Here is a 144,179-nt window from a genome sequence, read left to right as displayed (position 1 = left end):
TTTAGTATTGGAGGGCAGCGTGGAGGGTAAAAATCGTAGAGGGAGACCAAGAGATGAATACACTAAGCAGATTCAGAAGGATGTAGGTTGCAGTAGGTACTGGGAGATGAAAAAGCTTGCACAGGATAGAGTAGCATGGAGAGCTGCATCAAACCAGTCTCAGGACTGAAGACCATAACAACAACAACAACACATCATTCTAACGCTTCTACTATAATGTCTACTTAGACAGGAAGATTCTGAGTTTTCGCTTCAGTAGATCCAGTTGTGACGACAGTAAGATGGAATTAATTTAGGATCTTAAAATACGTTACTTTGTTCTGAACTGAGATTAAGACTACCGTAATAACATATGGAAAATTGGTAAAAATAAACCAGGTCTAAGCAAATATTTGTCTGGTAAAACTTCAATACAACAGTTTAGTACTCAAATAAAAGGCTGTAAACTGGACCACACTTTGCTGAGCTCTGATGAAAGTAGAACCGTTCTGTTAATCTCTTTCACACAGTGAATGGGAATACCTTAATTTCCGACGACATGTATGATCTTATTTTAATGTTCTATAATTCTGTTTTACGGATAATTACACGTTCATTTATGTAAACAGCACCGTAATAGCACCTTCCTTAAATACTGACTTGACAGTGTATACTGCAACACGCATTCTCGCGGACGAACAGTGCTTACAGCCGCAAAACATGTATTACGATCCTTGTAATTCCATATACTATGATGTGAAAGAAATTTGCTCGTCTTTTCCGTGTTAGATCATCGAGAACACCTAAAGAAAAACGCAAAGTAATCAAGGGTAGGTTTCACGTACAATGTACATCTAACACTAGCTCATGTCGACCTGGGTTGGACGACAAGCCTCTTTACACCTTGTTCGATGAAACAACCTGTCACACGAGAACTGTAGAGAAATCGTCTCAGCATTGCTGGACAGGGATCTGAACTTCTGCCCCACCACGTCACAAGGAAGGCGGGAAGTTAGCACCGACAATCGTACATACAGTCTAATTTCGTTTGGAAGCCCTGGAGTGTTGAATCAAGATGACCTTGTGGTACTTAGACTTAGTATAGAGAACAAAGTAAGTACGAACCATTTCTGTCGCACCATTAAGAAGTTACATGTCTAGTACAGGGACAATTATTTATACACTACTATAAATATCAAGCAAAACTAAACTGAAAGGGCAGAAATTGATTGTTTATTGTAGTCTCAGTAGCATATTATTCAGGTGAATATGTCTGGTTTCAGCTTGTGTGGTTGATATTAGATTTACAGTCCAACAGTCACGCAACTCGCAGTTTGTTAAAACAAACACTAATGTTTGAGACGTCTGCTGGTTGGTAGCAAGAAATCCTTTTTACGGAAACAATGACGGTCTTATCACCAAATATAAACGTTTAGAAAATATGAAAACTAATGATACGTATTATTCAGACTTAATGAAAGAGTAGCTTACTCTGGTTTGAATTGTGTCAATCACTTTTCATTTTTATAAGTTTGAAGGTGACTCATAGAGGTTGAAATCGGTCGTACTGACCTGAAACGACTTGCAACTGAGAGAGAAATTATTAATTAGATGTAATTACGGAAATATTTGTATAATTGCAGCCTGTCTAACAAAAGTTCCTTTATTGTTCTTTTACATAAAATCGCTTGAAGTTTCACGTTCATTCTTACTCACAATTTCGGCATAGTAGTCGCGTACGAAATCTGCTGGTCAGATACAATCCTCGACTGACAAACTAAAGGCAAAAGCATGTTCTGTTCCTGTGTTGTACCGTGTAATGAGCAAGAAATTGTTTGTACATTCTTGATGGTCAAGGTGGAACCTAAGTGAAGTCTACGTAGCTATGATACCAATGCACGAATGCAGCTATAGTGGTCTCCTTTAACGAAAATTACGACGTCAAACGTGCCCTTTTAAAACGGAAATTCCTCTGCCTTCTGTATTAATAATGATTTGTTGCACACTGGAATAAAAAACGACAACAAGGACAGACGGAATGTTCTTAATATAAACAAAATTCTAGCAACCTGTTAAGTCTGCAAAGTCGAAGAAAACGTACTGCACTGTTTACTCTGCCATAGAATCAAAATCTCTGCAAACCACAGCGAGAACTGAAATATTGGATTTTATTTGGTACGTATCCCGGACTTAAATTTTGTTGCCAATAGGGTGAACTGATAACATACCAGATAATCAAATTAAGATAAAGTTAACATTTCCTATTACTAACGGATAAACGAGAGATGAGAGTTAAATAAAATTTTGTTCAAGGCTAGTTGATCATGGTATTATGAAAAATATTGCAATATGAGCTGCATACTGTAATTTTTTTAAACGAAATAAATAAAATGTGGCACAACGTGCACAGGAAGGTAATAAAACTTTTTCGTCACTATTTCTTAAATCTCTGTAATGCTGACTCACTGAATGTCTATCACTGAAGTCTTTACGGTAGACGGATCAAACGTTCGATCATCCCTGGGTTAAGGCTCGCTCACAATCTCTGGCCGCGTTATTACTTTAATTCCGTCGGGATGCCGCATCGGGCCCTACGTAGCCCTCGGAAAGAACAAAAGAAGAGGAGAGGGAAAAGAAAAATTCGAGGGTCACCACACTAGAACCACAGCGTGCAATGAGATTGCTCTATATAGAGTGTTCAGCGTCTATTCAGGGGATGGTGATTGGTTAAAGGAATGCTTAACGTGGTTCAGTGAATCGAGAGCCACCACTGTTGAAAGATAGGAGGTGACAGCTTCCAATATAAATGCATCACAGAAGCGGTGACACACATACTGTAGGGAGAAGTTGCTACGTCTTTACTACAATCCAGACCCTTCTCTTACGATTTACAAGCGAACCAAAGGGGATAGCTTCCTTGCTCTTCGCTCTATTTTTGAACGAAATCCGAAAATGACCATAGATTTCGTCAAGAAGCCTGCTTCATTGGTCATTATTTGTCAGTTCTGCAAAATCTCTTTGCTGTAAATATAGTCTCATCAGTAAGAACAACAGTGTCCGTCTTTATACTTGTTCCCTTGTTGAGCGCTCTTATACACACAATTATTCTCTCTTTTTCATATATTTTTTGAAGCGAGTACTTGAAATTTCTGGAATAGAATATTTGAAATATCTTATAATTGATAAATATTGAATTGACAGACAAAGGACTAAACAAGAGAGTACTAAAACAGAAAGGAGCCAATAAATAAATACAGAAAACCCTCACCCGACAAAGGAACCACCTACTGAGACTTCTGATACTGTATACAGGAATGATTTAGTGCTGGAAGCACTAGAATAGCGGAAACATCGTCAGGACTGACAAAACCAGAATGTATAAAACAAAATGTGAAAGATGTTACCAGTACTGTGTACGAAGGAAAAAGGTTCAATACTGAAAATCCCTTCTTTCCTGTTTTAATATTTATTTTTAATTTCAGTTTTTTATTTGTAGGCCTGTCGGACGTATAACGAAGAAGAGGCTTTTCACCGAGTACTCACAGCAAATTTAATGTGACAAGGTTGCATGAAATTTTCGTATTTTATAATTTTAAAATGTTACTGAAGGCTAAAAAATGAACCGACCCAGCTGCAAGTTCCCTATTTAGCGGCTTCCAGGGTCAAGATAAATTTGTTTTTCTGTATTTCAAACAATAATTCACCGAATTTAAAAATTTAAAACGCTGTCATAATCTACTGTTTAAGGGATCTAACTACACGTCACAGGTTTAAGATAGTAAGTTAAGTATTGAAGTCAGTTTTAAAGAAGTTTTACTGCATGAGCAGCGAAAATGTGGTAAGCATTAAACTTTTGACTTTCATTATTCTGTGTGGGAAGGAGGGTCAGCGAGAAAATGTTTCTCGATACAGCGTAGCTCAGGGCACGTAGACTACCAATACTATAGTCATACAATATTTGAAAATGAGAGCGCTTAGCGACTTCCAATAAATATTACACAATTTCCAACTTTTCCGAAAGTAGTTTTCGCTGATCATGCAGTAAATCTTTTGCATCAAGCTTGACGTTTTATTGCTTCTTTACAACTAATTTTGTTCGCAATACATTTTATAGGTATTACGCATGTATACCACTCAATGTATCTGCAAAAGTATATCATCGTATAACACATAGTTCAGGAAATACGACGTCATAATCATTGAAATGCGTACAAAAACAGCTTTTCTTAAATGGAACGCAAACAACAAAGGCTCTACTCATCTGTTGTTCCACAATAATGAGAGCGCTTAGCTACCTAAACTTTAAATACAATTTCATCAGTCTATGGGTGAATAAACCAATCTAATAGAACCAGCGTATGTAGAGTTTTGCATCTTGCTTTTACTTAAAAAATACTTAAGACGTTAACTCATTTGTAATATAACCGCACTTTTGAAGCAGATTTATACGCCGGAGTTGGGTCTTCAAAGAATCGGTGGTTGCGTATTACTGAGTTTATTCAAAGTGAGTAATAATTATTTGAATGAAACTGTTTGGGAATGTAAACTTTCGCTGCTTTATTGTTTAACTAGCTATACGCCCATGCCTCGCAACGCAAGTAAAAGAATGACCTTTCTATACCGGCCCTTTTTACTGGTCCGTACCTCAGTCGGTAAAAACTGAATACTTATTGGATCACTTTGTCAATACATTGTTTCTGCTAGCCTAGAAGTCAAATTAAATTGAACTTATTGAAATAACCAGAGCAAGTTCGTTAAGTTTTTAATACGCAAAGACAGAGAGAAAAGAAAGGAGATTAGTGTTTAATATCCCGTCGACAACGAGGTCATTAGAGACGCAGCAGAAACTCGGATTAGGGAAGGATGGGGAACAAAAACGACCGTGCCCTTTCAACGGAACCATCCCGGCATTTCGCTGAAGCGACCTACGGAAAATACGGAGAATCTAAATCAGGATGGCAGGATGCGGATTTGAACCGTCGTCCTCTATAATGCGAGTCCATTGTGCTAATCATTGCGCCAACGCGCTCGGTCAATATACGCAAAGAGGCATCAGTACATCCATATATCCTAGCCAAATGAAAGGAATGTTGGTTTGTATTTGTGAAGATAAGATTGCGTCTCTTAATTCTGTCACTGGCGTAAACTTCCGAAAATACTCTGTCATAAAGGTAAAAGCAAAGAACTAAGAGCGCTGTCTATTGGTTCTTTGGTGTACTACGAAACTAACACCATCATTTATTGGTTCTCTGGTGTATTACACCGTGTTGGTCCTGTCACTAGCAGATAAACATCCGAAGTACTAAGCTGAAGCAGACTCCTAAACGTTTAAATTACAGTACTTTTTTTCTGTGGTTCTATTTTGATGAAAGAAAGCCTTTATGTTGGCCAAGCTACGGTCAAGTTACCTGTAAAAACCTCATGAAAGCTAGTCTAGTAGGTTTGGAGATAGCGTGATCTAACAGACAGACATGACGGTTTTACGTAAAATTTTAAATTACGATATCTTTTTTTTTGTGACCATATTTCGATGAAATAAAGCCTGTGGCTTTAGATAAAACTTTAAATTACCGTTCCTCTTCTTTCAGTGATCAGATTTTATTGAAATAAGACCTATATGTTGCTCCAAGCTAAGCTCAAGTTACCGGTATAAACCACATGAAAATTCGTACAGTAGTTTTTGAGAACAGCATGTTAAAACAGACAAGACGGTTTTACAGTTTTGTTATTCGAACAGAAGTTAACGATGTATTTGCTAATCATACACTTCTGTATTCCATCATTTTCAAATTAACTTTTTTTCTATCTCACACTAGCTTTTGCTATTGTGTGGATTATATTACATATCCCATTAAAGAGATTATAAAGTAATTTCATGATCATCACATTAGCTGAGCGGTCAGTCTATCAGACTGCCATGTAGTGGTCCCAGGGTTCGATTACCAACCAGTTGAGAGATTTTCTCCGCTTAGGGAATGTTGTGTTTGCCCAAATCATCATTTCGTCGTGTTCATCGACACACAAATCACCCAATGAGACATGATCTGAGAAGACTTGAACCATGGCATCCGACTTCCCTAGTTGAGGACTACCTGCCATCAGTGCCATATGATGGCTGTTAAATCAGTATAATGATATCCGATTTCTGGACTGTATGTTCGCACCGACCAAGATGGCGTGGGGATAGGCCACTGGACTCAAAATGATTTTCATACATTGTTTAAGCCAAACACCAGAACGGACCCTTTTTTAAAGGACATGGCGAATTTACTTCCAGTTTCTTCTTATAGCTTTGCTTGTACTCTGCCCCTCGTCGACAAAGGGATGTCAAAGCCATAACCTTCCTTCTTACCTACCAATATTCTTGCTGTAACAGCTGAATGACGTTTAATTGTGGTAACCAATATGCGGTGATAGATGGGATTCTGTTTACCCTTACCTTACTGAGGATGTTGAATGTATATAAATTCTTCCTCTTCTTCTTTTTCTTCTTCTTGTTTAGTGTATTTGCCTTACGTCATATTTCAACTGCAGGCTCTCTATATCCTGCCCGGAGGAACTTCCTTCATGTATTGAACATTCGTCCTCCTCTAATCTCATCCATTATTTCAGTTCTCTTCCTACTTCTTCCTCTCATGCCTTCACTTTTTCCTCTATAATAATTCCTTGCAGAGAATTCCTACACAGTATATGTACAAGCCAAGAACTACTCCTCTTTCTGATCACTTCGAATAATATTCTTTCTTCCCCATCCTTCCCTAATCCGAGTTTCTGCTGCGTCTCTAATGAACTTACGTGTTACTCAAAACTCGTCATTCATATTGTTTCTCCAAAGACAATTGAGCGGAGTAAGGAGTATGGCGAAAGTAAGTCACTGCTTATCTTGTACTGAAATTTCAACAAAATCCTATACCCAGTGTTTTTTACGAATAAGTGATGTGGACTGCAACAGGCTAAATAATTTTATTTCTTTATCTCACTGATCTGAGAAATATGAAAACATTTAAATTTTCAAAATCCGTCCAACTAAGTGTAAAAAGATTACCAACGTTTCTAATGAACTAGAAAATGTTTGCTATGAAAAAGAGCACTCCTTCATTCTGTACAGAGATAGTGCAGAAAAGATGGCATGCTATGTGCTACTAATTATTCTCATATTTGTTAGATAATTGAGATATAGGAATTATATCTGTTGGACACTTTTAGTTTATATCATTTGTAATTAAAAATATGCTGGGACATAGGATTCCACCAAAATTTTAAGAGAAGTAGCGATATATTATTCACAGACTTATTATTTCTTTTATTTTTCTCCAGATAAACTATATCAGTGACCACTTTTGGGTAATACAGAAGTTTACTTGTTACCATGAAGAAACCTGTTTCTACTGCCTAATCACATCAGATTTGATAACTAATCATCTCACTAAAATTCTAATGCAGTTGAAATTGTAACTAATCATGAAAGAAGAACTGAGGCAAAGACAAGTCAATAATTTATGAAAACACCCATTCTCAGCATAAAAATAAACTATACATTCCTCACATACATTGTTCCAAACCCAAACACTTCTCGTTTCACCAACTATCTGCGGTCCTAAGATATTACATTGTTTTATTGAAACAATACATAAAAAAAAATGGTTCAAATGGCTCTGAGCACTATGGGACTCAACTGCTGAGGTCATTAGTCCCCTAGAACTTAGAACTAGTTAAACCTAACTAACCTAAGGACATCACAAACATCCACGCCCGAGGCAGGATTCGAACCTGCGACCGTAGCGGTCTTGCGGTTCCAGACTGCAGCGCCTTTAACCGCACGGCCACTTCGACCGGCTGAAACAATACATAGTTGTTTGTATATCACACTAGATGTGCTAAATCTGGCAAATTAATTAGCATATTAATATGACAAAATACTTTCTTTGCGTAGCATCATTTGCCAAAATTTCGTCTTGTTATCTGAAACAGTCTATGATACACGAGGAATTTTGTGAAAATTTCATTCTCGCTTTTTCGCTGGCACACGAGTTCAGGACAAAGTACTATACATACAAACATTTGCTCGAGACTGGTGATAGATAGCTATATCCTTCCAAGTTTAAAGAACAATTCAGTATGGTATCAGAATTTCATAAACAGTAACATATGACCTAACAATCGCAAAGGAATTTCTTGCAGAAGTCTACCTAATATCAAAATATCACCATTAACAAATGATTGGCAGTTCATCATGATGCTGACAAATGGGGCTATAACATGTGTGACAGTCAACTTTTTACTTAATAGTTTCCTTACCATAGACTCAGAAAGGTCGCAGATCGACTGGCAGGTGTATGATTGTTTCGTCTCAAGGGTTAACTGGTTAAGTGTGAGTGTTCTAGCCCTGGCGCTGTGGTGTCACATGTCAAACAGAACTCCTGACTGACCAGCGAATGTATCATTTACAAGAAAGATAGCATCAAAACTATCACAGAAAACATGCACATCTCCCTGCACAGCAACTGGCTAGCATTCGACAAAACATGTAAGGAAGTCATCACATGTACCAGCAAGTAAGCTTGCAGAGAATCTTACTCTGTGTGAAACTGGCTTTAGTTCCATCGGAATCCTTGTAACTATTACTAAGTGGTTCAACTTTTCAAATGACCCCTTATTTCGGACTGATAAAGTGCTTTGCATGGAAGATTTAAATATTGTGTTCCATTATACTATTATTATAATTATTATTATTTATTTGCAATTACTAACTAATTTAAATTTTCAGGCCTTGAAAAACTTGGCACAGAAGCACCATGAACAATAATTCAAGATTTCCTATGCCATCAACAGTTAAATAATTTGAAAGTATTTAAAGGAATGTAATTTTAAGAGATAATAGGCAAAGTAAGAAATGTCTGGCTGCAATTTTTGAAAGACAGTTACAAGTAAACTTTAATATAGACATAAAATAACCAACACTGAAATTACAAGTATTTAACGTACAAAAAAAAAAAAATTCACAAAAGCAAGAAAAGTATCAGGTTTCCAAAAGTTCAAACGATTAAATCTTCACAAAGTACAAAAACAAATACTATGATTTAGAGATTTACATGCTTTAAAAGGGAAGCTGAAATTCAACTAACCAAGACAAGGTTAGCAGCTTGAGCTCAGACAACACATTAAACAGTTCCTAATTTCACCTTAGTCTTTACAACACACACAACATAAACATCAGTACCATACCACAGATACAAATTACAAACCGCGAGCAGTTACACACTCTTAGATTAAGGGAAACTTGTCTCTTTGACCCACAAACACAACAGACCACTGAATATAAAAATATTCTAAATCAGTTTGAACACCTAATGGTTTAGGGTCAAGTTACAGACTAAATATTAAGTACCAAAGTTATTAAAAGGTATGAGCTACTAAGTGGTTAGAAAAATCAAGCAGAGCTAAAGTTTTTAAAGAAACTATATGAGCATTTCATCAAGTAACTGAACTGGAGCCAAACAAAATGTGATCCCTTTAAAGCTGTCTTACACATAACTTACAATGATGCTGATCGACATTTAAAACACAAGCCAAATTAAGGGTATTAGCGAAAGCTGCACAACCCAAAATAAATTACAGTTAACAGGGCTCAGCAAGACAATACTTAATCTCACACTGATGATCGTATCACACTACACCCTAGAGGCACAATAAAGGCTTGCAGGACCGGATTTATCAACCAAGGCAATATAAATGGGAAATGGAGGGCTAGGACGACAATATCCACATCTGTGAAGGCAGAAGGAAGAAGCGAAACTTCAGACAGCACTCACTCGACAGGAAATAATCACTAAGCGCAATGCTTTGAACACAGTTCAGTTCAGATGGGTTGGACCTCTTAGTGTGCAGAACAGTCAGAGTCCAAGACCCCAAGCAGACCCAAGAATGCCGCTGAAATCACTTCCAGACTTCAAGAAGCCACAAGCCTGCCCCATAATGACATGTGAGTAAGGCTGTCTCCAGGAAACGAAACCACAAAGGTACAATCAACTAAGAATCGATTTGAGTGCGTGCTCGGATCAGTCCTCCCCATTCTCTCTGAAAAAACGGCCATGGGGCTGTGGAGAGATCCACTACATTAAGGAATATTTGGTTCAGCACCTTACCTATCTAGATGAACCATAAACTGTCTTACATGTACCCCAACATTATTACTTAACAGCTCCATCTTGGACAAGGATCCTGAGTGAGGATATATTCTTGATGACATCATATGGACCAACAAAATGTGGGAACATATTGGCAGCAGTCTTCTGGCTGCTCTAACTCTGAGTCCAAAAATTTCTGTAAAAAACTCACATTTAGTGAGACAGGGTGCATGTCCTTGTCATACCTTGCAGAATCCCTCCAGTGCACAAGACGAAAATTGTTATTTTTTTGCTTGCCAATTCTCTTTAGGACCACAGATTAGTTACAGGTGAGTTAATATCATGCTGACGTCAACTTAATGGGTGTAATGCTACGAGTTCCATGCACTACCACATTATAGCCAAAATTAATATATGAAGGGCCCAAGTTGCCTGCGATTGGCCTGATTCCAAATTATTCCAGGCTGGTTCTGCAAATGATGACTGTGAGTAATAAGTCGTCTCGGTAATGTGAGAAAGCGCACTTTAAATTCCCTAGAGCAAAAGGCCTATGTGTTACTTCCTACTAGTATGTTGGGTGCTCCAAAACAAAAAATTTCTTGGCAGATGCTGGACAGCAATGCTGAATGTCATAGGTTTACTCAGAAGTAGCCAAACAGCGAGTATAAGTGTCAGCCAAAACTAATATATAACAGTTATTGTGTTTTGAGTTGGGGAGGGGGGGGGGGGGTGGTGGGAGACCTCAGTAATTGATAAATTCAGCAGCTTTTATCTCAGTTTTTTTGAAGAAAATTCGTTAGCTCATTCCTTTAAAAATTTATCCAGAACCAGCTGAATTTACCCACTATCTTCCAAATATCGGGTCTAACTCATTAATTTCTATTAAAAAAGTATATTTTATTATAAAACACAAAGAAAATTAAGATGAATATTATTTCTTCTTCTTATGTTCACTCATTATAAAAATATTATTAAAATTATCTTTTTTTATAAAAAAGCTTAAATGTAAGAAAATAAATAAAACCGGTTTTTATATGTTCTATTCCATACACAAAACTACCTAATTCCCTCTTCCCTATTAGGCATAAGAGGGAACACCTTCCACTTGTATCTGAGTTTCAGTCCTCTGATGCTTCACATGGCGGTTAATGAAGACTAATATCAGCATTAGCTAAACTGCTTCATTTATTTCAGGTCGTTATTAAGTACACAGGCAAGGATGGAAAACACTTTGTCAAAATGCTAGATCTCACCACATTTGATGTACTTAAGACTTCATCAGATTTGGCCACAGGCCTTCAGTCTTCATACAGAAAATATGGGGCAGCAATTTTTACATGTAGTTGCTATTTGAGAGACTAGATTGGTTCTAATTTACTTATTTTAATCTGTTTATTTCACATGTAAGACAAATTCTTTCACAATATTACTTTTATTTGAAGAGACAAATTGTAAACAACACATAAATTATATTAAAAAATAAGTATTGACTTTAGAAGTGAAGTATGTTCAGATATTTAAGTGAATGCCTCTTACGTCAGAGCCATCTGTTATTCAGTAAAGAAACGACACATCAAAGAGAGGTAGGTTAATGTGAGAGAGACAGAATAAACATTAAGCTTTGATTTGATATATGCAGCCTGAGGTAAAACTCAATGCTTGCAGCTGGAGCATTCAGTGAGCCATGAAGTTTCATACAGACAGAAGTACACAACAGCTCTCATCCATAAGCAGTTGAAAACATCAATTTTGTTTATTTTTCAACCGAATTTAAAACTTCAAGATTGTATTATAATCTATTAAAAATTCTCAGTTAAATTCTGTGCTTCATGTCATATAGCAAATTCTTGCTATCATACATTACTATACAAGCAAGTGTGTCACTTGGAATTTTATCATTAAAAGTGGCACAAAGTATTATAGTTGACTTTTGACTTCAACAATATTTTTTCTATGAGTAATATTCAATACATTGATAGGCTATATCGTTATGAAGTTATATCGAGTAATATTACTGTCTGCCTTAAGTAGTGTAACTCATTTAAAATCGAGAAACGAATCATAAGCCTTCAGAAAATTATTTGGAGGATTAATATGCCACTTTTGCTCTGAGAAATTTTCGGTACTTCCGTTTTTCAGGTATATATATATATATATATATATATATATATATATATATATATATATATATATATATATATATATTGTAACTTAAGGTGATCAAACAATGAAGAGTCAACTAACTGATTATTTTTATCATTTGGTTGAAATGTAACAAGTATGAAATATAGCATATCAAATTATGTAGAGTTATAGAAATTTGTAACATCTAACTCAAAAATCTTATTACCACTTAATCCTGCAACATTTACAGAATGAAGTTCATAAAAAGGTATTGGAATATCCAGATTTTTCTGTGTATTTCCACATCGTTCAAGTTCATAATTAACAATTGGTACACATATTTATATAGATTCCACACCAATTTTACCTTCTTTTGGAAGAGTCTTTTCGAACACCTCCTCCTAATATCTTCGGTACAGCTTTCGTTCCATGTCATTAAGCTTCCCAGGTACAGAAAAGATTTTACCTCTTCCATCTTTTTTCCATCTGAAAATACGTTAATTGGAGCTTCCTTCTTGCTTGTAGTCATCATTTTTGTCTTTCCTATTTTTATCTTCATTCCATGCACCTTGCCTCTTCTTAAATATTTCTCAGTGTCTTCTGTTGTAACTCATTTTCTGATTCTGCGTATTTTAGAGTCTTTTTACCTCTCTACTCCAATTAAAATGTCTCTCGTTTTCACTATGGCCTTACCTTACAGTTCTTGTCTATATATGTAAATAGCTTCAGTGACAGTGAGCACCCTCGCCATATACCAATTTAAATACTCATTTCTTCCATCTCCTCATTCCCTGTTCTTAGTGCCTCTTTTCGCTTTTCTTTTTTATTAACTTTCGATCTTTCCAGTCTGTACTAACATCTTTTTAAATTCTCAGCAATATACGACAGTTGATTCTACCAAATGCCATCTTCCGGTCGATAAAAGAAATACACAACTCCCTGCTCTTTCTTAACATTCTTTATCCAATCGTAGACAACTTACAGGATCTTTTTTTTTTTTCATTTACTGTTTCTGAACCTGATCTGGTATTCCCCAATATTTTCTTCAATTCCTGTTTAAGTTCTCCTTGGTATGATTCTGGTTACAGTCTTTGTAATATGACTGAAAAAAGCTAATTACCCTATAGTGTTTACATTTTTTGTGTTTCACATTTTAGGTAAAGGTGCTAGGATTGTTTAGGGTAGATCTTGAGGCCAAATACTTTCATTCTCCAATCTCTTTACCTCCATAGTCAATCTGCCTAATGAACTAGACGTGAGAGATGGGAAGGAAACATAATTGTACTCAAGCTACAGGACATAGAAGAGAAAGTAAAGCCGATAGAAACAGAAAAATGGCGAAATCAGAATCTGTTCAAGAAATTAGATCTTTATTTATGTCTTTGGAGATTTGTATCGCCATCAGAGCGAACTGCAGGATCCATCAGGAGCTCCTAACAAAGGATAGGAAGTAAACACAGAAACCGACGAAAAACATATAAAGAAACGGAATTGCATTCTAACCCAATCCCCAAAAAATGTAGCCAAGGCAGGAAAATCAAAACTAAGGCAAGTAAATAAAAGATAAGAAATGTTTATGCCATTGTTGACTTTTTGTATCAATGCCTATCTGTAACACTTTTGGCATTATTAAATCCTCCTCTATTTAGTAGTAAACTGATACGCTGACCTTCCCTACTTCTAATTATAAGTGAGCTTGCACTATGTATTTACGTAGTTGTATATCGATGGTGTCTTTCCCCTCATTATACATTCCTTGGTACCACAGTTTACAATTAATGTTCACTTCTCACATTGTATTTATTTTACAATACTACACCCAGATGGGCTGCATAGATTTTTCGATCTTTTCTCTTTTGTTTTTATTGCTTCTGCTGTGCTAGAGATTCATTTTCAAATTAGTTTAGAGTCGGCAGTGATTTGCAGTCAGTAACGAAGCATTTATTCTGCTTGATCAGCCTGAGTGGAAATGATCCTCTCTCTCATAGACTTTATCGACTTCTTTGTGATCGGCAAGAAAATTTCAGCTCGTATACCAGCTGAGCACCAACAGATTCCGGTTACTTTGGGCTCTAGAAGGTCATGAATAAATAACATTGGCGAACTAGTTTACGAGACAGGTAGTTTGAACATATGCGGGATAATGCATATAAGAGCTTCTTTTACCGGTACTTCACATAATCGATAAACAACATTTTTAGGTGTTGTTGTTATTGTGGCCTTCAATCCAAAGTTTTATTTGATCTTGCTGTCCACGCTATTATGTCCTGTGCATCTATGGGTAACTACTGCAGCCTAAATCCGTTTGAATCTGCTCATGCATTCATGTGTTGGTCTCCCTGTACAATCTTAGCACCCATTTTCTCCCCATAAACAAATTAACGATTCCTTCATGTCTTACATACCACCGAAACATGCTGAGAAATAAAACGTTTTCTGCAAATAGTTTCAAAATTTCGTCATCATCTTACAGACATTGCAACTCAAATTTATGTAGACCAAGTGACACTGATTACATGTATTGGCTGTTGGGAACTATAGTGTCACAGACAGGGCCCAATTGTTTCCACAGCATTCACTATATATTTAACATGCACTGCAGTTAGGGACACTCGGTCTATGTATCTTAGAGCTGAAGGTCTGCCATACGTTGACGAAAATTCGGAACTGGCTGTAGTTTTATTAAACAACAGTTTTTGGCGGTACAGTATAACCTCACTAATTAGGACTATGTGGGGGGAGCCCCAGACGGAAATACTGAACAGACGAATAACATAAATGTTTTCTGAAACACCTATTTAAAGTTACAATCAGGAATTCAACATAGAGTGTTTGTAGTGAGTAAACAAAATCTAGATGAACTGTATTTATTTTGTGAAAGTACGTAATGTAACGATACCACAGTAATGAACTATTGCACTAAACAAATTAAAGTGCCAATATATATTATCGAAGGATACATTAAACAGGTAACACTGACATGACAGAAATCATGGGATACCTCCCAATAACATACCTAATTCCTTTTGCCCGACGTAATGCAACAGGTGGAGGTGGCACGGACTCAAGAAGCCATTGGAAGTCGCCTGTAGAAATACTATTGACACATGAGGCCTCTATGGCCGTCCATAATTGCGAAAATGTTGCCGGAGCAGGATTTTGTGCGCGAAATGCTCTTGACTATATGTCATAAATGTTCGATAGGATTCATATCGGGCCACCTTGGTGGCCAATCATTCGCTAAAACTGACACTCTTGACACTGTGGAGCCCTGAATATTGATTCCATATCGATTTCTGAAATGGAATCTCCCATGCGTCAAGCTCCAACTACCACTCTGCACTCAAAATCTGTTAATTCCCTTTGACGGCCACAATCACGTCGGAAACCTTATCACTTGAGTCAACTGAGTACAGATGACAGCTCATCCAACGCATTGCCCTTTTATACCTTGTTTACGCGATACTACCACTATCTCTATATGTGCATATTGCTGTCCCATGACTTCGTTTCCTCAGTGCAGATATATACACAAGCGCAGATTGATAAATTTTAAGTGAACAAATATAAGGAATGTAAGACAAGTAGTTATGCGGGTTTCAATATGTAATATGGGCAGATTTTGACTTCTTGTGCCCAAAAATGAGACATACTACTCATTGTTGACCACATGGAAAGGGGGTGGGAAGTGTAGAACATTCATACATTGTGTGATCAAAAGTATCCGGTCACCCACAAAAACATACGTTTTTCGTAGTAGGTCCATTGTGCTGACACCTACTGCCAGCTACTCCTTATCAGCGACGTCAGTAGTATTAGACATCGTGCGAGAGCAGAATTTGGCGCTCCGCGGAACATACGGACTTCGTGCGTGGCCAGGTGATTGGGTGTCACTTCTGTCGTACGTCTGTACCCAAGATTTCCACACTTCCATAACATCGCTATGCCCACTGCCTCCGATGTGATAGTGAAGCGGAAACGTGGACACGTACAGCACCAAAGCGTACAGGCCAACCTCGTCCGTTGACTGATAGAGTCCGCCGACAGTTGAAGAGGGTCGTAGTGTGTAATAGGCAGAAGTCTGTCGAGACCACACAGAGGAATTCCAAACTGCATCAGAATCCACTGAAAGTACAATGACAATTAGGCAGGAGGTGAGAAAACTTGGATTTCATGCTAGAGTGGCTGCTTATAAGCTACACATCGCGCCGGTAAATGCTAAATGACGCCTCGCTTGGTGTAAGGAGTGTAAACATTGGACGACTGAACAGTGGAAAAGCGTTGTATTGAGTGACGAATCACCGTACACATTGTGGCGATACGATGACATGGTGTGGGTATGGCGATTGCCCTGTGAAAGTCATCTGCCAGCGTGTGTAGTGCCAACAGTAAAATTCGGAGGCAATCGTGTTATGGTGTGGTCGTCTTTTTCATGGACGGGGCTTGCTCGCCTTGTTGTTTCGCGTGGCGGTATTACAGCACAGGCGTAAATTGATGTTTCAAGCACTGTCTTGCCTTCCACTGTTGAAGAGCAATTCGGGGATGGCGATTGCATCTTTCAACACGATCGAGACCTGTGGCGGAATGGTTCCTGTAATGGACTGGCCTGCACAGAGTGCTGACCTGAATCCTATAGAACATCTTTGGGATGTTTTGGAACGCCAATTTCGTGCCAGGCCTCACCGACCGACATCGATACCTGTCCTCAGTGCAGCACTCCCTGAAGAATGTGCTGCCATTCCCCACGAAACCTTCCAGCACCTGACTGAACGTATGCCTGCGAGAGTGGAAGCTGTCATCAAGGCTAAAGGTGAATGTTGAATTCCAGCATTGCCGATGGAAGGCGCCACGGACTTATAAGTCATTTTCAGACAGGTGTCCGGATACCTTTGATCACATAGCGTATATCTTTGCATACTACAAATTAATGTTCCCATGGCAGTTTATGCCCATATATTCAGTCTAATCTCAGGAACTACTATAAGTATTTTGATGTTAAACTTCCTGGCAGATTAAAACTGTGTGCCCGACCGAGACTCGAACTCGGGACCTTTGCCTTTCGCGGGCAATTGCTCTACCATCTGAGCTACCGAAGCACGACTCACGCCCGGTACTCACAGCTTTACTTCTGCCAGTATCTCGTCTCCTACCTTCCAAACTTTACAGAAGCTCTCCTGCGAACCTTGCAGAACTAAAGTTTGGAAGGTAGGAGACGAGATACTGGCAGAAGTAAAGCTGTGAGTACCGGGCGTGAGTCGTGCTTCGGTAGCTCAGATGGTAGAGCAATTGCCCGCGAAAGGCAAAGGTCCCGAGTTCGAGTCTCGGTCGGGCACACAGTTTTAATCTGCCAGGAAGTTTCATATCAGCGCACACTCCGCTGCAGAGTGAAAATCTCATTCTGGAAACATCCCCCAGGCTGTGGCTAAGCCATGTCTCCGCTATATCCTTTCTTTCAGGAGTGCTAGTTCTGCAAGGTTCGCAGGAGAGCTTCTGTAAAGTTTGGAAGGTAGGAGACGAGATACTGGCAGAAATAAAGCTGTGAGTACCGGGCGTGAGTCGTGCTTCGGTAGCTCAGATGGTAGAGCAATTGCCCGCGAAAGGCAAAGGTCCCGAGTTCGAGTCTCGGTCGGGCACACAGTTTTAATCTGCCAGGAAGTTTCATATCAGCGCACACTCCTCTGCAGAGTGAAAATCTCATTCTGGAAACATCCCCCAGGCTGTGGCTAAGCCATGTCTCCGCTATATCCTTTCTTTCAGGAGTGCTAGTTCTGCAAGGTTCGCAGGAGAGCTTCTGTAAAGTTTGGAAGGTAGGAGACGAGATACTGGCAAAAGTAAAGCTGTGAGTACCGGGCGTGAGTCGTGCTTCGGTAGCTCAGATGGTAGAGCAATTGCCCGCGAAAGGCAAAGGTCCCGAGTTCGAGTCGCGGTCGGGCACACAGTTTTAATCTGCCAGGAAGTTTCATATCAGCGCACACTCCGCTGCAGAGTGAAAATCTCATTCTGGTATTTTGATGTTGTTTGCGCTAACACGGATACACCGATTCACGAGTAATTCATTACCGCTAAGTTGGTTCAAATGGCTCTGAGCACTATGGGACTTAACATCTTAGGTCATCAGTCCCCTACAACTTAGAACTACTTAAACCTAACTAACCTAAGGACATCACATACATCCATGATTCGAACCTGCGACCGTAGCAGTCCCGCAGTTCCGGACTGCAGCGCCTAGAACCACACGGCCACAGCGGCCGGCTTACCGCTAAGTAATCATGAATGTGTATGTGTATTGTTATCTGTTCCATATTTAATAGACTTTTGGAGTGACAGCTCTTGGCAATACAGGGAGCTACGAGCTGGCCAGCTGCAGAGAAGAGAAGGCTGCATCTGTCGAGAAAGATTGTAAAGTAAACAACCGCCGCAACTCCAGAGAGAAGCTGAAGCTTGACTGGAATTATCGTTGATCAATGTGGTTTAGCGGTAAGGTACATGCCTACAAACTGGAAGTTCGTGGAATATTTCAGAATGCCTTTTAACCTGGCATTCACGTCTCAACAGTGTGGTGCTTCATCAGGATCGACATGTGGATTGGATTCCACACTGAACTGTCAGTCCCCTTTAGATGACTGGGGAAGTTAAGATCACACAAGCCACCATACGGCGTCCAACTGAAAGACTTGAAGCAGGCCAGCGAGCCACCAGAATCTGTACCATTCATACGTTCTTACTCTATACCGTGTTTTTCTGTCTGTATGTGAAATCCAGCCTCAGTAAGTACTGTAGGCATCCTGATACTCCAGAATGAGATTTTCACTCTGCAGCGGAGTGTGCGCTGATATGAAACTTCCTGGCAGATTAAAAATGTGTGCCGGACCGAGACTCGAACTCGGGAACTTAGCCTTTCGTGGGCAAGTGCTCTACCATCTGAGCTACCCAAGCACGATGAGCTACCCAAGATGGTAGAGCACTTGCCCGCGAAAGCAAAGGTCCCGAGTTCGAGTCTCGGTCCGGCACACAGTTTTAATCTGCCAGAAAGTTTCATCCTGATACTCGTTAATCAACTTGTCAATTAGTTAAAAACGTAAGTTGTGTGTACAAAATAGCTATACCATTACGCCAGGGAAGTAGTCCGGTCGCAGATGTTTAGTGCTACCCGTGTAAAGCCGAGACATATCGGCGATTTTACAGTAAATAAGCTTGGCTCTAATGATATCCGTAGCAGTGAGGCGGTGTTTCGCTTCGCGATAAAAAACCAGTTCGAATGATCGACAATTTAGAATTAGTGAGAGTATATTGTATAAAATCTAAAAAATATCCAAAAATGAATCATTGGGTGCTGGGTTGGCAAACTTCTAGGCCTGCGTGCGGTGTTTAGGCAGTTTCCTCTTTTAGGTGATGCTGGCCTCAAGCTCCACATCTGGAAACACCCTCACAATCAGTTACATTTCGACTTTCAGCGACCGCTGCTTCGCATGCGTAGTCTGTAAGATCTGCACAGAGTTTCTTGTTTTTATTTAATCGAATTTTTATGTTGTTCAAAAATTACAACACGTTCTAAACTTTTCACACTAATTAGGGACATGGAAGCATTGTCTTCTTTGACTCTGTTTCTGTCCAAAAAGCGATTCTGGTAGCTGGAGTCCAAGCTTTCTGTTAACCACGCCTTTGCGTTCCTGTGGTGATATTTCCATAGAAACTTTCACCCCCTAATGTGCAGTGCTTTCTCCCTACCATGAAATGAAGAACCAGTTTTCATACATTTATCTTTAAATTTTCTCACGTAACGAAGGACTTTGCTAAAAATTTGCATCCGCTGTTGCATCTCCTTAGGGGTTGAATTTCTAACAACAGTGAAACACATATTTTCTTATTTCTAACAGAGAATCCAAATACAAATTTTCATAGAATCAGCTTAAAACAACGCTTTCCTGGTGAACTATTTCTATCCCCACAGAGCTTCACTTTCAAAAACAGTGCAGCAAATACATTTTTTGTATCTAACCGAGAAGCCAAACACAAATTGATATAGATTTAGCCTTGAAAATATTTTCATAATGAAATAATGTGATAAATATTTTCATGCTTATTTCATTACCTTAGGGGGTTCAATGTCCAAAAACAGTGAAACTTTTTTTTTACCGATAAGTTAAACACCATTTTTCATAGACGTAGCTTTAAAAACCTTTGGTAGTTCTTTAACAATGATTAATTTATTTTAGAACAGCTCGTACCCGGTATTTTACTTCTTAACGGTTAAATTACCAAAATTGCTGAAAAACGTGAGTCCTTATTCACACAGAGAAAGCAAACACCAATTTCCATCAACTTCTAGTTTCAAAATGATCTTAACAGTAAAATATTTTAAAAAGTCCTACCAGCCCTTACTTTACCTTCTTAGGGACGGTATTTCGAACAGTCTTTTACTAAACGATGCCTACAGCATAGCACTGCTAATATAGAAGCGGCCATTCGCGCCCTTCCTTGTGAAAGAACTGAAGAAGTACGCACTAAAACAGCCAGCATACAGCGCCGTGAAAAACCACCTGCTTGCTGTATGAAGAAAGGAGAGGTACAAGCTACCAAGAGTCTGCCGGCCGCTGGTGGCCGAGCGGTTCTGGCGCTACAGTCTGGAACCGCGCGACCGCTACGGTCGCAGGTTCGAATCCTGCCTCGGGCATGGATGTGTGTGTTGTCCTTAGGTTAGTTAGGTTTAAGTAGTTCCAAGTTCTAGGGGACTTATGACCTCAGCAGTTGAGTCCCATAGTGCTCAGAGCCATTTTTTACCAAGAGTCTTAACGCCGACAAGAGTATACAGGGGTTTCCTGCCGACAAAGGAAATGCGGACGTCGAAATCAAGAACGAAGATTATGAGCGGAAATCCGACACCTATTAGATCCGAGGCCGTACCGAAAACTGAGCGCAGATCCGACGCAGCGAATCACACCGAATACGAATCGGTTAATCAAGGTATCTCCTCTCTCGGCGGACGTACAGAGGAAACTGCCCAACACGGAACGATTGCTAGCACTTCTGGCTCACCGGCGTATAAACTGGCAGAACATTTGGCCTCTCTGCTCCATCCGCACGTGAGAAAGGCTGACACACACATAAAAGACTCCGGACATTTCACCGAAAAGCTGAAGAAATTGAAACTTGGACCAAAAGATGTTGTTTATTTGTTTACCAAAGTGCCACTCAGTGACTCTCTGGAGCACATCGGTTCCATTTTCCCGCAAAATATCTCCAAGCTATTTCATGCATGCCTCACAACGAGCTATTTCACGTGGAATGGAAACTTCTACAAACATGTGGAAGGTGTCGTCATGGGTAGTCCTCTTAGCCCAATGGTGGCCAACTTCTACATGGAACGTTTAGATGCACAGGCACTGGACTTGACCCTGTAAAACTAAGCTGTAGTACATATACGTCGACTATACCTCCATTGTATGAGCCGTAGCAAGTAACAGCTCGGTGACTTCCTAAGAAACTAGAACAACGTCCACGCCAACACAAAATTTACCATGGTAATAGAAAACCTACCCTTTTTAGACGTACTGGTCACAAGGGATGGTGAAAATCTGGAATACTGTCGATATCGAAAACTGACACATCACCGCCCGAGACAGAGTAGGAGCTTGATTAATACGCTTGTAACGCGAGAAGACGAATATGCGAGCCACAGCACCTCAGACACGAGGTGCAACACGTGGCAAGTGTTCTGTAGACCAATGGGTACTCCACTAGTTGTATAAGAAGTATAAAAGAGTCAACACTCGGCAAAGTGATACATTGCAAAGACAAATATCGGGCACGGCCTCTCTTCCATACATTCCCAGAGTGACGCATAACGAGCCAACGCTGCGTAAAGACTATTTGCAAACCGTCAAAGAAGGATCAATGAATGTCTCAGATAGGTAAAGGAGGAAAGGGACGCATTTGCGATGTCAGGAATATACTGCATACCATTCGCATCCTGAAAAGTTTGTGTCGGAATGACTGGACGATCCATCAACACCGGAATCACAGAACACAAGCGGCATTGCGGGTTGGAGCAGGTGGAAAAATCTGCCATGGCACAGCACGCGCTGTGCGAGACCGACCACACAGTAACATTCGCCGACACAGAAGTTTTCACTGCAGAGAAGAGCTGTCACACCCGCATGTTCAGAGAAGCAATAGAAATAGCCAACATGAGAATAGCTTCAAAAAGAAAGAAAAAAGCCTCACTGTGGACGGATCTTAGAGTCCCGTGCTGCAGCGAACGACCGTAGCAGGTAGCAAAAGAGCCACGCCGGAAATGATCACGGAAGAGTCCTTGGACGTTGGCGCGCGGGTGCATATAATCTCGACTTCAGTCCACCACCAGCAATGGAGGGTGAAGCTTTCACAATGCCAGCCACTCGTCAGAAAAATTATCAAACAAACGTCGGCCGAAGGATACGAGACAGAACCCAGCAGACAATTTGTCAACAAGTAGCCACGAAAGCCTCAACAATTTCATACTACAGCCTAAGATCCACACCCTCTACGAATTTGAAGTTTCTGTCCTTAGCGGTTTCGGCTGGGCCATAATGAGTCAATGGATCACTGAGGCCCTTCCCACCCCATGAGGGCTAGAATTTCTAAAAACGCTGAAAACATAATTTTGTATTTCCAGCCGAGAAATCCAAATCAAATTTTCGTAGATTTAGCTTTAAAAGATTAATGCTTTCATAATGAAATATTTTCCTAACACATTTCATCTCCTATTCAACCCCCTTAGGGAGCTAACACTGACACACATGTTTTTTTATTTGTAACTGAGGGGTAAAATACGAATTATTATAGACGTAGCTTTCAAATGCTTCACTTGTTCTTTAATAATGATATATTCTGAAAAAGACTGACGTCTTTTGTCTCACCCCCATAGGGATTAAATTTTCAAAAATGCTGAAACGCGTACAGTATTTCTTTGTTTCCAACCAGGAACCAAATACCAATTTTCGTAGGTCTAGCTTCAAAAAACCTTTCATCCCCCTTTTTTGCCATCTTATGGATGAAATTTCGAAATATCCCCTCTTAAAAGACCCTACAGTATACGATCAGCACCCTCTCCATATTTCAGGTTTCTATGCTTATTGGTGTGGGCTGGGCATTGATGAGTCAGTCCATCAGGACATTGCCTTTTATATACATGAATGTTGCAAATAATGAAATTTACAGGATTCACAACAGACACATAGCGTACACAACTTCCCTTCCTTAAGTTAAATGGTGACCAACTCCTCAAGAAGGGCGTTCGGGCAGCATGTCAAAACACAATAATTTCAAACTCATAAAATTGCAGAAAGCACAACACGAGAATTCTGTGTCCGTGGCACGTCGCCAGGGAGAGCAGAAAGGAAAAGTAGTAGTCTCCAGAGACTGTTTTCCCATTTTTAAGCAGGTGAATAACAACGCACCGGAGAAAGGGAAAACCGCGTGGGAAGCCGCTAGCTTCTATTTCACTGCCTGCGCTCCCGGTGACCGTGGGTCCGTCGCCTCCCTGACGTCACAGCGCCCACCCATTCCAACTTGCCACCCTGAGCAGCGGCCCTGGCCGACCACTTCTTCCGAATACGGGCGAAATGCACACACACACACACACACACACACACACACAGATGGCGCCGCACAGAACGACACGGAGTATGCAAATTGCACCGCAACAGCGTGCGGAAGGCCACGCCGGCAGAGGCGGTCGTACATCTATCAGCAGCGTGCGCCAGGCAGCTTTATATGATTTTTATTCGCATAAATTGCTCCTAAAAGACACATCCTGTTAAGAGCCCCACGTCCTGGACGACACATAAATATCTCTGCACAGCTCCGCCCGCATCCGGCCGCGACGTTTCCACCGGCCACCATTCGCCGCTGTCCACAGTCACATTTTTTACCTCTTGCCGTGATAGCGTCAATGTTCTTTCGTCCCTCTCTTAATTTCGTCGTCTTTGCTACGCAAAACATACTGTTTTTATTACCTGTTCCTTTTTGAAAATCATGTCATATTCCAAGAATTTGCGATGCACTGAGCAGCATGTCTGTTGTATACCAATAATACCTGCTGGATATAACTAAAGTGCAGTTGCTAACGGAGGTCCAGTGTGGGCTTTAACTATCGTATGACAGCGAAAACTGGTAGATACGCGAATGCATTAACGTGAGACCATTACACGCCGGAAACATATTAGTTCCAGTTTTGACCAGCAGGTGCAAATGTGGCCTGACATCCATGGTGTCATTTTAAAAGCAATAACGTCTCTAGTATAGGGACCGTGTGATGTTAGTGAAATTGTTTTATGCAAACGTCAGCAATTACAGTGCTGCATTGAGAGAGTATCACCGACTGACAGATTTGAGGAGAGGTCTGATGTCATTATATGGTTTAGAGACGACGATAATGAAGTTCGGAAACTCGGGTGAGACTGGTGCGGCACCTGGAAAAGGAAGGCGTTCTATCCCAGTGGAAGCTATAGACGAAGTTCCTGATGTTGCCACTGACCATGCAGCAAGTGCCCGGCTAGTGTCACTGATCGTACAGTGTTACGAGAGTCATCAAACCCATGGTCAACAGTACAGAGAGTATTTTTAGTCAGACGGTGCAGCAACTGAAATCTCATTATCGGAAAAAATGTGCTGGACTCGTTCTTCGGTTTCTGGTACGGATCGAAGTTGGTGATATGTGGCAGGGGAATGTTCTATGGCGCGACGAGACACATTTTACACTATAGTGTGCAGTGCATACACAGAAAGGCCGAATTAGTGGCAGTGTTAAATCGTGTGTTGTGCACTAAGAGCCATTGCATTCGCCGTATGTGAGTTTGTGGTGTGGACTGATAAACACCTTTATTCTCTTTCCGTTCTGCTGTGAAGAGGATACACCCGGAGGGCCCGTCAGTTGTGAAGTCTGCTCGTTATCGAGTCCTCCTTGTACAGCATGTGATACATGCTCTAGAAGAGCCCAACTGTGTGGAACTCCTGTTTTCAAGCAAGATGTAAGGCGAACACCTCACGTCGCTCACCCAGTGAAAGATCTGCTTAATGCAACCTTCCACGAACGTGTTATCACCAGAGGTTTTCCAGTTGCAGGGCCTGCAAGACCACCTGATCTGAATCTTTTGACTCAGGCGTTATCTAAAAGAACGTATTTACCAGGGACACGTTCGGACTCTGCATGATGTGGAGGCCAGTGTACAGCAAAACGTTGCTCTAATTCCACCGGAACTTCTGCGAGAAACTGCTGCTCACGTCCTTTTACGGATGCAGCACCTCGTCGACGTCGCCGGTGCTCATACTGAACAAACCGTGTGAACGGCAGTTAATAATAAAATCAACATTATGCGTTTATCAATTGTTTGACCATGTTTGCTCACGTCACGTTGCTGATCCATTACGTATGGTAACACATCTAAACCTCTTTCTTGCATTCACAGCAACATATTTTCACTTGGAGGCCAAAACTGGAACTTTTTTCAGCTTCATTCAGTTCTTCATTAAAGCATTAGATATGTACCAAGTTTCGCTTCTATACGATAAATAGAGCCCACACTGGACCTGCCTGAGTAGCTGCATTTTAATTACAACCACCCGATAGTTCATATCCAGTCCAACGAAAATTCTGAGCGAGGGTGCGGAGCGAAACTACAGGGTGTTCCAAAATGCTATTTACATATTTGGTCGTGTTTTCTGTTTACTTGCAGCGTCACATTCCGATAAAATATCAAACTTCTGATGATTGTCTCCATCATCGTCGACAGGGACTAAGACAGACTGTCGTGAACTGACGGGGTTCCACTTTTATACCCACAGCGATCAGGGAAGGAGCTGAAGTAAGACCATGTGAGAACTACTTCAGTAGAGAGACCGACTATGCACTTGGCAGTGCATGGAAGCTTCCACTTGATAAGAAAACAGCCAGGGGAAGAATTCTCGCAGTTTATCCCCTGATGCTAGCGATAGCGCTGGAAGTAACGTTGGATAGAGAGTAAAAACAAAATCGAAGAGGACATAACCAGCCGGAGTGTCCGAGCGGTTCTAGGCGCTACAGTTAGGAACCATGTGGCCGCTACAGTCGCTGGTTCGCATCCTGCCTTAGGCATGGATGTGTGTGATGTCCTTGGGTTGGTTAAGTTTAAGTAGTTCTAAGTTCTAGGGGACTGATGACCTCAGAAGTTCAGTCCCATAGTGCTCAGAGCCATTTCTTTACGAGGACATAGAGGACGCCACCTCAGTACGCGCAATTTCCGTGTTGTCATTATGACGTAATCCAGCCAATCAGATGCCGCTCCCTTAGTATAACAGTGGGAGCCTAGCCAATTCACTGCAGTCTTTCTTAGCCCTTGACGACAGTGATAGGCACAGTCATCGAAAGCTTGGTTTTTTATCCGAATTTCACGTGGTAGGTAAACCGAGAAACTTTATAACAGGAACCATCACGGAAACTTTTTAGCCATATTGATCAGTATATTTGAGAAATCGAGATAGAAAAATACGGTTTTCGGTATAATGTTCACCCATACCTGACGTTTTGTTGGCCATTGAACGAAATCAATATGTGCGCCGTCTGTAGCACTCAGAACATCTATGCGACACTCCAATTCATCCTACGTCCGGCCATCATTTCTTCATTAATATGTGTAAATGCTGCTTTGATACGAACTCGTAGTTCCTGGTGTGACCCTTAACAATCCGCCCCCTGGACCCAAAGAAAGCTAATGGGGTTATGCTCGGAGACTACTGGCACTGGAAATGAGTCCTCCTCTGCCAATCCAGCGATCAGGAAATGTGTCGTAAAAAGTCTTCCTAACGACCGAGGAATAGAGAGAAGGGGCATCTTCCTGCTGCAGCACGATGTCAGCATGCATTTCTTCGATCTTTGGAAATGCAAGCTGTTCCAAGAAGTCCAGATAGTTCAGGTTACTGAGACCGCGGCAGAGAAAAACTGTCTCACCACACTGTCGTGAAGCAGACCACCCCTCTGGACGGTAGCGCCCAATTTCCGTGTTATTGTGAGGGTCTCAGGGCCTCTGATATAAACATTGTGTCAGACACATAAAACCAATGCTCGCCGTTGAACATCACATTTTTTTCATAGACAGTGTATTTCAAAAAGGATGACCTGATTTTGGACAGTATTAGTTATGTAATATGGGACGTGCCCTCAAGTTTGAATGGGCATGGTCTTGGTTTCAGAAAATCGCCGTTAGATGTCTGTCATCTACATTCTCATTTTGCAGTCAATCAGAAGTAGGATGACGTCTACGAACAAAAGGCGTTTTGTGTGCTGCAGTTTGCAAAGAGTGAGCCAGTGATTTCAGTTCAGCATAATTTTCGTCGACGTTTTGGCACTGATCCACCTGCACCCAAAAGCGTTCGTCGTCGGTATCGTCAATCTGAAGAGACGGGATGCTTACGCATAGGTACAAGTCCAGGTCGACCGCACGCTTCTGATGGCATGGGGGAAAGAGCTCGGCAAAGGTTTGAGGGGAGTCCACGAAAGTCCCCAAGCTGTGCAAGCAGAGAAATGGCAGTGCCTCATACGACTATCTGTAGAGCGTTAAGGCGTTGTTTGGCATATAAAACATGCAGACTACAATTAGAGCAAGCTTTTCGGGTTGGTGATAATAAGAAACAGGTTGACTTCAGCAGTGCTCTGGTACAGGACATGGAAGACGATACCATTGTTAATTTCAGTGATGAAGCAACGTTTCATGTCAAAGGTACAGCTGCCATAACATCTATAAAAACAGATACATTACGTACAGTCTATGGTGAGTTTACCTATGTTGCTGCTGCTGGTGGACTCATAGAGCGTTTGGAACAGCATACCTAAGACTTTAAGATTTTTCTCAGTGTTTAGTGAGTCATCTCACGTTTTGTAGTATGTTTCCATCAACAGAGGTGGCGTTTTGAAATCACGTAATTCTTTTTGAAACACCCTGTAGTTTGAGTCATTGTCGATGCGACTCAGAGTCTCAATTGCAAATGGTTTTGAATCTCAACTGCGAATGCCTTACGCTTTGGCCCGTCATGAGGTCAGGTCACGTAGCAGCTGCACTTTGTATGCGTGAAGCTTCACTCTTTTGTGTAGCATCCTTTGCACCTTCCTTGGTAGTAGCTGGAATGTCGAGACGCTTGGCGAAATGACACAGTTCGGCTCCGGATGAATGCCTGTTGCACGCGTTGAACATCTCCATCACTCGTTCTCCGACGCCCAGAACGCACCCTCTCCATGACAGTTCTGGAGTTCCGGCTTCCTTGAAACTCGACTACCACTGTCTGATGGCCAGACGTGAAGGTGATGTGCCTCTGTAACTTGTCCGGAAGTTCCGCCAGACATGTGAACGACACTTGCTGTCTGACGCCCTACCGATTGTTTTCTGGCACCGTTAAGCAATCACTCAACAGAATTTCAAAGTCAAGTGAAAGATTGTGCCCAAAAAAAAAACAAAGCTTCGTAACAGGTATTTATCTACCGCCAAACACAAAACTGAGAAGTTTTCCGACGTGACTTAACTAAGTCCTTTTGAAAGGAGAACTAGAATTTACGATCAGATAAAGGGGCAAACAGAATTTATTAACATAAGATTATAAGAGAATTTTAATTTTGGTTTTAAAGAGCCAGACGCTGCAAAGTAATGCTAAGTTTGTAACTTCTGCTCTGGGAACCTTGCTCACCGTTCGTCCACGAAGTGATATCCAGGTGGTTTCTGGCGTATAATCGATGTCATTAACTACGGTGGAAATTGAACTAACAACTGTAAATAACAGACGTGCCTTCGGGCAGCCAGTTTCGTGCAGGCAGTGTTCAGTAATGGATGCTCGACCGTAGTGTGTGAACGTAGCATGTCGGCTCGCTGTTGAATCTACAGTTACTACGAACGTACGATTACCTATCTTAACTCTGTCTTCTATGACAAGCTGGTTGGTCAGTATTGCCAGTCACACCTCCAAAAGAATACATGAACAATAAAATGTCACTGATATGTATACCGTCTTAGTACCAAGATAGGAAATTTCTCACGAGGCTCGTGTAATTACTTCTCAATATTTAGTCTCATTTGGCGAGACGAGATCGGGAACTTTGGGGCGTATCGTACATCACTTACCTCGCACCACGGACTATAAATAACAAAAAATATTACAAGACATCCTCAATTTCTGTGTGTACTCGCGGTTCAATTATGTGTATCTGAGTCATGATCGGGGAGGTTTTCGGAACGAAAGAGATGACAGAAAACAGATTTTGAGTTTAAAATCAACAATTCGTCACAGAATGTTAGCTATGAAACCTATAGGGGGTTGTCAAATGAAACGGAGATAGGTAGAAGACAAGTAAATTGGTTATTATTTCAAAAGTGTCGCCGAATACATTTATCCCACTGTTAAATAAGACATTCAGTGCCTTCATGGAAAACGTTTGCGGTTGCTTACGGAATCATGAGTGTACCTCTTCCTCTGAAGGAAATCGAGGACCACGAATGTCTTTTTTCAAAACTCCAAAAGTATGGAAATCGAATGGGGAGAAATTTCCACTGTATGGAGGATTTGTAAAGGCCTCCCTGCGGAACTTTCAGAGGGTAGTAGAAATAATAGGCTCTCTTACTCCGGGAAAATCTTGATGGTGTTTTTCTTTGACTGCAAGAGCCCACTGCTCATTCACTGTTCACTATCTGGAACACGGCGCCATAAATAAATGACAACTGTACGTGGACACTTTGCAAAAATTGAAGCTCGTGATCATGTACAAGTTCCCAGAATATTGAGGAACGGCATCATCCTGTTTCAGGATAATGCCCGTCTGCATGATGCCAAATTTCTTTAGACTACGTTACTGAAGGTGCACTGGAAAGCTTTTACACATCCTCCATACAGTGCCGGTCTCTCCCCAAGCGTCTTCCATATTTTTAGAGCACTGATAAAAGGCATTCGTGGCCGCCGATGTGTTCAGGCGAAAAGATGCACTCCTGGGTACGGTCATGGTTCCGTTGTCAACCGCAAATATTTTCCAGGGAAGACACTTATCGTCTTGCCTAATAGTGGGATAAATTTATAAACAGTTATGGCGATAAATTTTGGAATAGTAAAAATTCTACTTACTTTTTTTCTATGTGGCTTGTTCTCATTTGACTGCTCCTTGTATAATGGGATCATTTACTGATTTCAAGGGAGCATTTGATTTGGTATACAGAGAAACATCAGATAAAATCATTAGAGGATTTTGTGTTCAACCAATATTAGCACACGTACGTAATTTATGAAACTTTAACAATTAGGATATCAAATGTTAAATTATGGGAGAAGTTTCTTAACCATTTGAAATATAAAGTAGTTTTAGACAAGGATACATCTTATCACCATTAGGGTTTAAATGCGTTTTAGAAAATCTGAAAGGACCTGGAAGTTGAAGTTAAAAATCGTAAAATGCAAGCAATAATTCTGGGAAGAAAATAAAATTGAACTAATTGTTGCACACCAAAATGCCTTTTATAAAAACTGCTGGGTCAGATTTAATTAATACGTTACGAACGCGTCTTTCTTCGTAGTATGGCATAGCAAAGAACGGAACAAAAAAAATGCTAGTACCTGTAGCAGATAGGATTAATCATGGCTCAATTCAGTCCTATCTGACATAAAAAGAGATGTTATTTGACCGCAAATTGAGAGAATGGGACTGCGCCAATCTAATTTTGTCTCTCTCACTCATTTCCTGTGTAGCCGATGTAAAATGAAAAAAATAATTACAACAGAATGCGACAATTGACTATCATCCGGCTATCGACATGTATTGTTCTATCCTGAAAAAAAGTCACCCTGGGGTGCGCAGCGCAGGTATTTCTCACTGTACGAAATGTCAAGCTTTTTTTCTACTCTCATTCCGCACAGAGAACAATTGCTTACACGGAATCTAGGCGAATTCTTACCAATCTAGGTGTTTCATTTTGTTCGCTATGAGAATAAATTTGGATAATAATAGAAGCTGAAGGAATATAATTACACACATTTGTATTTGGAAAAAGATTTAAGTTCAATATAGAGTAAATGGAAAAGCTGCAGATGCGTATTTCACACTCTACATCTCCGCATAAAAGGTGATTCCGTGACGATTTTACAAAATTTCGCGGGTGATGCAGTCGAGTGAATACAACAATTTGAGATAAGGTACATTGGTCCGGAAACAATCGAATCGTAAGTTATATGCGAACATCGTTCTAACATCCCTTACAGTGGACCTCTTCAACTGCAAGCTCTTTACTTTCCATATTTTTGGAGCAAGTAATATGGGCAAAAACAAGAAAAAATATCCAGTAAATATGGGCTTTCGAGTTCATACCGTAAGAGTTCCACTTGTTCATCCTTGCTGCTGCAAAAGACATCTCTTCTACTTAACAAATGGACATAGTTCTTACTGTATGATTTTCAGAGCCAATGTTTATGGGACAATACGATGTCCCCCCATAATATGGAAATCAAAGAGTTTCCAGTAGAAGATAATTTTCCACTGTCAGAAGTATCGTAACGATTTTCACTTATAACTTTCGATTCTATCTTTTCCGGACCAACTTACCTTACCTCAAGGTGGTATATTTACCCTTGTCCATAATCCCTAAAAATACGCAACATCATCACGAAGCCACACTGTATACGTAACAATACCGTGTCACATGTATGGTGGTAGGTACATCGTATCAATATTATCCACAATTTCTCGTATTCTTTTTACGTAATGACAGAAGGGAAAGATTTGTATACGCACCCTAATCTCTCTCACCTTATCCTCAGGACACCTGCGAGAGATATCTGGTTTTGGCAGCACGGTGATCACACGTTCTCCGAATAGAGGTTCTCTAGATTTATCCAATATGATTTTGCAGCAGCTGCTTCGCCATTGTTACTGAGAGGCCCATTGAAGTTCCTCGATCATTTATATTATTCTTTCGTATAAGCTATACCGATCTCAACCGAGGAATTACCAACGGACTTTACAGAATACCATTACCGTTCTACATAGCGTATGCGAAAGAACGTGCCCCTCTTCTAACGGTAGTGTACTGCAACTCGCTGGAGGAGCGAAGCGTTCTTAATGATTAGAGAAAAGCGAAGCTCATTCCCATTTTTCAAGAAGGATAGCAGAATGGACGCACAAAAACCATAGGTCTGAATCTCAGACATAATCGCATGCACTTCCTATTTATTTCATTCCTGAGGGATTTATATCACTATGTTCACTGACGATGGCAATATCCTAGACGATGATAACCGTTGACTTTCTTTCGTCCTCGATTTTAATCTCTTCCACCAACAATTCTTTTAGTCTGCATCTACATGTACGTACATACTTCTCAAGCCACCGTATAATGTGTGGCGGAGGGTACCCTGTACCGTTAGCAAACCTTTCCTTTCTTGTTCCACTCGCAAGTAGAGAGAGGTATAAACGACTATCTATATGCCTCCGTACAAGCCCTAATCTCTCTTATCTTCGTTTTCCTTGCGCCAGCGTACGTTCCGTACGTTGGCGGTAGGAGAAACTTTCTGCAGTTAGCTTCAAATGCCTGTTCACCAAATTGTTTCCAATAATGTTCCTCAAAAGAACGCATCCCTTGCTCCAGGGGTTCCCATTTGGGGTTCAAAATTGTCTCCGCTATACTTCCTCGTTGCTCGAATCTACCGGTGACAAATCTAACTTTCAGCCTCGCAAAGTCTTCGATGTCTTCGTTTAATCCAACGCGGTGCGGACCCAAAACGCTTGGATGTCGTACGTACGGTCTCCTTTGCAGATGAACCACACTTCTCTACAATTCTCCCAAAAAAAAAACTAACCCAACCATTCCCCTTCTCTACTACAATCTTTACATGCTCGTTCCATTTCATATAGCTTTGCATCGTTATGGCTTGATGTTTAATGGACGTGACTGTATCATGCAACTCTGCAAATGCTGAATTTCTACATTACGGATTTGTTTTTCTTACCCATCTGCATTAACTTACTTTTTTCTACATTTAGACCTACTGTCACCACACTAACAAGAAATTTCGTCTAAGTCATCTTGTCTTCCCCTATATTCACTCAATGACGACACCTTCCCGTACACCACAGCATCATCGGAAAGTAACCACAGGCTACTGCTCACGCTGTCGGTCAGACCACTTCTTCGTACAGAAAATAGCAGTGGCTTTATTGCACTTCCCTGGACGCTAGTGACAATACCTTTGTCTCTGATCTGCACTAGCCATAGTGAAAATCTGGCATTCCTTCTTCCACACGTAGATTCAACAGCAGCGCCAAAAGACAACATCCACATTTTGCACTCCCCTTACAAACAGGAAAGAATAGAAGATCGGCATATCAGAATTACAGACCTAAGTAGTAGAGGGTCAGTTGTAGGATCCTAAAGCGTATTGTCGAGTCCAACATTATGACGTTCCTGGAGAATCAAGCTTCCCGCAGAGAATCAGCACACATTCTGAAGGAAAACCACAAGTAGGAAATACAGCTTGCTTTATTCGTACACGACATTTTGCAAAAAGTAGAATCTCTTGAACAGGTACATTCCGTGCTTCTATATTTCCATTCTTCGACACCGTATCATATCCTCAATTACTAATCAACACACCATCATACACAGTACATTCACAGACATGTGACTGGCTGGAGACGTATTTGACTAAAAGAACCTCTGTGTTAAAAAGGGTTGTAAATACTTAACAGAAATAAAACTGAAATATGACTGGAGTCAGTAGACTTGTTTTGTGCCTTCAAATTCCTCTATTGCGGCTCTCCGCTAGTATATATTTCGAACAGCTGCAGTGTTGCTGAGGCATACACATGCCCTCCCCTGTGGGTGTGTTTGGTGTGTCGAACTGCAGACAGAGAAGTGTGTTTAAGCTGTGGCCTAACAGTGCTACATCCGTCAGATACGTTGTCTGGGTTCAGTGGCTAAGGCAGTGGCAGCTGAGGCTTGGCTGATACACAGAACGGCCAAAGAAACTGGTACACCTGTCTAATGTAGTGTAGGGCACCAGCGAGCACACAGAAGCGCCGAAACACGACGTGGCATGGACTCGACTAATGTCTGAAGTAGTACTGGAGGGAATTGACACCATGAATCCTGCAGGGCTGTCAGTAAATCCGTAAGAGCACGAGGGAGTGAGCATTACTTGTGAACAGCACGTTGCAAGGCATCCTAGATGTGCTCAATACCTTTCGTGGCTGGGGAGTTAGGTGGCCAGAGGAAGTGTCTAACTCAGAAGAGTGTTCCTGGAGCTGCCCCAAAGCAATTCTGGACGTGTGACTAGGGCCTCTCGTCGCGTGGACCGTTCACCATGTGCAAGTTTTTCGATTTGACACCACTTCAGCGACTTGTGTGTCGGTGGGGATGAAATGATGATGTTTAGGACAACACCCAGTCCCTGAGCGGAGAAAATTTCCGACCCAGCAGTGAATCGAACCCGGGCCCTTAGGACTAACATTCGGTCGCCCTGACCACTCAGCTGCCGGGGGCGGACCGATGTCGTATTGTCCTGCTGGAATTGCCCAAGTCCGTCGAAATGCACAATGAACATGAATAGATGGAAGTGATCAGACAAGTTGCTTACGTACATGTCACCTGTCAGAGTCGCATCTAGATTTACCAGGGTCCCATATCAACCCCTACTGCACACGCCCCACACCATTACAGAACCTCCACCAGCTTGAACAGTTCCCTGCTGATATGCAGGGCCCATGGATTTATGAGATTGTCTCCATACCTGTCCACGTCCATCCTCTCGATACGACAGTCCAATGACGGTGTTGTCGGACCCAGGCGAGGCGTAAAGCTTTGTTTCGTGCAGTCATGAAGGGCACAGGACTTGTCTTCGGCTCCGAAAGCCCATGTCGATGATCTTTCGTTGAATGTTTCACACGATGACACTTGTTGATGGCCCAGCATCGAAATTTGCAGGAATTTGCCTATGAGTTGCACTTCTGTCACCTTGAAAGGTCGTCGTTGGTCCCGTTCTTGCAGGATTTTTTCCGGCCGCAGCGATGTCGGAGATTTTATGTTTTACCGGATTCATGATACTCACGGTACACTCGTACGGGAAAATCCCCACTTCATCGCTACATCGGAGATGCTGTGTCCCATCGCTCTTGCAGCGGCTATAAGATCACGTTCAAACTCACTTAAATCTTGATACCTGCCGTTGCAGCAGCAGTAACCGACGTAACTATTGCGCCGGATACTTGTCTTATATAGGCGTTGCCGACAGCAGCACCGTATTCTCCCTGTTTACATACCTCTGTATTTGAATTGGCATGCGTATACCAGTTTCTTTGGCGCTTCAGTGTATTTGTAGTACTGTGGCAGCCGTGACCCACTGTAGGAGCGCTGTGGCCGGCGGGCCGCACGGCGGTGATGGCCCTGTCTCTCGTGCCTCAGGACATCCTGCCCTGATGCGAGATTGAACTGCGGACCTCACACAGCGTTCGGGGCAGCGCGACAAGTGTCACAGCCCTGTGGTGGTAGTCTTACAATATTAGCACAAAAACGTTTCAGTGCAAAAGTGGCTAGGTATTTATAAGCTCACGGACTGCGCTTGCTCTATGGCATGTGATGCGTATACTAAACACTTCCGTGGGTATTAGTGTGGAAAAGTTACCGCCTCCATCCGCTTAGGTACAGCTGCGTCAACAGTTTACACTCCTTGCCTGGCTTGCTTGCTTCACAATGTGCGACGAATATGGTAAGTTTTTGATTGCATAACGTCCACGTTCGCCTGTTCGGCTGTAGTCTATTTGCTACTATCTGCATTTCTGACCGAATACGATCGATAGACTACAGAATTAAAATCGCTAGTTCTGCAAGAAAATACTTGTAATGAACTTACAAGATGAATACCAAGAACGCCGACAGTGTTTCGAAGGATTTCATGGAAATATGCTGAGTATTTCAGTAAAACAGATCCGTGGTCTCCGCTGACTCGTTGCAGAATAGTAATTTAACTGCCACCTACTCAGCTCGGTCACTCCGGTAGATTACTTCAAGGTCAATTTAAATTCCCTGCACCAATCTTCAAAGCTCTTGAGATCTGCTAGCATTTCGCTAGAGTATTCTGGTGTTGCTAACTTCCTGTAGATAACAGCGTCATATGGGAACACCCTCATGGATTCCCGAATTTAATCATCAGTTCGTTTATATAAATTGTAAGCACTTAACAGTGAGAAACTACCTTGATTTTTGTCGATTCCTTACCGTAGTAGCCAGATCTTCAGCGAACTCCAAACGCGTCTCATCATACCTAAGTGCCTCACTATCCCACTTGCTTCGTACTTATTCTTTCTGACGATTCTTTTCAACTTCAGCCTAGTCTTCATCATTACTAAAGTGAGACATGAACCTACGTCTGCATCTGGGTACACCTTACACTCTAGTATCTGGAATCTCTTTCTGACCGTATTGTAATCCAGCTGAAATCTTACCGTGTCTCTGGGTCTTTTCCAGATATACGTTCTCTTCTTGTAATTCTGGAGCAGAGTATCATCTGAAATCAGTGTGTGACTGCGGACGCTGTACTTAAGGTTCAGTCGCATCCGCTACGTCGGACCACTAATCGCTGGCTGAGTTTCTGGCCTGCCGGCAACCACCAGCCCTCTCAGCAACTCCCTTCTCCAGCCTTTGGGTGTGCGTTCCTCGGCGACTCTGTTCTCCAGCCTCTGGGTCTGCCTTCTTCGGTGACTCCCTTCTCCAACCTTTGGGTCTACCTTCTTCGGCGACTCTGTTCTCCAGCCTTTGGGTCTGCCTTCTTCGGTGACTCCCTTCTCCAGCCTTTGGGTCTGCCTTCTTCGGCGACTCTGTTCTCCAGCCTTTGGGTCTGCCTTCTTCGGTGACTCCCTTCTCCAGCCTTTGGGTCTGCCTTCTTCGGCGACTCTGTTCTCCAGCCTTTGGGTCTGCCTTCTTCGATGACTCTGTTCTCCAGCCTTTGGGTCTGCCTTTCTCGGCGACTCTGTTCTCCAGCCTTTGGGTGTGCCTTCTTCGACGACTCCGTTCTCCTGCCTTTGCGTCTGTGTTCAACACCCTGGGCAGCCCACTAGGGGAGCCTACCTGTCCCTGGCTGCCGGTCGTCCCGTTGTTGCATCTCTGTCCTGACTCAGCTGTAGCTGCCTGCGCAATGCAGAACTTACAAAGCTGTACGCTACCATTTACGAGGAACGCCTGCGCCAGCGTACCCTTAACCGTTTCTGAGGCTCATCACACACCGCCTGCCGTCTGCCTGATTTACACACACTGCTTTGTGTTTATTTATTATTGTTAATGAAGGTGTTTTTAGCAATACATAGTCGGCCTTCATCGTCTACACCTCCATCCTCCTCCAGCAGGAAGTCCTTCCCCTACATCTTCCTATCGACTACCTATTAGTAGGGAACTACCCGTTTTTGTCGGTGACGCAACATATAGTGCATGGTTATCGCAATGAGGCGAAATTCATTGGACGCTGGATTATGTGACGTAAAATGTCTGGCCACTCAGTAGGTAAATTTCTGACAGACAAATGAGGAGAACGAAGTATCACATTGCCGTTGACTCTGTCTAGACACAGTCTTTACGTCTTCCGAGTTTATATTGTCTGCCTTAATAGTAGCGTGTGTTGACCTACGAACTGAAATGCGATCCCGTAATGCATTTCACCTGTATGCATTATGCAAACGTGGCACACCGCACCTCACACATTATGCGGCTGTGCCACACGCTGGGGCTAGCTGTCAGTTCCCTAAATCAACTCCACAGTCACGAAGTCGGCAAATATTCTCTCTCTCTCTCTCTCTCTCTCTCTCTCTCTCTCTCTCTCTCACACACACACACACACACACACACACGTACGCACATACATCCACATCGCTCACTACACTTGATGCTTGCTATCTCTTCAGTTCTGCAAACCACAGTTTCTTTCTACATCTACATTTATACTCCGCAAGCCACCCAACGGTGTGTGGCGGAGGGCACTTTACGTGCCACTGCCATTACCTCCCTTTCCTGTTCCAGTCGCGTATGGTTCGCGGGAAGAACGACTGCCTGAAAGCCTCCGTGCGCGCTCTAATCTCTCTAATTTTACATTCGTGATCTCCTCGGGAGGTATAAGTAGGGGGAAGCAATATATTCGATACCTCATCCAGAAACGCACCCTCTCGAAACCTGGCGAGCAAGCTACACTGCGATGCAGAGCGCCTCTCTTGCAGAGTCTGCCACTTGAGTTTATTAAACATCTCCGTAACGCTATCACGGTTACCAAATAACCCTGTGACGAAACGCGCCGCTCTTCTTTGGATCTTCTCTATCTCCTCCGTCAGACCGATCTGGTACGGATCCCACACTGATGAGCAATACTCAAGTATAGGTCGAACGAGTGTTTTGTAAGTCACCTCCTTTGTTGATGGCCTACATTTTCTAAGCACTCTCCCAATGAATCTCAACCTGGTACCCGCCTTACCACCAATTAATTTTATATGATCATTCCACTTCAAATCGTTCCGCACGCATACTCCCAGATATTTTACAGAAGTAACTGCTACCAGTGTTTGTTCCGCTATCATATAATCATACAATAAAGGATCCTTCTTTCTATGTATTCGCAATACATTACATTTGTCTATGTTAAGGGTCACTTGCCACTCCCTGCACCAAGTGCCTATCCGCTGCAGATCTTCCTGCATTTCGCTACAATTTTCTAATGCTGCAACTTCTCTGTATACTACAGCATCATCCGCAAAAAGCCGCATGGGATTTCCGACACTATCTACTAGGTCATTTATATATATTGTGAAAAGCAATGGTCCCATAACACTCCCCTGTGGCACGCCAGAGGTTACTTTAACGTCTGTAGACGTCTCTCCATTGATAACAACATGCTGTGTTCTGTTTGCTAAAAACTCTTCAATCCAGCCACACAGCTGGTCTGATATCCCGTAGGCTCTTACTTTGTTTATCAGGCGACAGTGCGGAACTGTATCGAACGCCTTCCGGAAGTCAAGAAAAATAGCATCTACCTGGGAGCCTGTATCTAATATTTTCTGGGTCTCATGAACAAATAAAGCGAGTTGGGTCTCACACGATCGCTGTTTCCGGAATCCATGTTGATTCCTACATAGTAGATTCTGGGTTTCCAAAAACGACATGATACTCGAGCAAAAAACATGCTCCAAAATTCCACAACAGATCGACGTCAGAGATATGGGTCAATAGTTTTGCGCATCTGCTCGGCGACCCTTCTTGAAGACTGGGACTATCTGTGCTCTTTTCCAATAATTTGGAACCCTCCGTTCCTCTAGAGACTTGCGGTACACGGCTGTTAGAAGGGGGGCAAGTTCTTTCGCGTACTCTGTGTAGAATCGAATTGGTATCCCGTCAGGTACAGTGGACTTTCCTCTATTGAGTGATTCCAGTTGCTTTTCTACTCCTTGGACACTTATTTCGATGTCAGCCATTTTTTCGTTTGTGCGAGGATTTAGAGAAGGAACTGCAGTGCGGTCTTCCTCTGTGAAACAGCTTTGGAAAAAGGTGTTTGGTATTTCAGCTTTACGCGTGTCATCCTCTGTTTCAATGCCATCATCATCCCGTAGTGCCTGGATATGCTGTTTCGAGCCACTTACTGATTTAACGTAAGACCAGAACTTCCTAGGATTTTCTGTCAAGTCGGTACATAGAATTTTACTTTCGAATTCACTGAACGCTTCACGCATAGCCCTCCTTACGCTTACTTTGACATCGTTTAGCTTCTGTTTGTCTGAGAGGTTTTGGCTGCGTTTAAACTTGGAGTGGAGCTCTCTTTGCTTTCGCAATAGTTTCCTAACTTTGTTGTTGTACCACGGTGGGCTTTTCCCGTCCCTCACAGTTTTACTCGGCACATACCTGTCTAAAACGCATTTTACGATTGCCTTGAACTTTTTCCATAAACACTCAACATTGTCAGTGTCGGAACAGAAATTTTCGTTTTGATCTGTTAGGTAGTCTGAAATCTGCCTTCTATTACTCTTGCCAAACAGATAAACCTCCCTCCCTTTTTTTATATTCCTATTAACTTCCATATTCAGGATGCTGCAACGGCCTTATGACCACTGATTCCCTGTTCTGTACATACAGAGTCGAAAAGTTCGGGTCTGTTTGTTATCAGTAGGTCCAAGATGTTATCTCCACGAGTCGGTTCTCTGTTTAATTGCTCGAGGTAATTTTCGGATAGTGCACTCAGTATAATGTCACTCGATGCTCTGTCCCTACCACCCGTCCTAAACATCTGAGTGTCCCAGTCTATATCTGGTAAATTGAAATCTCCACCTAAGACTATAACATGCTGAGAAAATTTATGTGAAATGTATTCCAAATTTTCTCTCAGTTGTTCTGCCACTAATGCTGCTGAGTCGGGAGGTCGGTAAAAGGAGCCAATTATTAACCTAGTTCGGTTGTTGAGTGTAACCTCCACCCATAATAATTCACAGGAACTATCCACTTCTACTTCACTACAGGATAAACTACTGCTAACAGCGACGAACACTCCACCACCGGTTGCATGCAATCTATCCTTTCTAAACACCGTCTGTACCTTTGTAAAAATTTCGGCAGAATTTATCTCTAGCTTAAGCCAGCTTTCTGTACCTATAACGATTTCAGCTTCGGTGCTTTCTATCAGCGCTTGAAGTTCTGGTACTTTACCAACGCAGCTTCGACAGTTGACAATTACAATACCGATTGCTGCTTGGTCCCCGCATGTCCTGACTTTGCCCCGCACCCGTTGAGGCTGTTGCCCTTTCTGTACTTGCCCAAGGCCATCTAACCTAAAAAACCGCCCAGACCACGCCACACAACCCCTGCTACCCGTGTAGCCGCTTGTTGCGTGTAGTGGACTCCTGACCTATCCAGCGGAACCCGAAACCCCACCACCCTATGGCGCAAGTCGAGGAATCTGCAGCCCACACGGTCGCAGAACCGTCTCAGCCTCTGATTCAGACCCTCCACTCGGCTCTGTACCAAAGGTCCGCAGTCAGTCCTGTCGACGATGCTGCAGATGGTGAGCTCTGCTTTCATCCCGCTAGCGAGACTGGCAGTCTCCACCAAATCAGATAGCCGCCGGAAGCCAGAGAGGATTTCCTCCGATCCATAGCGACACACATCATTGGTGCCGACATGAGCGACCACCTGCAGATGGGTGCACCCTGTACCATTCATGGCATCCGGAAGGACCCTTTCCACATCTGGAATGACTCCCCCCGCTATGCACACGGAGTGCACATTGGTTTTCTTCCCCTCTCTTGCTGCCATTTCCCTAAGGGGCCCCATTACACGCCTGACGTTGGAGCTCCCAACTACCAGTAAGCCCACCCTCTGCGACTGCCCGGATCTTGCAGACTGAGGGGCAATCTCTGGAACAGGACAAGCAGCCATGTCAGGCCGAAGATCAGTATCAGTCTGAGACAGAGCCTGAAACCGGTTCGTCAGACAAACTGGAGAGGCTTTCCGTTCAGCCCTCCGGAATGTCTTTCGCCCCCTGCCACACCTTGAGACGACCTCCCACTCTACCACAGGTGAGGGATCAGCCTCAATGCGGGCAGTATCCCGGGCAACCACAGTCGTAGTCCGATCAGGGGATGGGTGGGACGAGCTGGCCGTCCCCGACAAACCCCCATCCGGACCCCCACAGTGATGCCCATTGGCAACAGCCTCAAGCTGTGTGACCGAAGCCAACACTGCCTGAAGCTGGGAGCGAAGGGATGCCAACTCAGCCTGCATCCGAACACAGCAGTTGCAGTCCCTATCCATGCTAAAAACTGTTTTGCAAAGAACGTCTGAACTAATCTACAGAGAGCGCAAACAAATCAACAAAATTTAAACGGTTATTAAAATACAAGATTGCCTAGTAAATGCAGTAATACTGCTGCTTGCACACTGCTGACACTGTCTACTTGCCACGTTGTGACTTTTTATTCCCTGTATGGCTACTGCGTGATTTTTCTACGATCTTCTGAGCTGCTTTATACCATTACAGGGTCACCGTTAGCAAAAACGACAAACTACTGGGATGGATTCCTGCTGTAAATGAAGTAACAAAGGTCCTATGAACGTGTGTCCAGAAATTCATCGTGGCCACGGTAGATGGCGCTGACGAATGTGAGTGCCTCCGATCTGGTTCCGTGTGTTCCTTGTGTGTTGTAGATTGTGTGACTGATGTAGCGTACTTCAAACAGCAGAACGGTCCGGTATTCATGTGGGGAACAAGCCGAGACAGTGTTTGTATACGGCCAATCAGATAGAAACGGTCGAGAGGCAGCGCGGCTGTATTAAAACAAGTATCCTCCCAGACACCAACACATCTTAGATCATTTCAAGTCCATTTTGGGCGTTTGTGTGATCATGGGCCCTTTCAGATAGACGAATGTGCAGGGAGGCGGTGGACTGTGCGTACACCAAATTTGAAGCTTGTTCTAGGGCTCGTCACAACATAATGTAAAACCAAGTGCTGCATTTCCTTAAGTTATTTGAACTTGTATACGCCTGGAAATACTCAAATCTCAAACCTTTCCTCAGTCTGTAAGGGGAATTCAGTTATACCCTGTAAACCTCTTTGAAATTTAGTCGCCGGCCGGCGTGGCCGAGCGGTTCTTGGTGCTTCAGTCTGGAACCGCGTGACCGCTATGGTCGCAGGTTCGAATCCTGCCTCGGGCATGGATGTGTGTGATGTCCTTAGATTAGTTAGGTTTAAGTAGTTCTAAGTTCTAGGGAACTGATGACCTCAGAAGTTAAGTCCCATAGTGCTCAGAGCCATTTGAACCTCTTTGAAATTTAGTCTACATCTCCATATTACGGTTATTATTAGTTATCGTGTTAGGATTGCAAGCTCCTGTTGAATTTTTCTCCATGTTAGTCAATTACATTAGGATTCGCAAGCTCTCTATTTTTCAGAACTCAATGTATTTCTTTCTTCTCTTTACCCACACATGTTTCGACACCTATGGGTCATCGTCTTTGCGTTTCGATTTATTTCTGCAAAAATATCATCCATGGCCCATGGTTATTTCTCTATTTTGAGCATAAAAATGACAAAATATGAGTTTTGAATTTTGTTTGAGCCCTCAGCTGAAATTGCATTAACTATGTAAGTGGATTTGTACCAGTCTTCTTGTATTTATGCCTGTCTGTGGTTTGAGAAGATATCATTTGCAAAATATTTTCGCGGGTAGTTGTGGTGTATGTCCCGTACGTATATTTTCAGTTTTCCTTTGCATCTTTAGAGAAAAACAGTTTGTGCCTACTACAATCACAAAACAAAACATACCAAAGATGCACGAGAGGTAGCTGTGCTACAAAACAAGTGAGATGCGAGGAATTTATCTTTGGTTCTAATATACACTGATGAGCGAAAAAAAGATCACCGCCCACCGTGTAACTGGATGCTGCCTGATGGCACTGCGTTCGCGTGACACGTGAAAGAGCGTGTAGAAGTAGAGTGGTGACAAACGGAGTATTGTTCCAGAGCCGACATGGGTCGCAAATGGGAAAATCTACTTACGAAAGCAATTTGAACAGAGAGGAGATTGTTACGGCCGAGCGACTAGGAAACATCATCTCGGAATCGGCGAAGCTGGTTGGCTATCGTGAGCATCTATGGACACTGGCTGAAGCACGGTGAAACAACGAGTTGGACAGGCCTCATGACAGTAAGTGGGGATCGGAAGCTTTTCTACTCAATAAGGCGGGATACGCAGCGATCTGTGGCAGAGCTGAAGGCGGAGTATAATGATGGTGCAGGCACAAGCGTTTCGGAACTCAAAGATCACGGCACATTCTGAAACATGTGGCTTCTCAGCAGACATCCCTCTGTGTTCCTACGTTGGCCCAACGACATCGTCGGCTGTGACTGCAGTGGGTACGGGATTCAAGTTTGGAAAGTGGATCAATGGATACGTGACGCCTGGTTGGACAAATCACGTTTCTTGTTCAAATCGGACTTGTTAAAATCGTGTCTAGATAACCCCGTCATCTATGCGAAAGGCTGCTGGAATCATGCATTGCGCCACGGGTACAGGGCGGCGGGAGGGGGAGGGGCATGAGGGCAGGGGCGGGCGGGGGCAGTGTTATTCTACGGGGGATGTTCACCTGGGCTTTCATGAGGCTGTGGTAATAACAGTAGGCACCGTCTCAGCTGTGGACTACGTGAGGACTATGACAGACTACCACTTGCTTAGTGGTCCCGGACGGCAATGACAACTTCGAGCAGGATAACTGTCCTGTTAGAAGCCCAGCATCGTGCTACTGTTCTTTGATGAGAAAGACAGTGAACTCATCTCGATATTGTGGTCACTAACTCCTCCTGATCTGAACCCGCTGGAGCACGTCTGCGACGCTATTCAACACCAGCTCCGCGCCCACTGACCGCCGGCCGATAATTTACTGTAAACGTGTGATCTCTCCGATGACATCTGTGTCACATACCTCCAGAAAGCCATCAAAGACATGTCGAATCCGTGCGAACGCATAATCATTGAAGTATAGCGTTTCAAAGGTGACCCATCACGTTATTAAGTAGATGGTCATAATGTTTTTGCTGATCACTATGTTGGAGATGGATAGCCGTAGTACATCATTCACTTTACACAACCTGTTAGTTTCGTTTTCTGAGAAGAGCAGACTGACTACATTGGCACCGCATCCTTAAATGCAGGCTTTTCTGAAACATTGTGTGATAAATTCCGGAAAAGCGCGAAATCCCAACCTATCGGGTGGCTGTAATTGAAATACTGATATTCACAGATATCCAATGTGGACTGTAATTATCGTATGGTAACCAAACTTGGTAGATATTCCAATACACGTTAATGCAGAACCGACTTACACTGGACAAAAATTAGTTCCAATTCTGGCCACCAGGTGCAAATTTGCCGTTGGGAATGCAAGAAAGACGTACAGAAAATTTTCCATGTATAATTTATTAGGAACGGGACGTTCGTAGAAAAATCAAAAATTATTACTATTTTGGAATTTTGTGGTAATTTCCTATGGGACCAAACTGCTGAGGTCATCAGTCCCTAAGCTTACACACTACTTAAGCCAACTTAAAATAACTTACGCTAAAGGTAACACTGACATCCGTGCCCGAGATAGGACTCGGACCTCCGACGGGGGAAGCCCCGCGAACCGTGACAAGGCGCGTCAGATCGCGCGGCTACTCCGCGCAGCTAGAAAAATCAAATAAGTGAGAAAAGCATAATGTTGAATTTACTATTAACTGATACTTACACAGCTGGTTCAATATGAGCACCCGAAAAACCGGCGAGACGCTACAACCGTAAGACAACACGATAAACAGTTGCGCCGGCCGCGGTGGTCTAGCGGTTCTAGGCGCTCAGTCCGGAACCGCGCGACTGCTACGGTCGCAGGTTCGAATCCTGCCTCGGGCATGGATGTGTGTGATGTCCTTAGGTTAGTTAGGTTTAAGTGGTTCTAAGTTCTAGGGGACTGATGACCACAGATGTTAATTCCCATAGTGCTCAGAGCCATTTGAACCATTTGATAAACAGTTGCTCGCAGCAGTTCCGGTCGAATCTCAGCAACGTTACACTGTATGGTGGCCATCAGATCTTGTACAGACAGAACATGACCTTCAAAAACACAGTTTTTAGATACGCTGAGTATAAAAAGTCACACAGATTCAGATCAGGTGGCATTGCAGGCCATGCAGCTCAAAAACCTCTAGAGATAACACTTTCGCGGAAGGTTGCATTACGTGGATGAGGTGTTGTCCGATCTTGCATGAGTCTTATGGGAAACATATGGTGTAAAAGGAAGTCTCGATGACTTGCAGGCATCACGGTACATCGGACAGGCCCTATTGAGTGTATTCTCTTCAAACAAGGACGACAAAGAAAAAAGGTACCTGTGAATCCACACAACACAGTCACATGCGGACAATGGTGGTGGTGGTGGTGGTGGTGGTGGTTAGTGTTTAACGTCCCGTCGACAACGAGGTCATTAGAGAAGGAGCGCAAGCTCGAGTTAGGGAAGGATTGAGAAGGAAATCGGCCGTGCCCTTTCAAAGGAACCATCCCGGCATTTGCCTGAAACGATTTAGGGAAATCACGGAAAACCTAAATCAGGATGGCCGGAGACGGGATTGAACCGTTGTCCTCCCGAATGCGAGTCCAGTGTGCTAACCACTGCGCCACGTTTTTTTTTTTTTCTAAAGGAGGAGGGGGAGGGCGGGGAAGGCAGAGCGATCAGGTGTCGGAACCCGAGGCCTGGTCGCAGTGTCCCCCTCGTCCGTCAAGGAATCAGGGATGGGAAGGGTAAATCTTTTGTGGGAATTATTATTTATTTATTTATTTTTATTTACTGTTTTTAATACATTCTTAATGTGGTTTTACTTTATACCAAAACAAAAATAAATGTATCTAGCACCGCATCGTGCTCTGAGAAAAAGAAAACAATATCTCGGCACGTTCCTACACCGAGGTAATGTATATGGGGAAAACGAAAAAAAAGTGCTTCATACAGGATGCAGAAGGGTGTGTCGCTACTCTCCTTACGCTTCATCATCCAGGTACGTCTTCACGTATATCATGTTGTTCCACCGAGAATGGAACTTAGTCATGTCAGCTCACTCAATGGGTATCTTCTCCTACCTGTTGATGATCCAGCTGCGTGGAGGGTCGCGTAGGGCACTCCCTAAGTAATTAGAAAAATACTGTCTGTATTTTGGGTTCCGTACGATCTTGCAATGACGTTCTTGTAGGTAGTTCCAAAAGTCTAATACATCTGTAGGTCCATCGTGAAATAAGTAGTGTACCGCATGCGCACGGATCCACGTGACAGCGTTGGTCTTGGCGCGCGGGAAATACTGTTGATCCGGAAATAGTAGAAACCGAGGTGTAATGTGTTCGGGAGTCACTAGTAGAAAATACGACAAAATTTGTCGCACCAAACGCCATACGTCTTCTGCCGCGCCACATGTGAGACGGTGTTCGTCCGTGTCTGGTATCCCGCAGTCTAGGCAGAGAGGCGATTCCGCCATGTTTATCTTCTGGAGGCGTGATCGGGTGATCTGTTTACCATTGACTGTGATGTACCATGAGGATCGGACGGCTGTGTCCAGTGGAATCGCGTGAATCGTCTTCCACACCACCTTCCAATGAACCTGAGGGCTTTTGGTCTCCACGATGAATGGTGGGCGCCTCTGCTGTAGGACATGATATACAGTATATCCCGCGCAGACGCCTGTTTCGTCGGTGGTACTGCGATACGGACATAGCTGTGTTCAATGTAAAAGTTCCCGAAGTAGTAGAAGGGTGGGGGTATGTCTTGCGTCGTCAGTGGGGGCATAATGGAGGGCGGAGCTAAGGACTCCAACAGCAAACCTGTCAAACTTTCCAGGTGGTGGCGCCACAGCTTGATGTGTGAGCTGACATACAGGGCCACAGCTCTGTCGTGGACATGGACTAGACCAAAACCTCCCCTTTCTGGGGGAAGGGTCACTGACTCATAACTGACTTTGAAGAGCATGCCTGTACTGACGTAGGCTCTGAATGCCGCTAATAGACGTCGAGCCATCAGTAACGGTATTGGGAGAACAAGCGCTATGTGTGGAAGGCGCGATGCGAGGTAAACATTGACGAAGTGTGTCCTTTGGAGACTGTCGAGGGTCCGCAGACGAAGGTTGAAGATCTGGACCCGAATTTGTTGTAATAAGCGGCGGTAGTTAAGAGCCGCGGTGCGCCGTATGTCGTCGTGAAACTCTATTCCGAGGCATTTAATAGTGCCACGAAGCTGTAGGGGTTCGACACACGCTGGGGTCAACCCGTCTCCTATGGCCATGGCGACCGATTTGGCGACGTTGAGACAGCTGCCGGAAGCCACACCGCACGTGGTAATCCATTCTAGTGCTCTGTTGACTCGTCGCGATTGCGGAACACGAGAACCAGGTCGTCTGCATATGCTGTACAGCGAAATGTGACGTCACGTAGGGTAAGACCGGTGAGGTGTTGACGGAGACCACAGAGGAGCCAGAGCCAGAGTATATAGTAACGTCGACAAGGGGCAGCCTTGACGGACGGAGCGGAAAATCGGGAGGGACTGCGAGAGACGCCCGTTAACGAGCGCTTTGGAAGTCGCCCCTCGGAGTAGGCGCATCACGACGTCTGTGAATTGCTGTGGGTACTGCATGTGCTGGTGAACGGACGTTAGGTACGCGTGATCCACTCGATCAAAAGCTTGGCTAAAATCTAGTGATGCCAGCGCTCCCGGGATGCGGCGTGCCCTGGCTAGGGCTATTAAGTCACGGTATCGACACAGTGCTGTGTGGATGTTGTTGATACCCCCTAGGGAAGTCTGATCTGGCGAGATGACGTAAGGTAGGGTCGGTCGTAGACGGTTTGCTAATAGTCTGGTGAATATCTTCATGTCGCAGTTGACGAGTGTTAGCGGGCGGTAATCTTGTATTCGAGCCCCACCTTTAGGCTTGTGAACCGGTATAATTATTCCTTCTACGAAGGTCGCAGGGAGCGGCACCGCGGGGGACATAAGCTACCGACAGATGTCTGTTAACTTGGGAGCCAGTAAATACTGGAAAGTTCTATAAAACTCCACAGGGAGCCCGTCGGGGCCAGGAGACTTATTCGCCGCTCCTGTACCGATGGCGTCGATAACTTCGTCTTAAGTAATGTCGTTCAATAATTCAGTTTGTAAATCCTGTGGGACAATCCCGTAAACCAGTTGTGAGACTGCTGTCACCGTCGTCGGGTAGGAACATTGAGCAGAATAAAGTCGTGCGTAATGGTCGAAGAAGGCTGCAGCAATATCGCGTTGTGTGGTGTGTTGATGGCCGTCCTCAGTGGTGATGGCATGTATCAGCGCCCGTCTTCGCAGTGTACGTTCTCGGATGACGTGGTACATGGTGGGTCGTTCCGTTGCGAGTCTGTCTTGTGTCCGCGCTCGGACGATCGTCCCTTCGAGGTGTCGGCGCATATGGGCTACGACCTGTGCTTTCGCACGCTGAACTGTCAGCTGTCGTTCCGGTGTGGGTGGCAAGGAGGCGCATTCGCGAAGGACGGTGAGATAAAAATCAAGGGTCTGCCGCCTCCAAGCAGCAGTCTCACGACCATACGTAATAAAGGTTCGCCGTAGGGCCGGCTTGGCGCAGGTTAACCATCAACTAATCGACGTAGGATACGTTGGGAGGCGGCGGACGCACAAACTCCACGTGTCTTCGATGGCGCGCCGACAATCCGGAGAAGCGAGATGAGCAAGGTTTAATTTCCAGGGATGTCGGCTGCGCTACACCCGTTGGCGACGAAGGGTGACGGCACATATATAGGCCTCGTGATCAGAAAAGGCTACTGGCCACACCTCCGCGTCACTCACCGTTGCCGCGAGAGAACGGGAGACGTAAATCCTATCGATGCGACTAGACGAGTGACTCGTGAAATGGGTGTATCCCGGTCTATTTCCTCGGAAATGTTCCCATGTATCTACTGGAGATCGCCGATGAGTGTCCCAAGTTCGGGGCACGGTGAATGGCGTGGCAGCTGATCTTTAGGTGCTTTGGTGCAATTGAAATCGCCCCTTAATATCAAGTCATCGTGCCTGCCCTGAAAAAGCGTTACTATTCCTTCTGCGAAGAAGAGCGATCGGTCACGACGGCGATTCGTTCCGGAAGGGGCGTACACATTGATAAACCGGACGCCTTGCACCGTTACGGCCATTCCTCTAGCGTCGGGGAGATATCGGACTTCGTCCGCCTCGAGGCCCTCTCTGAGGAGAATGGCGACTCCACTGTTAGTTGGCGAGGCGTGGGACACATGAGCCGTATAACAATACATACCCGGGAAATCGGCGACGCAGACTTCTTGGAGAAAGACAATGTCAACGTCTGCTGCATTGAGCATGTCTTGGAGCAGCGACAACTTCGTACGTGTCCGAATGGTGTTAATGTTGATGGTCGTTAAGCGATAGGTTTGTGGATCGTCTCCTGAGGTGGGGGCTGCCGTCAGTGTCGCCGTAAAAGGTGGGGCCTGTGGTCTGCTGGCCGCGTCCGCGCCGTCATCTGTTGCTACTCGGGAAGGGCCGAGGTGTGGGAGGAGAGACCCCTCTCCTCATCCACCACAGCGCCCGTAGAATCGTCTTCAATGTCATCCGCCCAAAGTCCGTAAGTTAACGATGGCTGCGGTAGAACACTTGTGGGCTGAGTGACTAAGGGTGAATCCGCAGTTGTTTCCGGTTGTGTACCAACGGCGGGCGCTGTGCTGGCCATCCGTTTGTCCGAGGGAGCGGAATCGGGTTTGTCAAAATCAGACAAATCTCGTCGTTTCGTCGGCCGTCCGGTCGTCAACTGGAGAAGACGTCCGCTGGAGGCAATCGTTTGAAGGTGTGCGACGTCGCTTTTTATGTTTTCTCGGTGACCTTTGTTTGCGAACGTGGGTTTCTGTGTCCGAAAGAGTTTGTGGTTCCCGTATAGCATCCCCCTCAGGGAGAAAGGCAGAGGTCAGTACAACCCTAGCGTCGAGTTCCATTCTCTCGTCCGAATCTTCATGTGGAGTCGATGGGCGGCGTTCTTCAACCCCTGCAGACACCGTAATGGTGTTGGTCAATCCAGGACCGGCGACAGGTGCGCATTCTAACGCTTCCTGTCTTCCGGGGGGGGGGGGGGGGTTGTCGTCTGTCATGACGGTCGATCGTGTCACCTCTGCGTAATTGAGGGGGAGGGCCGTGAGCGTAGGAGGTGGTGTCGTGTCATGCAATGGAAGTTGTGTAACCCGACGTTGAATACACGCCCAGCGCACATGACCCTCCTGGCCACAACCAGAACAAGTGCGAGGTTGGCCGTCGTACATTATTATTGCTCGACAGCCACCTATGACTAAGTAGGACGGCACATGTTTCTTTAATTCAATTTTCACTTGTCGGACGCCGTTGAGGACTTGGTACGTCTCGAAGGTGTTCCATTTTTCGGCCACGTGGCTAATTACCGTCCCATAAGGGCGGAAAACTGAGGTGACGACGTCCGGTGGTACTTCGAAAGGTAGTTCGAAGACTCTTAGTGTGCATAATCCTAGTCCAGCATGGTCAACAGTAACCTCTCCAATGTGACCATCGGAGTGTTTGAACTTGAGAGTGTTCGCGCATCTGTTCACAGCTGCGTGACATAACTCGTCATCGACCACCTTGACGTAAACGACGCTGCTTGTGATGGATAGGTGGATACCGATGATGTACTGTGTTGGTATTTGAACTTCGTCACGGATGAATCGTTCGACTTCAAAGGCTCGTGGTCGTGCGTAGTCGGGCTGGAAGCTGATCTTGATGGTAGCTTTTCTGTACGAATGAGCCATGGCGACTCAGTGTAAACGGACGCGAGTATTAGCTGCGGCGAGGAAGTAAACAAACTACGCGCGCTCGCGACTCTGCGGACGGGACCGCGACTCTGCGGACGGGACGTAAACAAGACGTCCTCGCCGCTCACCGGCCGAAAGCAGACTGACCTCGCTCGGTACGGACAATGCAGGAGATCTTCGTCCACAACATGTCGTTTAACAGTGCTCCAAATTCGCCACTTCTGTATATTCACTGAACCATATAGTGTAAACTCTGCCTCGTCACTTCATAGAATATTGTGTCGTCACATGTCATCAACGTCGATCCTTGCCAGAAATTCTCAACACTGCTGTGGATCATGAGTTTTCTGTTGCTATGCAATCTGGATCTTGTACGCGTACCAGTGTTAAACAGACCACAAAACTTTCCGTACTGTTGACCATGTGATTGACAGTTCTCGTAACACCGTACAAGCACTAGCGCTTGCTGCGTGGTCAGTTACCGCTATAGGAGCCTCGTCAATAGCTTCCACCGGAATAGGAAGCCTCTCTCTTCCAGGTGCCACACAAAGTTCCCTGGTCTTTAAGAACACCATTAAAATTTTCTTTAAACGCCTCTCCTCAGACTTTTCAGCCGGCGATACTCTCTAAAGGTAGTACTGTAATTGTTGCCGTTCACATAAAACAGTCTCAATAAGAGCGCACGGTTTCTCTTCTCGATAGTCATACTTTCACTCACGTTGGCTTTTCAAATGACGACGTGGATGTCATACCGTCATTCAAGCAGTGAACAGCGCCAGCCTTGCATCTGGTGGCAACAACTGGAACCGATATTTTTCGACGAAAATCAGTTTCGCATTAACGAGCTGGCATATCTACTAAGTATCGCTGCCATACGAGAATTGCAGTTCACAATGGACCTCCGTGAGTAGTTGCACTGTGATTACAACCAACCGGTATGTCAGTAGCTGCCGTCAGCCAGAAGAGTCCTGTTCTAATCGCCAAGCTATTTTCTGGTGATTGTATAGTATGTAACTACTTCTCTTTTTCAATCTTAACGCTGCAGTGCATAATGAACGCCGAAGGAAAAGAAACAGTGTAGGGAGTCACGGAGTAATAAAAGAAATGCAGTGTATTTAGACGTGACTGTCCGCTACCATCTCAGTTCCTGCAGGGCTCGGCGCCCGCTGTTTGAACAGACGAGTTCTCGTTAACAGTTTTCGCTTCCTTCCTCTGTTCGTCCCGCCTCAGAGCCCTCCCCAGACGAGAAATGTCGTGTATTTATCCCGAGGAAAATCACAGCCTTCTAAAAACACTGCAGAATTAAGTGTATACTTCTTAATTAAACCTTTCTAATTATCTTTGTTCAAATAAGAAAAAAGATTACGTTAGGTTTGTGGAACGTTTTAATCGGTTTACTAACACGCTGGAGCAAAAACTCGATTCCTTCTTCTTTTCTATTTTAGAACCAAAAAATACTTTACTAGCTGATGCCTACCGCTTTGCTACTTTATGTGGCACTAACTTAGCGCCCGTTGCTTCGCTTGCTGGCCGGGTCTGCACACATGTTTCTTTGTTTTTCCTTAATCGAATTTTTATGTTGTTCCCAAACTTCACATTAATTAAGGCAATAGGTGCATGGTATTTTCCACATGTACTTCTGGCCAAAAAGCGATTCCGGTGTCTGGCGTCTGTCTTTTTCAGTCGTGGTTTTTGCGTTCTTGTGGTGATATTTCCTTAGAAACTTTCGTCCCTAACCCATATTTCTTTTCAAATACGAAATTTCAATGATTTAGCTTTAAAAATCATTTAATATAATGAAATATATTCTCATAAAAATTTCCATAAGTTTTTCATCCCCGTAGGGGGTCAGTTCCCGTTCTTTTATTTCTAACCGAGAAGTCAAATACAAATTTTCGTAGTTCCCACTTCAAAATTACCCAAGGAGCATCAAATTTTCAAAAAACTTTTCATTTTGAACAAGCCTTTATTAAATGATTCCTTTAGTGTAATATCAGCACTCTCTCCAAATTCCTACCCTTAGCGGTCTGTGCTGGTCGGTGAAGCGTCGGTAAATAATTCAGACTCTATTTCACCTCCTTAAGGGTTAAATTTTCAAAATCAGTGAAACACGTAACTTTTATTTCCAGCCGAAGTGCCAAATTGAAATTTTCATACATTTAGCATTAATAATTCCTTCGAGATAAAGTATTTTCATAAAACAGTTAGTCCCCTATTTCACCCTCTTAGGTGTTGAATTTGCAAAAACACTGACATACGTATTTCATTTTATGTCCAACCGAGAAGTCAGATACCAGTTTTTATATATGCAGCTTTAAAAATGCTTAATTAGTTATTTAATAATGATTTACTTTTTTAAATTTTCCCCGCTACTTTACCCCCATAGGGGCAAAATTTCCAAAAATGTTGAAACGCATACTTTATTTCTGGCGTAGAAACCAAATACCAATTTTCGAAGTTCTACCTTCAGATTTGAATTAATCCCCCATCTCACTCCTTAAGAACACTCCTTAAATGATGCCTACAGTATAAGGTCAACACTTCCAAATTTCAAGTTTCTGTCCTTAGCTGTTTGGATTGGCAGATGATCAATCAGTCAGTCAATCGGTCAGGACATTTCTTTTTATATACTGAGATAAACTGTCTCACTCTTGCATGTCCAGAGAGTATTCATAGATGGATTTTTAATCAATAATGGGAGTATCAAAGTTGTAACCTCTGTGTAAATCCAGGCTGTTTTTAAAAAAAAGGCCACATCTTCTGACAGGAGGTAACCTATCACGGACAACCGACTACCTGTTGAGATGTTGACCAATATGTCCTCTCATTCATATCTGACTGTTGCTGTACTGTACACACTACAGGGAATACCGCATGTAGTTATCACGAGCCCTTTTTCGCAGTGAATCACTTCTTTGTCGGATACCCTTGAGTTCATTCGTGTTGTGCATATGCATTGGTCACACGCTCCTGTAATGTTTGCACATTGTCATGACTAGACAATACACCAATGCCTTCAAATATCGCCATTGTCACAAATCCAACAGCCAGTGATTCGGAGGCCTTGCTACCAGATGTTCTCGTCCATTCCATCGCTCTTTCAACATTGAGGCGAGATACTGCCGCACGGTCCATAGAAAATTGGCTGGTGCCCCATATCACATGGACCACAGTCGTCTTTATGTAAGGGTAATGTTCTCCTACACAGCTAGTAATTCATCGCGCAGAAAAGGGTGATGCACAGCACTTGTTAATCTGTTTGGTAAAATGTGTACTCCCTTGAGTTAGCGATGACTCAGCCCCCTACACTGATACTGAAGCGACCCTGATGCCCCAACCCCCCGCCATGATTGCTTTCGGATCTGCATCTGTCCACACGTATGTGTTGTGGAAATTTGCTATGCCATCTCTTGTGAATCCTGCCAACAATACCGAACGCTAGACGCTACGACTGCCCGTATGTTATGACAGGTTGGCTTCCGGACATATAAGAATAGAAAATTTTCTTGTAGTTTTGACTAGTACCGTCTCCTGATGGAATATGTGACACTTTTCATGTTTGAAGGCAGGAACGATGCTGTTTCTGTAACCGTCCCTTTCATTGGTCATTTCTTATTTGCGCCATCACTTTGCGACACTGGAAATCCTAATACCGCCGGGGTTTGTTCAGTAGTAGAAGAAAATGAAAATTTTGGATGCCAATAACTTGTAAATCATGACTATATAAAAATAAGAATTATTTCTCTCACTTGCACGTAATAGTAAAGTATGCACGCCTTCTGGATGTGGTAAAAGCGCCCATCAAATTTTAAATTGATTTTCAGAATATAGGGTAAAATCACTTTTGATCTCCAAACAGTTAGATGGGACTATGTCAATGTTGACTTTTGTGACCATGGCATGTTCTTCGAAAGCAGCCGTATTGTAAATTACAACCCCCAATAATAATGAAAACATGTAATATAACTAAGAAAATTTACTGCAGAGTAAAATGGATAACGTCATGCTTCCGATATTCTCAGCTAAATGATACTAAATAGAAGAAACAAATATCCCTGTTAGTGAAACTATAAGCACGATTACATACACTGACACCTCTTCAAACAAGATTTACAACTATAGATGTCTGAAGGTTTCTGAAAAACATCGTCGTATTTATGTTCTTGCCTGGCTACAACGTGGCGGACATTAGAACACAAAAGATAATGCTCATTGATTATGCGCTCACATGAACCTATTTCATCGGGTTTTTCAGATTTCTGGGGAACAAAATGATGTTTCCAATCTTGAGCAAAAACCACTGATAGATTCAGTGTATCACTTCCATATCCTGGTTTAATCGAGATATTGTCACTCCGTTCAGAAAACGGATTCTGCCTTATTTAATTAATGCTGTAGATTTCGGTTTCCTGCAAAACAAAGTCATGGCATATAGAGGTCGATGAATCTGGCAGTTCGAAAAAATCCATTATCGTAAAAACACAGACGTCATTTGAACAATGTTGACACCGTTTGGTCAGTCATGCCGTTAAATTACGAATCAACTAATCAGGTGCTCACTGAATATAAGCTAATATTAAAATGAGCATGGGCATGTGTTTCTCAATTTAAGTGAAATACATTCTATGTTTTTGATACCTGAAGCGATTCGTTATCTGCAAGAAATAAAGTTTCCCATCAGGCGACAATTTGTACATTACAAGTCGACTTTTTCAGGAGGACCATACGCTCTTTTGGCTAATATGACAACAGGATACCTGTACAGGATGAGATTTAAATAAGTTGAGGAGTAGTGTTACTAATGCTTGTCAGTTTCCTGTTGTATGTACATAACAAAAATATAAAGCACACTAAATATTAGTGGAACACTAAATTTTCTGTTACCATTTTGAGTAAAGGAACCACAAACAAGAATGTAAAATCCTTAAAGAAAGGAATTATATGAGTTATATAGGTGTCTTACAACGAAGTATTGTAATTTTTCACCGATATGATAAAAAAAATGGCTCTGAGCACTATGGGAATTAACATCTGTGGTCATCAGTCCCCTAGAACTTAGAACTACTTAAACCTAACTAACCTAAGGACATCACACACATCCATGCCCGAAGCAGGATTCGAAGCTGCGACCACAGTGGTGCCGATATGATAGATCTACGCTTCAGAGACTATTACAACCAATATAGTCAGGGTTAGAACGGGATAGAATAGTTAAACTTTAATAATCTTTCTAACTAACTACAACATGGTGGACGATGCTAGTGGGCATGTGACTTCTACGCTACAAGACGAGAGATCTTCTTTGCAGAAGCGAGATGACTGATAACGTTTACACTGTAGTAGCTCTTTACCTGCAGCTTCGTCGACGTACACTAATATGTCACATAAATTGTAAACATTCCCTTCTCTTTAGCCTCTCCATACATCTCCTCCTCCCGCCATTCTCTCTCCACCTTCTCCTCCCCTTGTCAATCTCTTCCTGCACCATATCGTAGTTCAGCTCCTAACTGCCCTCTCTCTGACCACTTTCTCTTCCCTCCTCACTCTATCTATACTCTCCCCCATCTCCATCCATCTTGTCCTCGTCGCCTCTCTGTCCTCCCTCTCTCTGTTCATCTCTTCCTCCCCACTCTCTCTTTTCATCCCCCATGTTACTCCATTATTTGTATGAGTATAATGTGAACACTGCTAAACCCGACAAACTGCAGGGTCGGATTACTTACTGGAAATGGAGGAAAAAAGGTACTACGAATACGTGTTTCGATGGATGGTGTGCGTGTAACGACTACAAATCGTCACAGAACACAGTACAGAGTTGCGTCGCATCCACGTACCAACGCACAACAGATGTTCAAAGTGGCCTCCACGGAATGCAATGGACGCTTTCACATGTCGCATCACGGACTGCCGCACTTTTTCACACGTTCCAGCCTCTCTCAAAATAGCGTCACTGGCGTCGTGAACACGCTGCTTCAGGGTCTGCACATCAGGAACTGATGTATCATACACATCGCTTTTCAGATGCCCCAGAGGTAAAAATCGAGGGGGTTTAAGTCCAGTGATCTAGCAAGCCATGGTACAGGGCTTCCGCATCCTACCCATCGAACAGGAAAAACACTGTTGGAGTGTTGGCGAACTGTAATGGGGGAGTGGGGTAGTGCTGTTAATGCTGAAAGCAGATAACATGTCGTATTGGCAAAAGCACATTCTGAAGCAGCGAAGGAAGGGTACTCCGTAGGAAGTCCAGGTACTTTCCTCCGTCGAGGCATTGTGGAACAACAATAGGTCCAAGTATGTGGTCGCCAAGGATCTGCGCCTACACTCTGAAGCTGAATCGATGTTGATGAGACGCCTCAACCATTCCAGAGGAGGGTCTGTAGCCCACAGATAACGATTATGCAAACCGATGATGCCAGTCCTGGAAAAGGTTCCTTCTTCGGTAAAGGGGACTGATGAAACCATCATACAGAGTGATGATGCGAGTTCTGGTAAAGGGAGCTTCGTTGGTAATGAGGACTGATGACAGAAATCCCATACTATGATGGTCCTGTGCAAAAGCCATCAACAAAATCATTCTTGTAGATGGATATCCGCTGCTTATAATCCTTGCACTCGTTTCAGGTGATCCGAATAGTAGCGGTTGTTATGTAGGAAACACATAATCGTACTTCAAGCTTACAACTTGTCGGCGGGCCACTTGCCTGGAGCTTGTACTAGGGTGTGTCTGAATATTCTGTAGAACCTGATACTCCAAGTCTGGCGTACATACGGTTCGCCGCCTCCCTCCACGTTCGTCTGTCTGAAAGAATTCCTGATCACAAAAACGCCCGGAATGGCTTGAAATGTTGTGTGATGTGGTTGGTGTCTGTGAGGGTACTTGTCCAGGCCGCCTCTCGACCATGTACTGCTTGGCCCTGAACAGACGTCATCACTGCTTGTTCCCGAATACCGTGCTATTCTGCTGCTTACAGTATATTGCAGCTGTCACATAGCCTGCTACACGCAAGAAAAACACGGGACATGGTCGGAGGAACTTTCATTCATCAGCGCCATCTACCGTGGCAACGAAGCATTTCTGGACACGTTTTCAAAGGACCATTTTTCCTCCATTTTCAGCCAGGATTCAGTCCCTACGGTTCGTCCGTTTTTTTAAATTTTCTCGTTATGTATACATCTACATCTGTATCTACATTTATACTCCGCAAGCCACCCAACGGTGTGTGGCGGAGGGCACTTTGCGTGCCACTATCATTGCCTCCCTTTCCTGTTCCATTCGCGTATGGTTCGCGGGATGAACGACTGCTGGAAAATTTCCGTGCGCGCTCGAATCTCTCAAATTTTACATTCGTGATCTCCTCGGGAGGTATAAGTAGGGGGAAGCAATATATTCGATACCTCATCCAGAAACACACCCTCTCGAAACCTGGACAGCAAGCTACACCGCAATGCAGAGCGCCTCTTTTGAAGAGTCTGCCACTTGAGTTTGCTAAACATCTCCGCAACGCTATCACGCTTACCATATAACCCTGTGACGAAACTCGTCGCTCTTCTTTGGATCTTCTCTATCTCTCTATCTCTATATACAAGAAACAGTAAATGACTCACATTACTGTCCAGCTAAACATTAATTTAATTGACACCAGCACAATGTATATTTAATACACAGGCCACGCAGGGAAGCCGCGTGGTCTGGGGCGCTTTGCCACGGTTCCCTTGGCTCCCCCCGTCGAAGGTTAGAGTCCTCCCTCAGGCATTGATGTGTGTGTGTTGTCCTTAGCAAAAATTAGTTTAAGTTAGATTAACTAGTGTGTAAGCCTAGAGACCGATGACCACAGCAGTTTGGTCCCATAGGAATTTACCACAAATTTCCAATTTGTAATGCTAGGGAATCCTTTACTCCCCGATAATCATATTTATTTGTACACTGAAGCGAAGAAGAAACTGGTATAGGCAAGCGTATTCAAATACGGAGGTACGTAAAGAGGCAGAATACAGCACCGCCGTCGGCAACGCCTGTATAAGTCAACAAGTGTCATTTCATTATCGTACCGTGAATATCAGGAATCCGGTAAAACATCATATCACAGAGATCGCTGCGGTCCGAAAAAGATCCTGTAAGAACGGGACCAACGACAACTGAAGAGAATCCTTCTACGTCACAGAAGTGCAAACTTTCCGCAAATTGCTACAGATTTCAATGCTTGGCCATCAAGTGTCAATGTGTGAACCGTCCAACGAAACATCATTGATATGGGATTTGGGAACCGAGGGCCCTCTCGTGTACCATTGTTGGCTGCACGACACAACGATTTACACCTCGCTGGGCCCGACAGGACCGACATTGGACTGTTTGATGACTGGAAAAACGTTGCCTGGTCGGACGAACCTCGTTTCAACTTGTATCGAGCGGATGGTCGTGTATGGGTATGGAGACAACCTCATGTATCCACGGACACTGCATGTCAGCAGGGGACTGTTCAAGCTGGTGGAGGCTCTGTAATGTTGTGGGGCGTGTGCAGTTCCCCAGTGATACGACTGACAGGTGACGAAGAACATAAGCATCCCGTCTGATTACCTGCATCCATTCTGGCGAACTTCTTCAGTTACAGCAGTACACTGCGGGACCCCACACGTCCGGAATTGCTACAGAGTGGATCCAGAAACACTCTTTTGACTTTAAACACTTCCGCTGGCCACCAAACTCACCCGACATGAACATAACTGAGCATATCTGGGATGCCTTGCAACGTGCTGTTCAGAAGAGATCTCCACCCCTTCGTACTCTTACGGATTTATGGTGTCAGTTCCCTCCAGCAATGTTTCACACAGTAGTCGAGTCCGTGCCGCCGGCCGTTGTGCCCGAGCGGTTGTAGGCGCTTCAGTCTGGAACCGCGCTGTTGCTACGGTCGCAGATTCGAATCGTGCCTCGGGCATGGATGTGTGTGATGTCCTTAGCGTAGTTAGGTTTAAGTAGTTCTAAGTCTAGGGGACTGACGACCTCAGATGTTAAGTCCCACAGTGCTCAGAGCCATTTGAACCATTTTTGAGTCCGTGCCACGACGTGTTGCGGCTCGTCAGTGCCCTGTACGATATAAGGCCGGTGTACCAGTTTGTTTGGCTCTTCAGTGTAATTCTTAGTGGCCTAGCTGCACTGGTAACAGCTTCCGGAAGAACGGTGTGCAGATCAGATGCCCCTTAGTATCCGCATCCAGTGACGTCTAAGGGCTGAGGTTGACGGTTGACACGACGCCCGGCCGGTGCATCAAGGTCTGTTCGGACGGTGTTTGTTTGTTTGGTTGATGCAAAGATATACCAGTAATTTGCTGTTGTAATACTACAATAATAAAATAATCTAGAGTTCATCGGCAATTTAGCTCTCTTCTCCCATTTCAGGATGTGATGGTCATCGCATTACGCGTGAAAATGGCTTAATCATGATACAATGTCAATGGAATGAAATGGCCTTGATTAACTAGGCGCTGAAAATAATTTCTTTTCAGTCGCTATATCTCTGACATGTTATTCTGCTCTGATGATAAAATGAATACAAGTAAAGATCGAATGTTTGCCATTATTTTTTGTGTGCAAGGAAAATGCTTGTTGCAATAATTTCAATAATCACTGAGGAGTGGATCTGCTTCCCGAAGAACAATCGTTTCATCCACATTTTATTAAGGAGTAGTTGTTCTGCAATTGTGAATACTGGCATCACAAAATTTGGTCAAACACTAGTAGACGTTGTAGAATTTTGTACCACACTGGACTCGCATTCGGGAGGACTACGATTCAAATTGATTTCAAATTAATTTAGGTGTTTCGTGATTTCCGTAAATTGCTTCCGACAAATGCTGGGATGGTTCCTTTGAAGGTGCTCGGCCGATTTCCTTTCCTGTCCTTCCCTGGTCTGATGCGATCGATGATCTCGCTGTTTGGTCCCCTCCCCCAAAATCGACCAACCAACCAGAAGTTTGATAAGGAATTAGCTTACCTCATTCGTCACAAGCACGAGGAGCATGTCCGTTACAAACACGTGAGGAAATAACGTGTCACGTGTTTCTCTTATTAAAGACAATCCTCTCTGTATTGAAGTCACGTTTGGTGAACAAAAGTAAAAACAGTCCGTTTTATTCATTATAGCCATTGTGAACGAAGACCTGCAACTGCGATTTAAATAAAACCGAACATCCAATTTTATGCTATGTACTACAATTTGGTTTTTACACAGAAGAGCAAAAGTAGCTAAACATAATTGTCTGAGAAGGTCAGTAATATGTTTCTTCCAGTTCAATGTTTCGTCAAATTGTACAGTATGCTACTTTAGTTGTTGATATGACTCAGTTTGTTGTACAGATATGAATAAAGTGTGTTTCTTATTTTAATTAAGGGAGAGTCCATTTTCTGAGAATCACTTAATAGTTCTTCGTGAAACGTTATTTACCATCTCTTTTGTTGCTTTCTCCGTAATGAGATTTCTTTTAACACTAGTACCGTCTGCAAGAAATACCAGTTTTGCTTCTTGAATGTTAAGTGCAAGGTCATTCACATATGCAGTACAAGGAATAGGAGTGGACGCAAAATTGCATTCTGTGGCGATTCTTTCATCATTTCTTCTCATTCACTATAATTTTCAACCGTTGTAACACTGAAATATTCAGTACAACTTTTTACTTTGTTTGACAAGAAGTGGTGGAATATAACTGAGCCGTGCGTGGCTCGTGTTCCCGCCATTATGTATTTTACACCCTGGTTTTAACGTACTTCCACCTCACTACGTTAATTTAAATTACTGGTGTCACTGTGTTGCTGCTTTGCCTGACTGTGAGCGCCAGTAGTACCTTTGTTCGATTGCTATTACTTCCTGGTCGTTGTCTGTCGTAGGGAGTTCGGGTCTGACAGTCACTTGTAACGTGTCTGGAGGGCAGCCGGGACCTGCCAGTCGGGGAGTTGCAATGCGGCAGTAGCTAGAGCAGTGGGGGTTGCATCAGTGAGGTGTGATCGACATGGCTCGCGCGTTTTGGCTAGCCGATCGTTCATTAGTCGGCTGTGTGTGTGTGTGTGTGTGTGTGTGTGTGTGTGTGTGTGTGTGTGTGTGGATCGACTCCCGATTTGTCTTCGTGCGTTCTTAGTTATTGTTGGGTATCGTTCACGTCTTTGTGGAAGTGTTTGTCAGGTTGTGTGTGTAGTTGGCGTTATTTCCACTGACAACTATTTCAGATGTTGTCGGCATTCTGCGGCGAATTGGTCGGTTGCTGCGGACCAGGGAAGTTATCTCCGCGTGGTGCAGTCGACTGTTTTCCTGTGAACAACATAGAGTGTTTCTACTGCTGAAATTTAGCCTCCATGCGGTGCAATTAACTATATTGGTTGACTACAGTTTGAGTGCACCAACGGAATTTTCTGCCTTGTGACCGTTAATGTTCCAGTTACCTGCCCTGGCCACTAACGTAATTTCAAGCAGCGTCCTTTCCTCGACTGTTGTCGATGTCCAACATGGTGTGTAATTTTGACAGCTAATACATACTCCATTGTGAATTATCACGTTTGTAATCTTTTTTTGTTTGAGATCTCATGTACTGATTGATGGAAAGCAAGTAGTTGTGTCGGTCTGTCCGTGGCTGTCCCCTGGTTGGGTTCCGACGGAACAAGTGTAGTTGGGGTCACCACCTGTGTTGCCGAAGTGAACGAGGGCAGACCGATCTCCCTGGAGTCTTCCGAGTACCACCGGTGTTTAATTACGTTTTCAGCTGCTTAAAATTTAAGGCTTGTGGTTATTTTCCTTTGCTCTTAAAAACTTTGCAAATTGATTCTTAAATTTATCTTTCGAGCTTAAACATTGCGGCCTTCTGCCTTTAAAATACTAAGGTAATATATTTTAAGATTTTGGAACTTAACTGTGGCCTTCAGACATTGGTATTGAACCTTCCATGTGGTTGTACTAACTGCTTTCCCTTGAGACTTTACACTTAGCCGTGATACATTTTTTTGTTTATTCTATTTGCCTCTTTAATTGCGTTTTTATCGTGTTGATGTTTAAGATTTTTTGTTTTTAAACATTGTGGCTTTCTGCCTTTAAAAATCTATGGTAATATATTCTAAAATTTTGAAATTTAATTGTGACATTCAGCCATTTGTATTGCACCTTGCATATGTTTGTTCTTTCTACTCTGCAGTGATATTTTTTAAACTTGTCTCATTGCTATCTTAATTGGATTTTTATCTTATTGATTTGTTAAGATTTCTTGTTGGAGACCTTCAGCCGTGAAAGAGTTGCATTCGGTAAAGATCCGGCATGTGCCGCTTTGGTTGTAAAAGTGTTATTAAATTAAGATAAATTACAATTAGAAAATGACACTGACTCCAACCTATTTGGCCCTTTCCATAATCTTAATTATCTGTTCTGTCCAGCGGGTTTAGCGGGCGTATCAATAATCAATATGAATACTGCTACATAGCTGATACCGGTGTTAAGAGAAATGTTGAAGAAACCTTACGAAATAGATTCGCACATCATGTTGTAATTTCGGAAGTTATAACTAGTATGCACTGTCTGAGGATCTAAGAAAATCCATTTGATTTGCTCAAGTGATTCTCGCCGCAGTACTCGTAGAACGGACAACTATAATTTTTGGATAGCTATGGGTATTTTTCATTTTATTTTGTTTTTAATTTCACCTATAACTATAGTATAACATTAGTATACTTTGTGTAGATCTTTTCGTCATAAAGAAATCAATCACGTATAACTAATCGCAACATTCCGTCGTAGGAGCAGTTTGCGGACCAGAGGTGTGAACTGAGGTGGAGTTTACTTCAGTTCATCTTCAGTTCAGTTTATACCCTGGAATTTGAAGGAAGACACGTGGGATGGTGCATGGCCAGATGACAGAATGGGGGTGTAACAAAATTTTTAAATCCCATTGCTTATTTACTCCGTTCTCTCAGACTTTCATTTCAATATAACAGCACTTTCAGAGCTTGCAAGTAATAATTACTGTTATATTTCTGGATTGTGCAAGCACATTATGCTGAAAGTTATAGCTTGCTTTACTGCACTGTTTCACTGACATTGGTTTTATTCGTATAACGACATACGTTGCAGGCTCACTGCACGCTGTACCATAAAGTGCAGTGAACTGAAGCTAAAAATCATGTACTACCAACACCAACTTAAAAAAAAAAACCATTTTCATGGTGGATTCGCAACATGTTTTCCACGCCGCTGATAGCTTTAAAAATACATCAAATCTAAGGCAACCTCAGCACAACACTTCTATGCCCTGGTCTATTGTAGAGAGTAGCATGTCTAAAAATATTCACAATTTTAAATGTTGACTTCTTAAAACTGAAATTAGTATTGATCTAGAAACTAAGTAGCATGAGTATTTACCATGTTCCATTATCTTAAATGTATGTTATTAGCTGGTTATTTACTTGATACTAAGATAACAAGACACAATTGTATATTATTTTATTTTATTTACTTAGACATGACTTGTCTTGCCAAACCGTACGATACAAATGAGCAAACATATGTTGTGCTCCTTTTCATCTCGCAGAGAAAAGCTAAAATCACTGAAAAAACTAATCAGTGTAACCCTAAGGGCACATCTTAATGATAAGGAATTATTATTTGTCTTTATGCGGTTTCAATGTTTGACTGTATTCCAGTTTATCTCCACTGTCCTGTTAAAACTAAAGAATGGGCTTAGAAGTGATATTAGGAGATTCTGTGCTTTTCGAAGCTCGTTACCTAATCGATTTGGTAAGATGCAATATTTCACTATTTCCCAAGGTATTTGATATATACGATTTCATCATCTCCTCTCAAATCACTGCGTCGGTTACAGCTAAATGTGGTACAAGTATCATTTTCTGTCTGAAAAAAGCACTTTAGGGTTAGAGATGGGGTCTAAAAAGAAGCGCAAATACCTAGATTTGCGAGGAACTTTAGACGCAATTTCAAACATTTGAGCCCCACTCACCCCCCCCCCCCCCCCCCAACAAACACGTAAAATAAAGAAAGGAAAACATTTATTGCTTTCTGTATTCTCGCAGTGCTTGCAACGAAACTGCTGCATCTGGCATGACTGTTTCATTCCTTACTTATATACTGGTAACTACTCACAACACACTTTCCAGTGTCCACATACTATAAATCACTGAATGTAGGGCTACCTGCAAAATTAGATCATTGTACGACACTTAGTTCAGAACATATCAAGTTTGACATTGAGAGTACTTAGTAACTTCCATCATACTTTAAAGGTAATTTCAAACCTTCTGTAAACTATTTCTCGCTTACACACTTAAAATTCAATATCTAGCAAATTAGCTCTTTTGTAAAGTAATACTTCTGGAAGTATAAAAGACAGTCTCTTCTTTAGTGCAGTTCAGAGCTTTAACCAGTTCAAGAGAGTGAGCACTGCAGTGAGCTCATAATTTTGTCAACGTGTTTTGGGACCTAAGATCTAGCCACACATATGACCATCAAGATAAATTTAACATCCTATATGGTGTCGTTTGGTGTAAAAGAGCAGACTATCGAACATGTATGTGTGCATTCTGTGTCACATATGCATATGTCCAACATCTCATAAGCCTGTAGGACATATTACTTACTTTCTTCACCCAGCCTCCCATTTGAGTAGGGATGGAGGTGATATCTGTGTGATGGGCAAAGAAGTGGTGAGGAGGAGATGGACAGAATGAAGGGCATGAGGAGATGGATATACAGAGACGGGGAAGGAGGAAAGGACAGACCATGCGGGAGGAGATAGACAGAAGCGGGATGGATAGAGGGAAGAGGAGGAGCAGGTGGACAGAGATAGGAGGAGGAGACAGTGGATAGGAGGGAGAAGAGGAAATGGATAGAAGGAGGGAGAAGAGGAAATGGACAGAGGGAGGGGAGAAGGAGATGGACAGAGAGGGGAGGAGCAAATGGCCAGAGAGAAGGTGCAGGAGAAGATGGGCGAAGAGTGTAGGGAGGAGATTTTGGGCTGACAGAAGTTGGGGATAAAAAAATACGTGTAAAACGCCGTGTTTCTCGCGTAATATGTGTGTATATACATATATTCCTCCCTTTACTTTGTCACTGAATTCTTTGTTTTGAACAGTTTGTCAAAAGTAGTCAACGTATGTTGATGTTTGTTACGGGGGATTGTGCTCTTTAATTTTAGACTGATTGTGAATGAGGAGATGAAATTAAGCGTGACTGCCCTTATTTTGATTCAACAGAAGTAAGTCGTGTAATTGTAACTACAGAGTAAAACATCGAGGAAGTACGGCAGGACGTATGGCTGTTGTGGATTAAAGCTGTATGAAGTAATTATCTTAGGTATAACACAGGAATGAATGTTTTGATTAGGGCCATCAGCGACCATGTCAAGTAACTAAGGGCTATTTTTGGAAGCCTTTTTTGCAGCTGAAAACCATAGCATCCATTCTCTGACCACAAGTTTTCTCTCTTCTGTCCAGCCGCTGCTCTCGCTTCTGCTCACGTGGAAGCTCACTGAAGTTACTCAGCAGTGATATGTACTATGAAAGTCTGGAACTGTAATCCTGATTCGGTCCAAAGCTCTAGAGGTCTTTCCATATTTCGCTGAACCTTTTTTCGGAAACTTTGGATCTGTTGTTCAGTACATAAGCAATCTGTTTCAATAGTTGGGCTGCATCCAATCGGAACACATGCCCGTAGAAAATTAGCCGTCGTTTCTTATTGACTTCTTTAGACTTTCATTAGCAAGTGCAACTGTTCTCTACCTCGCAGTCCATGATATCCATCTCCCATTGTAGAATCCATTGTTTTCCAAGGGCTCTGTAGCTCAAGTTTCTCGGCTTTTTCCAGTTCAGACTTTGCGGTCGTTCTTAAGCAGAGACTTGCTTATAAACATTCTACAGTATTTCGCTCACTATGTGCGAGTTTAGCTTTCCTTAGCATGGAACACGCGTGCTAAGAAAAGCAGCAGTCATCTTCTCTCTCTCTCTCTCTCTCTCTCTCTCTTCTCTCCACAGGAATTAGTATCACAATCTTTATGTAAATAAAAGACTAAGAGGAAGATATGTGCGTTATCAGAGATGCACTTGTTGATTGTCGAAGAATAGTAAATATGAACACGAGTATGTGTACCGTTCCTAAAAATTTTATAATTGATTTTTTGCGTCAGTTTTTTGCACTGATTGAGCCGTTATCCCATCACTTCACAAAGAAACGGAGCAACAATCAAGGAAGTTGGTGCAAGCAGATGACCGTGTGTCAGAAAATGATTTATCTTATTAATGAGAACAGTAACTGGTGACCATTACACTACTCTTGGGCAGAAACTGGATAAAAGAAATTCGGGTGGTAAGACTGCAACAGCAAAAGACAACCGTCATTGTTCAGCTAGATAGTGAATGCTACTTTTGCAGTGCGAACATATTTGGTTTTTTTTTTTCTTTTATGTATCTGATCGGCCACGAAATTAAAACGATTGTGAAAACCCCTTGACACTTTTCGCAGATGTGTTGCGCATTGTCTCTAATATACCAATGTATTGCGTCGCGTCACATTTGGCAGCTCTGAGCGCACAGTGAGCACGTGAAGATGCCTAGAAAATAGTGTTTCCCGACAAGTGTAACGTCGAGTTGAGGATTTTCGCTTGATTTCATGCATCCCGTCTACGTAACTGTACTGAGTTGCTTTCTTCGTGACAATTCTCGGCCGCCTATTGCAGGGGCAACGAAGACTTTCTTGCAGCAGTTTCCACGGGATATATTTGATCACCCAGAATACGGTCTGTAATTGGCTCCCTCTGATTTCACCGTCTTCGTTAGCATGAACTGCTGGCTTTGAGGGCAGCGTTTTGGCACAGACAAGAAGCTGCGGACCAGCGTGGGGGATTTGTGGAAATCACAGTCGGCTGCCTTCTATGGCAAGTAGAGTTGCACTGTACCAAAATGCTGCAGTAAATGGTAATATCACTGGTAGTACTGATAGGGTAAGAAACATAAATGAATGTGTAAGAGAGGAACCGGTAGCCTACAACTTCTCCTTATTTCACATCATCGAGTGCTAGTACCCTGCATATTTTATACCACTACAGAATACAAAATATAAATTGCCTTTTATAAGAAATAACAATTAGTTAATGGCGTAACTTATACGCCTTTATGCAATGGGAGCAAATAGTTGTAACGCAAGCTCGTATAGTCTACGTGCGCAAAATATATATATATAATCATCATTTATGATTATGCCTTTCCGTGTTCACTATGGAGCATAGTCCCCATTACAAAATTCCTACATGATCCCCTATTCAGTGCTAATATTGGTGCCGCTTCTGATGTTAAGCCTATTACTTCAAAATCATTCTTAACCGAATCCAGGTACCTTCTCCTGGTTTGCCCCGACTCCTCCTACCCTCTACTGCTGAACCCATGACCCCTCTTGGGTAACCTTGCTTCTCCCATGCGCGTAACATGACCCCACCATCTAAGCCTGTTCACCCTGACTGCTACATCTATAGAGTTCATTACCAGTTTTTCTTTGATTTCCTCGTTGTGGACACCCTCCTGCCATTGTTCCCACCTACTAGTACCTGCAATCATCCTAGCTACTTTCATAATCCGTAACCTCAACCTTATCGATAAGGTAACCTGAATCCACCCAACTTTCGCTCCCATACAACAAAGTTGGTCGAAAGATTGAGCGGAGCACAGATAACTTAATCTTGGTACTGACTTCCTTCTTGCAGAAGAGAGTAGATCGTAGCTGAGCACTCACTGCATTAGCTTTGCTACACCTCGCTTCCAGTTCTTTCACCAGGTTGCCATCCTGTGAGAATTTGCATCCTAAGTACTTGAAACCGTCCACCTGTTCTAACTTTGTTCCTCCTATTTAGCACTCAATCAGTTTATATCTCTTTCCCACTGACATTACTTTCATTTTGGAGATGCTAATCTTCATACCATAGTCCTTACATTTCTGATCTAGCTCTGAAATATTACTTTGCAAACTTTCAATCGAATCTGCCATCACAACTAAGTCATCCGCATATGAAGACAGCTTATTTTGTGTTCACATATCTTAATCTCACCCAGCCAGTCTATTGTTTTCAACATATGATCCATAAATAATATGAACAACAGTGGAGACAGGTTGCAGCCTTGTCTTACCCCTGAAACTACTCTGAACCATGAACTCAATTTACCGTCAACTCTAACTGCTGCCTGACTATCCATGTAAAGACCTTCAATTGCTTGCAAAAGTTTGCCTCCTATTCCATGATCTCGTAGAACAGACAATAACTTCCTCCTAGGAACCCGGTCATATGCCTTTTCTAGATCTATAAAGCATAGATACAATTCCCTGTTCCACTCATAGCACTTCTCCATGATTTGCCGTAAGCTAAAGATCTGGTCCTGACAACCTCTAAGAGGCCTAAACCCACACTGATTTTCATCCAGTTGGTCCTCAAACAATACTCGCACTTTCCTTTCAACAATACCTGAGAAGATTTTACCCGCAACGCTGATTAAAGAGATACCTCTGTAGTTGTTACAATCTTTTCTGTTTCCATGTTTAAAGATTGATGTGATTACTGCTTTTGTCCAGTCTGAAGGAACCTGTCCCGACTCCCAGGCCATTTCAATTATCCTGTGTAGCCATTTAAGACCTGACATCCACTGTATTTGATGAGCTCCGACTTAATTTCATCCACCCCAGCTGCTTTATTGCATTGCAATCTATTGACCATTTTCTCCACTTCCTCAAATGTGATCCTATTTCCATCATCATTCCTATCGCATTGTACATCGAAATCTGAAACATTACTGATCGTATTTTCACCTACATTGAGCAACTCTTCAAAATATTCCCTCCATCTGCCCAAGGAATCCACAGGATTCACCAGCAGTTTTCCTGACCTGTCCAAAATACTTGTCATTTCCTTCTTACCTCCCTTTCGAAGTCTGCTAATTAGACTCCAGAATGGTTTTCCAGCAGCTTGACCCAAAGTCTCGAACCTGTTTCCAAAGTCTTCCCAAGATTTCTTCTTGGATGCTACAATTATCTGTTTGGCTTTGTTTCTTTCTTCAACATAATTTTCTCTGTCTAACTGGTTCTAGTATGCAGCCATTTTGATACGCCTTCTTTTTCCTTTTACAGGGTGACTTGACTGTGTCATTCCACCAAGCTGTTTGCTCCATCCTACCTTTACACACTACTGTTCCAAGACATTCTTTAGCCACTTCTAGTACTGTGTCCCTGTACCTTGTCCATTCCTTTTCCAATGACTGTAATTGACTACATTCAACTACATGTGTGTCCCTCACAGCCTTCCTGAATTCCTGATCTGTTATTATATAGTCAATGACAGATCTGGTTCCCCTGCCTTCCCAAGTATACCGGTGAATGTTCTTATGTTTAAAAAAGGAGTTTGTGATTACTAAGCCCATACTGGCACAGAAATCCAAGAGTTGTTTCCCGTTCCTGTTAGCCTCCATATCCTCTCCAAATTTACCAATAACCTTTTCATACCCTTCTGTTCGATTTCCAATCCTGGCATTAAAATCACTCATGAGCAGAACACTGTCCTTGTCCTTTACTCGAACAACTACATCACTGAGTGTTTCATAAAAACTATCCATCTTATCTTGATCTGTCCCTTCACAATGCGAATATACTGACACGATCCTAATTTTCTTGCTAAACACTGTCAAATCTATCCACATCAGGCGTTCATTTACATACCGTATTGCAACTACACTGGGTTCCATTTCTTTCCTGATGTAAAGCCCTACACCCAATTGTGCTATTCCTGATTTGACTCCTGACAGATAGACCTTGTATTCTCCCACTTCCCCTTCTTTCTCACCCCTTACCCGAATGTCACTAACAGCTAAAACATCCAGCCCCATCTTACTTGCAGCCTCTGCCAGCTCTACCTTCTTCCCAGAGTAGCGCCCATTGATATTAATAGTTCCCCATCTCATTACCATTTGTTTGCCAAGTCGTATCTTAGGAGTCCCTGGTTTGTCAGTTAGAGGTGGGACTCCGTCACCTCCAAATGTCTGAGGCATTTTGCTCTGATTGTTGCCAGCATCATATTTAAAGTACCAGGGAAGCAGGTTGCTAGCCTTACTTGCCCCGAGTCCCATTGAGTTTTACCCCTAACGGTTGAGGGACTAACCTGTGGATTTGGTAGTCTTTGCCGTATGAGCACAAAGGTGACCACGACTCAGAATATGTCCGAGATGCCCAGCCTTATTCCAAAGTAACTGGTATCCCGACTGTCGAGACCACTTACTTGGCCACTCATACGTTGCCCGTGGTTCATGAACTAGGACATGACTACAGGAACCCATACCATGAACTATATATATATATATATATATATATATATATATATATATATATATATATATATAATGTTGTTCATGAATAACAGAAATATTTTTATATAAGTTCGACGAAGTATTGAAGATTGAAGCCATGTTTCGTATATTTTTGTTTTGTATTTCTTTATTTTACCTTTTTGTTGAGAAATTGTGTTTTCTAGCAGTATTGTGTTAAATCTACATCCTTTTCTTTATTTTTTGCTACAACAACCTTCTGTTTCACCTCAAAAATCAACAATTTTCGAGCAAAACCTCAATTAAACACTGACAACCCGGCGGGGCCAGGGATTTTCTCTGCCTCGTGATGGCTGGGTGTTGTGCGCTGTCCTTAGGTTAGTTAGGTTTAAGTAGTTCTAAGTTCTAGGGGACTGATGACCATTGATGTTAAGTCCCATAGTGCTCAGAGCCATTTTGAAACACTGACAAGTTCAGTTTCGCTGTAAATAATGTTTATTTTCAAGTAACGGGCAGTAGGATAACCACAAATAAAACTAATTACTTTGAGATCTGCGTGTGCAGAGATAGACTGAGAACAAATTACTCTGTGAGTAGAAACTGTGTGAAGCAGTGCGATGTTCACAAAGGCTGCGCCGCCTGCTCTGCGGAGCGGAGTTTAGAGCGAAGATCGCCCGGACGCTGTGCGACGCCCGCCGTCGGCGGCACTTAGCTGCGAGCAGCCTCCCCCACTCGGCCGCGCCTGCTCTGACGTCACACAGCAAGTGCCCTCCGAGCTGCAGCAGCCTCCCTCCACAGTTCTACTAGCCTCATTCTTTCCGCTGAAAACTGCAGCAGCAATGGGTGATAAGTCAGTTTGCACTAACTGTGCTTTATTTTCTATAGCCTGAGTGTTACGACAGTTAAATCTAGAGTTGTTAAACTACCTTAGGCTAGCATAATTCTTCCAGTAGCTATGGTCATTTGAAGTTGTACCCACGTTACTTGTACGTTAGGCGAGTTGCGTACCTATCGGGCGTTACCTCATAACGAGTGTTGTCTTTACACATGAAATCAGTGTCTTACGAGATTCCCTTAAAGAACGGAAGTAGTAGGCCGTCTAGAAACGGAATCGGGATGTGTGGAGGGCCCTGTAACACAGGGAACATATTTATCTCGCCTGTATGTATAATTCAGGTTTTACTCGAAAACTGTTGATTAGTAACGTGAAACAGAGATATGTTGTAGCAAAATTTAAAGAAAACAGTATAGATTCATAAAATGGCGCTAGGAAAAGTAATTTCCTCAGCAAAAAGGTAAAATAAAAAAGAGCAAAACCAAAGTATATCAAACATACCTCGATACTTTTTTCGAAATTAAATCATATTTCGGTTATTCATAAACAACTACGCATTTATCAACAGTAACAGGAAACTTTTGCTTTTTATCATGATGAAGAACGTCCTATTGCGTACAAAATAACGAGAATAATTCTATATATTCCTGATGTTTGTGCATGTGAATCGCACAGGCATCAAAAGTAATTACTTCGACAACACAAAAGCGCAGAATTGAGGCAATCAACAATTTTTATCGCTTATAAACTTAATGTAAACATACACAATTTCCTAACAGTGAATGATGAACGATTATATTTATATGCAAAATAAATAAACGAAAACAATGAGTAGTTATCGGCTACCTGTTTCTCTCATACATGTTCATTTATGTTTCTTTTATGTTGTGTACCGAAACAACCTAACTGTAGTTGAGGGAGAGCGCAGTTCTAATTAAATCTTAACTGAAATATGTCGGACATAAATGACTTTATCATCGTTTTAGGGCTCATTTGAAGATTTTTATCTCTTATCTTTAGGTGTGCTTTGTCTGAATATTGCTGCAAACATCTGGATTTGTGTCCATGTAGATGATGTTAATGCGAGGTTACAGCAGGAGGCATTCACATTATGAAAAGGTACGCACTCGCACACTTATTTATTAGTATATCAAAACTCCCCCTCATTTGCGAAGTGTTACTGGTCTTTACCCAGTTTTCAGCTCGACTAATGTAGCCTTCTTCAGAAGCATAAAATAAACTAATACATGCCATAATAAGGCACGGTCAAACATAAAAAACCTTTTATGTTTGACCGTGCCTTATTCTGGCATATATTAATTTATTTTATGCTTCTGAAGAAGGCTCGATTACTCTAGCTGAAACCAGGGTAAAGACCATTTCGCTACTGAGGTGGATTTTTGACATACTAATTTATCACAGCTGCTGACAGGGCTGCAACATGTTAAAAATTCTTACACTTATTAATTTCGCTACGCCTGGGTGCACACGAGTTTTTAATAAAACCTTTCATCTGAGTTTCTAACAAGTTCACATTGACATTTTCGCTTACATTTCGTAATATTTTATGGGAATACGCGCTTGGCTGCTCTGTTCCAAAGAGGATCTGTTCCTAGTATTCCCACTACCAAACTGTTGCTAGTCTTTGTTTAGATACTAGGAAAGAAATACTCTGTGCTTAACGGAGGCGAAACATAACTTGAACATTGACCGGACTCCGCTATGGTCGAAACTGTATTTTAAACTCCCCTTGTAACGGATCCACTCTGAATTGTGAAGTCAATTGAAAGTGACTTTTTCAGAAATATTGTTTCTGATTGATAAACCCGACATAAGCAACCAGGAAAAACGGGCATATAGTGCTTTATTCAGAGGACGAAGGAATAATTCGAAAGTGCATGGCATTTGTTTTCACTTTGTTGAAGCGTACTTCGATTTTTATAGGGTGTCCCAGAAATGTTGCGCGAAACTTCGAGATGCTGTAGAGGGGGGCCTTGTCCTGAGGAACCAATCTAGAACAGATATCTGGGTCCGGGAACGTCTTACGACGGCACTGCAGGGCCACTAGGTTACCGTTCCGACATAAAGCATGACCTGGTACGGTGACGAACTATGGGCAGAACGTCTCACAGTGTTGTTTGTTATTCAATGAACGCAGCTGATTCCCGTCGATTGCCACTGTAGAAGCTGGAACTAGTTGCTGTTATAGACAGGCCTTGTCTTCCCTGTTGCCTTGGTAGATTACGGTTTCGGGTTTCCATTTGCAGTTCATTTTTCTTCTGTATACTGAAAAACAATGGAGATTTTTTGGAAATTTGTGGTAAGGTCTTGTGGGACGAAACTGCTGAGGTCATATCTCCGTAAGCCTACGCACTACTCAATCTAACTTAAACTAACTTACGCTAAGGACAACACACACACCCATGCCCGAGGGAGGACTCGAACCTCCGACGGGTGGAGCTGCGCGGACTGTGACAAGGCATCTGGGACCGTGCGGCTTCCCGGCGCCGCATTGGAGATTTCTGGGAGTTCCAGGAGAAAAATAAACCTTCGCTCACCGAGACAAAAGAACATCGCATTCATAGGAGACAAAGCCTCTTACACGCAGCAGCTTCTCCATTTGCGATCGTGGCAATCAGAAGCAATCACTGAAAAACAAACAACATTGCGAGACGTTCCGCCTGCAATCCGTCTGTCACATGGGCAACCGAAGGAGGACTTGTGGTAAGCGCCGGCGACTACAACTTCGTCACTCTGAAACGTCGTTAGATGACGTTTCCGGACTCAGGTTTCTATCATCGATTTGTTCCTTAAGACACCCTCTACAGTCCCACGAAGTATGTCGCAATGTTTCTGGGACACCCTGCATATATCTTCTAGGTCTTATTTTCTTTTCCCTTAGTTCTGTGTATGAATAACGCAGAATTTAACCTTCAACAGCGACAAAGCAACCAAATGCTAGAGTTAATCTGATGATTCATCCGAAATTGTAATGACTTGTTTTGAATGGTTTCTGATTTCCCGCCTGAAGTAAGTATTGTAGAAAAACCGTATTGTTCTCCGTGGCTAAGGATATTTGTATCTGTGAGTGATGGTCTTTCTGTATGTGCGGTGGTAGTGGGAAGTGGGAGGTAACTACTCCGTTTCCATTAACCATTCTCTTGTACGCCGCATCTTCCACCCGTATCTTTCTGCGTCAGGAATGCCTTTATATCCGAAGCGAGAGTCAATGTTTCCTCCTGTTGTACATCAAAATTTTTCGTGATTTTAATTCTCGGGAGATATTGTGACGCGTTGGTTGTGGTAGTATTTCGCGTGAACAAGCGTCACGTTTGTTTCAAGAATGTTCCATTGCTATATGATCTTTCAAACCCCCTGCAACGGATGAGTAAATACACAAGAACCATGAAAATCTAACTTCTGCGGTTTTTTATTTATTCTTTGTTTTTATTAACTTTTTTCGAGCACTTTATAGATGTATCTTCCATTGCTGTGCATTTAGTTACGGCGCCATAATGCAGGCCTGGCTAGATCTCCAAGTTATGGGTTCTCGGTAAAAAGAACAGCGATTGATGAGAAAATCGGTCTTGTATTTGAAGTAACCGTTGCAGTATTCGCCTAATGTGGGGTATCAATAAAATCGAGGGTGTTTTGAAACCACTCATTTCAGGTTACGAGTCCACTGTCTCAAAATTACGCGCTACCTCTTACTGTGTGTGTGTGTGTGTGTGTGTGTGTGTGTGTGTGTGTGTGTGTGTCCATCGGACAGATTCGAAGAAAGAGGGAAGACAGGGTTGGACGTCCGGTCGGTGACCTGGTCCTTAGAGATGGTCTGATAGCTCCAGTGTGTATTTGGAAAGGCAGGAGAATAGTGGAGAAGATAGTTCTGTACTTCATTTCAGTGGCAAATATGTTGACCATAATACTGCGGAGTAGGGCATGACGTAATACGTACAGGATCAGCTACGAGAGGACCAATTGTGGAGTAGTGGGTTCTCCACTGATGATGTCGAGAGAAACGAGAGAACGGAAATCCGACTGCAAACGCGAATTAATGATGGCCCAGCAAACTTCTGGCCCGCGTGTGTCCATTTTACAGAAGGTGGAGAACGAAGCAGACCCCTCGCGATGATGTATGGTCCGCCCCTGTCCGCGGAATTTATCAGTTTTTATCTCCTGTAGCACGTGCGTAAAAAGTATATAAAGCGTCCGTTAGCCGCGGCTGATAAATGGAGCCCTGTGCCCGGGGCTCATGCATTTTGTATGACAATTTGCCGCGCCGCGGGTTGCCGCGGTCCTTGGGGCACACAACACAAGGAAGCGGTCGCGCGTTGCCCTGTAATAAATTAATTCCCACCCTGCAGCGGCTCTCCAATAAAGCCCAGGATTTTCTGTCCACTAGCGTCACAGTCGAAATGAAACTTCATTGCCCAGCTTCGGCGGTTCGCCACGGATCAGCATATTTCTTGCGGCGCTTTCTAGCACCATGATCCGTTAAGCTCCCGAGATCTGTGCCAGCGTGAAGATGCTTCTATTTATTGAACGTTTCGCATCATCAGGTGGTGCGGGTCTGTTAGGAATTTTTGCTGTACGGTTTTTCCACCGATAATCAATTGGGTTACAGCTATGATGTTTTTGCAGCTTCCTGGATAGTAATTCCTCGTTATCATGAATCGTTCTGGAGATCTGAATGTCTGGCGCACTCCCTTTTTACGGTAACACCCCAAATGATCGGAATATATTCTGACGGCTGATTTCCCAAACAGCCCAATAGTCAGAAATTCTGGGTTTCAGAACCTCACTTGCTGCAGCACCCGACATCCACATGCGTACGTAAAATGACTCACAAATCACAGTACAAGCTGTTACCAGAATATTCATCCGATCTCATAAATCCACTACAGTAATAAAGAAAGGAATGTGCAGTGAACTGCAATATACAAATCTAAATTCATACTTTAGTTTCACGGGTCATGTGCTGTTCAGTAGTGGTCCCCCTGGCGCAGGTAAATCACTCGTTCACTCGCTCGCTCAACACGCGGTGTGAATCTGGCAATAAGGCAATAATATGGCAAGAAAAGGCGTTTTACGTTCTCCTTTTCAACAGATTCAATTTAGTTACAGCGGTGCGGTGTGATTTCCGTCGAGAAAATGACTCTACAAAAATAATAACCAGAATTTTGTACAGAATAAAAACTGGCAGAAGCCGACCACGGGAACGATCAGTTTGGATTCCGGAGAAATGTAGGAATCCCCTAGGCAATACTGACCCAGAGGTTTCTTAGAAAACAGGTTACGGGAAAAACCACCTCACGTTTATAGCATTTGAAGACTCAGAGAGAACGTGTGACAGTGATGTCTGGAACACACACTCTAAATTCTGAAGGTAACAGATGTAAAATACTGGGAGCGAGAGTCTATTTACCATTTGTACAGAAACCAGACAGCAGTTACACGAGTCGAGGGGTATGATGGGAAAGCCGTGGTTGCGAAAGGAGGGAGACAGGGTTGTAGGCTATGTCAAGCGTCATTCTATTTATATGTTGAGCTAACAGTAAAGAAAACTAACGAAAAATTTGGAAAAGGAATTAAGGATCAGGGAGACGAAATAAAAACTCTGTGGTTTGCCGATTACACGGTAATTCTGTCAGTGATAACAAAACACTTGTAAGAGCAGTTGAATATAATGGACAATGTCTCGAAAGAAGGATATAAGATAAACATTAGCAAAGGCAAAAAAGGGTAATGGAATGTAGTCAAATTAAATATGGTGATGCCAAGGAACTTAGATTACGAAACGGGACACTAAAGAAGCAGATGAGTTTTGCTATTTTGGCAGTGAAAATAAAATAACAGAAATTTATTAACGTCGAATATAGACTTAAGTGCTACGAAATCTTTTCTGAAGGTACTTGTCTGGAGTGTAGCCTTGTATGGAAGTTAAACATGGAAGATAAACAGCCGGCCGAAGTGGCCGTGCGGTTCTAGGCGCTGCAGTCTGGAACCGCGGGACCGCTATAGTCGCAGGTTCGAATCCTGCCACGGGCATGGATGTGTGTGATGTACTTAGGTTAGTTAGGTTTAACTAGTTCTAAGTTCTAGGGAACTAATGACCTCAGAAGTTGAGTCCCATAGTGCTCAGAGCCATTTGAACCATTTTTGAAGATAAACAGTTCAGACAAGAAGAGAACACAAGCTTTTGAAATTTGGTGCTACAGAAGAATGCTGAAAATTAGAGATGGAGAGAAGGAACTTGCAGCACAGCTTGACTGAAACAAGGAATCACTTCATAGGACATGTTCGTAGACACCAAGGGATCGCCATTTTAATACTAGGGTAAAGTGAGGAAGAGTGGGCGGAATCGTAAAGGAAGACCAAGGAATGAGCACACTAAACAAATTCAGAACGATGCAGGGTGCAGTAGTTACTCGGACATGAAGAGGCTTGCACAGGGTAGAGTGGCATGGAGAACTGCATCAAACCAGTCTTCGGACTAAAGACCACAAGAACAACATGACTCTCCAACTCCACAATAAGTCAACGGCGGACCAGACGTAAGGCGCACTGCACAAACGGCTTCCGAGGTCGTCATGATCTTACAGTATGCCATTTTTATAAGACTATGTGCCTTCTCTTCAAGTCACTTACGGTGAACTGTCGAATTGCACTAATAGTGTGTGCAGTAACTCGAGTTATGGTCGCAAAGGTATGGAAGTTAGCTATTGTTTCTGTGTGTCGCTTACGCCCATTCGAGCGCACATAAGTTCGTGAAGGATAAATTAGAACTTTGATCCTACACGTAACTGAAATAAGTACCGCAGGATTGCATGTGCTTGCATGTAAAAGGTATACCCTTGTAAAATTGGACTGTTCCATTGAAAGCAAAAAGTTTTCTGTATTATGCATCGGTCAAAATTCACCTCAAATTCTTTATTTGTGTAAGAAGAATTGCCTTGCAATCTATTTGGAACACCTTGTAGTTGATGTTGTGTCCAGGTATAACTAACCAAGACTATGAGGTTTCTAAATCAATACAAATTTCCGAATCAGTCTGAAATTAATTGAAAGCTGCGATTCCATCTGGTTTTATGGCAATTTTTGCTCTTATTTCGGTCATCCAGTACGAAAAGTAATTTTTATTATCAGCCAAACTAAGAACCATCATTATATTTCAAAAACATATTCATTATCTGTAAAAATAATTTATTGTGATACAAAACGTCGATGTCAACAAACCTTGTGATATGGTACATCTTTAACATTTTCTTTTACGACTACATCAAACAATTTTTATTACCATTTTTATTTTTAGATTTTTATGGGTATAAAAAATATACAAGTTTATTTAGATTCCTAGTGTCTCAAAAACCGGATTTTGTGGTAATCGTCAGTTCGAACAAAAAGCGATTAGACTGCTATCAGCAATCAGTCGAGCTGCGATCTGTAGGAACATGAACTGCGCATACAGAATGTCTTTTGGTGTCGAAGAGTGTAGTGAAAATCGCCCTCTTACATGTAAAAACGTGTATGAAGATTTTTATTTTAGAACTAAATAAAAATGTGAAATACATTGAGAAGAAATTGTGTGGAAATTGATATTGTTGATATTTCAACCTGGAGTTTTCATTGTTTGTCAGCGGAGGCTGTAACTGCGCCCAGAGGACATGGCGTGGTGTACTTTTTTTTCCTCTCAGTGTCTGGCAGCGGCACTAGAAGTAAAGGGAAATGGAGAAACGGGTAACAACTTTCACATAGTATTCTCTGCATATGTTTCGCGAACAGTCTATGTATCAGATATCGATCTGGGTACGTCCAAACATGTGACAATGCAGTGGAATCAGGTCTCCGAAAACCAACCCTTTTGTACCCAATTTCCGCCGGCATTTGTGGCACTAAGCAACGTTCCAACACATTTCCTATAATACTTTTCTACTGAGAAAAAAACGAAGCAGAAACACGACTATTAGAAACGGTGCGAAACACATTCTCTTTAGCTCTGTCACATTCATACTAATTAGGATCATAATTTCTTAGCTCCTCTTACTGTGCCCATCAATCTTCGCTGATAAATAAAACATCACGTTACTGCCGCTTTACGCGAGTAAATCGCAAGCGATGTTTAGGCATCAGTTGTAGTCTGTACGAAAACCATTTAGTTGCTTACACGTATTGTATCTCACTGTGGGTGTTGTTGACTGAAACTCTTGTTTATCTCTGCCCACTGATTCTCGCGTGGGCCGCAGCAGAATCTCACCCGCTTCATAACTATATCGTAACTTACATTTCGTCTCATGGCTTTTGTTTCCTCATACTCATTCTAACTTCCGTAGCAGGAGGCCCATTATCTCTGTTTACATTCAAATGTTCGTCACAATGCGATCAGCTACGATCACATAATTCTACAGCAACAGATACAATAACATGAATGGCACACAGATTTACTGCATGTTAAACGATATTCAAATAAATATGTGCCGAGTTGGCGGTAAGATCGCGTATTTACATTTTGTGAGTGGAAATATAGTATTACTGAAAATTCCATTAATTGATAACTATGTTGCATAGAAGTGTAACAAATCTGCATAATTCTGTGATTAATTCATGTGATCTGCGTCTATTTAGGCGTAAAAATTATCTGCAGACTGGACCAAATTCAGGTGTCCTCTCACCTTTAGACCGCGTTACTTCTTTACGACGCCCAGTCTCAGATAGCCACACGCGCTACCGCGCTGTCTGACAGGAGGACCGCCTTCCTGTGGGAGTAGCTTGTAGGAGACGGGAACACGATGCCGTTTGTCGAGAGACAATGAACACTTGAGCAGCGAGGCGGTGGGGTGGGGGCGGCTGTTAGAGTGGCTCGAGGAGCAGTATCGACCTGAGCAGGTGGCAGAGGCGCAGCTGCAGGTATCGCAGGAGATTACACCACACCGCGCAGGCTGGCAACAGTTGTCACGAGTCACCGACCACTGTACTCCAACAAACAACCATTATGATTACGATTCACTCCGTACGCTGAGCGAATCCCACAGAACTCTGTCGCAGTTTTACTAGGCTATATTTAGTACGTCGAAGAAGAGACCTGATAATAGAAGACCTACCTCAAAAAAAGGTTGTGTATCACAATTTCGTAGCTTTTCAGGAAGTAAAAATAGTTTTTGTTTCTCTTGAGGTTATTTGTTTACGCATTTTATTACATATAATCAAGTGATACAGTATAGAAGAGAAATTTTTACGTAGTTTTCTGTGTAAGAAGTCTGTGTGTCCTGTAAAAGCACTTTGTGAAATAACTTTGTATACCAAAAAAATATTGATTTTTCTCTACGAAGACAAAGCTAGTGAAAAATATTAACAGAATACATTATCTGACATACAAAAAGAATAAAATACATTTCTTTAATTAACTTTCAAAGGAGGAAAAGCTAGTTCTGTACAGCTCAAGAAACAGTAACAAAGAAAAAAGTAAACAGAGGAAAAATAAATTGAACTGTTCAGTCGGAAAGTTAGTTCATGCAAAATTAGCTGTATTGTAGATCACGGTATCTACACATATCCAACAAGGTCCTCGCTATCTCGGCCGATACAGGAAGAAGCTGTTGTGAAACGAAGGACGCACCCACCATACGTGCACCAGTTGTTTCCCCACGATCGAATTCACTTACACCCAGACCTCCTTGGTCAGACACTCAGGACGGTACCAGACGTTGTACGTCGTTAGAGTATCAACCAAAACACCGATTTAGTTCGTGGTGTGTGCTGTCGTTCGGTATAACATGCGTAAACTGTAATTAAAAGTAACACCAGAACCACGGAGCACAGGAAATCCTTATCTGTGAGTAACTGTTATGCAGTTCGTGCGTGGGTGAGTTGGCAGAGCATTAAGTCGTCGTTCCAAAGGTCTCGCGTTTAAACCCCACTAACTAAAATTTTTACGCGTGTAGCTGTTATATGAAAGAACATTTTCCTGACATGTAAAAGTACTTTCCGTAGTTCGTAGCAATGTTCTTTTTGGATATGCTTTCGCTTCCTTAGTTGAAAGTAGCAAATCTGTTGAGCACATTTGAATAGATAGGTGGGGTGTTCTCTCGGACATAGTTAAAAAAAGTGTCGCTGGTGGGGTTTGAACCCGAAACATTTAGAACAATAACCTCACGCTCTACCAACTCACCCACACTAGGGCTGCATAACAACTCCTCACAGATAAGCATATCCTGTGATCTGTAGTTCTGATGTTACTTTTAATTACGGTTTACGCATTTTCTACAGAACGACAGCACACGGCAGGAACTAAATCTGTCTTTTATTTGATACTCTATCGAAGTGCAACATTTGGTATCGATCTGAGTGTCTGTTATCTGGTGGTTGGGTGTTAGCTCCGACCTACTGCACTACTATCAACACATAACAGTGCTCCGACCACGAATGATGTGTGAGATGTGTTGAGGAGATTCCACTGGCATGGGTACGTTAACTTCAGATAGATTTATCTCTTTTGTTTGTTGCCCAAAAGACTTACCCAAGGCTGAGTGACATTATCACCAAGATGCAGATACGAAGCATATAGATCTTCTTCACTAATATTCGACTGCGTAACTAGTAATTTTCAACTTCAGGTCAAACTCTGTGACTACTCCAAGAACAAAGGCAGCAACAAAATCATTCCCACTCAGTTCCTTTCTGATGAAAGTTGTACTTACAGGAGCTTAAGATACTACACACTTCCATTCACAAGTAATCATGACATCCATTACTCTTCTTTTTTCCTGGTTATCTCGAAGTACGGCCTCCAAGCAGAAATATGTGCCCTGAAACATTGAAGTAATGTTCTGCTGTTCTAAAATAACCTGTCAAAACAAGGTAGTCGTACTAACGTATTATTGTCCTTTTTTAGGGCCACAGCCAGACAAAGATAATTATTCCAGAGTACAATTTTTACGTTATAACGTTACGTTTACGCTGCAACGTTCTTATACGTACCACTTTTCGGCAGTTATTTCACGTACTTCTTTACCAGCTGTAGAAACGTAAGATTTTCCTCTGTTCCTTCTACTTTTCTTCACCTCCTGCTTCCAATTTGATGAATCTGTATTCCTATCTACGATATTATTGAACGATGAAATATCCTTTGCACTGAGACTTACATCAGTCACGTCCGTCATTTTCATTGTTATATAACGTCCCTCCAGGTGGGTCAACTTTACAACTACAAATAGCTCGACTTGTAAACAGAAAAAAGACATCTGTTACAATAGTAGCATGTGATGTACCACTTCATTTTAGAGAAAACTCAGCTTCGCCAAACTGTGACGTACTACCTTTTTTGAGGGAGATCTTCAGTTAGTGATTTTGGTGAAGCTGCTTCGTCCGTCCACAAGAAAAAAACGCATTTCTATGACAACACCTCATTGCTTCAACAGCTCTTCTTGGGTTAGTCATAAGCTTCTAACAGCCACCTAGAAAAAATAAAAGTGAGTCATGGCTTTTATTTTGTTTCTTCTTATTTTCAGGTACACGTAGCAGTCTTGGTAGGTACACAATGGCATCCTCGGACCACAGCCCCTTAGCATGTTGCTGGAGGACGTAAAACAAAATGACATGGTTCACTGATAAAGCAGAATATGTCGAAATATACAGGGTGTCTATGTAAGTTTCCACTGAAAACAAAAGAATGTAACTTTTTATTGGGTACCGTTAATGAAACATGCGTTATACCACATATGCCTTTACTCATTATGTTTTGAGACTTACATAAACATTTCATACACGTAACACGCTTCAAAATTTGAATCACTTCAACGAGTGTACTACTGATAACACGTAAAATATCAAGCCGGTATTCAATCTCGTGCCACACATTCTGGAACACGTCTGTTGTGATTGTGCCAGTGGCACCTCTGATACGTTGTTGCAGTGTCACAAGATAAGGACCTGCTATTTTGTACACAATATCCTTCGCACGCACCCCAAAGAGGGAAATTAAGCGGGTTTTGTCAGGTGATCTCGGGGACCACGGAATTGGGTCGTCTCTGCCAGTCCATATGTCGGGGAAGGTTTCGGTAAGAAAATAGCTGACTTTTAGAGCCCAATGAGGGGGACCACCATCTTGCGGACGGGTGATATTGTATTGCATATCCTGTAGATAGGAATCGGCATAATACGTCTAGGTAAACATATCCACTTGTGTAACTTTCAAAGAATAAACCTTTGGACTTTCTCTAACATCTTCTCGGACGACATGAGGATTTTCTGATCCCTATATCCGGACATTATCGTTGCTGACCGAGCCATAAACATGAAATACAGCCTCATCGAGAAAACACGCAGGCTTCAAGAAATCATTGTCCTCATCCATACTGTTACGCATGTCCATAGCAAATTATTCACGTTTTGGGCGATCATCTGGTTGTAATGCCTGAACAATTTGGACTTTGCACGGAATTTACGAAGCTTGCGAATCACTTTAAGCAGTGTCCTCTTCGGCACTTGAAGCTCCAGCGAAGCTAGTCTAATCGATTTCTGTGGTGACCTCATGCATGTGATATGAACTGCCCACACATTTTCCTCCGACAGTCTGCCGCTCATTGCCCGTTTCTGAACAGACCCCGCTGCTAAAAAAGTTTTATCCGTGTTATGATTAACTTCACATCAGGTGTTTTCTTTCCATAAGGGACATAACCTTTCACTGCTCACTAATTGGTGATTTGGTTAGTGCTAGCCAAACAGCACACTGGGCTTTCTCCTGGAGAAGGGGATGGGGTGGCGGGAGGAGGAGGGAGAGTCATTTCCACGATAGAGCTTACACAGAGCTCCTTGTGTCGAAAGTGCTGAATCAGACACAGCTGTACGGAAACTTCATTGGTTCCCTAGTACACTTACAACAAGAAACAAACGATACCATCATAAATATAGTTGATATTTAATGTTGAACTCTGGGTAAACATTTATGGACACCCTGTATTTTTCTGGTACGTATCTCTTCTACCTCCAGCGGCCTTCAGCGCTTCGCATTTGAAAGCTGATAACAGTGTCGTCAGCTATCAGGTTTCTTCTTTCGGCGTACGAAACATAGGAAATGTCGGAGTGATAATCCACTTTTTCTCATAAATATGTAGAGCCTTGCATCCATTATGACAAATATCATTGAATTCCTGTGAATGATTTATCCGCATAAAGTACCCGTACAGCGTGCAGTATTGTACAGATTTGCAAGAGCCTTGCATGTGCGTTAGGCCTACTCTAGTAGAAAGTGGCTTGGACAACCTCTGCACACTTTCTTACATAGAGGAGCCACGTATGTGGATGAAGTGAAAGCTAGCATTAGTGAAGACATCACTGTATATTTATCTTCTCTGAGTAAACGTGTTCTCTTCGACTACAGTTTCAACCATTCGGTTAGACTTTTGAAAAGACGCATTGTTCATCTTATCACCCTACATAATTACAATCACACTACAGGAAAATGTAAATAGAAAATATAAATTCTTACCCGCAAATTCAATATTCCATGTTCTGTAGAAGGAAAGTTCAAAATGTTAATAGAGGAATACAAAACAATTTTTAGATAAAATATCCTATGGAGATACAGCAAATGTTTGTATGTATCATTTTATTACAAACAATCCAAATAGTACTTATTTAGTAAAATTGTTATAATGATGATAAGGACCGTTTATATAATGGTGACAAGAACCGTTTACAACAAAATTAGTATTACCCTGAAGGAATAGTTAAACTTAACTTGGAAAAATGTGCAGTCACTGCTGATTTTGGAGATAATTCTTATCAATCAAAATGTGGAATCAAAAGGAAGTTTCACTTACAACGGAATCTCTCAACAAGATAACAGTTATCGATATAGCTATACAAACAGATGAAAGAATTAGGTCCTCAAACCGTTCGAACGCCATCTCTGATAAACAGCCCCCAAGTACTACTCGTACAGAGACAAATTTCCAGTCCCCTTCTTAGAACATCTGCCAACAAGCGCCAGATACCTCTATCGAAGGACAATCATGTATTCAACATTATGCCATGTGCTCACACTGACACATAGACACTGAGAACGTCTAGGATATCACGAGCAAAACTACAGGTCTCGATCTCATCACAGTAAAACCGACAAAATTGGTTCAAATGGCTCTGAGCACTATGGGACTTAACATCTGAGGTCATCAGTCCCCTAGAACTTAGAACTACTTAAACCTAACTAACCTAAAGACATCACACACATCCACGCCCAAGGGAGGATTCGAACCTGCGACCGTAGCAGTCGCGCGGCTCCAGACTGAAGCGCCTAGCATAAAAAAGGTTTATTGCTCCTGTTTAAAAGACTGATTGAGAAGTGCTGTACCAACTGCCTCATTCTGCCTTTCCCAGCACCTTCAAAAATTTTCCCAAAAATTGTGCCATGCTAACATGTTCGTGGTCTTTTGTCATGTAACTCACCTCTCACCCCAAGAAGCTCCCTTAACGATAACTCGCTCACACCCGCTAGCCGATCACAGTAAGTTGCTCGTATCCATCCACTCCCATTTTCCCATTCTCACTTACTCATTCGTCCCATCTTATTGTCATTCTCTCTTCGTGTCACTGTCCCCTGTCTCACAGCCAAAGTCTCCTTGCTTCTGTTCTTCTGATACTGTCTCCTCCGTCTATAGCTGACTCCCTCTTGCTTTCTCTCACTGCTACTATGTTATTCAGTTCTTCACAATGCTGCTGTCTTTTCTCACTGTCACTGTCTCTCTCTTACTTGTCGTCATTCTCATAGATACTATCTTTCATTATCACTGGCTCTCGCCTACTTTCACTTTCTCCTTTTCCTTATTCCTCTCCCACTGGCACATCTCTTTCACTTTCTTCCTAGCACTACATTGTTAGTGTCCAACATGTTTCACCACCATAGTGTCCCTCTCTTTATCTCACAGTGCCATTGTCTCCTTATCTCCTTCTGTACCACAACCACTGTTTACTGTCTTCCAATATTTATTACTTCTCCATTTGCCACTGTCTCCGTCACTGTCAGCATAAAAAACACCACTATTTTTAAAAGCTCGGAGGGAAGGAGACTAGGGTAACTTGTGTCCCACTTTTCGTCAGTGCCTTTTAAACAGAATCGTATTTGTCTTTCTTGTGCTCCAATAGCAGCATTTTTGCACTGGCTCCTCCTTTTCCCTACTACTGTTGGGTGTGTCACTCGTATGAAAAGAATTTTATGGGTCAGTAAAATTTTGATCGCTAACTGATACGAAATTTAAATAACGCAAAACTAATTTCACACATCAGACCGTATTTTATCTGGACAAAAATTTTGCCTGTCCTTCAATACTACATGATGGTGTTCCCATTCTGATGGTAACGGAGACATTTTACATATTTCTCCATGGTACGTCAACTTGTAAACTACGTTTTCGTCTCACACCGAGTTTTACATGCTTATTTTGCGTGTACATGCAGGGTAACTTTGAAACTCTGTATCTCGGAAATGGATAAAGATGTGAGGAAAATTTTCAAGATTGTTCGAGGTAGGGATCTTAGGAATATATCGTAGAAACTGTAGCTGTTTACTGAGCATAGTAGTCTTGGAATCCACGGCTCGGTTTTATTACAAAAAGGTGTATTGTTGAGGTGTTTCTCGATAGCGGATAAAGACCTTCGAAAATTGGAATATGGCACATCTAGACAAATGCTTAGAGAATAAAAATTGCTGCGGTTAGTTACTGAAATACCAGCTGCTGACGTCGAAAAAATTGTGAGAATCGCTTTTTCGGGTTTTTCTCCTGAATCGTAATCCTCTTAATGCGCACCGTAGACCACATATAACACAAAAAGAACCAACTGATTTGCTCCATTTGCCTACACTGGAGGAGGTACGTGATGTTAAAAATTGACCGTATACTGTAGGTTAGTTACTGTAAGACAATCGTCCTGTTGGGTATGCAAATGCTCCTTAGCCCAAGAGCTATCCAAAATGGCTGACCCTACTTTTATTTCCAGTATTGAACCAGAAGTATGATAACCGTAAAAATACCGGTTTTATGCACGGAGTTTTGGGACATATTGACAGCACATGCTGTTATCTCAGTCACCTGGCAGTATTGTCCTTCCGTTAAACAAAGAGTTGTATCATAACCACTGAGTCAGGTACTTCGTTTACGGCAACTTCTTAATACCAGAATTTGTGTTAGATGTCAAAAATTTCTCTTTTGCAGCCTCACTATGTTACATTGTGTCTGCCTGCACTATATATCCTTTCCGCTTCAACCATCGTCAGTTGTTTTGCTGCCTGGATTATTAAACGGAAGGCCTACTTTTGGTGTCTTAGTTCATAAATTAATTTCCTTAGCAAGGAATGATTTAATTCATCCATACTTCATTATCCTTGTTGGAATTTATTTTTACCATGTTCATATTATAATCTCTTTTGCAAAACACTATTAATTCCTCGTAACTGATGAACCGAAGTCTCAGAAAGCCAAATCTGAAGGAAATATACTGTATACCAGTAAACTGCAGCTCCATAAATATGGGCTGCGATGAATGTCAAATTGGCATTTGGCGAACTGCACTCTTGGATATGCAAACGACTCGCATTTCAGGGCTACTGCTCAAATAGGATAGGATTAACGTCATCTGCATTCTGTATGTAAGATTACACAACTGCTTTCTCATTCCGAAATCGTATCTGAATGTTGTTTGTTTGTAAGAAGATAGTATCATGCTTCGTGTAAATATGTGGAATGTCTATGAACACGTGTCGGAGTTCGACAGCGGTAGGAACGAGTCCTGTCGAAAACCGCGATTTATGGTTCCGTATTTTGTTTCTCGCTTGGTTGGGATCGTCATGCGAACAAGGAACCGATGATTTCAGGAGGTGCATACTCAAGATCTTAACAGCACTACACTTCTAGCAGCCAACACGACTCACATATCGTTCGCTCACCGACAGGATTGTATAGTCACGTCACGTAGTTTGAGTGTTAAAATGGGCTTTTTTACGGCAAGACAATTAGAAACTCCGACATTTATTTACTTATTCCATTCCATTGTAGCCTGTTACCTGTAACTTAAACACAGGCTGGGCTGGATCTTACACAATTTATGCTATTAATACCTAATGCAATTAATAACTAATTTTACTGTACACAATACTACCTCCCATCACCATAACTGTTCCTACTCCTACAACTACTAATAATAATAATAATAAAAATATATAAAAACTATGCATAAGATGAATAAAAACAACACCTATTGCTATTATAATAACTTCAGTTTTTTTGTCTGCCACATTCCAGAATGTACTCTATTACTCGCCAGTCCTTAGACATTACAAAAGACTACCCAAAGGGATCGATAAGATGCCCCGTTTTATAGATTGTAGAACTCAATCTGGTGCTAGGAGAGCTACAAGATAATGTAGAGGAGTAGCGGCGTATGACCATGACATGAGAATGCTTGTGAAGGAAAGCCACAGAAGTAACGTGGAAGATTCTCCAACAATCGCATCGGTGGCGCCAAGGAGTCAAATTGTCTGTAGTGCCAGAAAAAATCACTCATACATGCTGTGAAAATGAAATCTTTTAAGAGACCCGATCATGAAGTTAAGCAACAGGTCCATAAACAGAAAGTCCGTCACCAGATACTTAGGCATCTCCTTAACCGAACGACAAAATTATTATGAACATATTGAAGAAAACACCAAGAAAGCGAGGAACAGGATCACCAAAATCATTAGTCTTGCCAGTTACGATTGTAAGCACTCAAATGAACGTATCATAAGGCTGTCTTAACTGTGATCATGGGATGCCTTGCGAGTGCTTGAGCCCACATGCTTTTGCTAGTAACACCAACACTGATAGTTAACAGGGTGCCACTTGGAATACGTCTACAGTTGACGGGATTTTGGCACTATATCACTTGAAACGTTGCAAGTAATATTTGGAATTTGTCCACTTGATCTCCAAATACGGAAAAATCTGCATATATTTGCTGAAGGAAGAACACCGTCATGAAATGCTGAAGGAATATGGACCACAAGGAAGCACCAAATTGAAACTCAGATCCTCTACCTGTAGTAGAAACTATGGGATGACACCGAACCAGCGAGGTGCACTTATGGATTTCTGAGGAATATAAGCTAGAGACTGGGAATGAAGCCCCTGAATCGCTCAAGAGGCCTCATACATTTCTTCAGAGAACATAGGCCCTACGCCTCCTGCTGACGTCGAACTGGTAGGAGTGTGCCCGTGGTTTACAAGGTACACCAGAACATTCTCCCTGGTGATGTCCGTTGTATGCCGGTATTGCTGTTACTGATCGGCAGCAACTGAATCAGAAACGAAGATTCAATGTAAAGGAGATAATGCGTTGCGAAACAGAATGGCGTATCTTGTACAACTTCGCTGACGGGATTTCAAGTAAGGCTTGGGTAGTGCGTTGCCTTGTCAACAGTCCCCCGTTTATTGCACTACGAGAGATTGTGGCAGAAGATCGAGAAGCAACGCAGCGAAGGCAGCTGATGTCAGCAGGTGCTGCAGAAGAACTGCAAACACCGTGTGCGGAGCTATCGTAACAACGCCAGAGGGAAAGGCAGCAGTGGACCGTGTCTCGCCACCCAAGGAACCAGAACCGGCGGCGTGACGCGGGCTGGTGTGTGGCTGCCCCCATCACCGGCAGCAAAGATGCTCCCCTGAAACTGGGGAATTCTTCCCCGAAAGCATGGAGCTAACAAACAATGGAAGAGACTGATGCTAATGACACTGACAGTTCGACGACGTCTCCTAGCGTCATGGACAGTCAGTGTGAAACCATTACTGCGAATTCCGTTGAAGAGGTAGCAGAGGGGGGGGGGGGGGGGGGCACGCCGACACTGGTGTACCTAGACACAACATGGACACACGAGTTACTCCAGTCACCTTCTCCGAAAAGCCACTGTTCTGCATACAGCATCACGACGGCCGTAACAGTGTCTGGAGGCTCCTAGTAGAATGGATGTTGCAGATTGTATATGTATTTGGCATACATTGCCAGCATCTTGCATCACACTGCCACTGGGCTCACAATAAGATCATCTCTATTTCGCACGTCCCTTCAACTGGGCATCACACTTTGTATTTCTGACCTGTTAAGGTTGGTGGCTGTACACTATCTTCGAAATCTCCGTGACTTTGTCTTTCAACAAGATAACGCAACAACGCATGCTCCAGGTAATGTCCTCGCATACCCTGAATGAGATGGTATTCGATTACTGCCCTGCTCTCTCACTCATTGAAGACATCTGGTCATGCATTGTCGGGAGCCTTGCATGTTGTTACTCGTCAGCAACTGCGATTCATAAACTCCAGTACGAAGTTGAAGCATGAAGAATAAGGCACCAATAAGCGACTACAGCTTGATTCTATGGCCAGTAGTGTTTGAGTCATTGTTGCTGCCAAAGGTGGTAGCTTTGTGTATTAAAATTAGCGTCCTACATACCCCTAAATTACCTGTAAATTTAACTACTTATTTAACCTGCTATACTGTTTATGCATGATAAGTAAAATTTAGATATTTTCTATTCTCCGCAGGTGTTTCAGTTTAAGTGGCCAGCAGTGCATAGGCTGATATGGTAAACTCACTGGACTGTGATGTGATCTCGCCCGATAGTGCTATCGATATGGCCGACACAGATACTATTCAAGGCAGTGGCCTTCGACTGGCGCGTCACGTGCTGGGAGAGACTGCTGCCGAAGGCTATAGATGTCCCCGGCCTCTAACAAGGTGGCCGTACAAACTTCCCCTCACCGATTTGATTCACATTGACAGGATGTGCAGGACGCGACTAGGACTTCAGCTTATGTAAATATGAACAAGCAACTTCCAACAGTTTCGAGAAAATCGAGGTTGAGACGGTTAAACATGCTTCTATATAGTAATTTGTATGGACGTGAGCCTTCAAGGAGTCCGCAGTCGAGCGTGTAAGCCCTTGGTTTATTAACGGAGAGTTCTCTCGATCGCACCTAGTAGCTGGTATTTGTTCTCCTTCACACGCGATTCTAACAAGATCTTTATTATGAATGTGCAGATTATCAACATTTAATGAGAGATTTATTGTTTTCGTAATATTATCCTGAGAAAAGAAACAAAACAGATTGTTGTAGGGGACTGGAAATAAAAACTTCCAATCAAATCAGTATAAGCATTTTGTATCCATTATGGTATTTACATTTGTGACAAATATAATATGTAACCTATGGATGACCGTAGGAATTAAAATTATACTGATAGTATTAACACAGAGAATAATAATTATTGCGACATACAGTATCTGTAACGGACACCGAATACGTCTATAACGGAATAATTTTAGCTAAAGGTTCGACTTTTCAAGGTAAAGATTATGAATATAATAAATGATTGACAATTTGTAGCCACGAGGAGTGGTCGGTCGTTAGAGACACCATGTCGCGGACTGCGTCCTCCCCACCACCCCCTCTCCCCGCCGGAGGTTCGAGTCCTCCCTCGGGCATGGGTGTGAGTGTGTGTGTGTGTGTGTGTGTGTGTGTGTGTGTGTGTGTGTGTGTGTGTGTGTTGTTGTTAGCATAAGTTAGTTTCAGTTAGTTTAAATAGTGTGGCACTAGAGGGACCGATGACCTCAGCAGTTTGGTCCCTGAGGAATTCACACACATTTTTTGACAATTTGTACAGTCATAATATATTGGATGTGAGAATTACGTGTTACGGAAAAGATGTACCAACAACGAAATTCTATCCGGAGCCTTCTGACTCAAAAAACTAAGCTTTTACTCGCTCTGCTGCGGAATTATTGAATACTGTCAAACAAAGTATACAAACACGTCTAAAGTTTCAAACTCGGTTTTCTCGGAAATGGTTGGGAGTTGCGTGTTCCTGTTTACATGTGTTAAAGTTTTAGTCCTGTCTTATACATCCTGTCAGCATGAATCAAGCCGGTGAGAGGAATTTCCTGCGGTCAGGAAATCATGTGCTGAAAAGCAGGCCGCTGTCACTCACTGTTCGTGAACTATTTAGTTATTACACTTATATCTGGATATCTCTTGATTTACGATTGCATTGTTATTCTCAAGCTCATGATGATCCTGGCTTCAGTTTATAGTCAAATGCTGCGTCGCAAAGTGCTTACTTGCGTACTTTTGTCAACTCTGCCCAAACTGATTGCCGACAACAAAACTGCACTCTTCATTCACCCAAAAAATTATAATAAAAAAAAAAAAGAAGAATCCAAGGAATATTAGATGAAACAGTAACGTTTTACTAAGAACCAAGACTACTTTAGTTTTCTGTTTGAATCCTTTACAACTGATGTTTTCCCCCACAAACATCAAACGATGTATCACAGTTGATACTGCACACCTCTGATGAACTCCCCAAACTTGCTTCAGATTGAATCAGGTAGTCAAGCTGGCTAAATTATCACCGAATGTTCACTGCATATTACTTTTGTTTCCCTTGTTCTACAAACCTTTTACATTGCAGTATTTCGCGTATCTTTTATGAATAAAAGTCGGGCGGGTGACTGTTTTCTAATTCCGACACCTATTTCAGAGCGATTCCTCCATAATCACGATATTCATTCACTTGAGGCTGCTCAACATCCGCGCAGGTAAAAAACTGCAGTGTTATAAAATACCGACATTCCGAGAACAAGTTTCACTAATATCCACGGGGAAGATACATAAAGCTATTTGAAGCCATTACATCGTCAACAAACTGAAGTATGAAAACGGTGGAATTAAACCACCTATGCGATCAAAGGTATTCGCCTAAAATAGTTCTCCTCTGTAAATGTATTAAACACAGGAGAAATAAGAGTGCCTCCAAAAATTTATTTACTACTGGAAGATTGGTTCAAATGGCTCTAAGCACTGTGGGACTTAACATCTGAGGTCATCTGTCCCCTAGACTTAGAACTACTTAAATCTAACTAACCTAAGGACTTCACACACATCCATGCCCGAGGCAGGATTCGAACTTGCCACCGTAGCAGTCGAGCGGCTCCGGACGGAAGCGCCTAGAACCACCCCGGCACAGCGCCCGGCACTACTGGAAGAAATTGCGCAAATCATAATGATAAGGGGTACAGATCTTTTTACAGAAATATTTGTATCGAGCTGATATTTTAAAGAACAAATGAAGATAAGCTGAAACAACAGGTGAGATCGGATGGGGTGTTTTAAGCTGAAGTTTCTTGAAACTATTAGCTTCGATGTGTTCGCTATCAATCTTTTCGTCGAATATGTAATGCGGTTGCGAAATTTTGTTTCTGAAAACTTCTTAAGGTCCTTGGAAATGCAGTTTTAGGATTTTGTTATACACATTAATCAGCCAGTACATAACGGCCTCCTCGCTAATAGCCGGTATGTCCACCTATAGCAAGGATAACAGTGGCGACGCCTCGTGGCATGGAAGCAGTGAGGCCCTGGTAGGTCGTTAGAGAGAGTGTGCACCACCTTTGCAAATACACATCATCCAATTCCGGTAAATTCCGGCGAGAGCAGCGATGTGCTCTAACCCAACGTTCAATGTGTTCGATATGGTTCAGATCTGGTGAGTACATCAACTGGAACTCGCCACTGTGTTCCTCGACCCATTTACCTTGTGACATGGAGAATTATCTTACTGAGAAATGCCACTGCTGTCGAGAAACGGCCGTAGTGGTGCCTTGCACGATCTCTACTGGACTCATGGATGCGCGCGTTAATGTTTGGAGCCGGCCGGCAGGTTGTCTCCGTCCAGCCGTCAAGGAATTGTTCCCCTGGAAGATGACGGATTCGCGTCCTCCTGTTGGTATTATGAAAAAGGTATCGGGATTCATTAGACTATGCAACTCTCTGCCGTTGCGTCGACGTCCAGCGTTGATGGTCGCGTGCCCTTTTCAGTCGTCGTTGCCGATGTCGTGGTGTTGACGTAGGCACATGTATTGGTCATCGGCTGCGAAAGCCCATCGTTAGGAGCGTTTGGTGCACTGTGTGTTCAGACTCACTTGTACTCTGCCCAGAATTAAAGTCTGATGTTAGATAGGCCACAGTTCGCCGCCTGTCCTGTTTTACCAGTCTGCCCAGCCTACGGCGTCCGACATCTGCAATGAAGGGTGGCCGCCCAACCCCACGACGTCTGGAAAAGTTTCACCATGGTTTCACCACGAGTTGAAGACACTCACCACAGCACTCCTCGAACACCCGACAAGCCGTACAAATCCCGAAACACTCGTGCCGAGCCTCAAGGCCATCACATCTGTCCTCGCTCAAACTCAGGTAGATCGTTCAAATGGCTCTGAGCACTATGGGACTTAACCTCTGAGGTCATCAGTCACCTAGAACTTAGAACTACTTAAACCTAACTAACCCAAGGACATAACACACATCCATGCCCGAGGCAGGATTCGAACCTGTGACCGTAGCGGTCGCGCTGCTCCAGACTGTAGCGACTAGAACCGATCGGCCATCAGATAGATCGTATTCCTTCCCAATTCTTCACATGGACAACAAGCGTACTGATACTATCTGCACAATGCGTATGCCTGACCAGTAGACATTTCTCGCCAGGTAGCGCTACTATCGCCTGGACGGGTTTATATCGAAAGTAGGTGGGTGGTCATAATTTTCTGGCTGGTCGGTGTAAATAACGCACAGAGTTCATCAACTTTTTATTTACGAAGTATATATCTTTCACTTCATATGTGTGTCAAGTAAAATCACTATGGATTCGTTAAAACCACTGATATTCACTATGTGTCGAACTCTTTCCGCTTGTCTGAGAGGTTCTCTTAGTTATGTGCGTGTGGTTTTTAAGACAATGTATTTCAGTTTTTAATTAGATATGAAGTAATACAATTAATAATGTGAGACTCTTTCCATATGTGACGTACCTCAACGAGATTCTAGTCAGCCTTAATTCACTATACACTGAACTATGTGCTGAATGAGATGCGATTATATTTTGTCTCGAAGTAGAGCAAATGATCGGGCGGCCGGTGTGGCCGAGCGGTTCTAGGAAGTCTGGAACCGCGCGACCGCTAAGGTCGCAGGTTCGAATCCTGCCTCGGGCATGGATGTGTGTGACGTCCTTAGGTTAGTTAGGTTTAAGTAGTTCTAAGTTCTAGGGTACTGATGACCTTAGATGTTAAGTCCCATAGTGCTCAGAGTCATTTGAACCATTTTTTTTTTTTTTAGAGCAAATGATCGATTCGTTCTTCACTGTTAGCGTACCACTGCCATTCCCTCTACGAGATTTTTCACCTGAAACGGAGTTGACACGCTGGTCATTGACTCTTTCTCTAAATGTTTGCCAAGTTACGAATAGTCTGCATACTCATCGCTACAATCATTAACAGTCATTTGTCTGACGCATAAAGCAGAACAAACCATGTTTTTTTATCTCACAAACGTAGTTTGTTCGCTGAAAATCTCTGCCTGTATTCATATGTAAATCACACATTAACAATTCGTTTGCCATTACGAACAGCAGAAGAGTTTCTCTTTTGCTTTTTCGTTGTTATGTCCCGTTTATTTTTTCCCGTTAGATGAAGCTGGGCTTGTATCAGTGTTTTTAAGAGCCCTCTGGAAATCCATAATCTCCGTTTCATTGCCGATTTTATGTAATTTTCTTCCGAAACAGCAGCGTGTAGTAGAACAATATATAGCTAAAATAATTATTTTACAATCATTACGTTCAGATAAAACCTAATAACAGACGTTGCGAAGTGAAGACTGCTCCATTTGAACAGTATGAAAATGATAGTCTGTAACTGGATAGAAAGTAATTGAAATGGGAACTGTAATTTCCGGCGAATATTTATCGGAACAGTATTAAGTAAATAGTTTCTATACGAAATGTCGACAAACTGTCAGAGACTGTTCAGAATGGTTGTTTACTTGTTTCGAAGTCAGTTTTCAGTCGTGTATGGCTAGATGGGTAAGTCACATAACTAATGATGAAATATTGAATAGAATTGGGGAGAAGAAGAGCTTGTGGCACAACTTGCCTAGAAGAAGGGATAGGTTGGTAGGACATGTTCTGAGGCATCGATGGGATCACCAATTTAGTATTGGAGGGCAGCGTGGAGGGTAAAAATCGTAGAGGGAGATCAAGAGACGAATACACTAAGCAGATTCAGAAGGATGTAGACTGCAGTAGGTACTGGGAGATGAAGAAGCTTGCACAGGATAGAGTAGCATGGAGAGCTGCATCAAACCAATCTCACGACTGAAGACCACAATAACAACAACATGGCTAAGTTCTGCCCCGGACTTAAAGTAGTGTTCCGTACACATGCTACACAACCACAGTGTTGTTGCACTTGGTCTCCTGTGGCCGCTATCGGAAACACGCGGTGACCTTACAGTAAAAAAGTACAGTGCTGACCAAGGAAATTAAATCGCAATGTCAATGCTCTCAGCCGGCCATTGTGGCCGAGTGGTTCTAAGCGCTTCATTCTGGAACTGAGCGACCGCTACAGTCGCAGGTTCGAATCCCGCCTCGGGCATGGTTGTGTGTGATGTCCTTAGGTTAGTTAAGTCCAAATGGCTCTGAGCACTATGGGACTTAACATCTGTGGTCATCAGTCCCCTAGAACTTAGAACTACTCAAACCTAACTAACCTAAGGACAGCACACAACACCCAGCCATCACGAGGCAGAGAAAATCCCTGACCCCGCCGGGAATTGAACCCGGGAACCCGGGCGTGGGAAGCGAGAACGCTACCACACGACCACGAGATGCGGGCGGTTGGTTAAGTTTAAGTAGTTCTAAGTTCTAGGGGACTGATGTCCTAAGATGTTAAGTCCCACAGTGCTCAGAGCCATTTGAACCATTTTTTTGAATCAATGCTCTCAGATCAGCTGCGCATACACAGTTAGATCGTTCGGCGTGTCCTTGTGAAAAATCGCCATAAAAACTCACGATAAGCCAATAGAACCGCCCTCACTGCGAGGTGCAGCAAAATTGTGGTTGACTTGAGGCGTCTGCTCACGCAACATTACAAAAATTTGGTTTTAAATAGAAATTGAAATTAAACTCTGGAAAGAAAACTGTCATAATTAACTGGAGCAGATGGTCATTGTTGATGGTGGCTGCATTTTTGTTAGCGGCCAAACTTGCTTCTAGAAAGTTGCTGTAAAATTTAGAGCAGATTACATCTCTTAATACCACCGTGAATTTTGCGGAGCGTATATCCGCTATTTGAAGCCGAAATGGAATCATAGCTTCTAGGTTGTGGCCAGATCATGTAACGTTCCGCGCTTGCATTCAAGTTTGCAAAACGCTTAGTGATGATCGGCAGTTAATTCCAGGGACGCTGTAGCAAAATTGAATAAATGGCAAAATACTAATCGTATTCGCCATTGCGCCTCCACGCCACGATCCGTTAAGCTCGTATTGGTCGTTGGCTGTAACAATAAAAATTAAAACATTTCATGTGTCATATATGTATTAGGAGAACTGTTAAAATGAGAACTCATGAGACTCAACTAATTTACATTCATTTATAGTTTGTCTCTTACACAGAAGATTACTCCAACCAGCCACTATTTACAATGCTATTTATTTATTTAATCAGCGCCGTTACCGTTTTCGAACCGAGTCGGCTAGTTCACGTTTTGCATTGGATTTCGCCTTTTGTTTCCACAAGTGACGAAATTTCCTTGGGGTGGTGGTGCCCTACAAACGAAACAATTTGGTTTGGCTTTACATTATGTAAATATTTACACAAAAAAGTGCATTATACAGTTTTAGCTGCTGCAAGATGATAAGCAGCCTGCACTGTAACATAATGGCGCGGATTCTTCATCGTAAGTAACCGTAAAATCTTCCCTTTAATAATAATTTGCTTACATCACTTAAAATCGTTGTGAGGAACAATTACAGTTAAAAAGACGTTGTGTCACATCTTGTTTTGGTTGTAGGGCACCACCACCCCAAGGGAATTTCGGCACTTGTGGAAAGAAAAGGCGATTTAATGTAATAGTCAACTAGCCGTCTGAAGATGAACTTGTCGGTTCGCAACCAGTAACAGCGCTGTTTAAATAAATTAATAGCATTGTAAAAAGTGGTTGGTTGCTGTAATCTTATATGTAAGAGTCAACCTATATTTTGAACACAGCCTCACGATTTCAGTTTTTGACAAAAAAATAATTGATTGAAAACGGTTCTAAAGCTAATACATGACACTTGTATCAGATTTGTCTAAACAGAAGAAAGGTTAGTTACTATACGCAAGGAATGCAGCTGTAGTGCGTCCTACCAGTATAAAAGCTAACAGATAAGAGAGAAAGATCCGAGCAGGAACGCTCTTAACTTACTTTCTAAAACCAAAAAAAGGATATTACAATCTATTTCAATCAGCCACAGGCTGACTGCCACTATATCTTTGAAATATTGTTTATGAAATAATAATTGTATTTCACAAAATTAATTGACATAAGTCATTTACAGTTGTAGCTATTTAATAAAAAGAGCATATTTTTGTGCTTGCCGTGTTTTTTGCGACGTTAAATTTACATAAAATTATGAGGATCTGTCCATATAATGCTTCAGACTAATAAACATTGGTGCAGTATTGATATCTGTAGTTTACGCGAGAGGAGCTTAGCGATACAATCAATTTTGAGGTTGTGGATATTCCAACAGGCCGCGGGATATGTTTAAGTCTGCATTACTAACCTGAGTAATATGACCACAGTACTTAAGAAATATTTGCCACCGGAAATTAAATATAAAGACAAAATCAATGTTCAACAGACAAGAACTTACAGTACGAAGTCAACGCTGTAGTATGACTCAGCAGCTGCATAAAGACACATCGCTACATAACACGGCACACTAAATTTCAATGTGGTAAATACTTAATGCAAAGTAATAATAATTCTCTCTTTAAATAATAAGTTTTAAGTTAGCTAACCGCAGCCTATAACCGTGTATTAGTCACTTTCAATAGTACTGTAATTCCGAAGAACGTTATACATAAGAACATGGCCCCTTCTGTATCTACATCTACACTCCGATAGCCACCAAGCGGTGTGTGGTAGAGGGCAGAATTCGCGCCAAAGTCATATTTCCCCTCCTATGTTACACTCGCGGAACGCACGAGGGAATAACGACTGTCTGAACGCCTCAGCACGAGCTCTAATTTACCTTATCTTTGAATGATGATCATTGCGCGATTTGTAAGTTGGTGGTAATAAACTATGCTCTACATCCTCGGCGAAGATCGGATTTTGAAATTTAGTGAGCGGCCCCTTCAGTTTAGCGCGTCGTCCATCTGCAAGTGTATGCCGCTTCAAAATTTCTATGAGATTTGTAAAGCTCTCGCGATGGCTAAATGTACCAGCCATGAATCTTGCCGCCTTCTTTGGATCTTCTCAGTCTCTTGAAAGAGACCCAACTGGTAAGGCTCCCATACAAACGAACAATAAGACTGGACGAACTAACGTATTGTAAGCTATTTACTTTGTGGCATGACGGCATCGCTTCAGGATTCTACCAATAAAGCGCAATCTAGAGTTGGCCTTGTCCGTTACTTGTGTAATCTGATCATTCCATTTGAGAGAATTTCGAATAGTCACACCCAGATACTTTACGGGTGTTACCGCTTCCAAAGCCTGGGAATTTATTTTGTACTCGTACATTAATGGGGATTTTCGCCTTGTTATACGCAGTAGGTTACACTTACTAATGTTGAGAGATAACTGCCAGTCATTACACCACGCTTTTATTTTCTGCAAATCCTCATTGATTTGTTCACAACTTTCGTTTGATACTACTTTCTTGTAGACTACAGCATAATCGGCAAACATTCTAATGCCGCTGTCAATACCATCAACCAGATCGTTTATGTAAATCGTGAAAAAGCAGCGCACCTTCTACGCTGCCCTGGGGCGCACCTGAAGTTACGCTTGTTTCTGTTGAATCACCCCATTCAGGACGACATACTGCTCTCTGTCTGTTAGAAAAATTTTTATCCATCCGCATACGTCATCGGATAGACCGTAAGCGCGTACTTTTTGTAGTAAGCGACAGTGCGGAACTGAGTCGAGCGCTTTTCGAAAGTCGAGAAATATGGCATCTACCTGGGAGCCTGTATCTAGAGTCTGTTGTATATCATGCACAAAGAGGGCCAGCTGTGTCTCACATGACCGCTATTTCCTAAATCCGTGAAGTACTTTTACACAGTTGATTTCACTATTTACATATGTAGTGCTTAAACTTGATGTTTTATTCTCAGTACAATTCCAGTACAAGTACTTACAGCTCGCTGTTGGAAATATCCCTTGTAGATCTGTTTTATTTGATATCGGGCTCTAGTCATTATTTATGTTTTGCTTACACCGGTATTATCATCATTGCAACTGTTCCACTTCATTTATGCTCAAGATAGTGAGGGAGGCAGTAGCTTCCTATCTTTTAATCAGCGCCAACTATCATTTCTCGCTATAAAATAATCTTCAAGGTACTTGTCGAATAACCGTTCGTAAAGTTGCGATAAATAAGACTATTCCTTTTTTTTAAGCATCCAAGAGAATATTACTTAAATCTGTAGCTGTTATAAACTAATCTGAACTGAACACTAAAGTGACAAACGTCATGGAATATTTCCTAATATTGTGTACGAATTCATTTTGCCCGACATAGTGCAGCAAGTCGACGTGGCATGGAATTAGCAAGTCGCCGGAAGTCCCCTGCAGAAATATTGTGCCGTGTTGCCTCTATAGCGGTCCATGAACTATGAAGGATATTTTGCACGAACTGACCTCTCAGTTATGCCTTATACGAATTGACCAGAATTGTCCAGAACGGCCCGTTGACATAACATCCACGTCCATGAATGGCTGAATGGTCTCCCAGTAGCCGAACATAATAATTTCCAGCTAATGATCGGTTCTGTCCGAACAGCGGACCCATTCCTCACTGTGTAAACACAACCCACACCATCCTGGAGCCACCACCAGCTTGCGCACTGCATCTGGATCCATGGCTTCGTGGGGGCTGTGCCATAGTCGTCAGCTCTTACCAACTTAATTCGGGACTCATCTTTTGAGGCCACTTTTTACAGCCGTCTAAGGTCCAGACTATATGATCATGAGCCTAGGAGAGATGTATCGCTTTTAGCAAAGGAAATCGCGTCGTTCGTCTGCTGCTATAGGCCATTAACGCTAACTTTTCGCCGCACTGTCCTAATGGATACGTTCGCCGTACGTCCATATTGATTTCTTTGGTTATTTTAGGCAGTGGTACTTGTCTGTTAGCACTGACAAATCTACGGAAACGCCGCTGCTCTTGGTCGATACATGTAGGCTGTCGGCCATTGCGTTTTCCGTGGTAAGAGGTAATGCCTGAAACGTCTCGGGTTCTTCGGCCGACGTTCATCTAATGATGGCGCGCCAGGTACACATAGTCTGCGCCGGCGAGCTCGGCTCCAGTTCACCACCGGCAATGGAGGGAGAAGCTTTGACAATGCCAGCCACTCGTGCTGGCGAAACGTCAGAAAAATCATTAGACGAACGTCGGCCGAAGAACCCGAGACAGAAGCCAGTAGGCAGTTTGTCAACAAGTGGCCACGAAAGCCTCAACAATTTTGAATGCCTGAAATATTTTACTTTCGGCCCACTCTAGATAGACACTGTCGATCTCGGAATACTGAATTTTCCAACGATTTCCGAAATGGAATGTCGCATGGGTCTAGTTCCAACTTCAGTTCTGTAGCGTTCAATGTCTGTTAACTCCCGTCGTGCGGCCATAATAACGTCGAAAACCTTTTCACGCATATCACCTGAGTGCAAATGACAGCTTCGCCCACGCACTGCCCTTTTATACCTTGTGTACACGAGACCACGATGTTGTACACGTGCATATCGCTATTCCATGACTTTTGTCATCTCAGTATATGTGAACCAACAAAGATCTGTGAACGTTAGAACATTACAATGCCACTGACACATAGAGTCAAATGTTGCAATTGCATCTCATAATTAACCTGTTAAACAGCTGGAAAAAGGTAAGAACGATGTAAAATAAATTACTTTTATAATCACAAATACGCTGTTATGTTAGTACTAAATACATACAAAAATGTCTGTGAAATATTATGGAACTTAGCTGCTAAGGTCATCATTCCCTAAGCTTACACACTACTTAACCTAAATTATCCTAAGGACAAACACACACGCCCATGCCCAAGGGAGGACTCGAACCTCCGCCGGTACCAGCCGCACAGTTCATGACTGCAGCGCCCTAGACCGCTCGCCTAATCCCGCGCGGCTACTAAATACATACACTGATGATTGAGAACATAGTGATAAGTGCACACCGCGAGATTGAGTGCCACCTGTTAGCGTTTCGGATATATTATGAAGTACACATGCGGAGCAGAGACGAATGGGGTTTCATTCTAGCGACGATGAAATGAAACGAGCGTATGGCATCGTTGGCCGGGAGGCCCCTGTCCGGGGAAGTTCGGCCGCCAAGTGCAAGTCATTTCAGCCGACGCCACAAAGGGCGACTTGCGTGCCGGTGATGAGGATGAAATGATGATGAGGACAACACAACACCCAGTCCCCAAGCGGAGAAAATCTGCAACCCGGCCGGGAATCGAACTCGGGCCTGCTTGCATGGGAGGCGAGCATGTTACCACCCAGCTGAGCAGGCGGACTCTAGCGACGATAAAGGCCACGTATGGCCTTATATCAGTATGTTTGATTGTTGTGGCCCATGTTCCATCTCGACGCATGTGAAGAACGGCGTAGTTGGTAGGCCGCTCGCGAGCTACAATCGTGGACTTCTGTGGGAAGCTGTTGAGGACGCTGAAACCACGAGTACGTGATTAAACATTGCGCTTTCACACGTTACCATAGAATAAGGAGCGTGAAGGCTTATCCGCTCTGTAAAGCTGGATAGGCGGTGATTTGCGAGAAATCTGAGGACAGAGTACAACGCTGGTGCAGGCGAAAGCGTTCCGCAGCACATCGTTCAGCATTAGCTGTTTAACACTGGGTTCTTTGTTACTATGTTGACCAGGCAACATCGTCACTTAGGATTTCAGCGCGCACGGGATCATTCACATGGGACCGTGGATCAGTGGAAACGTGTCGTCTAGTTGGATGAATGCCAGTTTTTATTACAACAGGTCGATGATCGCGTCCGATCGCCCTGTCATCGAGTCGAATTTTGATTGCTTGTCGGGATTTATTGTAAGAATCGAAAGCATCGTTGCATTTGTGGACTACGTGAACATTATTGTGGACCTGCTATGTTTGATGCCAATGACTCGTAATTTTAGGGAATTGCGTGACCTTGTAAGGAAACCCCTCCAGTGAATTATCTAGCAGTAGGTACGTGCCTTAGCCTCTAGAACTTTCTACAGTCTCACTTTTTCGACGGGCGGAGCATTGTCGAGTCACGGCGAAATATTTCGTTGGAAGATGAAGGTTGAATCGTTCATGGCTTTGTCTGGAGTGTATGAATTTTATCAAAGTGAATGACTGAGATATAGTTAGGTCTGTTTTCCGTGGTTTGAAGGTGAATAAATTAAGTCTACGCACGTCGTCTTTTATTTCAGAGAAACCCCACCATATTTTACTATCGCTTTCTAAGTAAATAATTACAGTTACGCCAAATACATCCTAGCTGCAGTTTCTTTTTTATGTGATAGTATCTGAAGTAAGTCTCTCTTCCATTAGTCTGATAACTAATCATTAGGAACCACAGTCATCATGGGTAAAATTAGGTGTCAGGAGGAGAGAAGAGCTTAACACCTGTGCGTCTTGTGCCGCGTATCTCCAAATATCTGTCAAGTACCTGGTTCATCAGCGTATACACGTATTACAATTTCAATGGAAGACGGCGCAATGAAACTATGAACGGATGCTGCGAATACGACGCAACCTCTTCACAGAAACTCAGTCGCCTGCTAGGGGAAACCTGTCCACAGAAACTCAGGTGCCTGCGAGAATGTACGTTAGTGACCGTAGGAGATGCGCCAGGACATCTTATTTTGAGAAGGCATAAAATTCGAATGTCAGTAATCCTGCTTCCACTAAGTCGGCGTAATGTATGGACATGTACCAATCAGTATTTAGCAGTTTTACATGCGTAACAATTAAACCCATGAAAACAGACGTTGGTGTCACTGAGCGTAGCAGGCCTCCCATGTAGACTAGAGTTTTAAAAACTGATTTCTACAGAAATGTCTGCATACCACGCTATGCCTACGTGGATGAGGCAATGTTTACAAGAAACGTAACATTCATCAGTAGGAATAGCAGAATATCGGATGGCGATCGTGTGAACAACAACTCATTGTCAGACAACGGTCTGGTTCCCAGAATGAATCTTTCACTGTACAACGTAATATGCGTTGTTTCGAAACATCCTGGCTACTTAAAACTGAGCGCCGTTTTGGGACTCGAACTAAGAACCTTTCCATAAGCGGGTAATGCTTACAAACTTTCTTAGGAGAGGAAAAACTTCTTAGCCAAGATCGCAATAAAACACTATATTCTGGATATCCGGTTTTGGTAAACTATGATACCATCATCAGATATGAAATAACATTAAAAAAGGTGCTACAAACTGTTGAAAATATAATGCCAGATTAACTCTTAGAGGAATCAATGACAACATACCTTCGTACAGATTATTATAAACATCTTGTGCCAGATGCATACAAAATCCTCCCATTACATCTCCAGACGCACAAAATATGACATGAATGATGTGTTCGCACATCACAAGTAAAAGTAAAATTACTTTGTACACAAATCGCCACAACATTGCGTCCACATAATCAGACGTCATGCCTACTACTGCACCACAATTCTATCAACAGCCAAAGCATGAGATTCGCTGACAACAAATACGATACGCGTAGCTGAAGCGCATAGTTTGTACCATTAAAAGTCAAATATGCAATTTAAAGCCAACCGTGATTCAAAATATAAAAGTTCTGAAAGCTAAAAAACTTCTTGATGATTTCTTCCTGACAAAACGTACTTACGACGTCCTATATATCATATTTATGATAAATGCATTATATCATCATCAAACTGCAAGTACCTTTATGACAGCATAGCTAAGTAAGCGCCAACATAAATACTAAAGAAAACTAAAATTTTTTAAACATTATAAAAGGAAGTTAGACTGAATGCCAGAAAAAACTTTTGGGAAATTATTAAAATACAGCGGTGTTCAACCCAAAGTCTGGAGCTAGCGCAACCAGTCCCAAAATTAAACTATTTAGTGCAAGACATCATGCTTAGAGCACGGAAAGATTAGGCGATGTGATTGCCTATATCAAGACCATAATTACCAGTGACACGCCAACAGAAAGTACTCAAAATTGGTTACAACCTGCTTCTTAGATTGATCATATGGACGTCTTCAGCCAAATAATACTGACGCAAAAACAAAACTTAATCCTGTATCACAACCCCACGGAAGCTAATTCACTTCATAACATAAATATAAAATATGAACTAATATCCAGGGTGAGTCACCTAACGTTACCACTGGATATATTTCGTAAACCACATCGAATACTTACGAACCGATTCCACAGACCGAACGTGAGGAGAGGAGCTAGTGTAATTGTTTAATACAAACCATACAAAAATGCACGGAAGTATGTTTTTTAACACAAACCTACGTTTTTTTTAAATGGAACCACGTTAGTTATGCTAGCACATCTGAACATATAAACAAATACGTAATCAGTGCCGTTTGTTGCATTGTAAAATGTTAATTACATCCGGAGATATTGTAACCTAAAGTTGACGCTTGAAACCTCCGACGTTCAGTTGCGTGTTGTAACAAACACGCCGGCCGGAGTGGCCGTGCGGTTCTGGGCGCTACAGCCTGGAGCCGAGCGACCGCTGCGGTCGCAGGTTCGAATCCTGCCTCGGGTATGGATGTTTGTGATGTCCTTAGGTTAGTTAGGTTTAATTATATCTAAGTTCAAGGCGACTGATGACCTCAGAAGTTAAGTCGCATAGTGCTCAGAGCCATTTGAACCATTTTTTTGTAAGAAACACGGGCCACGGTCGGCGAGCAGCATCTGCAGGGACATGTTTACGATGACGACCGTGTTTACGAGTGTGGCTGTAGTGCACTGTTGTGGTTTGGTCTAGCTGTCGCAGTGTCCGCAGCATCTTGCTGCTATTGTTATTCTGCATTCGTCTCCGCACGCATACCAACTGTAGTACACCGTGTTACCAGACGTCTGTGATAGTGTAGTGTTGTAGGAACTGTGACCATGGTGTATTCGAACTCTGAAAAGGCGGAGATGATACTCATCTATGACGAGTGTCGACGAAATGCAGCTGAAGCCTGCAGGGTGTATGCAGAACGGTACCCGGGCAGAGAGCATCCAACGTGCCGCACATTGCAAAACATCTACCGCCAACTGTATGCAACAGGTATGGTCGTAGCACGCAAACGGGTCCGTAACAGGTCCGTCACAGGAGAAGCGGGTGCAGTTGGTGTGTTAGCTGCTGTTGCCATGAACCCACACATGAGTACACGGGACATTGCGAGAGCCGGTGGACTGAGTCAAAGTAGTGTCATGCGCATACTGCATCGTCACCGCTTTCACCAGTTTCATGTGTCGCTACATCAGCAATTACATGGTGACGACTTTAATCATCGAGTGCAATTCTGTCAATGGGCATTAACAGAGAATGCGTTACTGTTCTACCTGTTTACCGATGAAGCGGGTTTCACAAACCACGGGGCAGTGAATCTACGGAACATGCATCACTGGTCCGTGGACAATCCTCGCTGGCTCAGACAGGTAGAGCGACAGCGACCGTGGACTGTAAATGTATGGTGCGGAATTATTCGCGACCTCCTCATTGGTCCTCACTTCATTGCAGGGGCCCAAACAGCTGCAACATACATCGCGTTTCTACAGAATGATCTGCCAACGTTGCTCGAAAATGTCTCACTGCAAACGCGTAGACGTATGTGGTATCAGCATGATGGTGCACTTGCACGTTCCGCAATTAACACTAGGCTGACCCTTGACAGGATGTTCGACGAGCGTTTCATAGGACGTGGAGAACGCATAAATTGGCCAGCCTGTTCTCCTGATCTTACACCTCTGGACTTCTTTCTATGGGGTACATTAAGGGAGAATGTGTACCGTGATGTGCCTACAACCCCAGAGGATATGAAACAACGTATTGTGGCAGCCTGCGGCGACATTACACCAGATGTACTGCGGCGTGTACGACATTCATTACGCGAGAGATTGCAATTGTGTGCAGCAAATGATGGCCACCACATTGAACATCTATTGGCCTGACATGTCGGGACACACTCTATTCCACTCCGTAATTGGAAACGGAAACCACGTGTGTACGTGTACCTCACCCCTCATGGTAATGTACATGTGCGTCAGTGAAAAAGACCAATAAAAAGGTGTTAGCATGTGGACGTAATGTGCTGTTCCAGTCTCTTCTGTACCTAAGGTCCATCACCGTTCGATTTGGATCCCTACGTAATTCGGTGCTCTCCGATACACACGATCGAACAGCGGAGGAGTGGTACTCAAGCGTCAACTTTAGGTTACAATATCTCCGGATGTAATTAACATTTTACAATGCAACAAACGGCACTGATTATGTATTAGTTTATATGTTCAGATGTGCTAACAAAACTAACGGGGTTCCATTTAAGAAAACGTAGGTTTGTGTTAAAAAACATACTTCCGTGCATTTTTTTATGGTTTGTATTAACCAATTACACGAGTCCCTCACCTCACGTTCGGTCTGTGGAATCGATTCGTCAGTATTTGATGTTGTTTACGAAATATATTCAGTGATAATGTTAGGTGACTCACCCTATATAACGTTGCCTAGGAATATTGTTATGTAGCCAACTATCTGTCTTCATCCATCAACCTACACAAAGGAAATCTAGTGTGGTTAGGACTCTGAATAACTTACAGGATACGCATGGGCTCAAATAATTAATACTACAATACTTCGTGGCTACCCTTAAAAATCGTTCTATTACACCATTGTAGCTCGAAGTCCAATTGCGTGGGCATATAGTCTCAGGTACTAAAGAGCTAACCCCACCAAATACTCGGCGCCTGCTTGCAGCAAGGCAAAAACTGCCTTCGACCCGTAGAGCAGAAGGCCGTAAAGGTGCTAGAGACCTAGTTATGAAATATATCGCTGCCCATACGAGTTATAAACCACTACGTAGCTCGAGGTCTACTTCAAATCACAGAACCAAATTTTGAAGAGTAATAGCTAAATACGAGACATTCATTGGCGTACACAACTACGTCTGTGGCCTTCTATCTACTCCATAATGTAAGTTGGATATGAGGAGATATTCAATTATGTTTCGATAGCACAGCAGTGCAGCTTATTGCCTACATTCCCCAACATAAAGTTGGAACTAATTCCACGACAAACAACTTGAATCTGAAACACAATAACGACCTAGCTTGTGTATGCAATAGAACCTTACTGTCATCTTTCTAACAATTATAACGTAGATACATACAGACGTACCTCGAAATCTCCGTCAAGTTAATGTCCAACATTTCCTGAAGGACTAACAGTTATAGTCTGAAGCCTTTCCAATTCCTAGCAACTGAATACCACCCTGTATATGAATAGAAACGGCCAAAATATCGCAAGAAATGTGTCAAAGAAATACATCGTACATAATGCAGTAAACACTGTCGAATTAAAACTGAAATAAGAGATATCCGACTCGTAGACAAAGCCTGTGTTAGGAGAACACCTTTCTTTATCCATAGAGTGAATTACAAGGGACATTAGTGGGTATTCAATAATCTGCCATTTATATAGACTGCAGTTATAGATTAACCTTCAACAACGCTAAGTGAAACTATTGGAGATCTAATGCATTATACACAAGACACTCTGACAACTTAGCCTCACTATACAACCGGGCAGAACTGTCTCTTAACTACAAGAATTAAAGCGGACCCACAAACACACACCAGCGTAGCTTGAGATCTACTTCCAAACCGTAATCCAAAAGGTACTGAATGCAAGAATGTGATCAATTTTCACATCCTACAGTTGCATATATGAGGCTGCTCCCTTCCTTTAAACAACAAATAGTTGTACCATGCTATTAAAGAATTTCGTCAAAACCTTTATACAGCAATGTAGCTCGAGGTCTACGTATGATAACATAACGTAAATAGTGCAGAGGTCCTAACCATAATAGATCTAGGTACTACTGGCGCCTAGCATTTATTTGCTACCAGATATTACAATTCACTGATTTCTAAGTGGAAGCCTATAACTTCGCCTTGCATTTACATATAAGTAATATCGTCACCCACAAGTCATGTACAGTGCTGCGGAGTTCGAGCCCTATGTTCGACGCCGTTATACCGCAGGAAGCCAAACTAGATAGAACCTATTATATTACAAGTACACTGAGTGAAACAGGGTCAATATACGGCACATCAATATACTTGAATTCTAACTAATTACTTGCAGTACCACATCCGCCCAAATAAAAGTATGACGGCACAAAATGTAGCCCAAGATGAAACAACAAGGTCCACAGGGCAAGCAGAATTTTATATCTGAAGGTCCAAGGGGCAAACAGAATTTTTCTTTTTTTGCCCTGAAGAAACAGTTGATGCCTAAGTGCAGAAAATGTGATACGTATCAAAATCTAATTAAAACACACAGAGTTTATAGAACATCTTGAAATATTCTGAAGAAATTGATATCGGCAAACTCTAACTGATCCTTAACAGCATTTTCTTTATATAGTTGACTGTGGCTGTGTACCTGCATGGTTTCTAAAGTATCAAGATTATTACCGTACCGACGTTGTGTCAGACCTTGAAATTGTGGTCAATGCCAGTCATATTATGCTTAGGTTCTCGAAGGTGCTCCCCAAAAGCAGATTTATTGTGTGTAATCGTGTGTTCTCTACATTTCACCAAAAAGACCGACCAGTTCAACCTATATAGAACCTATTGCATTGCCTACACTCTAGTTTATATACTCCAGATTTTTTATATTTGTCACTATTTTTGCCGATGTAATGCCGCAATTTAAACCGAAACGTATTATTAATTTGGGAAGCTATAGAGATATCGGATTTGCGAAACTCTCTCTCAATAAAATGTCTCATACACTTTTCCCCTGTATACCATGGGCACATATTTAGTCTTGGGCTTACGAGCTTTATTACTGTAACTGTTCCTAAGTTTCTGTTTTAATGTATTATATAAAGACTCAGCTACTCCCTCTTTATAACCATTATTAATAGCAATCTGCTTCAATATCCGCAGTTCGTTGGCTACGCTATCAGAATCCAGAGGAAATTTTAACATTCTATAAACCATGGAGTTGAAAAACGCATATTTTTAACATGGGGATGACAAGAGTCTGCTCTTATGATCGAATCTGTACATGTAGACTTACGAGAAATACAAAATTTGTACTTCCCATTACTTTTAGAAATTGTAACATCCAGGTAATTTAGACTTCAATCTTTCTCTAAGTCGACTATAAACTGAATATTCTTTAGTAAACCAATTAGAGCCGCTAGATACCTTTTTTTTCTTTCGTCTTCCCTGATAAGGGCGATCACATCGTCTACATAACGTTGGTAATACACAGTTCTATCGTTAAATTTTTTATTAGACTTATGCAATTTTATTTTCAAGGTTGTTCACAAAAATGTCGGACATTATGCCACTTAACCAATTACTATTGTCAATCCCTTTTCTTGATGATAAATTTCATTATTAAATAAGAAATAACTACTTGACAGTACCACCGAGCCGAGAGGACGCATAGCAGAGAAGCAGCAGCACTTGTCTGATAATCTGTAAATTAAATTAGTCTTTGTTTTTTGTTCTCGTGCTTCTGCAGAGAAGTGAACTGTAAGTGTGTATTTTAATGTGTAGACTAGTGGTTAGAAAGCTAATCGCAGTTGTTGTTACATAAGTCTTGTGAATAACCTTGTGTAGGGCGGCTTCCCTAGAGTAAATTTTCCCGTCGCCAGAAACTCTGCCACGCCACTAAGTTTTAATTTTTTGCTAGTAGTCAGCACACACTTTAGATCAGTGCATTCTAGTTTGAATATTTATCCTGTGCAGTAACTTTCCGATAAACAGGATTTCTAATAATCAGCTTCAGTAGAGACATTTATTTCTGTTTAATTGCTTACAGTATCAGAGTACAGTGAGAAATCTGCACAGCAACTTTTAGCATTACGTTATTCTTGTTGGTATATTTTCAAACTCAGTAGCGAAATTTGAGAGCTGATATCTATTTTATGCACAGTACGGTATCGCTAGGGACTATGCTTGCAGACCTGCGACACCTTTGGTGCCTCTGGAATCCACTGTTGACCCGCACGTCGCTGCGGCTTCCGATACGCAACATCTGTCCGGTCCGTCCTCACTCCAGAGTGGGTGGCAGACAGGGGTGGGTTCGCGTGTCACGGGAAAGAAAGTAAAAGAGGGAACAGGCCGTGAGGCTTGCCCCCTAAGTCTCAGCACCAGGTACGAGGTGCTACCTAGAGTTGATGATGATTCTGGGACAGCACGGGGTGCCTCTCCTGTTGGGCCAGCGGTCGATTTTCCTGCCCGGCAAACACAAGTACAGAGGGTGGGTATTCTAGTCATTGGGAGCTCCAATGTCAGGTGGGTGATGGAGCCCCTCAGGGAGATAGCAGGAAAGGTGGGAAAGAGTTTCAGTGTGCATTCGGTATATTTACTGGGAGGTCTCCTCTGTTATGTGGAGGAGGCTCTGCCGGCGGCTATCGAGCGTACTGGGTGCAATCGGCTGCATGTAGTGGCACATGTCGGCACGAATGACGCCTGCCGCTTGGGTTCTGAGGCCATCCTCGGCTCCTTTCGGCGGCTGGCTGATTTGGTGAAGGCAATTAGCAACGCACACGGGGTGCAGGCTAAGCTGTCTATTTGTAGCCTCGTACCCAGCGTTGATCGCGGTCCTCTGGTTTGGAGCAGAGTAGAAGGTCTAAACCAGAGGCTCAGACAGCTCTGCGACGGTATCGGATGCGAACTTCTCGACCTCCGCCATCGGGTGCAGAATTATAGGGTTCCCCTTAATAGGTCAGGCGTGCACTACACCCATAAAGTGGCTAGTATTGTAGCGCAGTACGTGTGGCGGGCACATGGGGCTTTTTTAGATTAGAAAACCCCTCGCTTGGGAACAAAGACGATTTGCCTTTTAAATCAGCCACAGCGGCCGAAGAGAATCTTGGTCCTCGCAGATCAGAGGTAGAAAGGATTAATATGATCTTAGTAAACTGCAGGAGCATCCAAGGAAAGGTCCAGAATTAGTGTCGCTCACTGAAGGTTATAATGCACAGACCGTATTGGAAATAGAAAGCTGGTTGAAACCAGACGTCAATGACAACGAAATCCTAAATTCAGACTGGAATGTTTCTCGTGAGAGTAGGTTAGTTGCCAATGGTGGTGGGGTATTTACAGCAGTAAAAAGTTCGAAAAACTCTAGCGAGGTAATCACGGATTCTGAATGTGAATTAATTAGGGTGAAATTGAGTATCAAAGGAAGGTCAAAAATGGTGATCGGGTGCTTTTATAGACCACCTGGGTCAGGATCTGTAGTTGCAGAGCGCTTCAGACAGAACTTGCGGAATATCATTAGCAATTTTTCTGATCATGCTGTTGTAATGGGGGTGACTTCAACTTGCCAGGTATAGATTGGGAGTGTTATGCCATCAAGACTGGTGCCAGAGACAGGCAATCATGTGGTATTGTTTTGTATGTCTTGTCCAAAAATTACCTTGAGCAGATAGTTAGAGAACCAACTCGTGAGGGTAACGTCTTAGACCTCCTGGCAACAAACAAACCTGAACTTGTCGAATCGGTTACCGTAGAGGACGATATCAGCGATCATAAGGCTGTGTCAGCATCTATGACGACAGGTCCTACAAGGAATGTTAAGAAAGGTAGGAAGATATATTTGCTCAGCAAGAGTGACAGGATACAAATTTCAGAATACCTCAGCAGTCAGCATCAAATATTCGGTAATGAGGACGAAGATGTGGAGAATAACTGGAAAAAATTCGAAGACATCATTCAATATGTGTTCCGAGTAAGATTTTAAGGGATGGGAAAGTCCACCATGATTTAATTGCCGTGTTAGGAAAGCACTACGTAACCAAATAGCATTTCATCGCAGATTGAAGAGAAGTAAAAACCTAGCTCACAAACAAAAGCTGAATGAAGCTAAAATGAGCGTTAAGGCGAGCAATAAGAGAAGCTTTCAATGATTTTGAAAGTAAGACGTTGTCGAACGACCTGTGTAAAAACCCTAAGAGGTTTTGGTCGTATGTAAATCAATAGGTTGGTCAAAATCCTCTATTCATTCTCTCAGCGACCATACTGGCACTGAACCGGAAGATAGAGAGAAGGCCGAAATACTGAATTCGGTATTCCGAAGTTGTTTCGCCGCGAAAGATCGTAACACAGCCCCTCCTTTCAATCGTCGTACGAACATCAAAACGGTGGATATTGAGATGACCGATCGCGGAATTGAAAAGCAGCTACAATCGCTTAATAGGGGAATGGCTTCAGGACGAGATGAGATACGTATAAGATTCTATAAAGCTTACGTGAAACAACTTGCTCCCCTTCTAGCAGTAACTTATCGTTGATCGCTTGAGCAAAGAAAGGTACCTAACGATTGGAAAAGTGCAGGTCATTCCCGCTTTTAAGAAAGGCCGTGAGACAGATCCACACAATTATAGACCTATATCGTTGACGTCAATTTATTGTAGGATTATGGAACATGTATTATGCTCAAGAATTAAGAAGTTCTTGGAAAATGAACTTCAGCTCTATAAAAATCTACATGGATTCCGCAAAGAGAGATCCTGTGAAACTCAGCTCGCTCTGTTCCTCCATGAGATCCACAGCGCAGTGTTAAACGGCGCTCAGGCTGATGCCGTGTTCCTTGATTTCAGTAAGGCATTTGACACCGTCCCGCATTGCCGTTTAATATAAAAAATAAGAGCTTACGGAGTATCGGTGCAGACATGCGATTGGATTCAAGACTTTCTTGCAGACAGAACTCAACACGCCACTCTTAACGGAACTAAATCGACATAGGTAAAGGTAATATCCGGAGTACCACAGGGACGTGTGATAGGACCGTTGCCGTTCACAATATGTATAATCGATCTAGTAGAAAGCGTCGGATGCTCTTTAAGACTTTTCGCAGATGATGCAGTTGTTTACACCAAAGTAGCAACGCCAGACGATAGTAACAATTTGCACAACGACCTGCAGAGAATTGATGAATGGTGCAGGCTCTGGCAGTTGACCCTGAATGTAAATAATTGTAACATATTGTGCATACATAGGAAAAGAAATCCACTACTGTACAGCTACACTATTGATGACAAATAGCTAGAGACAACGTCTGCCATAAAACATCAAAGCGTAATTATCCAGAGCGATCTTAAGCGGAATGAACAGATAAAACAGATAGTGGGAAAAGCAGACACAAGACTCAGATTTATGGGAAGAGTCTTAAGGAAATGTAACTCATCCACGAAAGAAGTGGCTTATAAGGCGCTTGTTCGCCCAATTCTTCAGTATTGTTCATCTGCCTGGGATCCCTACCAGGTAGGACTGAGAGAGGAGGTAGAAAAGCCGGCCGAAGTGGCCGTGCGGTTAAAGGCGCTGCAGTCTGGAACCGCAAGACCGCTACGGTCGCAGGTTCGAATCCTGCCTCGGGCATGGATGTTTGTGATGTCCTTAGGTTAGTTAGGTTTAACTAGTTCTAAGTTCTAGGGGACTAATGACCTCAGCAGTTGAGTCCCATAGTGCTCAGAGCCATTTGAACCATTTTTTTAGGTAGAAAAGGTCCGACGAAGAGCGGCGCGTTTCGTCACGAGATTGTTTAGCTGGCGAGAGAGCGTTATGGAGATGCTAAACAAACTCCACTTGCAGGCATTACAAGAGAGGCGTTGTACGGCACGGAGAGATCTACTATTGAAATTTCGTGACTGCACTTTTCAGGAGGAGACAGACAACATAGTACTTCCCCCACTGACATCACTTATTGTCCATGAGGAGAAAATTCGAGAAATTAGAGCTAATGCAGAGGCTTACCGACAATCATTCTTCCCACGCACTATTCGCGAGAGGAACAGGGTTGGAGGGATCAGATAGTGGTATCGAAAGTACCCTTCGCCACACACCGTTAGGTGGCTTCAGGAGTATGATGTAGATGTAGATGTCTATCAGTTCCACAATTTCCGCCTTACTTAGTTTCTGATGAGTTAGCAAGTTATTCTTTATGAAATGAAATGATCCTATGGCATTTATTGGCCAGGATATTCCTTTCAGGGTTCAGTACGACTTCTATACATTCATTAAGAGCAATGTTTCGGAATGTCAATATTTTTAAAAATGATGCCAGCTCCAGACTATTTTTGAGATTCTGTGTGCTTTCGAAAACATAATATTCTTTTATTCTTTCTATTTTTAGGAATTTACTCACTTCGTAATTAGGTGAAAATTTTTCTTCGACGATCAGCCTAATACTTCGGCCTTCTTTATGTGTTTCAACTTGAGAACGTAAAGTAGGAACCTTCACATTCATCATTTTTAAATTGTGTTTCTCTCTTTCGTCTAAAATGAAGCTAAACTCATTAATTTTCTTGTTAAGATTAGAGTCTAATTTATCAGTTGGATTTTTATCAATGCAACATATGTTGTTTTCAGAAAAGAACGTCTCAGTTTTCAAAATGTAGTCCTAGTCGTGTATTACAACAGCAGTATTACTCTTATCTGCTTTTGTTAAAATAGCTGGCTATCATGCAATTTTTTATTAATCGAGGCGAAGACTCGATATTCAGTTATTGCTTGGGTTGAACCGCTTAGTTCATTACCTATAAAATTATCTGCTTGAACTGCTGTTGACGCACGTCTACTTTTACTCATGTCTGACATGTCTAATGTGATTTTAGTTTCAGCAGTGATTTATGCCCTAACTGCGACACGTACTTGTCATGTTATAGTGCAAACCCTTTTTTAATAAATTAATTTCTGCATCGTTTAAACGAATATTACTTAAATTCTCAACACGCATAGCAAAAGTAGCGCCTTTTTTAAGAAAGATCTCCAATTCAAGTCTCGGTGCGTAACACAGTCTTAAGTTTCAGGAGTTTTCAAAGTAGCGCATACTCCGTTGCCAGAGAAAGGTTCATATTGGTTGGTGTTCACAACAATTTTGTGTGCCGTCATCATTTACTCCCTGATAGACTAAACAAAGCCCTCTGTAAAATACGTCTCGAATTTGTGTAGAAAAAAACACCGTACAAATCATTGTATTTAATTAGTGATTACTGGTTTCAATTAGATAAATAGATCTTCGGATGTTGTTTGTTGTTGTGGTCTTCGGTCCAAAGCCTGGTTTGATGCAGCTTTCCATGCTACTCTACCCTGTGCAAGCCTCTTCATCTCCGAGTAACTACTGCACCCTGCATCCTTTGCAATTTGCTTGGTGTGTTCATTCCTTGGTCTCCCTCTACGATTTTTACCCTTCACGCTTCTCTCCAATATGAAATCGATGATCCCCTGGCGCCTCAGAACGTGTCCTACCAACCGATCCCTTCTTCTAGTCAAATTTTGCCACAAATTCCTCTTCTCCCCAGTTCTATTCAATGCCTCTTCATTAGTCACGTGATCTACCAATCTAATATTCAACATTCTTCTGTAGCACCACATTTCAAAAGCTTCTATTCTCTTCTTGTGTACACTGCTTATCATCCGTGTTTTACTTCCATGCGTGGCTACACTCCATACAAATAATTTCAGAAAAGTCTTCGCGATGCTTAAATCTATACTCGATTTTAACAAATTTCTCTTCTTCAGAAATGCTTTCCTTGTCATTGCCAGTCTAGATTTTATATCCTCTCCACTTAAACCATCATCAGTTATTTTGCTGCCAAAATAGCGAAACTCATCTACTAATTTAAGTGTCTCGTTTCCTAATCTAATCCCCTCGGCATCACCTGATTTAATTCGACTACATTCCAATATCCGCGTTTTGCTTTTGTTGACATTCATCTTATATCCTCCTTTCAAGACATTGTACGCTCCTTTCAACTATTCTTCCAAGTCCTTTGCTGCCTCTGACAGAATTACTACGTCGTCGGCAAACCTCAGGAGTTTCTTCTCCCTGGATATTAATTCTTACTCCAAATTTTTCTTTTGTTTTCTTGACAGCTTGCTCAATGTACAGACTGAATAACATCGTGAATAAGCTACTACTCTGTCTCAGTACCTTCTCAACCACTGCTTCCTTTCCATGCCCCGCGAATCTGGTAACTGCCATCTGGTTTCCGTACAAATTGCAAATAGTCTTTCGCTCCCTGTATTTTACCCATGCCACTTTCAGAATACCAAAGAGAGTATTCCAGTCAACATTGTCAAGAGCTTTCTCTATGTATACAAATGCTATAAAAGTAGGTTTGCCCTTTTCTTCTGAGGTAAGTCGTAAGGTCAGTATTGCCTCGCATGTTCTTACTTTTCTAGGGAGTCCAAACTGATTTTCCTCGAGGTCGGTTTCTACCAGTTTTCCTTTCGTCTGTAAGGAATTAGTATTTTGCAACTGTGACATATTAAACTTTTTCACATCTGTCAGCACCTGCCATTTTTGGAATTGGAATTATTATATACTTCTTGAAGTCTGAGGGTATTTCGCCTGTCTCATGCGTGTTGCTCACCAGGTGGAAGAGTTTTGTCATGGTGGCCCTCCCAAGGCTATCAGTACACGTAAAGCTGAAAAATTCCGTTTCTCTAAAAGACTGGATTCTGTAACATTCAGCTAACTAAAATCCATTAACAGACCTATGAAGGTTGTCTTATAATACAGGGGGTATCGAAATTCTGGTTACTGATTGCTTAAGGGTTCTTGGTGTACAATGGTTTTAACAGAGCCCATGATCCGAGATAACGTGTTACCATGACACGGAAGAAACTGTACAATAGTGTCACACTATTAAACTGTTTACGAACGTAGTGACCGTGAGAGTCACAGTAAGTTACTAACGCTGCTTTACCCATCACCGTGACAAAGTGCAACGCTGCTCTAGTAACCACTATTTATGCATCCCTCTGTAAGGCGTTCGTCATGGAAATTTCGAATCATCCTGTAGATTACTTGTCTTACTTTTCATATTTCTAGTATCACACTCTGTGTTCTAATCTTCCATTATAGTCTTGCATCTTTAGCTTAGAATAATGTCCCATACCCAGTGAGGATGATTATAACTTACTAATAAGCCGTCGCTGAATGTACGTGATGATTGTTAAAGGTAAATTAACATTATTGGAAATTGTAAGAAAAGGATATGTAAGCAATTATTTGCGTTATGAACCAATAAGTGCTTAAAATGAGTGTTAACTAGTAAGAATTTTGTTTTTTAAACTGAAGTTACAGATACGAAGTACTGTCGTGAACAACATAAATTTTACTATGTGATAAGGCAGGTGCTAATTAAATCCAAAAGATTATCAACTAATTTTATCTCTCCCTCCAGCTTCTATAAGGCAGGCTAGAATTTGTTCTCTTAGTTGTGTTGTTTAATTCTCTTCTGTTTATAACGAAATACCTCGTTTCGGTGAAATCCGAGTTGTGAAAAGATAAATTGTTTTTGTGTATGTACAAGGTATAATTTGTCCTGGCTCTTGTGGTTTGCTGTCTTTTTTCCATGGGAAGCAAGCAACTTTATCGGCTCCTTTCTGTGTATTAATTACATCCCTACATATCTTTTTTATTTACTCAGACGTCAGAGGTAGCTTTTCTTTAATCATGCAGGTACGGTTATCACTCAGTTCTTTGTTTTGAAAGTAGTTAATCAGTAATTTGTATGGGAACGGCAACACCATGCTTAGTTTGCAGGAAGTGAATCGCAGAATGGGAAGCCACCCATGAGCAGTCAATCATCGAGTCTGCTCAGACGGCGCTTCTGCAGAAGCAATTATGTTGTAATAAGCGAGCGAACATCAAAGCTGCCGTTTCATCGTGTGCTGATCGAATACGTGTAGTAATACTTCAGCGCTATAACAGCTAGCCAATTTACGAGATCACGTGGAAGACTCTCCGTTCATCTGAAATGACTTCGGACTCCGCTGTTCACATCTGAATCACGCTGGACAACATTGTGAGTTACGGTGCAGCCTTATTATATCACAAATGCCCTGAAATGGATGCGTAACACATCATCTTAATGTGACAGAAAACTGTTGCGGCAAACCTGTTGCACTAAAAACAATAACTCGATAATATGTTCTATCATAAGTGCACTAAAGCAACGAACATTTAAATTTATGTGTATAGTATCACACTAAATTAGAAAGAACTAGGCGCAGTGTAAGTATTTGTTCATGAGAGAAGTCATTTATCGGGGCAATAGTAAAATAATTCTATGAACTACGTTCTCGTGTTGATTGAACTGTAAAATACAGTAACAGTCCCTCATTTCTTTTCACACCTTTTTAATATGGAGGGATGTAAGTTAACTCTGTCTGTAACAGTTCCCGTGAAAGTCATTCTTCTTATCGATTCGGCTTTGCAGTTATGGCCTGAATTCAGTTTTGGGTGACATCTTTAAATCTGCTCAAATAAACGGAAAAAATATACAAAATGTGATTACGTGCCTCCAGTTAAGGTGAGTGAAATAAATCATTACAGTAAACGATAAATTTCTCCTCTCGTGCTTTAAATGCAAGTACGTTACCATACCAAGGTTCCACACTTCTAGTTGACATATTATGCATCACCGTTCACAAAATTCCGTAGAATGTATTCCCAAACCAGTGTGTTAATTCGTTCCATAACTGCTGGTTATTCTGTCTCGTACCGGCCTTGCGGTGTGCAGTGGTGGGTATCAAAACACTCGGGGAAGCTGATATCTGTAGAGTGGTGGAATCTACCGAAACCTACGCTACTCATGAGGTCGTGGGCGTGGCCGATACGTGTGCAGTGCAGTCAGCCACTGTGGAGGATAGACCGGGGATGTATTTACTTACATTTACTTTATGTCTGCACATAAGCAGATGATGTCGACCAGTGGTTAACGGAAATAGGAGGTCGGCCAGTTTTAACGGAAAACCACTCCAGTACTCAGTTGGCAGCTATAAGTAAATTAACATAGAAGAGAATGTACTTAAAAATATCTAAATGGGAATGGTCACTTGTGGTCTACAAGAGACTGACGGTAAGTAGGATATTTACGTGAAGAGCTATGGTAAAATTATATTAAGAGTGAACAGTGTCGGTGCAACCCCCTCATGTTATTGCATGGTGCGTCCAGCGAAATGCAATACTGACACATCCACTTACTGAAACTTCCTCTTACTTGAACGCAGTTGATCTGAACGAATGTGCTTGTATGGTGTCTTGGTAAAAACAGAATTGCGTATTAGAGTGTTTTCTAACTAAAGCGACTAATATTCCTTTTTCAGCCATATCCATACAACTCACTTCTGCCTTCATCGATAACTACTTAAAAATGGATTTCATCTGTAACTGTAACAAACGAGCATACTGCTGTGAGCACTCACATTTTAATTGATGAGTTTGCCTGACAGTATCGAAAGTACGCAGACTATTCGCAAAGTAAGCTCTGACTGGGCGCGAAATGAAAACAACAGTGAAAATACAATCAAGCTTTTCACAGATGTTTGGGCGGCGACTCTAGTGCGCCCGTCGATCACGTCATGTCATTCGTTTCAGTACTGAGCGCATACTGAGCTTGTAAATAGACTGTCTGGACATCAGCGCCTGCCACCAAGTGTGAGGGCCTGGTGAGAGATGTCACTTGATGTCATGCCGACATGCGCTTGTTTCTACATGACAATTCTCGACCGCACTCTGCAGGGGAAATGAAGATACTTCTGCAGCGTTTTCGATGGTAAATGTTTAATCACCCCTAATACTGTTCGTAATTGGCTCATCCTGAGTTTAATCTACAGTCAAATGAACCGCTGTCTATTAACACAACATTTTGCCACAGACATCGAGCTGTAGACCAGCGTAGACAAATCGTGTAAACAACGGATTGCTGCCTTCTATGACAAGGTTATTAGCAAGTCGGTACAACGCTACGACAAATGTCTGAAGTCTGAGCGGCGACTGTGTAGAGAAGTAGCTGCTGTAAGGTGAGTCTGTTCGAGAAGTAACAATAAATTTACAGTTTTAATTTAGGAAACCTTTTTATTTGAACTGCATAATACAATATCGCTAAAGCGCAACACTGTTGCTATTCGAAAGTTCCTGATAGCTTCAAACTGTGTGCCGGTCCGAGACTCGAACTCGAGACCTTTGCCTTTCGCAAGTAAGTGCTCTACCATCTGAGCTACCCAAGCACGACTCAAGCCTCGTCCCCACAGCTTTACTTCTGCCAGTACCTCGTCCCCTACCTTCTGGCTACTGTTGCTATTCCATTGCTCAGCAGTAACTTGTAGCTCGGGACATGATCCACTAGTCAAAGGTATTCAGTTATTTTGTAGTAGCTGTGTACAGAATCGTAGTTCTTACGACATAAGGAAGAGACGTTAGGAATCTTCCTGACAGATGACAGATTAAAACAGTCGTCGTGCGACTTGTAGTTAAAAACCAGTTACCAGTTCTTACAGGAGCGCCTGAAGTGTCTCCGCCTACAGCAAGCCAGCTCGTCCAAACGTGTCTTCTCATTGCGTAGGCGTGGGTTCTGGGTAGCTGATCTATTCAGTTCGGTTCGGTTAATACAGTTTTCACCTACTCAGGGCTTGGACGTTCCAGCTACGAGGTGGGTCATCGAAGGTGCTCCGTAAGAAATTGGAAAAATATTGCTTATAGCGTGGGTTGCGTATCAGGACGCAGTGTCGTTCGTTGAGATAAGTCCAATATCCTAGCGTAGACTTGTCGCCAGAAGTAAAAAGGCAGCGGATCGTGTGGCCACAGATCCAATTCACAGAGTGAGTTTTGGCGGAGGGGTAGAAAGTCTTATCGGGGCACAAAAGCATGTGGACGTCGATCTGAGCTGGTGTCTGTCGAGTAAGAAACGCCAAAATGCGCCGCGCAAGTGTCCAGACGTCGAACGCTGTGCCACAGTGGAACCGGTGGACATCCGTGTCAGCCACTCCAGTGGGTGCAGAGGGATGAATAGGCGAGATGGATGCGGTGCAATCGATCTCGGTTAACTTGTTTGCCATTCACAGTGATGTGCCACGCTGATTGAACGTCTGATTCGAGAAAACGCGCATGGATCGCCTTCCATATGTGTCGTCACACGTACTGTGGATACTTACGTTCGATGGGGTCGGACGGGCGGCACTGTTGTAACAATTCGCATTTCGTGAGGTACAAACGTGTAAGTGGTAAGGACCGGTAGACATAACTGAATTCCAGGAAAAATCGTTGGATGTAATAAAAGGGGGTTGGAATGGTCGATACCAGTACTGGGGCGGACAAGGAGGCCGGCGCAAAGTTGAGAAGCAGGAGGCTAGTAAGGCTCTGCGGGCAACGATGCCAAAATTTTAGTTGGGAGCTGACGTAAAGTGCCTTGACACGATTCGGCACGTGGATGAGTCCCACCCCGCCACTATCTCGTGGCAGTGCAAGGAATTCATATTGCACCTTGAATAACATCCCCGAACTTACGAAGGAGCCGAAGGCCATCAACATTCGTCGGGCCAGGAAATTTGGGACTGGTAGTACTTGAGCCACGTGTGGTATACGGGAAGCATGATACATGTTCACGTATTGCGCGCGTTGGATAACGTCGAGAGCTTGTAGACGGTGATCTGCAAGATTTGCTCTTATTGTCTGTAGCAAGAGTCTACCATTGATAGTCACTGAGCGGCGCAGATCTGCTGCGAAATCAAGTCCAAGACATCGTATGTTAGCGGCGACACTAAGGGGGCAATGCATCTCTCCGGCAAACCCTCACCAATGAGCAGGACCTTGGATTTTGACACGTTGAGGCAGATCCTCGACGCTTCGCCGTAAGTCGCCACCCATGTCAGTGCTGCTCGTACTTCATCTTCACTGCGCAGCTATAGTACTATGTCGTCTGCGTAGGCTGTACAACAAAAACGGTGGCCGTGCACAGCCATACCTTCCAAACGTTGGCGCATGCCCTGGAGCAGGGGTTCCAAGGCGAAAGCATACAAAATCGTGGAAAGAGGGCAGCCTTGTCGTACAGATCGTGCGATGACCACGGGCGGTGTGAGGCGACCACTGTACATGATTTTAGAGGTTGCACTAGTCAACAGTCGCATTACCACTGTGACAATACCGCCAGGAAAACCAATATTCTGAAGAACTGTCCGTAAATAGAAGTGGTCAACACGGTCGAAAGCCTGGCTAAAGTCCAATGAAGCCAAGGCGCCAGGGAGACTTTGATAATGCGCTAATGCTATCATGTCTCTGTAACGGCAAAGGGCCGTACGGATGTTGTTGTCGCCTCCAAGGAAAGTCTGGTCGCGAGATGTGACGTAACGTGCGACCTACTTGAGTCGCGATGCCAGTAGCCGTGTGAATATTTTCAGGTCGCTGTTGAGCAAAGTAATTGGTGGATAGTCCTGGACCCTCGATAACCCGTGCGGTTTATGTACGGGGATAATAATGCCATCTAGAAAGGCGCTCGGGACCACTGTCATCAGTGACATCAGCTCTTGTGCGATTGCCGTCCACGTGGAAGCCAACAAATAATGGAAAATTTTATAAAATTCGATGTGTATACCGTCAGGTCCAGGAGATCTGTAATCGGAACCCACCTTGATAGCATCTACCACTTCATCTGTGGTTACGTCGTCTTGGAGGTCATGCATTGCATCCTGCGGAAGAGTGTTCGTAGTAAGCTGAGCGACTTCTGTGATCAGTGCTGCAGAATGCGGTACGGCTGCGTATAGCCCGGCAAAATGAGCATGGAGGGCACGACTGATGCTTTGTTGGGTGTCGTGCCGGCGCCCTTCCACATCAGTGAGTACTTGGATCAGAGCTCGTCATCGTCGTTGTCTTTCCTGAAGGAGGTGGTACATCGACGGACGTTCTTGACGGATACGATTCGAAGAACGAGAACGGACTACAGTTCCTTCCAAGTAACGCCGCATGATCAAGGAGATCTGCGCCTTCGTGCGATGGACCATCGACTGCCTGGCTGGCGAGAAAGGCATCGTCGCACGGTCACGTAGTACGGTGTAGTAGAAGTGCAGGGTATTAGTTTGCCACGCCTTAAATTCCTTCCCATAACTCATCAGTGTCTTCCTGAAGGTTGGCTTTGCACAGGAGAGCCACCATGATAAGGCGGAGTCATAGGCTTCTCGACGATGGCGGCAGCGTGCCCACGCTTCTTCGACTATACGGCGACAGTCTGAGGAGGTCAGGTGAGCGACATTGAATTTCCACAGACCACGACTATGCCACACTCGCTGTCGGGCGAGAGTGACGTCACAGAGGTACGCATCATGGTCTGAAAAGGCCAAGGGCCAGACTTCCGCATGACGTATGCCATTAGCAAGGGAGCGGGTAACGTAGATGCGATCTATGCGGCTTGACGAGTGAGAGGTGTAGAATGTATAGCCCGGTTGAATTCCGTGGAGCTTCTTCCAAGTGTCAACAAGTCGTAGACGGTCGATGACCATGAGAGAGATGCACAAGGTGAATGTCGCGGGAGTTGGTCCGCGTGCTCCTGTGTCGAGTTAAAATCCCCACCGTGTACCAAATCGTCCTGCGGACCTGTGAAGAGGGGTGTGACGCTTTCGGCAAAAAACGTTTGTCGGTCATGACGGCGGCCAGTGCCGGACGGAGCGTAGATATTAATAATACGCACGCCGAACAGTGTGAGGGCCATATCTCGTGCAGTGGGGAGGTAGATGACGTCCTCTGCAGGGGGTCCATCGCGTAGCAGGATGGCGACGCCGCTACCGGTGTCGGATGCGGGGGAAACTTGGGCGTTGTATCGGGTGGGAACTAGGAAGTCAGCCACAAACACCTCTTGTAAGAGTGCTGTATCAACATCCGCAGAGTAAATAGTGTCTCGGAACATGACCACTTTATGGGGGGCACGAATGGTGGCAAGATTCATCGTGGCGATACGATATTGCTGTGTACGTCCATCCTCAGTATTTGTAGAACGTGCGGAAGAAGTAGCCTGCAGGTGGAGACCCGCCGGTGGTGCCGCAGTGGTGAGAATTATTACTGGCGGGGCGCCAGCCCCAGTGTCGCCGTGGTGGACTCCTGTGCTGACACGTTGGCAGTCTGTTCCACTTCTTCTTCAACGTCATCGGCCCAGGAAGCTGTCGTTTTAGACATGTGACGGTCACGTACTTCCGGAATGGGTGTTGTGGATTCCGCAATATAAGTGGCAGGGGGACCGCCGTCATCATTCGTTGACAACGGCGAGGACACGTCCTTGGCTGGGAGAGGAGGCGTCACAGGAGGGGCGCCTGTTGTTGCCACATCGCGTGACTGGACGCAATGTGGGAGATCACCGTCAGACATCAGGTCGACATCTCGCGGGGCCGTCTGAGAAAGGGCGTCATCGGAAGGCGTTCGTCGTCGTTTCCTGTGTTTGTGAGGCGACCGCTGTTCTCTGATGTGGCCTTCTGAATCAGAATGTGGTCGCCCGTCGTCTGACGCCGAACCTGTCTGGACAAAGGCAGACGTCGGCCGGACACCGAGGTCGACGTCCATGGTTCCAACAGGAACATCGGTTTCGGTTTGCAACCCGGACGGTCATGAAGCGAGCACTGGAGGGGACGCCGTGCTTGTGTCGTCGGCGCGTTGTGCTGCGGTGGGTGGCGTTGACGATGCTGCTGGGGCAATCGGGAGTGGCATGACGGGGTCCTGTACAACCTTGGCGTAGGTGATGGGTAAGGACGTGACCGTCGAAGCCTGGGTCTCTTCACATAACGGCGTCTGTATTAAACGGCGAAACATACATGTCCCTCCCGGCCACATCCTGCGCACGTTCGTGGCTGTCCATCGTACATGACGATGGCCCTCACACCGCCAATCAGCAGGTACGATGGGACATGTTTCGTCAGCTCAATTTTTATTTGCCGGCCGCCATTTAATACGGGGTAGGTCGTAAATGTTTGCCACTTCTCTGCGACGTGACCCAAGACATTGCCATAAGGTTGGAAAGTGGCAATAACTCCGTCAACATCTTGATGTAGACAACACTTCCAGTGATGGAAAAATGTATGCCGATTACGTCCTGGGGGTTCAAACGTAGATCCTCTCGTATGAACTGTTCGACTTCGAAAACTCTGGGTCGTGGATGTTCGGCCTGAAACGTTACTTTGATCGTCGCACGGCGGTACGAGTGCGCCATGGAGTACGTTAGTACTGGACTCGATAGACACAAACACCGCGACGCGGAAGTAAACACCACCGAGAGCGAAGCGGAGCAGCTCCGCACGCTAACACGGGTGTGAGTCGACTTTATCCAACTGAGCTACCCGCTCACGAAAGTGTCTCGGTCCGGCACACAGTTTTCATCTGCCAGGAAGTTTCATATCAGCGCACACTCCGCTGCAGAGTGAAAATCTAATTCTGGAAGAGACGTTAGGTGCCTAATATGGAGTAGGGAAACTACTGGAGCCGGCCGAAGTGGCCGTGCGGTTAAAGGCGCTGCAGTCTGGAACCGCAGGACCGCTACGGTCGCAGGTTCGAATCCTGCCTCGGGCATGGATGTTTGTGATGTCCTTAGGTTTAACTAGTTCTAAGTTCTAGGGGACTAATGACCTCAGAAGTTGAGTCCCATAGTGCTCAGAGCCATTTGAACCATTTTTTTTGAAACTACTGGCTTTCAAAACAGCTTCCAGTCGCCACGGAATGGAGAAATACAGGTCCTGTGTCGTTTTGTTAGGACAGCTTCCAGTCGCCACGGAATGGAGAAATACAGGTCATCTGTGGTTTTGTTAGGGAATCTTACACCATTCTTCCTGCAAAATAGTGCCAAGTTCAGGTGACGATGATGTAGGAGGATGGCGGTCACACTACCTTCTTTCCAAAGGAGGCCACAAAGGCTTAGTAATGTTGAGATCGGTGGACTGTGGTGGCCAGGGGGAAGTGACAATTCATCCGAGTGGTCAGAAGACCAGTCATGGACGTTGTGAGCTGTGTGAAAAGGGGCCTCTCGTCTTGGAACAGAGCATCACCATTAGGCAACAAACAAGGATGAGCCTCATCAGTCAAACTGGTCGCTTAATTCATGTAAATAATGCGACCTTGCAGAGTATCTATGGGTCCAATGGAACACCACGGTATTGCTACCCAAATAATCACCGAAATCCCACTATATTTCACTCTTGAAAGCTAGAAACAGTTAGATAAGAATCCCTCAACCAAATGACATTCGTTCATTCTTCAATAGTCCAGGTTTTATAGCTTCATCACCACATAACTGGTGAGTGGGTTCGGAATTCCATCTCGCCCTGAAATGCCATGCTTCCATATATCTGTTTGAGTTGTTTTGGTGCTGACAGAGTTCGCGAGCGGGACATTCAGTTCTGCAGTGACTTTTGCAGGTGTTGTCCTGTTATTTTTCCTTACAATCCTCTTCAATGACCCTCTGTCCCAATCACTCAACACACACTTTTGTCCACGCTATGAATTAGCTGAAGATGGTTTTCTGACTTCCCTGTATGCGGTATAAATCTGGGATTCTGTGCTTCTTGAAACACCAAACACTTTACTTTGGTTACCGCAGCACCCACCATATGAGCACCGACATTTTGCCCACGTTCGATTTCACTTATCTTCGACATAATGCACTCACAACTTCACAGACCACTGTTCTCACCGTAGATGACAGTTGCAACATATTGAGGGCATTGCACAGGTGCCGTTCGTTGTCAAATTTAACAGTGCAACCTGTAGGATTGGCTAGCATCTGCATTTGTGTTCAAGCAAGCTTTTCTTGCCACACTTCCATACTTTTTCTATCCTTTGTTCTTTACTGAGACAAGTCAAGTAACTTTTATTACATGCTGTATCACAATCCAAAGTAAAACAGACATATGGTACTCTTTCCCAGCATAGTCACCAAGTCTTTGTAAACAACGGTCGGATTGTTCTACCACTCGTACAGTTCATCCATAGAAATATTCTCATTGAGAAATCGTTTATCATCCCGGGTGTTCTCTCAACGGGCAGAAAAGATGCCAATCGCACGGTGCATGATCTGATATTCCTGATCAGCATCACCAACTTCTGTACTTCCTTAGTAAAATTGTCGGCTCTATTTCACTATAATTGGACACGACGACGAATTATGGCAACAAACCGGCAGAATATCACGGTGTATCTGTGAGCAATTTATACGTCTTGCCCAAAAGAAAAACATTGTACTGTCCCACGCACATTTACTTTGGAACAAGTTGCCAGTTGTAGCGCCATTTCAGTCGCACATTATGGTGCAAGTTTCATCCGTACCACAGCAGAACAGTATCTGCAGGAAACCAGAAACATGTCTTCTCTTCTGACAATGCGTTACTCTCGTTGCGGAAAGATCTTAGCGTGGGACGACATGTGTAACTTACTTTCTGAAGTCAATATTTATACTGTCTTCCACTAATTGCTCTCCTATGCCTTTTTTTTCATCTCAGAGTAATACTTGCACCCAATGTCCCCCACAGTGCTGAATCTCTACACTTGCCGGCCGGAGTGGCAGAGCGGTTCTAGGCGCTACAGTTTGGAACCGCACGACCGCTACGGTCGCAGGTTCGAATCCAGCCTTGGGCATGGATGTGTGTGATGTCCTTAAGTTAGTTAGGTTTAAGTAGGTCTAAGTTCTAGGGGACTGATGACCTCAGCAGTTAAGTCCCATAGTGCTCAGAGCCATTTGAACAATTTCTCTACACTTCCATTATCATGGAAGTTATCCCTCGATGTCTTACCACGTGTCGTATCATTCAGCCCTTTTCCTTGTCAACGTTGTTCATATGTTCCTCTTCTCACCGATTCCTCAAAGAACCTTCTCCTTTATTCATCTTCTTGGCGTACCTCATTTTCAAAGATATTTTATAGCACCACCAACCAAACGCTTTGAATCTATTTTTTTCCAGTTTCTCCACACTCCGAGGTTCGATTCTAATTGCAACAATCTCAGAAATTTATTTCTAAAATTAAGGTTGGTTTTTGATACTACTATGCTTCTTTTGGTCAGGAATGCTCTCTTTATCTATGTTAGTCTGCTTTATACGCCCTCCATTTTCCGTCCGTCATGCGCTATTTTCTTTCTCATGTTACAGAATTCGTTCATTTCAGATACTTCGTGGTCCCCAATTTTCCTTAAGGTTCTCCACAATCACGTTTCTGCTGCTCCTCATTACATTCGCCTTTTCCTGCTACTCTGAATTTGTAGTATGTACTCATTACAGTGCTCGTTCCATTCAACAGATCCTGTATTTCTTTCTCACTTTCATTGAGGATAGCAGTGCCATCATGAAGTATCAATGATATCCTTTCACTCTCTGTTTTAATCCTACTCTTGAACCAATCTTTTGTTTCTGTCATTGCTTCTTTGATGTACTGACTGAAAAATAAAGGAGTAGGATCACATCCTTGGTTATACGCTTTCTAATCCTAGCACTTCGTCCTTGAACGTGTCTTAATTCATCTTAACTCTTGCTTCCATTATGAAGCGCCGTGTCAGAACTGTCTCTGGTGTCTTTACCTTTCTTACTTCAAACTGATTGCTCTTCAGTAGCTCAATTTCCTTTTCCATATTTCTGCGTATTATCTAAGTAAGCAACTATGATGTGATTTTAAGCTGACTGATCCATAGCTCTTGCACTGCCATTCTCACCTTCCGGACTGTATAGAAGATACTGTTCCAAAAGTTGTATGACAGGTCTCCAGATATAGATTTCACGATCCAACATGAATAGTAGTTTCTTTGCCAATTCCTTGATGGTTTTAGAAATATTCGAAGGGGCATTTTTCACACCTTCGGCCTTACTTGATCGCAACTCTTCCAACGCACTGTTGAGCTCAACCTTTAATATTCAGTCCCCTACGTCTTCCCTATTGGTTCTAGGCGCTTCGGTTCGGAACCGCGCTGCTGCAATGGTCACAGGTTCGAACCCTGCCTCGGACATGGATCTGTCTGATGTCTTTAGGTTAGTTAGGTTTAAGTAGTTCTAAGTCTATGGGACTGATGGCCTCAGATGTTAAGTCCCGTAGTGTTAAGAGCCATTTGAACCATTTTTTTCCCTATTGGCTCCCATTCCTTCTCCGCATCTTCAGAAAATTCTTTCCCCTCTTACATGTTCCCATGTCCCGCCATATTAGGGTGCGTAATGCACCCTGGAATACTGTCGAATAAGACCATTTCTGTGCTCAGGGAATTACGATGTGGGGAGGCATAATGTTTCATCGGCGTACGGATGTCAGATTCTTTGAATAAGATGCACTCACTGATCAACGTTTCTGTGACACAGTACTGTTACCCAATGTGTGTCCTTTAAGGTGTGCATTCAGTCCTAACTTTATTTTTATGGATGACAATGTGCGATCGTATCAAACTGCGGAGGTGTAGGACCTCCTGGAATGAGATAATATTCAGCGAATGCACTGGCCTGCCCCTTGCCCGAGCTTAGAGACCATCGAGTACTCCTGGGATGTGTTGGGGAACATGCGCCAACGACCGTCCCGCGGCTGCCAAATGCGCTGGTGAAGGATTGTAACGCCGTATTATAAGAACTCCTGACCAGCTTTGTGGCCAGCATGGAAGCGCGTTGCAGAGAATGCATCGTCGTCCGTGGTATTCACACACTCTATTAAGAACCATGTCCCGCCGTTTGTAATGTCCAGAGAACCAAGAATGACGGTGACTTCAGTACAGTTATTGTCTTTGAATAAAAGTGTCTGTACTGTTCGTCTTATTGCGCATTTCTTTCAGTTGTCTTCTTTACTATACCACTGCCCTTCTTCCTGTCTGTAGTCCAAGTTTTAGTGAACTTGACAGTGGTGACATATTATGCCAATGTTAGTTTCGTCCTTAAAGTTCTGCATCCAGTGTAGAAATAGCATATTGCTCGCTTTATAAAATTATAAATGATTTGGTACTGGTACTTGCCTTTCGTGTGACTACCAACCGCTGACATAGCAATGACGTAGTGCGTTGTGCCAGTCGACTGTACGGAATCAGCGCAGCCAAATGGTTGACTTGGAGACGTGACAAATTGGCAGAAAGGAGATACAGCGTTTGAGGTTCCCATGAACCCACCATGAAAGAATTTATCCGATTTATTTATATTTCCAAACGGACTGCCCAACGTGTGTAAAAGGAATGATGCGCCACTGGCAGCCACGTAACACGGCGTGTTCTTTACCGTCAGATACCGAAGTCGAGTACCACGCGTAACAAATGATGATGGGTTTTAAAATCGACAAAAATTGCTGCTGTCAGTATAGGCATATCCACTTCGATCAGATGGAAGCCAACGTTTCGAAGGGAACTGCAAGCGATCATATGTCTTTCTCCACTTTCACGCAGGGTTGGCATGGCTATTGACGGATATGGCACGATTAGCTTAAGGTGTGGCCGTATGCCCTTCCTGTCACAGGGGTTCCAACACTAGCACGGAGTGACATTTGCGTGGGGTGACACCTGCAGGCTGCTCAGGCTTTTCACCGAAACAGGCCCGCTAAGACGTCTACCAATTCAGCACAGCTGCTCGTGCGAGAGCTGGCTCGCGCTCACACCACAGCAGTGAGCAAGAATGTGCCGCTACAGCGTGGCTCATTAACATGTTTCGTGACAACTTTATTTTTAAGGCTGTTGTATTAATGAGAACTGACAATAAAATTCGACATAATGAGAACTGAGAATGAAACTCAACCTCTCTTTTAATATGTTGATGATAAGATTGGTTCAAATGGCTCTGAGCACTATGGGACTTAACTTCTAAGGTCATCAGTCCCCTAGAACTTAGAACAACTTAAACCTTACTAACCTAAGGACATCACACACATCCATGCCCGAGGCAGAATTCGAACCTGCGACCGTAGCGGTCACGCGGTTCCAGACTGTAGCGCCTAGAACCGCTCGGTCACACCGGCCGGCCGTTGATGATAAGTATTGGGACAGCTAAGAAGCGTGGTATGTCTTACGACTATTGCAGCCTTATGACGACTGCCGTTCTTGGACGAAATTTAAACTGACAAATTTATAATTCATTGCCATTTCATTTAAAACTTTAAACATAAAAACATAGAATGTCAAAGAATATACTTATTTTGCCTTTCACTAAAGGATCAATGTCTGGTACTACTTTTAGAGTAATACTAATTCGAGGATAAGCTCTTAAGCTTAAGTCTGCCAGTGAGCTTCTATGGGTGGACTTCATTCTCTTCATTGCGTAAAAAAATAGGATGTACATGTAAGCCTAAACATGGACATAATCGTAGCTACAGACTCGTAAATTCGTGAAAATTTACATTGAGGAAACAGAAGTCTCTGAGACTAATTTTGCTATGAAATTAAACTCGCAAACGTCACACTATAGGCGTTATCACACTGAAAACATAACCCTAACATCAATGAAACTGCGCAACCCTTTGCAAGAATTTTGATTCTTTAGTTAGGCTTTCCTCCCGAAAACAAAAATGTATTTTCATAGTAAAAATGGTAGCAAATTTTGAGACGTTTACATCTTTTATATTTTTTCGTTATGTTCAAAGTATTGAAGCACATCGTTAGAACACTAAACGGACAGCCTTGTCACGGTTCGCGCGGCTCCCCACGTCGGAGGTTCGAGTCCTCCCTCGGGCATGGGTGTGTGTGTTGTCCTTATCGTACGTTAGTTTTAGTTAGATTAAGTAGTGCGTAAGCCTAGGGATCGATGACCTCAGCAGTTTGGTCCCATAGAAACTTGCCACAAATTTCGAATTTCTTAAACGGACACATCGCATACTTTAAACAGATAGACTAGGCATCGCGCGTTGATACGTAGGTGTTCGTATATCTGACGGCTTTGAAGTTTCTAACCAGACCATCATGCTACCGTTCATCCCTTTAAAAACAAACACTCTCCATTTCAAGAGGTGACTCCAGTTAACAACTGAAATTCTTTTTTTTTTTTTTATTTAATGGCTAAATGTGTGTGAAAACTTATGGGACTTAACTGCTAAGGGCATCAGTCCCTAAGCTTACACACTACTTAACCTAAATTATCCTATGGACAAACACACACACCCATGCCCTAGGGAGGACTCGAACCTCCGCCGGGTTCAGCCGCACAGTCCATGACTGCAGCGCCCAAGACCACTCGGCTAATCCCGCGTGGCAATTTAATGGCTATTTCACATGTTTGGAGTGTTTGCTCTTAGATCCCAAAAGAATTTGGCTATTTTGGAGTTACAACTACGTCTAATAAATATTCGAAATACGAACTGTGTAAGGGGCTGTGGCATCCCGAAAGATCACCAAGCAAAATCATCTTTATTCCGAACTTGGCATAAACTCATACTGGATAAAACAAGTTGCCAAACGTCCAGGAAAACTGAAGTGAAACAAATGGCAGCTATTCGTTGGAAATCTTTACTTTGCCTGTCGGCTGTGAGAATATAAATTTAGGGAGCACACTGCAGTCCTGTTCAACAATGAAAAAGCTCCAAGGAAATGAGGAGTGGCTTACAATCAGATATCCTTATCACTGCATCTCCTCAAGAAGAATGTAAGCAGATTTTCATTCAGAAACTTCAAGAAAAAGGATACCCAGGATTCAAATTACAAGAAAAAGCCTCACATAAACAGGAAGGGAAAATATTATGGTGCCAGAGAATTTTTATGGGTATGTGTCTTTGTAGTAACATTCATTTTTTGACAAAATGTTAAAACCCACGTTAGTTTCAACAGTTAAAAAAAAGAAATCTTATGTTTCTCGCTTATTATTTGACTGCAAAGTGTAAATAAATGGAGCAGTGTCTCTTTTTTCCTCCCAAGGATTATTAATGTCGACGTGGAGTGTAAACAAATGTCCAAATTGCTTGCTCGAGCTCTTGAACGTTCCATCCACGAAGAATGATTCGCAGTTTGATAAACAGGCTATTCCATTTTCGATGGAAAACACCAGTATTCTGTTATTCAGTCCCCTGCTATCAGCTGCAAGTAAAAAATTGCTACCATCATTCATCAGTAAGTTATTTTCTTGGAAGAATAATCACCAGGATTTGTGGGATCCTGTGTCATTCCCCTATATTTTCGCCTAATGCGATGTAACGATTGTTCCGCACTTCTGTGTGATGGTAACAAGTCCTAGCCTCGATTGAAGAGCTGCCCTACTTTTTCAACGTGAGCAGATGAAATTGTAGCATTTGTTTCTTTTGTCCGCTTCTTTGCACTGAAAAAATGTTTTCGCACTTCATTTGCTGGTTCATCTGGAATACAAACATGGCTACCTTCCCCTATAACTGTGGTATTCTTTGTGGATAGTTTTCATTTGAATTTCTTCTTTTTAAACTTTATAAAATGCCAGGAAGTCATTTCTTGTTTGTTTGTACAGTTTACTACATACTGATGACTGTGGTAAATCAGTAAAGGCTTCCCTTCGGTGGTCTCGTTGAACTCCATTATATCAGCACCAAAACATAGAACGCTACTTACTAGTCAGAAGTTAACTACAGTATTGAACTCTGGGAGAAGGCAACACACGCTACCAACTGGTGCAGAGACAGGGGACTTTGTACAGGAAATGGGATCTGGTCTCCCTCTGAATACATCGCAGGTAGGGCCGGATAGGCCTATTTCTGGAGTACCCTGTCCACTATCTACATGGTCCTGGGTTGCAAACAAATGTCAATACATTCCCTCTCCATGCAAGAGTCACTCCGTGCATGTGTCACAGACTTCCTATGACCACCCCCTTCTTTCTACTTCTACCCCCTCCCCATCCACCTGCACCCCCCACTTTGACCAGATCCGAATATGTCTAGCCCAACTGTGAGTGTGCAGTGCTACTCATGAGAAAATGAGCACAAGTTTTGTAATCGATTGTGAATAATGTAACTGAGGTTGGACTTGGGTACAAGCCCAGTATTCACCTGGTGCAATGTGGAAAACCGCCTAAAACCCACATCCGCCTTGACCACCAAATTCATCCTCGTTGTTAACTAGCCGGTCGGTTTCATTCCGGGGGTGGGGCAGCTCCCCGTCCCGAAAGCGGCGTTTTTTTTTTTTTAAATAGCAAACTTCCTGGCATCAAAAGGGAGGGGTGTGGGCAAAGTGGGCAGGAATCGCAACCCGAGTCCTGGCCACCGTGTCCTGTTCCCACCCTCCAAGAACCAAGGAGAGCGTAGGGAACATGGAGTAGAGGTACAGTGAACGTCAATGGTTTTTATATATATATATATATATATATATATATATATATATATATATATAGTAGCTAACATTAATACCATCTATAACAGCAGGAAACCGTCGTCGCGAGGAGGAAGGTGCAGCAAGACATTAGACTCACTGAGACTACCAACGTCTAGTTTTTCCGAGAAGAACATCCTGATGACCAGAGAATGTATCGGCTCTAAGTGTAGAAGAGCAGGGTTCAACTCTTCATGCTAAGAACACCCCATCTATGAGGCGGGATAAGCAAGACACTGCAAAGGAAATTGGAGAAAAATTGTCTGCATTTTGGATTGCGGACAAATGCACAATGGCGTTCACTGACGAACTGCCAAAAATCAAGGATGCTTTTCTCGGCATTAGCAAGCAAGTACTGAGCAGCGTGTCCTCAAATACACTTTACAGAGTTCATCTTCCTGCGTCCGGAAAGAAGAATAGTTGAGTAGGTATCTCATGAGTAATCATACGGGTAATTAAGGAAAACATGTGTCGCACTAATTACCTGACACCTCTTGCCGATCACACCAGTCGACGCTTGTCTGTGTCCAAAACATCACAGGCGACACAAAACGGGATGTCTGTGAGATGAATCTCATGAAGGGCGTGACCAGCATACTTGCTTCCCATTGACAGTAAGATTCCATGTAGACTGGGCGTCAGTGTCAAGATAAGAAGCGCACACAGATTGCCAAAAGGCACGCCAGTCGACGTGAGGATGCTTCCCCTCAACCACATTCGGTGAATTGTGCTGCTGAAGAAAGCTACAGATCACTTTCGTGGATGTCAACTCCACGGGCATTATCACACTATGGGCTTAGCTCAGGTCGAGGAAAAATTGGCGGAAGTAAAAGAAGAGCGGCGGAACGTCCGAAATCTGGATAGGTTCTGGGAGAGAGTGTGGTGTAAGGGCTTCCAGTAGTAAGCTGGTAAGGCACGTAGGGCAGTACCGCCGCAATATCATGTGAGAGCCAATGGAAAGGGCTGTCGCTCTGTCACGGACATGATACAGACCTAAACCGCCCCTGCACCGCCCGAAGCTGAGGGTCTTGTACTCAACAGCAAGCAATGGAAAACAAATGAATCCAATGCCACTAACATGCGACGGGCAATGGATGGCGAAATAGGAAGTGTCTGTGCCACGTGGGAGATACAAGAAGTCAAATACACATTTGCATACTGTGTTCGTTGCAGAAGATAGAGTGCTCGTAAAGAGTGATCTAAGAATGGTTCAAACGGCTCTGAGCACTATGGGACTTAACATCTGTGGTCATCAGTCCCCTAGAACTTAGAACTAGTTAAACCTAACTAACCTAAGGACATCACACACATCCATGCCCGAGGCAGGATTCGAACCTGCGACCGTAGCAGAGTGATCTAAGAGCTCAGCTCATTGGTGGAAAAGTAGGCTCCGGTAGTTGTGGGTAATCGTGCGCCGCAAATTAGTTGCGAAATCGAGTCCTAATGTTCGGATAGCATCAGCTACACACAAAGGAGTAGAGCTGTCAGCAGGAAGCCCCGCACCTATAGCTACGGCGCTCGATTTGCGGACGTTAAGTCAGCTACCAGAAGCTTCGCCGTAGGTGGTAACCAATACCAGTGATTCCCTGACCTTAACTCAGCTACACAGCACACTGAATTGAGAGGAAAAGAGCCCTAGTTTTATAATGAAAAGAAAAGGTTGTAGAATGGTGGACTGCAATGATTTTTAAACATCAACAAAAGAAAGATAAAAATGTGATCAGCGCGGCTGAAAGTATGCAGAGGACTCGGGTTCGATTCTCGGCTTTGCAGAGGTTTTTCTTTAGCAGGAGGACTGGCACGGGGTGTACTCAGCTTCACGGGGTGAACTGAGGAGTTATTCGACCGATTAGTAGCGGTTCCAAAGTCAAGAATTCCGACAACGACCAGGGAAAGCGGTGTGCTGCCCACATGCCACTTCATACTGCGTCCGATGACTCCATTAACAGAGGACGACACGGCGGTCGGTCGGGCCCGATTAACTCGTCTATGATCCGAACGAGAAACCTTTTCTTTTTTCACTGCCCAGACGACAATTCCACAAAGCATTACATGAAGTTGTATGCCATTAGCTGACCAGACAAGCACTACTGACTGGAGGTGTGCAATGTGGTGCGACGAGTCGAGGTTTTCCCTCTTTTCGGATGACATAAGGCACGGAGTTCACTAACAGCCCAATGAGGCGTTTAACACACTTTGTGTGCAGGGTGTAGGTCAGGTAGTAGTTGATTACGTGATGATACTGCAATGTTTTTGGTACCGCAGTTTGAGTCCAGTCATCACGGTTAGCGGAAATATACAGCAGAATGTTCATTTAACGATCTCGGTGACAAGGTGGTGCCTCTCCTTCTGCATCCTAATAGGGGATATGTTGCATTCTAATATGATTACAGCCGTGATTACGGAGCTGTACACATACGTTCCTAGTTTGACGAATGCTCGTGGACTCTATTGTACCTTCACAGCCTCACTAAAACACCCGATCGTGATCCCACAGAAAATATCTGGAACTATTTTCAATAGCGGGTGAAACTTAGCAATCAACTTTCCCACAAGTTGGTAGATCTAAGGGCTCCAGTCAACAATGAGGATCTTCAAATGGATGTAACAGGGCTTTTTTTCTAATCTTACGATAAGACGCGTAATGAAAACAATAGAGAAAATCAAAAATGTTTTATCTGTAACATTAAGCTACACTTTCCAGGTACCTCTTTACACAGTCGTCTCTCCGAGTTAGACATATTTCGTACCATGGCAGAAACTTTCCAACACGTCCATCACAGGAGGCAGCCGCTTGTGATTTCAGCCAGTTCCCTACTCTGGGTTGCAGACAAAATGCTGACCTCATAGCCAGCGGTTCATGAGAGCGAAGAGATGAAATTCGAAGGTCTGTGGGTCCTTGTTATCTTATGGGTGGTCAAGCTCTTTCCATCTAAAACGCTGCATCCGTGCCTTCGTTGCACCTGCACCTACCGAGAACTGTCGCCAAGAAGCAAACGCAAGACAGTGAAGTAATGTGGGCTGCATAAAATCAGGAGAAAACCCTCCGAAGGACTTTACACTTTCCATATTTGCGTGTTCACTGTTCGCTCAGGACTGAAAAGTGTGACGTGACGCGATAGACATGCATCCAGAGATATTACGAAACAGATCTGTGAAAAGTTTCATTGGGTTTTTCACTGAGATTTTAATTTCACGACCGACTGAAGGTTGAAAAAAAAAGCTCTTGTAAGGTAACTGAAATAGCTTGTGGACGTTTCTCTTCTCCGAACTGAGATTACCATCGGGTCTACAAGTTGTGTTAGATGGAATTAGGACAAGGTGGAGAAGAGAAATTTTTTGCCCTCTGTGCTTCTTTTTGCTAACAAAAGTGATCCTTTGAGTGTGCTCCAGTTACGGGTATACGAACAGATTACCAATAAAGTCTCTAGTATTACTGCTGAGCAAACATGTTGCGCATCAGAGATTAATAAAAAGATCCAAATATACCCTCCTGTTCTACAAATCAATATGATATTAATCACCATAAATTGATTGCAACAGATACACTTCCGAAAAACATAGTACACCTGGGCAGACGACATCTATTATGACCCGATGACGACATATTTCAACTGGAGGACAGTAGATGTACCGGTAATGCTGTCCACATCGTCTGGCAACAGATAGTGTAGTGGCACAGTTACCAGTGCACCATCTGTTTCTACCCTGTTACAGGAAACTGTTACTGTCAAAAGGCTCAGTATGGTGCAAACGTGTGAAGCAAGCAGGCAACCAAGCCACGGAGACGCACTCGTGATTCCAACAGCCAACTGAGCGAGCTTGAAAGTGACCTCCCGACTAGCGCGATTATCCTTTCGGAGAACTGATGCATAGGTTCGGCGTGCTGCGTCAGTCGTAGAGTCGTGCAGAAGTCACATAAATATTCCCACACCTGTAGACGAGGTTCTGGACGCCCACACAGCACGTATGCCCGCCATGATCGTCGAACTGTAATGGCAGCAGCGGCAGATCGTACAGCTACCACAGCACACCTAAGAGGGCTTGTGAGCCCACACGTTTCAACACGAACTGTTGCGGATCGATTATTAGCACTAGGACTTCAGGTACTCATACCTCTTGCCCGTCTTCCAGTAACGCCACGGCATCGATGAGCAAGACGTGGAGAGCGCTGTCTCGTACGTGAATTCGTCAGAGACCCGTTTACCTCCCCACAGACCTTATGGTCTGGGGTGCGATAAGCTACAGCTCTTTTTCGCCTTCGTTGTTTCTGATGCAGGCGCTAACCAGCGCTCGGTCTGTGCAGAATGTTGTTAGATCCGTTCTTTTGCAGTTCTTGCAACACAAAGGTGATGTGTTGTTCCAACACGAAAATGCGCAACCACACACTGCCCGTGAAACTCACTGTGCTCAGCAAGACGTGCAGCAGATTCCTTGCCCAGCACGATCTCATCCTTGACTCCAATCAAGCACGTGTGGAATCTAATGAGACGAGAAGTGATTCTCGCGACTCTTCAACCAACAACACTTACAGAACTACTTGAACGGATCGAGCAGGAGCTGCCTAAGTTATCGCAGGGTCATCGACTGGCCGCCAGAGTGAGCGCCTAGAATCGCTGTTCTTGGAGGCTACACCATGTACCAGTATGAGCATCAGCCGTTACCTGGTACCACGGAATCGCTTGTGTTGTTAGACCTGTAAATGAAGTCATAACATGTACTCCTTTTGCACAATTGTAACAATACATCTTGAGCGTACTGAAACCTCTAAAAGGATGTACTAATTTCTCTTTCGGTATTGTATAGTAAAATTTAGACGGATATCACCAAAAACTAGGTTTTTTAAGGTATTTATAAAAGTTGCTGTCCCATGCCTCAGAAACTTACTTCTTGAACTGCTGTAGAGTAGTGCAGTGCCCTCTACAGTTATTTTGTGGGACAGATGATGATAGCTCGTATCGTGTGGAACGCGAGATGCGGCGTCAGGAAAGTTGGAACGTCGGGATCGTCCGACAACCTCGTTTGCAGGATCAAAGCCGCAGTGCCGACCCCCGCTGCTGCCTCGTTAGCAGGGAGGCCACGCCGGTTTTCGGCGGTGCCATCCCGCTGCTCCATCCCCGCTGCCGCTCCGTACGTGCACGGATTCCCTCCCGCTCTTTGCGTGCGTCTGACAGCCGTCCGTCTCCGCTCCCCACTCGTTGCGGAATCTCCTCGCATCCACCAGCAGCACTACGTGACGTCCGATGTACTCTCGCTGTATCCCGACTACTGACGAAGCCACGCACTTTTTTTTATTCTACAGAGTACACTGGTACCTATAATACAAAGAATAAGTATGAAAATGACATCTCAAAAGCAATTTAATTTTCTCCATTGCATGTAGCAGTACCGGAGAGGAGGATGCACTGAAAGATTTCCTGTAGGTGAATAAAAAGTAGTAACAGTTCTCTTACAGAAAACGCAGCTGACAAAACATTTGAGAACAGTAACGGGTAGTTTGAAGGAAATGGTTTATCCATATCTTTGGCAAGACACAGTACATAAAATTAAGTAATTCTTGGAGAAGCCGACACGTTATAAAAATAATCGAGCCTTGGATCAATGAAGGACCTCAGTTTACGTACTCCTGCTGCAGACAAGGTTACTGATTTAGATTAATGAAAAATAAAGTCATTTTGCTTATATGCTTTCACTAATGGTAAAGAATTGTTTTCTAGTGATACTCAGCTTGTATGGGTAGTTCTTTCGGTATACACAAGCTTTTTACGAGGATTATATCTATAACATCCTGTATAAAATTTTTTAAACCTTCCTGTTTTGACAATCGCTTCACGATAGAAAAGAGAAATAAAGAAAATTAATAGCCTTACTTGACAGCAAATTTCTCTTTCCTAAAACAAAAAATAAGTTGCAAGGGTCCACAGCTCGTGGTCGTGCGGTAGCGTTCTCGCTTCCCGCGCCCGGGTTCCTGGGTTCGATTCCCAGAGGGGTCAGGGATTTTCTCTGCCTCGTGATGACTGGGTGTTGTGTGATGTCCTTAGGTTAGTTAGGTTTAAGTAGTTCTAAGTTCTAGGGGACTGATGACCATAGATGTTAAGTCCCATAGTGCTCAGAGCCATTTGAACCAGCCAGGTTGCAAGGGAAAGGTGGAACGAAAACAACCTTTTACAAAATGTGAAGGGGCTAACGTTCACACAGAATCGAGTCTATTTCAACAACCCGTTAAACAAGTTATATCGTATTGAATATCTTACTGAGATAGAGTTTAAGACTGAATTAAAAATATTTCTATTCAGAAATTACTTGTAGTGCCTTAAGTGTTTCTTCACAGAAAATTAATTGTACTGGACTTAAATAAAATGAACGTCCTTATTTGTACGTGGGATCCGTGGAACAGTCAGCATTAAAATTAATATTTTAAGAAAAGCTTTGTGAAACCATGTTCCCATGATCAGGCAGAACGTAAAATTGGACTAGATGTGCAACAGCGCATCATAGGGGGCCAATAGCTTTAACTGTGTAGGGAGGCAGAATAAATGGAGGTCAGTTTTGCACTTTACGTAAGAGTTTATGCATCATAACAGGAAGGTGAATATGACACCTAACTTACTTCGGTGGTAATGAGCAGATTTGCCTGTAAGTATGCAATGCAAAAGGGATCTCAATCGATGGTATTAACACACCACTCCTATATAATGCATGTCAGAGAGCAGAAGGTGAGACATGCAACGAGAGGAAACGTTTTGTGTGGAAGCAAACGCAGGCAGAAGCAGAGGCCGCACAATGGGAGGCACCACGAAAAGCTCTTAGGGGGCGTCCCGTGGTGGAAGTCAGCGACTGGACAGGTGACGCATGCTGGAGAGCAAGTAACAGTCCACCAGAAGTAGAACAGAAAGAAGCTTTAGAAAACTGCATTTCGGAATTCCAAATGGATACGAACAAAACCAGTGAGGCATTTGATCATGTGAACAGCGAATCGTACACATGTGATGTAGGCATGTAACTTTTAGGCGTCTGGGTTAGGTTA

This window comes from Schistocerca serialis, chromosome 1 (genome assembly GCF_023864345.2).
Source record: "Schistocerca serialis cubense isolate TAMUIC-IGC-003099 chromosome 1, iqSchSeri2.2, whole genome shotgun sequence".
Classification (NCBI taxonomy): Eukaryota; Metazoa; Arthropoda; class Insecta; order Orthoptera; family Acrididae; genus Schistocerca; species Schistocerca serialis.
Note: the sequence above shows the minus strand (reverse complement) of the source record.